This window comes from Sarcophilus harrisii, chromosome 5, assembly GCF_902635505.1.
Source record: "Sarcophilus harrisii chromosome 5, mSarHar1.11, whole genome shotgun sequence".
Taxonomy (NCBI): Eukaryota; Metazoa; Chordata; class Mammalia; order Dasyuromorphia; family Dasyuridae; genus Sarcophilus; species Sarcophilus harrisii.
The window spans coordinates 286401175-286535771 of NC_045430.1; the positions used below are offsets into that span (position 1 = coordinate 286401175).

The 134597-nt window shown below is 59.2% G+C and overlaps 7 protein-coding genes across 10 annotated transcripts in view; 3 read left to right on the forward strand and 4 right to left on the reverse strand.

Moving 5' to 3' along the window:
* Positions 1-14797: 14797 nt before the first annotated feature.
* UMAD1 (UBAP1-MVB12-associated (UMA) domain containing 1) lies at positions 14798-21880 on the reverse strand. The gene is made up of 4 exons (XM_031940751.1): positions 21801-21880; positions 20687-20783; positions 17894-17949; positions 14798-16445 (listed from the first exon to the last, which is right to left on the reverse strand). The coding sequence occupies exons 2-4, from the start codon at positions 20766-20768 to the stop codon at positions 16194-16196; spliced, it is 390 nt and encodes a 129-aa protein (XP_031796611.1). The 5' UTR covers positions 20769-20783; positions 21801-21880; the 3' UTR covers positions 14798-16193.
* A 75-nt stretch (positions 21881-21955) lies between these two features.
* On the forward strand, positions 21956-23767 carry RPA3 (replication protein A3). Its single transcript, XM_031940753.1, has 4 exons — positions 21956-22141; positions 22493-22567; positions 22980-23088; positions 23570-23767. The coding sequence occupies exons 1-4, from the start codon at positions 22043-22045 to the stop codon at positions 23650-23652; spliced, it is 366 nt and encodes a 121-aa protein (XP_031796613.1). The 5' UTR covers positions 21956-22042; the 3' UTR covers positions 23653-23767.
* Positions 23768-25344: 1577 nt separating this feature from the next.
* MIOS (meiosis regulator for oocyte development) lies at positions 25345-35661 on the reverse strand. Its single transcript, XM_031940750.1, has 10 exons — positions 34299-35661; positions 33972-34070; positions 32824-33084; positions 32179-32348; positions 30757-30822; positions 29917-30075; positions 29572-29724; positions 28399-28603; positions 26875-27004; positions 25345-26230 (listed from the first exon to the last, which is right to left on the reverse strand). Exons 1-10 carry the CDS (start codon positions 35593-35595, stop codon positions 26134-26136), a joined length of 2637 nt encoding a protein of 878 aa, XP_031796610.1. The 5' UTR covers positions 35596-35661; the 3' UTR covers positions 25345-26133.
* Positions 35662-47757: 12096 nt separating this feature from the next.
* COL28A1 (collagen type XXVIII alpha 1 chain) lies at positions 47758-80210 on the forward strand. The gene is made up of 30 exons (XM_031940288.1): positions 47758-47919; positions 48326-48879; positions 51574-51594; positions 52099-52155; positions 52641-52694; positions 53494-53535; positions 53742-53768; positions 54107-54151; positions 54533-54577; positions 54890-54943; positions 59330-59398; positions 60270-60338; positions 60767-60835; positions 61686-61754; positions 62465-62506; positions 65021-65230; positions 65648-65716; positions 65828-65896; positions 66723-66791; positions 68480-68548; positions 68927-68995; positions 70401-70469; positions 70863-70943; positions 71027-71062; positions 71725-71834; positions 72024-72694; positions 73607-73758; positions 75614-75803; positions 79130-79298; positions 79585-80210. Exons 1-30 carry the CDS (start codon positions 47799-47801, stop codon positions 79592-79594), a joined length of 3381 nt encoding a protein of 1126 aa, XP_031796148.1. The 5' UTR covers positions 47758-47798; the 3' UTR covers positions 79595-80210.
* Positions 80211-92177: 11967 nt separating this feature from the next.
* LOC116419567 (basic salivary proline-rich protein 1-like) lies at positions 92178-94773 on the reverse strand. Its single transcript, XM_031940289.1, has 3 exons — positions 94543-94773; positions 93738-94241; positions 92178-92807 (listed from the first exon to the last, which is right to left on the reverse strand). Exons 1-3 carry the CDS (start codon positions 94771-94773, stop codon positions 92178-92180), a joined length of 1365 nt encoding a protein of 454 aa, XP_031796149.1.
* Positions 94774-95398: 625 nt separating this feature from the next.
* On the reverse strand, positions 95399-108517 carry C1GALT1 (core 1 synthase, glycoprotein-N-acetylgalactosamine 3-beta-galactosyltransferase 1). 4 transcript variants are annotated; one of them, XM_031940754.1, is made up of 6 exons: positions 107874-108152; positions 107441-107541; positions 106538-106787; positions 103457-103717; positions 101326-101993; positions 95399-97844 (listed from the first exon to the last, which is right to left on the reverse strand). In XM_031940754.1, the coding sequence occupies exons 4-6, from the start codon at positions 103674-103676 to the stop codon at positions 97641-97643; spliced, it is 1092 nt and encodes a 363-aa protein (XP_031796614.1). In that variant the 5' UTR covers positions 103677-103717; positions 106538-106787; positions 107441-107541; positions 107874-108152; the 3' UTR covers positions 95399-97640. The 4 variants fall into 4 exon arrangements, with proteins under 4 accessions (XP_031796614.1, XP_031796615.1, XP_031796616.1 ...); XM_031940755.1 differs by lacking the exon at positions 106538-106787 and having other exon boundaries at positions 107874-108517; XM_031940756.1 differs by lacking the exons at positions 106538-106787; positions 107441-107541 and having other exon boundaries at positions 107874-108517.
* A 23507-nt stretch (positions 108518-132024) lies between these two features.
* ASNS (asparagine synthetase (glutamine-hydrolyzing)) overlaps positions 132025-134597 on the forward strand; it is a 9109-nt gene continuing 6536 nt past the window's right edge. The window contains exon 1 of the mRNA XM_031940290.1: positions 132025-132472. Coding sequence (XP_031796150.1) covers positions 132224-132472 — 249 coding nt within the window. The 5' untranslated portion in view covers positions 132025-132223. The remainder of the gene's footprint in view (positions 132473-134597) is intronic.

Genomic DNA, 134597 nt, shown 5'->3' on the forward strand with positions numbered 1-134597 from the left:
CCAGAGTGTTCTCTGCCTACGATCACAGAGGGACAGAGGCTGTTGAATTCCCCCCCTTAGTGTTATAAATGAGGAGACTTGGACTGCGCCTGATGACCCGCAAGTGCTGAGAATGCACTGAGGGAGTCGCCAGCAGCCTGAAGGTCAGGTTCAGAGGTCATCTTGGACACTATCCACAAGGTGAGCCAAGCCTCTGAGTGCCCTGAACCTGCAGAGTGTAGGCAGAAGGGAACAGTCAGACTGTTACAAGTCCTCCTCGGTCCTCAATCAAGAGCCATCCCTTTACAAGTGACATAGCACTTTACAAACCCATCGCTCTCAGGAAGGCTCTGCCATCAGTCCGGTTCCGATGTTCTTCAGTGCTGGGGCCGTTCTGCTTCTGAACAAGCCAAATGGTGCCATGGAACTGGAGGCCTCCTGTGACTGCCTTTGATATTACTTCAAGGGGAGGTTCACAGTCATGAACTCTGGTCTTCAAAGCAAAGTTCACATATGAGATCAAGAGAATGACTGGGGATAAAACCTACTGATGTCTAAGATGATTACTGAGGACTGGCTTCAGTCCTTAAATGCTCCTTCCGAGATTCCTTCGCTGGGTCTCCCTTCAGGTCCATCAAGCAACATCTTTTAGTCAATAGACCTCTTCTCATAGTAAAGTTCTTCAATGTCTCTAATAAAACGTATGGGATTATAGAGGAAACCAATTATATTGAAATCAGTCTCTAGATAGGAAGATTGTGATCATGTGATCATGACCTGCAATAACCCTAATAAGCAGTCATTTCATGGTAGTGATCATTGTAAACAACACTTTTAGACACCTGCAACATTGGTGATGTGATTTGGAAATATCTGGGATTTCTAGTGGTGACAAAATCACAGGGACTATGATTGATCCTACTGTGATTTGTTTCCTATATTCATAATGGAAGCAAATGCTCCATTTCAAGTAGAGATTAGTGAAAAGAAAGATGTGTTTTCCTATTGTTGTCGCAGAGCCCCTAAAATCAAACCAGGCCCTAGATAAAGAACTTCTGCCCTAATGGTTCTGAAGCTGTGTCTAGTCAGACTAAATTTCTTCTCCATGGGCCAGAAGTTCTGATAACAAAAAACCTTCCCCGAATGAGGGTCAAATATTTCCCAGGCAGTTCATCTAAGAGTTTTCAGGCAAAGCTGCTTCTCTGGCTGTTTAAAGATGAGAAAAGCTCAGTGACTCAAATGAATATACACAAAAAAATAATTTTAAAACAATCATCCTTCACTTTAATGTTATCTGTAAAATAAACCTCAGGTTCCAAGAAGGAGTTCCCAACACAGCTTGTCATTGTGGAGAAAGCACCAGTCTCCCAATAAGCATTTCAGGGATTCTGACACAGGGAAGGAGCCAGTGTGGCTGAAGAATGTGAAGCTTTCACAATGGCCCAGCAGCCTAAAACACAGCAGGAAGCTGAGGCAGCTTTAATTTCATAACTGTTCGTCTGCAAGGCTGTGAACACTGGGAGAAGGGGAAAAGCCTTCTACAGTTTACCAGACCCTTTTGTGTGGGGGGAAAAAAGTCCTCAAAAGTATAGGAACCAAGGAGTTATTAAAATGATCAAGAAGAAATATTTAAAACGAGTACTTACAAATTAGGCACAGACCAATATCTCCCACTGTATATCAAGATAAGATCAAAATGGAAAAATGATTTAGACGTAAAGGATGATGTCATGAGCAAATTAGGGGAGTTTACCTGTTGGATCTATGGAAAAGGGAAGGGTCTATGATGAAACAAGAGGTAAAGGGGAGCACAGGAAGTAAAATAGAACATCTTGATTATATGAAATTAAAAAGCTTTTACACTAACAAAACTAGTGTAGTCAAAATCGGAAAACGGGAAGTTGGAGGAAAAAAATGCATAGCAAGTTACTGTGATAAAAGTGTCATTTCTCAAACACAAGGGAACTGAGACAAATTTATAAAAATAAAAGTCATCCCCCAGTTGACAAGTGGTCAAAGATATGAACAGTTTTCAGAAAAAGAAATCAAAGCTATGGATAGCCACATTAAAAAATGTTCTAACTCACTATTAATCAGAGAAATGAAAATTAAAGCAATTTCTCACCAGGCAAATTGGCTAACATGACTAATGCCGTAGGGAATGGGAAAAAATAGGCCCACTGATTCATTGTCGGTAGAGTTGTGGACAGATCCAACCATTCTGGACAGCAATCGAAACCATATTAAACTGTGCATTTTCTTTGATCCAGAAGTGCTACTCCTAGATCTGTATCCCAAAGACAACCAAAAAGAGGGAGAAAAGACTTACATGTACAAAAACATTTACAGCTGCTCTTTTTGCGATAGCAAAAATTGGAAAGTGGTTCCCCATCAATTGGGGAAAGACGGAACAAGTTGTAGCATATGATTGAGATGTAATACTATTGTACTTTAGAAAATAATAAGCTGGATTATTTCAGAAAAATCTGGAACTTACATGAAATCAGCCAAACCAGGAGAACATTGTACCCAGAAACAACAATACTGATGCAAGATCAGCTGTGCTATTCTCAGCAATACGATGATCCAAGGATACTCAGAAAGACGATGAAAAATCCTATCATCTGCCTCCAGAGGAAGACTGGGTAAAGCTTGAAACATGCATTTTAAGTTTCATTTTCTTGGTTTTTGTTGTCGTTGCAATATGGGTAACATGGAAATGTTTTGCCAAAGTTCACATGTACAATTTATATCATCTTGCTTGTCTTCTCAACGCAGAAGGGAATTAGTCATTTGGAACTCAAAAAAAATTTTAATGACAAAAAATAAATTCACAAATAAAACAAGAGCATGCGATGCAACTGGATCATTCTAGAAGTTTTCCTTCTAGTACAGTACAGGAGTAAGACAAGGAAGTCCCCTCTGCACAATTTTTTGGAACAAAGATCTACAAATGTTATTAATAGTCCTTTGAAAAGAAAGAGCAGTTAACATCCTACATCAGCAAAGAGGAGACAATTATCCTTTTGCAGAAAGCATGGGAGTTTACTTAGAAATGTTTCCAAACATATAATGGAACGAACGAATCAGGATAGCGAATGGCAAAAGTAACTTCAGTAAAAGGGCCAGAACAAAATAAACCCACAGAAATCATGGGCCCTTCTACGGTCGGCTGCCAAGCCCCAACAAAAAGAGAAATTCCACTACCAACAACAACAAAAAATCATTATCTTTGTTTTAACTGCCTGGAAGCATTCGCTATTTACATAAGTACAATGACAGAACTAAAAGAAGCAGTAAATAACGGGGAGCGACTTGTTGACCCGACTTACCACCAAATTGATTTATACAAGTCGTGCTCCGCCAAACAGAAGAAATTACTTTGTGGAAAAAGAATAAAAACCAATTTTATTTGGAGGAAGAAAGGGTCTGCAATCCCAAGGGGGTCAATGAACAAAAAATTAAGGAAGCAGTTGGGGCCGTTGCCGAGAGCCGTGGCGGGGCAGGACTGGAGACTGAGTCCCGGCTCCGTCACCTGCCATCTGTGGGATCACGGGCAAACGGCTCCACTGCTCCAGCCTGTTTCCTCATCTGCCAGAGGAGGGGGTTGGGGGTCCCTCCCGGCGCTGGGCTCCCTCTCTCCCTCCCCCTCACGTTAACGGACTGGTGCTGGAAGGGTTTGGAGCCCCGAAGGCGCCGGAAGGTCTGCCTTACAACAGCCCTGGAAGGCAGGTGCTCCATTTGACAGGTGACCAACGGCCGACGGGTTACGGGACTTGCCCGGGCAGTCTGTGTCTGAGGCCAGACTGGAGTCCCAGTTGCCACCCGATTCCCAGGGCTGCCCCAGGAGCCAGCAGCCTGCTAACGCTCGGAAGCGGCCGTCGGTGGTGCTGAGGCTCCGAGGTCCCGGCATCGCGGGGTGAAGGGCCCCCCAGGACAGGTCCGGCTCCTTTCCCTCTCCCCAGCCCCGTTCACCCAGCCCCCCGCAGTGGGCTGCCCAGGCTTCGGCTGATCGACAGCTGCTCCCCGCCCCAGGCTCGGGAGCCTGCTCAGAGCTTTGGGGGGCCGCCTGCCCTGCAGCCACAGCCCTTTGGGGGCCTGGAGCTCTTCTCCGGGGATGCTCCCGCAGAGTCAGGGCAGAGCTGGGACGGGCCCCCGGCTCGTGGAAGGCCAGGGAGGACACGGGACCAGAGCGGGCTGGAGATCGGAGGGCGGGGGGAGGAAGGAGCCTCGGCTGCGGAAGCTCTCGCGTCTCCTTCGTGGCTCCGGACCCTCGAGGAAGCGCGAGGTCACCGCCGGCCGCCCCACGGGACCCAATCCGGGCCACTCGTGCGTGCTGCCTCCCAATCAATAGGCACCACTGGGCGCCCGCAGTGTGGGACCGGGCTAACTGTGGCCTTCTCTTCGGGGAGCTCGCCCCCCATCTGGGGGGGGAGGGGGAGAGGGTCTGAGCAGCTGATCTCCCCGCAGGGCACCTCAGAGGGGCTGGGGGAAGGCACCTGAGTTAGAGGGTCCCGCTAACAGAGAGGAAGCTCTCTTCCCCTTTGGGGAGTCCTGGCAAAGTTCCTCTTGGGGAGGGGAGGCTTTCTGCCAGGCTCCCAGGGGACTTCCGGCCCCAGAACCCTCTGCTTTTATGTGGGGGAACACTGGCCTCCCCTGGGGCCCTCCTGGCACAGGCCTCTGCTCTCTGGGGTGGGGCTGCCTCTGGCACTGGCGGGTTCTGGCTTTCCCCATGAGGAAGCAAGGTGGCCCTGCTTGAAGAGGCTCCCATCAGGCTCTTAGCTCCCTGCTCATCTCTCAGTGTGGGCAGAGACACAAGGGGTAACCTGCCCTTCTGCTGGGCCTGTGGGGGCCATTGTCCCGGCAGCCACGCGGGCTGTCCGCTGGGCATCTCACACGGCCACGTGGCCGGTCCTCTTTCTCCCAGGCTCCTCCGGTTGCCAACGACATTCTCTCTAGGTGTGGAACAGCCCCGGTCCTTCCCGTGTCTGCCCATCAGCCCCTGGAGCCAGACTGGCATTGTGTGACTCACAGGCATGAGCTGATGTGATTCAATTCCATACACATTTAGGAAGCACCCATGGGCGCTGGAGACAGGGAGACAAAAAGGAAATGCCCTCGGGACCTAACGTCCGCCTGGAGGAATCATGCAGTGATGTGGGGCAAAAAAAGCACATACAAAGATATTGGGGAGGCATGTGTGTGTGAGAGAAAGACAGAGACAGAGCCAGAGAGATAGAGCCAGAGAGAGATAGAGCCAGAGACAGAAACAGAAAGACAGAGACAGAGAGAGAAAGAGAAAGAGAAGGTGGGAGGGAGGGAGAGAGAAAGGAGAAAAAAAGAGGAGAAAGAAACAGAGACAGAGACAGAGAGAGAACTAATAACTGGGGCAGGAGTGGGAGGGCAGCTGAGAGGAAAACCAGGAGAGGCCCCAGATCTGAACTCTGAGGGGAGGCAGAAGCAGGAGGTCGGCCTGTAGGAGGCACTCCGGTGGCAGATGGCCGGCCTGCCTGACCAGCAGTAAGGAGGAGGAGGCTGGAGGGAGGGGAGCTTCCGGCCAGGTGGGAAGGGCTCACAAAGACCTGAAGTAGAGGGATTTCACAAGCGACTTCCTTGGAGGAGGCAGCTGCCTTTGGACCTTCCCTGCCTTGGTCCGGCTTCTATTCTGCCTAATCCCTCCCTTGCTAAAGCCCAGCCACCACGGGAGACAAGACTCCAACCTGCCAGCAGATCTGCTAAAATGCAGAGACAGAAGCTCCGATGGGAGGCCATGCGTGCCCTTCATATTTAGCTACAGCTTTATTTCCCCTGCATTCCCTTTTGCTCTCTCCCTGTCTCCTCTTTCTCCTCCTCAATAACAAAAAAGCAAAACCCTCCTAACAAGTACCCAGGCAGTGGCAGGCAGAGCCCACTCCTCCGCTGGCCGGCCTGGCTCCTGGTGCATCGTCCGTCCACAAGTGGGCAGCCCCCGACACCGTTAAGTCCCTGCCATCATGGAGGATCAGGGTCCCGCCAGGGCTCTTGCAACGTCACTTGTTTTAAGGCTATTCCTGTTGAGTCCCAAATCGTGTCCTCACTCCACACAAGCGGGTCCAGGCAGGTTTTCCTGCTTCTCTGAAATAGCTTTGTTCCATGACATTCAAAGGTGATGGGTGTTCGGACAATCCCTAATCCATGAGGGGGCCCAACCTTAGTTGTGGGTCTTTGCCAGCACGGAAAAACCTGCTGCAAATGTTGCCGTCTACACGGATCCTTTTCCTCCTCTTGGGCCTTGTTGGGATACAGGCCGAGCGGTGGGACTGCCGGGCCAAGGAGTGGGGCATGGTGCCAAATTGCTTCCCAGAAGGTCTGTACCATCCTCAGCTCCCAGCAGTGCATTAACGGAGTCGATTTCCCCCCAAATCCTCTGACCTTTGTCGCTTCTCTTTTGGCCAGTTTTGCAGCTTTTGGGGACGAAGCAGAACTTTGTGGTCTAAAGTGACTAAGGTCACTTTAAGTGACCTTAAATTGCATCTCTCCAACTACTGGAAACTGGGAGCATTTTGTTAGGTCACACTTGTTAATGCCGTTAGAAAGAGAGGAAATGGGACCGCCTCCCCTCCCCTCCCCCTGCCCCTTCATCTCTGGATGCACCCGAGGAGCCCTGGCTTTATGAGTCCCAACAAGCCAAGGCTGGGGACCAGGTTTCAGCACACAGGAAGGCGTGGCAATCCCGGGAGACATCAAGGTGGCTCGATTGGTCCCCTCTGTCAACCTGAAATAACGTACCACCGGGAAGCTATGTGTAAGGATTCTTCTCAAGATATCCTCATTAGTCTTGTGGCACAAGGTCGGTGCCGGACAGAGAGGGAGCCCAAAGGGAAGCCCCAGAAGGCCCGGCAGCTTCTCAGGAAAGGGGGCTGCTCCATATTTTAGCCTCCTGGTGGTGAACCACTTCATGTCCCTTTTGGGGGTGCTCGAAGGACTTCCTGTTTTGTTTTAGTTTTTAAACTGCATGTTACTTTTGGTCCCAGGACTGCCAGAGGGAAAATAATGGGGTTCTTCTAAAATCATGCAGAACTATGGCAGTACTTTTTCTTAAATCACTGAAAACCTATTTCTTTCTTGGTGTCTTTATTCTGGACTGCGAGACCCAGGAAGTCCTCAGGGAGGGACCCTGAGCAAAGTCCAGAGCCAAGAGGGCCTGCTTGACCCTGATAAAGTGTGCCTCCGAAAGGCCCCGGGGGCAGGTGGAAGGATGCTCTTCAGGTGGGTCTGAGGACAGCTCCCCAGGGAGTCCCCCACCAGCCGTGCTGGAGGGACGCAGACCAGGCTGGCCCCCATACAAAGAGTTTGTTATCTTTTATGGGGCCAAAGCAAGTGAAGGGAGCAGGGGCAGCGAGCGAACCGTCCAGATGGGGAGATGGTGCAGAGGTACAAAGGACAGCCTCCGAGAGACCGCGCTGGGGCCATGGCACCCTGAGGGGAGGGGCCTGGAGCTGGGCCGGCCGTGGGATCCATGCAGGCAGTGACCGAGGACAGAAGGTTTAAGGGTCACAGACCCTGGGCTCTATCAGTAGGAAGCAAGCGGCATCCTGGGAACAGCCCCAGGCACCAAGCCTCGGTTAGAGTTCACTAGGGGCAGGCACTGCTGCCCTACCAGTCGGAGGCATCAGTTCTCTGCTGGGGAAAAGGCTGCTCCTTCGGTGCCAGTGGAGCAGATCTTCCCAGAGGGCAATGCCCTGGTTTCATTCATTTTACTCCACAAGTGTTTATTAAACACCTACTATGTGCCCTGATCTTGGAGCTCAGGGGAGAGCAGGGGCTCAAGTCTTAAGTCTGGTAATCAGCTTTGCTGGAGCTGGAGCGGGGATGAAAAGAGGGGCCTAAGGTAGGACAGCGTGGGCCCCTCTGGGTGAGCAGGGATGACTCAAAAAAAGGGCTTGGCCAAGTGACCAACATCTAAGTGGAAACGGAACCTTTTTAGTTGCATGCCCAATTCATTGATCTGCTTTGTAACTATTGTAAAACTTTAGAAAAATAAATTGTTGTAAGAATTTATAAATATAGATATCTATAAACAGACATACCACTCATACACATATAGACCACACTATGCTTTCTTCTTGATTGGTTGACTTTCCTTTCTTAATTTCCTTGATTCTTTTTGTGCCACTTTTATCGTGTTTTTTCCTAAACCTATCTCATTTGATTTTCAAAGTCCTTTCGGGGTTCTTCCAAAAACTCCTTGATCTTATAAGCAGTTTGCTTTTTTCTCTGAGACAAAGGGAGTTATTTTAACTTCATTATCTTATTCTGAATTTGAAACCAGATATTCTCTCTCACTACAGTAGCTATCTACGGTCAGGTTTTTCTCTTTTGTTCACTCTTCTTATTTTTAATGGACAATTTTTTGTCTTTGTGTTAAATTTTAGGTTCTAAATTTAGGTGTGGGGGATAATATGTCAGGATTCAGGTTTTGTGTGCTGTTGTTTTCTGAACTCTATCTGGGAGAACTTTTGTTGTTTTGCTTTGTTTTAAGTTTTGAGACATGTGTCCATATGGCTTTCTGTTATTTTCTCGTGCATTTGATCTTGAAAAAAAATCAACATGAGCATTTTTATACTAGGAGAATCACATATAAAATTTTGACTCTACTATATACAGCTTGTTTTTTTTTTCCTTTCTATTATTTTTAATTTGCTTGAGGATCCTGCTTATCCGATCTATTCTTCAGATACTTTTCTATTTTTTAAAACAAACCAATGCATTTGATTGTTGCTTTAAAGTATAGCTTGACATCTGATGATACTTTATTCCTTCACTGTCATTATTTCCCTTGAGATGCCAGACTTTTTGTTTCTTTGAGCCAATTATGTTATGATTTTGCATAGTTCAACAAAGGACACCTAGGGAGAAGCAGAAACAAGTGTAGCCAGTGCTCCTCGAAGCAGCTCTAGAAAATCCAAGATCAAATGCTGATTGGGAAATTTAAGAAAATGTCACTGTAAGTGAGTGGCTGTGCCCCAAGGGACAGACGCCTCCCAGGGCACTGCCACGGGAAAGGTTCCAATTGGCAGCTTTGTCCCCTTTACCCAGGCCGGGGCACAGATCCGGGGCAGCCTGAGGGAGTTCCCTGTGCCTAATGCATCCTATGATCTAGACCTACTAAAAGTGGGACGGGTTCAGTAGGGAGCACATGGGCTGTAAGAACCGGGCAGGTTCTCCGCTCTCCAGTCCCAGCTGCAGGCTGTGGAGGAATAACCAGGGCAGGAATCCCAGAGCAAAGAGGAACCTCGGATCTGTCTTGCCAAATCAGCAAAGCCTTCCAGCTGACCGAGAGGGGCTGAGCCCAGCTGAGTCTACTGCTGCTCAGACCCAAGCCTAGGATGACAGTTTCCTGAGTTCAGACTCGGGGATGGTCACGGGACTTGGTCTGAGACCAGAAGACTTGGAAAGCTTGCAGTTCCCTAGGCTGAGCTAGCCGAGATATATATCTCTGTACTCCTGGAACAACACAACCCGCAATAACTATAGCAAGAAAACAAACCCAGAACTGCCCTTCAGAAGCTCCTGAAGCCCCGCCCCTAACATCAAGTCCATAAAGAACTCCATAATAATCAGTTGTTATGGCAAAATGGATTCTCAAGACACCAATCCAACAGAAGAGAAGGACTCCAAAACGGCTCCCAGCAAAACTGCAAAGAACAAAAGAGTTTGGGCACAAATTCAGCTAGAATTCTTGATCGAGATGTAGTAGTGTTAAGGTGTTGACCAAGTGTTGAGGTCTAGATTTGGGGTACCTAAATGAAATTAGGGTTTAGTTAAGGTCTAGTGGCAGGTTTGGGGTACAGGGAGTCAAACAGAGATCCCCTGCAACCCCCTTGGATTCGGCGCAAGGATACGGCGGTAAATGAGGTCTAGTAGCGGCGCGGCATTCCCAGTAAAAGCATTTATTGGCCCGTAGAGCTAGATTGATAAAAGAGGTTTATTACTGAGTTTAGAAGTAGGAGATAGGTGAAGGTAGAGATAAGGAGGGCACTGGACAGAGGGTCCAGTGGACAGAGGATCCTCACATGGCTGCCATGTTTGGAATCTCTGCAAAGAGGGGTTCCCAGTGTGGGCCTTTTATAGTAGGAGACTTAGCTCGAGGGGCTTTGGGGTGTAGCCCCAAAGTTGGCTCAGATCCGGGTGGGGCTGGGACAGGTCGGGATCTTCTTTGGAATTCAAAGGGACCAGGATTTGTGAGTCAAAGGGTAAATTACATTAACTGGGGGGGTTGGGAATCAAAGATTGGAATCTTTCCCGCATCAGTAGGAGTTTTTTTTAAAAAGTTATTTAAAAATTTGATGGATGAAACAGAGAAAAAAATTGGAAAATACATGAGACTTAGCAAAGAAAAGTTTGGAAAGGGAATAAACAGATTGGCATAAAAGGGACAAAACTTTACCCAAAGTCCCTGAAAATAATAATGGACTAAATAGAAGCCAATGATTCCACGAGATACCAAGAAATATGAAAACAAATTCAAAAGATTGAAAAAAATAGCAGAAAATCTAAGGTATGTCATAATAAAAACAAAGGACCCGGAAAACAGACTGAAGACAGAGAATTTAAGAATCAAAAGAATGTGTGAAAGCCACCACAAAAAAAAAAAAGTCCAGACATCATGGTGTCAGAAATCTTGAAAAGAAAATTGCCCAGATCTCTTAGAATCAAAGGTCAAAGTGGAACAGAAAGAATACACCGATTCCAGAGAGAAATAAATAGTGAAAATTTCTAGGAACGTCATAGCCAAAATTCAGAGATTCCTGGTTGTGTGGTTCAGACAGCATTTAATAAAAAGACTGGAGAAATATTGTTATGCCACAGTTCTCTTTAACTGTTCTGACTCAGTTTCCCTGAACTAGTTTCCTTTGTCTCAGTTTCCTTAACTGTTCTGTCAAATCCCCTTAGTCGTAAAAACCCACTCTGGTCCATTAAGACTGGGAACCGTTTACTCTAAGGTTATAAATTGCTAGCAAGATAAACAAGAGAGCAGAACTCCTGTCCTCAAGAATTTACAATATCCCTCTAAAATATTCCAAGATACCTCCCTGACATCTTTATCTCTGGGTATTCAGACATCCTGTCTCTGGGCTTTTAGGAGTTTTGGTCTCCCCCCAACCTGACAGAAGCCTTCCCGCTTTTGGCGGGGGGGTCTTTGTCTCTAGGGTTATTTAAAGGAGGGGGCCGCTCTTATTCTCGGCTGCATTCTTTGAGATGACAGCCCTGGGACCAACATGGTTTCCTTGGTCCCAGTATACTTTTATCTTTGTCTGACTGGATAATTTGAGATGAGAGTCCTGTCCAGTCAATTATACTCTCCAATTAATAAACTATTGAAAACTCTCTAATCTCTCTCCTGCCTCAGTTTCTCCGGCATTATACGTTCTGGAGAATCGGGCGTCCCACCCATCTAGCAGACAATCAAAGGGAGGAAGCGCAGTAGGGGGCAGGGTCAACACTTTTTATCCCTAACGCAAACACCCCCTCCCACCACTGACCCTCATCCTTATTGGCTGAGGATCTTACATTCTAAACGAGGGAACTACCCAAGAAATTGAACTTGACCAATAAGTACATAGTTGCCCATATTTGACCTAACAGAAAGACACTGATGTCATAGGAGGATAACAAGGGGATTTAAGTATGACTTTAGGGGATAGCGGGGAGGGGACTTAAGTATGCCCTTGACTTGATGCTTAAAGTCCTTCCAGACTACTCCAACTCTGAAATAGATGAAGCTTTACTCGATTTTCACAACTGTCTTGAAAGATCGCACCTCATCTCGTTCACTGGTCAAAGAGGGAAACAATACAGAAAAGAATCCTAAGGAGGAGCCACAGGCAGAAGCACTCATCATTCAGCAGCCACCCCCAGCAAGAAGCAGAGCTGAGAATATGATAGTCTAGAAGTCAAAGTTCTAGGCTTGCAATCAAGAATAAATTATCCAGAAAAACTGAGCAAAACCAGAAAAAAATAGGTCTTTAATGAAAAGTACTTCCAAATAGTCTGGGAGAAAAGGCTGGAGCTGCCCAGAAACTCTGAAGTACAAACACAGGAAAGAAGAGAATCATAAAGCAGTGAACAGGAAGGGACGGGGATAAAGGGCTAAGGTGGAACGCTTACAGTCCGGCATGGGGAGGTGAGCTCTGTGTCCCCTGAGAGAAGAACGGAAAGAGAAAAGAGGAGGAACACTGAGGGAGAAGGGAAAGGAGGAGGAAGAATGAATCATAGGCGGGAGGGAGGGAAGGAAAGGAGGAGGAAGAAGGAATTAGGGGAAAGAGATGTGAATAAGCACGGGCAAAAATGCTTGAAGCTCTTCGTGAGGGGCAAAGGCTGGGACCTGAAGCAGCCCCCACTCTGAGGCTGTACATGAGTTATGGTGCATAAATGGGAAGGAAATCTACCGAGAAGGGAGGAGGAGGAGAAACCTGAGAAGACTCGTCCGAACTGACGCAAAGCGAACGGATCGGGACCAATTTGTAGGACACAAAAAACTGCAAGGGTTAGGGAACCCCGCGGGGAACGGCAACGGCGGAGGGCCAGCGGGGAAAGCCATGAGGGGCCCGGACTGAGCAGGGGCGCGGCAGCCTCCAGAGCGCCGGATTCTGGGATTCCGGAGCCCTGATGGGATGGGGAGGGGGCCCCCCCGCATTAAGTGCTCGGGTGCATTAAGTGCTCGGGCCCAGAGACCGGCCGGGAAACCCGCACTCAGAGGGAGGCTCATGGGCCGCCAGTCCCGAAAGGGGCAGATCCGGAGCAGCCTGGCGCTACCCAAAGGGTTCACAGCCCACACCCCCCTGACACAACCCTCCCCGGCCCAGACACAAGGCGCTGGGGGGTGTGACCAGCCTTAAACTGGCTCAGTAAAGGCAGAAGCAGCTAATTCTTTTGGGCGAGAAGGAAACAAAAGCAAAGTGCAAATGACAGCAGGAGAACCGGACCCGGACCGGACCGCGGGCCCAGACAAGGTGCCAGAAACAGCACTTCGGGACCGGCGCACAGGCACACGTGCATGAGGGCCGCTCCGGACAGAGAGCACAGACAGATGGGGAACGGGGAGGGGCTGCCTCGGGGTGGCCACGGGGGATGAGCCGCAAAGGGCCACGGTGATGGGCCGGGCGGTCCCAGCATCCCCAGCGAGGGCGGACGGGTCTGCGGGGCGGGAAGGACAGTTTAGCAAAGGCCCGGGCCCGGGTGACGGCTCCGGGAATCCTCCGCCTAGAGATGACGTCAGCCGGTGAGGGAGCCCCCGGGACCACAGGGGACGGAGCACTGGGGGCCCAACTCCGTCTCCATGGCGGGATCCAGCACGGAGACCCGAAGTCACTGGGAGCGTCTGGAAAGAGGCATCAAGAGGGCGAGGATCAGGATCTGGCCGGGAAGAGGCCACCGGGCTGAGGAGATAGTGGTCTGTGTGAGAGGCCTGGGACGGACCCACTGCCCAGGCTCTGGAGGACGAGAGACACGGAGACAGGGGGCAAAGGCCTTCGATGGAGTTTATCCACGAGGGGAGCAGAGAGCTGGGGGCAGGACAGCTTAAAGCCCCGGATCGTCCTGGCCCGGCAGCAGCCCCGGTCCCACGCTCTCGCTAGCCAGCAAAAGCCCGGGGATGGGCTCTGGTCTGGATGGGCTCCGTTCTGCGGGGGTTCCCTTCTGCGGGGGCTCCCTTCTGCCGGGGCTCCGTTCGTGGGCTCCCGCCTTAAAGGCATCTGGAGCCGGCTCAAGGCACTGGTCTGAAGAGCTGATGTGGAGGCAATTATCCTGACTCACCTTCCATTGCGGGAATGGTGGGGGAGGGACGGGCAGACTTGTCCAGGGACTAGATTCCGATTTCTCTCAGGGAGAAGACAAAAGGTTTTTATTTTCTTTTCCTCCCCCAGACTGTGACTGGACAAGGTCGCCCTGATCCAGAGCAGGCCCAGGGCCGCCTTTCTGGGCAAGCTTAGTGAGGGGGCACTTAGGAGCCCCCTCCCCCAGCTGAAAGCACCGGGCGGAATCAGCCTTCCTGGCCCAGGACCCCAAACTGCTTTGCTGCTGCAGATTAAGGCCTCCCTCCCTCCCAAGCACAGAGGGTGCTCCCGGCAGGGACTCTGTCCCCAGTGGCCCAGATCAAACCCTGGGGCCGCGCTGACCAGAGCTCTCTCTGATACGGAGAGCCTTTGCCCGGGAGGGGGCCGAGATCTGGCCAGGCCGGTGGGACGCGTGGAGACACTACAGGGGCAGGGGAGGAGAGGGAGTGGGGCCTGGGGGAGGCCGCCTGCCTGCAGGAGCTGGTGCTGGGCTGGGAGGGTGCGAGGGCCCGGGGCAGAGGGGGAGTGTGGCAGGGGCCTCAGTGCTGGGTGGTGGCTTCCTGGAGGAGCTGGGACTGGGGGGTCATCAATGTGCACCTGGCCGCATCACAGAGGAGGAAGCCGAGTCCCAGTTGGAGTCTGTATTCTGTCCCAGTTCTTGGGGAGGAGCTAACCCTGACCCTCACTGTGGGCGTTCTAGGGGAGCGTGTCAGGCTTTCAGCCAGGGCCGGTGGCTCCTGATGCTTCCCCACTGCACTGAGAAGCCCAGGCCAGGTCACTGACCAGCCCGGCCCTGAGCCTTCCCTTCCGCCAGGCCCCAGAGGCCTGACCTGCCCACCTCCCCAGGGCTCCCACTCAGAAGGGTCCGGCCCAACCGGGCCCGCTGCTCAGAGCAAGGTTTTCTCGCCCTAAAACCGGAAGCCATTCGGGGTGTTCGGTATCTCAGAACCTGATGAACTCGCGCTCTCCCCGGGCGGGGAATGACAGAGAGGACACCGGTCTCAAGGTTCCACCTTTTATTCTCACAACTTATACACAATTAGAAAAGTTTTCTGCAAACAACAGCAAATTCACAGCAGACACAAGACAGACGAGATTAGAAGAAGCGGGTGAGGATGTTAGACGCCCGGGAGCGCTGGCAACAGCGTGACCACAGATCCGTGGGGGCGCTGGGAGGCGGCCACAGGATGATGGGTCACACAGATAACGCTCGATCCACCGAGGACGGGCACGGTGGGCCGGCTCCCGCAAACTCACACCTTCTAGGTCAGGCTTTAATGTGCGCACACCAATGCGCTCCCGGCAGCTGCAGACGCCCCAGCATCGCTTCGGTGTTTAACGGCTCAGTCCGGTTAGCAGCACCCAGGTGTGGGCAGAAGGCTGGTGTCCCTCTGGCGGCAGCTCCTTGTTCCCCATGGAACTCGGCCGGGCTGGGAATGCTGGTTCTCGTTGCTGCCGAGCAGGCTGTCCCCCGCCATGCCGGGCAGTCTCACTGGGGGGGGGGGGGGGGGGGGGGGGGGGGAACGGGACGGACGACAGCCCTCATTGGAGACTTTCACAGACAGACCCTGAGGGTGGAAAGCAGCGTTCTGGGCTCCCATCTGCACCCAGTCACGTCCTGGGCATTAAGGACGGGATCCATCTCCTCCAGAGACGGTTTTCTTTGGGAAACGGAGGCTGACCAAAACCACCCGCTCTCTGCCTGAGCCAGGGCCGTGGCTGGCGAAGGCCAAGTAACAACCCCAGCCGGCATTCGCGCAGCACTGTCTGCAAAGCGTTTCCGCACGGTAATTCTCAAAGCAGCCTCAGAGAAAGGGGCTACAACAATGCCCTTGGTTGGAGCGGAGCCACTGCAGGCGCCCAAGTCACACTTGGGTCTTCCTGATCCAGTGGGCTCTCAGCCGAGGGAGTGTCCCAGAAAAGTCCGTGAAGAACGAAGCTGGTGATCAAAGGGAAAAGGCTGGGGGGTGGGGGAGGGGTTCCCAGCCAATGGAAGAGCTCTATGGGGCCTCCCCTTGAGGCGGCGGGGGCACAGAGACAAAGCCCTTCCATCCCCCCCACGAGGCTCCTGTGGAGCTGCCCATACCGCTGCTGAGGGCCGGGACGCATGTGAGACGCCGGGGTGAGAGGGACGTGGCAGACCCCCTGGGACCGCGGGGCAGGCGCTACATCTGGCTGGAGAATAAAAGCAATTTGGCTTCTCAAATGTGGCGGAGCGGCTCCACGTCCTCCTGCTTGCAGGGAAAGGTGCGGAGTCACGTTTCTGGAGGGGAAAGCCGCCGTTCCGCAGGGGCCACAACATGGGGCAGCTGACCCCAGACGGCCCCTCTGCCCGAGGTCCTCGCAGAGCGAGACAAGGCTGGGCAGGAGAGTGCTCCTGGCCGGGGGCGCCCGGGCTCAGGGCTCACAGAGCACCGAGTTCTCCAGAGTGAAGTCGTACAAGAAGCGCGACAAGTCGTCGTGGACCTCGGAGGTCAGGTGGCTCGGGAGGTCACTGACGGCGCCCTGTACCGCCAGCACGTGGGGCGCCAACGTGAAGGGCACGTCCCGGAGCAGCTCCGAGGCCAGGGCGCTGCTCTCCACGGCCTGGCCTTCGCCCTCCTTCGCGGGGCCGGGCCCGCTGCCCAGGTGCAGACCTCCCTCGTCTGCCTAAAGGGGACACAAAGTGCAGGGCAGGCCTCGGATCGGGGGCCAAATGACACGTTACCCATGAGGACGCAGGCAGCCACCCTGACAGCCAGGCACGGCCTGTGGGCCCAGGCAAGGCAAGGGCTTGGCTTTGGCTCCCAGAGAGGCCTTGGGGCTCTGCAGGGGCACCACCCCCAAGGATGCCCTCCCTCTCGGGTTCCCTGAGGTGGCGTGTGGGTACAGAGGGGGGTCAGCTCCCCCAGACCCAAGGGGCAGGGCCGGCTGCACACACACACATGGGGCACACACATGCGCACATGTATGTATGCACACACACACACATACCGAAGCGTCAGGGACCCCAAGGACAGGGAAGGGACAGAGAGGCTCCGAGGGCCCACAGAGCGTTCCCACTAACAGAGAGCATCGCTGAAGTCAGAGGAGAAGGGCCATGGGGTAGATGGCCAGGACTCCAACCCCTACAGACCCAATATGGCCCCAAACCAGAAGGACCGGGCCAGGCAGCACTGCCGGCGGGGTGCCACCCACCAGGTCCAGGACAGACGAGGGACCCACTGCCCTTGCCCCATTCCCGTCTGCCACAGAAAGGGCTGAGGCTTCGCGTGAGCCCTCCTGACAGCTTGGAGCTTCTCCGCTCATGGCCCGCTCAGGTTTGGGCCCACCAGAGCTGGCAGAGGGCAGGCCCAGCTCCTCAACACCCCAGCTCCCCAGCGCTCCAGCCTGGCTCCAAAGAGAAGAGCTCTCAGGATGGTGAACGGGGATCACTTGGGCCTGCTTGACAATCCGGGGATTGGACCATCCAGACTAGAGAACGACTCGGGACAGAGCCACCTCCATCCCCGCAGGCTGAGAACCCCCCTCCCCGTTCTCTGGACTATCAGGAGAGGTCCCAGCTTTGATGGGAATGTCACTGGGGCCCCCACAGGGAAGGGGGAGGGGCGGGCATGAGGGCAGAACCACTGGGCGGTGGGGGCCTCGAGATGAAGCCAGACTCCTGACGCTCCCCACCCCCCAAGGAAACCCATCCAGAGCTGACTGGGATAATGGGAGGGGGAAGCTGTGAGGGAGGAAGGCGCCATTAGAACAAAGGGGGCGAGAGCCGGGGGCAAAAGGCTCGGCAACAAGCCCGGCTTCTAAGCAAAAAGAAAACTCCCCCCAAAACCAGAGCCCGGCGTCTCAGAACAAGAAGGGGCGAGGATCAAGAAGGCTGTTGTGGATCGAGGATCATGGGATGGAATCACGGACAGGAAAGGGCCCAGGAGAGTGATAGCGCGCTTGGGGCCGCTGGGAAGTGAGGATGGGAAGACTGGGAGGAGCCGCAGCTCCTGCACCCCCCGGGGCAGGGAGACCCCCTCCCAGGAAGCCACAGCCAGGCCCCTGCCCGGAGGTCCGCCTGCCTCCCCAGGAGTTTGCCGCCCAAGCCCCAGGACGGCAGGCACTGCTCTTACCTCGGCTGGCTGCTTTGCTGCTTCTGAGGGGCCCCTGTGCTCGCCTGCTGTGTCACCTTCAAAGCAAGAGAAAGGAGGGGTGTTAGTGAGGGCCGGGTTCTTTTCCCGGGCTGGTCCCACAGAGACCACTTTCTCCGACTGACAATCAGTGGGCAGCCGAGGGTTCGTGGTGCCAGGAAATGCCAGTGTTCCTCAGCAAAGACGGCCTGCAAGCAGGCCTTCCGCTGCCTAGAAGAGCAATTACTCTGGACGAGGCGAGGGCAGAGACACGGAAACATGCGCCACAGACAGGACGTGCCTTCTACCGGTGGCTCCCAGCCACTGCCGCCTGCCTTGCCAGAGCCAGCTCCGTGCTGGGAGGCCCCGAGACCATGCACCCGACGGTCCCAGAGCCATGTGCGGGACACCCGGAGGCCGGCCCCACGCCAGGAGACGGAGCCGCTCCCATTGGGCCGTCTTGGGAAGGTTGCGCAGATCGCCACGGGAGAAGGGGCTGGAGGCTGAGGACCGAGTGTTCCGGCTCCACCGCGGCGGGCACAGCTGCCGGGTCCTCCACGTGCCAAGTGGGCGCTTGCCCAGAAGAGGTTTCCTGGAGAACTCGCCCTGGGCAAGTCACCAGAAGTCAGGAAAAATGAGGCGGGGACACGCGAGGTCTCTCTGGAGAACTCTAGAACTAAGGGGTGTCCCCGGAGACCCCGGTCCAGGACCACCCGGCGGGGTGCGCCCTCATCGGAGAAGGGGCCGAGCAGGCCCATGGGTGCTCAGAGGCAGCCCCCAGGTGCTCACAGGGACTGTCTGTGGCTGACCCCCCCCCAAGCCGGTGCTGGTCGGCCCAGACACGCTCGGACACGCGGTAACATGGGAACTGAGGCCATGTTGGGCCCCTCCAAGAACGGAGAACCAGCAGCCACGGACTCGCCCCAGAAGGCGGGGAGGCTCCAGGCCTCGGTGCAGAGGCCGGAATCTGGGCAGAGGCCTGGAGGCGGCCACCCTGCCGCAATCAGGCTTGTGATTGGCCCAAAGTGAGTGATTTTATTTTGTCTCCTGCACTCCATATTGTTAATAATTTCCAGTTGGTTTTTGGCTGATTCTCTAGAATATTCTAAGCACAGCACGGTGTCTACAAACAGTGACGGTTTTGTTTCCTCACTGAATGTTCTGCTTCCTTTCCTTTCCCCATAGCTAACGTTTCCAGTGAAACATGTGGTGGGTGGTGATTGATGATGGGTGTTCCGGCTTAACTTCTGCTCACCCTGAAGTTTCTAACTTCTCTCCGCTACAGGTCCATGCTTGCTGATGTTTATTAGATGAAAATTATTTATCACTTTCAGGTAAACTCCGTTTCTTCCCATACTCTCTGGTGTTTTTAACAGATGCTGCAGCTTGTCAAAGGTGAATCGTATTGTTGCTTTATCAGCCAGTGTTGCCGCTCAGTCAGGCTCGGACCCCACAAAAGCATTTTAATGAGATCCGCAAACCCAAAGGGCCGCCGAGCCCCCTGAGAGGAGCCGGTGAAGCAGAACGAGAAAAGTGAATTCGGAGGTTATGGGAAGTAGGCTTCGATGGGGAGGCCTAAAGCCTTGATGGGCGTGCCAAATGCACGTAGAAAAGCCCAGTGGGGGGGTATTAACTTACAGTAATGATATATAACTCAGAGCAGCAAAGGGGAACTGCACCCGCACCACGGTGGGAAAGATTCGCTGCGGGTTGCGATCCAAGGTCCTGTTCTGTATCCCGATGGGGCCATTTTCTCACTGGTCAATCTCGGTGTCATTTTTTGTGGTAACTACCTGGTGATGCGGTTCCGGAACGCACTGACCCGCTGGCTGCTCTAACGAGACCCATGATTAATAATTGCCGAGGCTGGGGCAGATTTGGGGCCACAAGCAGAATCCCATCTATGTGATTTCTGTCAGTTTGTTTACATGGTTAATTCCGGCAGTTCTCCTGATGCTGAACCTAAGACTGAGCTCCAGTCCAGAAACGGGCAGAAGGGGCGGCAGGAAGGGCCGAGGGTGGCGAGAACCAGGGCCGGGAGACAGCCCCTCCCCCCCACGCACGCCCTCTCTGAGCTGACGCGCAGGAAGCCCACTCCCCTCCCGCCCCATTAGAGCCCCTCGGAGCCCCTCTGCCAGCCTCCGGCCGTATTTCCCCTTCGGCCTCGGCCCTGTTGCCCTCGGACCGCGAGCCTCTGCACGGAACGCCGAACCCGAGCCCCCGAGGCAGCTGTTCCCGCGCTCGCCGTGAGAACGAAAGCAAAGCCCGCGATGCTGAGCGGGAACGAGAGGGCGGCTGAGCCGGCTGCGACCCACTCCTTGTACAGGCTGTCGACACTGAGAGACGGAAGGGACCCAGGCCCACAGAGCGGCCGCTGCCCCATCTCCACAGGAAGGTGGAGGACCCTGACGTGGGGGCGCCAGCGGAGCCCAGGGCCAGAGGGGGCAGGAGCTGGGGCTCTGGGGGGGACGCTCCTGGGGGACGTGGAGGCAAGAGGGCGGGGCGCCTCTCACAGGGGCGGGCGGGGGCCTCTCCCCAACATCTGCCCGGGAGCAGTGAGACCCCGCCCTCCCCCTGCCGCCAGGCCCTGGCGCTGCCCCTCCCGGGGGTCCCTTTCTAAAGGCTCCGCACAAGGCGGCCCGGGCGGGCCCTCGTCCCCAACCTCGCGGGGCAGCCAAGCGCCTGCCGGGGCAGCCGGGGCCGGGTCCCGGGGGCCGCCCCAGAGCAGCGGCTCCTCTCAGGCCGCTCCGGGAGCTCTATGGACTCAAGGAGGGGGGCGGGGCGGCCGCGGCTCACCCAGGAGGACGAACCCGTCGGCTTCTCTCTCGGGCGCCGGCGCCTTCTTGGGCTCGGGAGACTTCCGGAAGAAGTGGAACATGGCCGCCGGTCGCGCCTGCGGGGGGGAGCGGGGGGAAGAGAGAGAGGGTGTCAGGGAGACGGAGAGGGGGGGCGCGGGGCTTCCCCATCCTCCTCTGTGGCAGAGGGCCCCTGCGCCCCGCCCCCAGCGATGCGGAGGGGGTCTCCCCCGGGGGCCCGGCCCCCCCACTAACACGTGCCCACGCGCTCCCAGTCACGTGTTCCCACACGCCCCAAAGGAGGCTGTGGGAGCTCCCAGGCCAGGGGAGCCCCGGGGAGGGGGGAGGGGCAATCGGCCCAACAAACTCTGGGCTGGGGCGGGGCTCCCCCCCCCCCCCCCCCCCCCCCCCCCCCCCCCCCCCCCCCCCCCCCGCACGGGGCCCTTCCTCCTCCGCGGCGCTGGGCTTCTCCCCCTGAGCACAGAGCCCCGCACGCGGGAGGCCGCGGCCCAAGCACTGAGTCTCCGCTTGCCTCGGTTTCCCCATCCGCGCCTGCGCCGCTGTGCCTTGGGGGTCCCGGCTCCGCCCCCTCAGTGCCAGCGGGCGGGGGTGACGGCGCCCCCCCAGGACCCCCGCCCCCCCTCCCAGGAGGCCGCCTCGCAACGCTTCACAGCGGGCGCGCCCACGGACACGGGGAAGCCGCCTGACACCCCCCCCCAGGGGTCACTGACTCCTCAGGGCAGGGCAAAGCCCCCAGGCAACCCGAGACTGCGGGGCAGGCGCCCTCAGCCCGAAGGCCTGAGGCGAGCCCCTCCCTGCCGCCTGCCCCGCCTCCCTCCCCCGGGACAGTCCCTGCTCCCGGGAGCTCAGGCTCCGAGGGGGCAGACGCCCCCCCCCCTTCTCCTTAGCCCCATCCTGGGGGGGGGAGGGGAGGAGAGGGGCGACGTTCAGCGCGGGGTCCCAGCACCCCTTCTGAAAGGGGCCCCGGGGCCCACACGGGGCGCCCGTCCGCATCCCCGGCTTCCGACCCTCTTTCCTGAGGCGAGCGCGCAGGTTCAGCCCCCAGGACCCCGAGCAGCGGCCTCCCCCTCCCGCCAGACCGGACACCTCAGTACCGGGCCCCGCAGCGGTCTCGCCTCTTTCCCGCAAGGTTACTTCCGGGGCACGTCCCGTCCCGCACCCGCCCTCCCTAGCTTCAGTCACCAAGGCACTTCCGGGACGCCAGTCGTCACCAGGAAACCAACAGCGACTTCCGGAAGGGGGCGGAGCGGGGCCAACTTCCGGCCCAGGGCGGACCGGGTTGGCGCGCGGCAGCCGAAAGTCCCGCCCCCAGCGGGTCCCGGGCTCCTTTCCCGCCATGGCGGAGCTGCTGGAATTGCCGCGGACGCGGATCGGAGCCGCGCATGTGGCGCACTTCATCGACCGGCCGGTGTGCTTCGTGGGGCGGCTGGAGAAGGTGCGCGGGGACCGGGGGGAGGGGCAGGGCCCAGACGCCCCTCCTGCGGGAGGCCGCCCCCTCCCGGAGCGCCCTGGAGCTGGCACACAGCAGGCGCATACTCAGCGCCTGGACGCGGAAGGGCACCCCCTCCCTCCGTCCTAACTGGGCGCTGCAAGCGCGGGCCCGCGGCGCTCTCCGCCTCCGCCAGGGGGCGCCCGGCGCGGTGTCAGCGTCGGACCCCACGGGGAGGAGGGGGCGGCCGGGAGGGGGCAGCAGCACAGGGCCTGGGGGGGGGGGGGTCCCGCGAGGGGGGCGGGGCGGGCCCCCCCCCGGACGCCCCTCCACGGCCCTCCTCGACTTCTCTCTCAGATCCACCCCAGCGGAAAGTCCTTCATCCTGTCGGACGGGGAAGGCAAGCAGGTCACAGTGGAGCTGTCGGAGCCCGTGAGTGGGGGAGGGGCGGCGGGGGGGAGGGGGAGAGGGCGCCATCTGGGGAGGAGCTGCCGGGGGGAGGGGCCTGGCCCCGGGGCCCCGCCCCCAGGAGTGGGAGCCGCCCCGCCCTCTGCTTCAGTGGCCCCACGAGCTCCCGAGAAGCGCGGGCTCAGGGCCTGCCCACAGCGGGCCTCTGTCCGCCGCCCCGCCCCCTCTGCTTCTCCCGGGCCGCCCGCGCTGCGGTCCCAGCAGATGGGCCATCCCCGTTGGCCTCCGGGCAGGGCAGCGCTTGGCGAGTCTCCCGGGGCTCGGGGGGCCCTCTGTGTAGTTCCCGGGGGAGCCCGCAGGTAGGGGCCCGGCCCGTGCCCCCTCCCCGAGGTGAGGCTGGGGCCCGGGTCCAGCAGAGGCTCCCTCCCTTCCGCAGCTCGAAGAGGAGATTTCCGGCATCCTGGAAGTGGTCGGCAAAGTGACGGCCAAGGCCACCATCTTGTGCGCGTCCTACATGCTCTTCCGGGACCACAACAGCAGCTTCGGTGAGCAGGGTTTGCGCCCCCTCTCTCGCCCCCGCCCCCTCTGCGCCGCGGCCGCGGGACCCCGCCCCCTGACCCCGCCCGCCCCCCGGGACCTCCCTCTGTGACCCCCGGCTCCAGAGGCCCTGAGCGCTTTGGCCCCGTTTCACTTGCCACAAGTAAATCATGGGAGCCTGAGGAGTCAGGGGCCTGCCAGCAGCCCCTCCCCCGAGGGGGGCCCTGAGGAGGGCGGGGGAGCAGAAGGGGGGAGGGAAGGTGGGACCGGAGCCGGGGCCCCCTGGAGGAGGGGCCCCCTTAGCCTGGGCTCTGTCCGGCCCCTGCCCCGCCCGGGCGCTTCTCCCCGGCGCCTCGCGGGTTTCCACGTGCGGGTGGAGCCCCCTGGCGGGGGCTCCGCAGGCAGCCAGGCGGGAGCCCCGGGAACTCAGCGGGGGCAGGAGCGCGGCCCCGCCGTCCGACTGCGGCCCCAGCCCTGCTTCTCTCCTAGACCTCAGGCTCTACAACGACGCTCTCAAAGTCATCCACGAGTTCCCGCAGTATTACCCGTTTGGGGCCGCGCAGCAGAACTGACGGCGCGGGATCCGCTTCCGGCGGGGCGTCCCGTGTCTGAGGAGCTTAACTCTGGGCTCTGGGGCCTGCAAACGATCCTCTTATTAATAAAGAAGAACAATCATGTGCTCTTGAATGGCGTCTCCCGGGCCCTCGGTCCCCCACCCTGAGCGCGGGCGCGGGGCCCGCCTGCTCTCGATGGCTCCTGCTCCCTTTGGATCGCCAGGCCGGGCGGGTGCCCCCAGAGCCAGCCCCGGGCTCCCCGCCAGGGCCCGCACGTGCTTGTCGCCGCCCTGTGCTGCTGGCGATTCTCCCACAGACGCGAATAAAGCACGTGACCCCCGCGGGGTCCCGGGCCTCAGTGACGGCCTCCCGGGACGGGGCGCCCGCTCCCCGAGGGACATCTCCACACCTCGGTGTGACGTTCTAACCCTAGGTTGGATTTGATGCATTTTGGTTTTTGGAGGCTGGATCCTCTGTGTCTGCTCTTGGGCCCTTGTCCATAATTGGCCGTCACAGAACCTTTGATGGGCCAGTTTGGCCCGGCAGCAGCCCCTCCCCCCCAAATCCCTGTGCTTGAGCCTTCTACCAGCCCCCACTTTCCCAGCAAGCAGGGTCTGCCCAGACCGAGGGGCCCGTGCTCAGATTTAGCTCGGCTCAAAGGCTGCTTGGGCGCCTGCAAGCCAGCGCGAGCTCAGAAATGCCCGGCCGGGGGAGGAGGGAGCTGCCTGCTTGGATCGGAGGGGAGGCCGCAAGAGGGCCCGACACTTCCTCCCGGGAGTGAGATGGGGCAGAATGTGGGCCCGGCCCCGGGGGGTCAGGACATGAGCGGCGTCCAGGCCTGGCCGGAGGCTGGGTGGGACCGGGCTGGCACAAGCCTACTGTGTGCCAGGCGCCAATATCCCACTTGGTCCTCACAACAAGCCTGGGTCAGTGGGGGGTGTCCCAGCTAGGAAGCCTCTGAAGGGGCATGTGAACCTCCTGGAGATCCTGCCCCTCCTTCCCACTCAGAACACCTTCATTCTCTGTCCTGGCGTCCTTGTGCCAGGCATACAGTAGGTACTTCCTAAGTGCATGCCTCCTCCCCCAGCAGCACTGGGCCCGCCGGTTTCCCTTTTCCTTTGGCAGCCGGCTCCAAGGTGGAAGATCTAGCACATGCCCAGAAGCCTCATCCACCTGTGGGTGGGCAGCGTCCGAGCAGAAAGGACACTTGGCCTGCAGAGCCCAGCCCGGGAAGGAGGGAGGGAAGGTAATAAGTGGCTGACCTTTAAAAGTGTCTCCCAAGGAGAGCATAAAAGACCAAGACAGGCCCCCTCCCTCCACACTTGGAGCACAGTGGGGCTTTCAGCTGGGGGTCCCATGATTGTACGATGACAAAATCCACAGGTAACCCCAGAGAATGGGGATTTCCCTGCTACAAGTGCCACAGGCAGGCCCGAGGCCCTATGACGGCAGCATGGGCCCCCCTTTCTCTAAGAGCTCAGACTGTTCCCAGTAGGCAGTGCCCCCAATATCAAGGCCCCGGAGGAAGGGCCGACCCGGCCCAGAGGCCTGGATGCTGGCTGAGGTGCCCTGGGGCCGCTCGGGGTCAGCCTCCCTGGGGGTCTTTGCAACTGCAGCTCCTGCCTGGGATGGTCCAGGTGTGGGCCCTGCCCCCCGTGCCCCAAATGGTCTTTCTGGAGCAGCCTGGCATGAAATCAGTCAGCACGGAGATACAACACACCATCTTTACTAACAAAACCACTTCTGTACAAAAAGTATAAATACCTCTGGGGAGGGCCGTGCTGCAGGAGCAGCGCTGTGCCGGCCCAGCCCCCCAACCCGGCACTTCTGACCCAGCAAAGGACGGTACCGGGCAGTCTGAGACCCACGGGCCTCCAGCCTCGGCCGGTAAAGCCGATTCCCCTTCGCCCACCACGGCCCACGTCATCCCACTCCCCAATTCCCAGCCCACAGAGGGAGCTGTCCCCTGTGGGCATGAGGAGAGATGGCAGCAGATGGGGCATCTTCTCCCTCAGTCTGTCCATGGTGGGAGCTGCAGCCTCTGCTCTCAAGGCTCCAGAGCAGGGGAGAACCGGCCGCTGGCCCCCGGAGCAGAGGGCAACCTGGTGGGGGCAGGGCCACCATGATCAGGGATGGTGGGGAGACCCTGGTGCCAAATCCCATCCTCCCAGGGAGGGAGCGCTCACACCTGACTACAGGCGCCTCACGACTGCTTTCTCGCAGAGAAGTTCCGTTCGGGCCCCGTGCCCGGCTGGCGAGTGCACGGCGGCCGTGATGGGGAGAAGGCCGGGGGGCAGCGGTGGCTCTGGCTAAAGGCCTGGCTGCCCCTCCTGGAGCCGGAGGCTCCCCGGGAAGCTGTGTTTGCCACCCCCCCATGACAAGGTCCTGGCTCTGGCCTGGCATCGGAGGCGTTCCGGAGCTCTGCGAGGCTCTGGCCGGCGGGAGGATCGTGGGGCGGGAAAGTTCTGGGGCACCCGTCCCCCAGGGCAGGGGCCCAGGCTAGGGCTGCAGAGTCTCTGCCGGAACGAGATTGCCCGTGGTATCCAGCTGCATGCACTTACAGGAGCAGGCGGACACAGGGCACTCGGCGTGGTCCCTGCACAGGGGGAAGCTCGGAGTCAGAAAGCCGCCTTCCTTTGGTAGCCCCCCCCGCTCCCTGCCCCCCAACTCTAGTCTCTGGGCGAGAAAACCGGCCTCAAAGCGGGACTATGAAGGGCTGGTCTTTCCCATAGCTGCAGCTCCTTTCCTCTGGGAAGGCCTCTGGAGCCTCCCCGGAGCAGCAGGAGGAAGAATGGGGTTGGGGGGGCAAAAGCTGCCCAGAAGTCTCCACAGGCTCTCCTGAGGGGCTCCAGGCTTCCCGGGACCCTGTCTTAATGCTGGGGCTGATCACAGGGCCGCCACCAGGGGGACAACAGCTCCCGCCCCCCCCTCCCCCAGGGCCGCAGGTCAGAGAGGACTCCTTCAGTGTCAGCCGCATTTGTGCGGATGAGTCAGTGACTCAGTTTGGGATCGGCCCAGCCACAGGGGACATCAAATACCACAGGGGACATCAAATAGAAAGCAAGCCATGGAGAACCCGAGGGGGGGGGGGGTGCACATTCAGTTTTAGGACGTGATGGGCCTCCGTTCTGTGGCACTTCTGTGCTCATATGGAGGTCCCGATTACAGCAGGATCTGCTCGAGCCGGTGCAGAACGGAGCAGGGCCTCTGTGGGCCCGTGGCCTCTGTGGCCGCACTTACCTGAACCAGCTGAGCATGTGGCCCGCGTGGCCCCCGTGCCTGCAATTGTGGCACCAGGTAAACCAATTGTTGAACTGGGCCAGCTTCTTGTCCTTGCTGAGGTCCACTTTCTCATCCGACTTGGATCCCCCTGGGGAAAGGAAGCCTCTGCGTTACTGAGGCCCCTGCACAGTGGCTCGTGGCAGACAGAAACTTGACATCGTCCCAAGCCTTATGCTGACAGGGCCCAAGGCTGAAGGACCGGGGGGAGGGGGTTCCTGCCCCTTCCCACCAGTATGACAGTCGGTCAGTCAGGCAACAAGCACCTACTGTGTGCAGGCACTGTGCCAAGCGCTGAGGACAGCAGAGGAGACAAGACCCCTCCCCCCTCAAAGGGCTCGTGGTCCAAGGCCGGCTTTGCCACGACTGAGCTGCCTCCTTGCCTCCCCAGCCTCCAATTTCCTCACAACACTTTAGAACCCCATTTACCGGCTCCTGCCAGTAGAGGGCAGGCCCAAAGAGGGATACAGACAATGGACCAAAAAAGAAGGCTAAAGGAGGCTCAGAGCTTGAGACCCTCCAAGGGACACTGGCCAGGACCCCCTGCCATCTTCCTATGGAGATATGGCTGGGAAAGGGCTGCCCCCCCACCCCAGGTCCTCAGCACGCCCGTCCAGAGGTTCAGGGTGGGACACTGACATGGAAGGAGCCTGACCATGGCTCTGCCGCTGCCCCCAAGGACTCTGGGACATCTCCGAGCAGCATCCAACGCCTGCCCGCGGGGTTTCTCCCCAGTGAGAAGAGGAGCTCCCTCCTCCTTTTGTACACAGCATGCACTTAACAAATGCTCCCTGAGTGTGAACACTATTTTTACCCAGTACTGCCCGCCCGACTCGAACAAGCCACGTGGCACAGCTGCCATTTGTCCTTCCTTCCCAGGAGGCCCAGGACTCGGGGCGGGGAGGACACCGGGACATCAGAGCGGATTGGCCCCAAGTGAGGTGGGGTGGGCGAGCCCCCCCCCCAGTTCCCCTCCAGGGCCACATGGCCAGACAGAGCTCAGGATCGCCGGCACGGCCACGGAGGAAGTGGCAGCCGAGTCGTTGGCAAAGGCAGCAGCCAGAGCCCGCCGTGGCCCCCGACAGCAGCGCTATCCCCCAGAGAGCCCAGGTGACTCGGCCACTCTCAGCAACGTGCGGATCCAGCGGGTCAGTCTGACCCACTCAGGACTCGCAGTAGAGGCGCCGCCCACCTCCGGAGGAAAGACTGAGGCTGCCGGAACACGGCAGAATGTGTGGCTGCTCGACTCCATGCTTTGGCTTGTTGGGTCCTCTTGTACTTGATGACCAACATGGAGACGTTTGGGCAGCTGTGTGTGGCTAACTGCATCTGACCACTCACCGTCCCGGAGGGGGGGGGGGGAGGGACGGGGCGGGACTTGGCGTTCAGAACTCACACAAAACTCTCAACAAATAAACAAACAAAAATTCAATTAAACGGAAAAATCGCTGGAAGCGCCAAGGACTTGTTGGCGTCCAGACCTACCTGGGCAGCTAGACACGGGCGTCCCCATGTTGATGAGGCAGAGGGCGCATCGTGGCAGGGGCTTGCGGCAGCCGGGACAGCTTGTGACTTTGGACTTGGTCGGGGAGCCGCTCACGCCATACTGGCTGAAGCCCCGGCCCTGGTGGGGCACAGCGGAGCAGCTGTAGGAGATGGACTTTCCACAGAAATTGCAGCTCACAAACACCTGTGGAACAAGTGGCAGGGAGTCAGGGGCGGCCATGGGGCCCTGCCCTCCGCTCCCATAGGCCGGGGCTTTCAGCCCCGGACACCTTCACCCGCTGCTCCAGACCTAGCAGAGGAGGCGACCCAGGGAAGAGGAGACTCGCCCTTCCACAGTTCAGAGACAACACAGCTGGGCAATGAAGGCCCCGAGGGGGTGCCCTGGGACCTGCTGGGAAGGGTCACAAATGGTGACTCTGCACACCTGACAGAGAAAGCAGGGACCGCTGAGGGAGGGAGCGGGGTCCGTGACGACGGTCAGCTCCGGCGGCCCCCACCCAATCAGTCCTGGCAGACGGAGGACGTCGCCAGTGAAAGCTGTTGGCGGGAGGCAGGCCGTGGGCCGTCTCACTTCCAAAGAAACGAGGGGACACGGAACATTCCTGGGTTCATGAGAAAGAAATAGATCCCAGGCAGAAAACGCCAGCAAGGTCGAGGCCTGAGGAACCGATATTTTCCAGATTTGGCAGAAAAGAACCAATAGGATCTCTATAGTCAGCACTGATCAAGATGGAAGTGATGGCTTCCAGAGCGCCACGGAATACGCTGATCTATTTGCAGCTAAAATGCTCCAAAGTGCTAAGAAATAGAACAGCTCTGTGATTTTTCTACCGCTCTGCAAACTGGCAAAAGCTTCAGAGCGGTTGCAGGGACAGGCCAGCTAGTCAAGGGGAGCGAGGCCGGAGGGAGGGGAGGGAGCAAGGCCAGCGAGAGGGTTCCAAGCCCTTTGCCTCACCACTTCCCATTTTGTCAGGAGACAACTACTAGCCACGTAAAGAGGCCAGAACCCAGGGCCAAGTAGATGAGCAAACTAGGCTAAGTCAGTCAGTGGGACACAGGAGAAGACTCAAGGATGGAACGGCCATCAATCACAAGGGCACTAGCAGTCTTCACAAACGTGCAAACGGCATTAGGGCCGAAGCGGGCACTTACCTGGGCTAAGGGCTTGGAACTGGGATCCAGCTTACTCCTGTGAATGTCGAATTCCGCTCGCTTGTGCCAGAAGCGCCAGGCGTCCAGCAAGTTCCTGTAATTTTCGATCCAGTACTGGACCCTCTCATCTTTAAGCACATCCAGTGGAGAACCCTGACAGCGGGAAACAAGCCTCAGTATCTGAACTTAGTTAGAACATCCCCAAGCCTTTCTTGGCTTCAGTTCCAATGAACTGAAATTTAAATGCAATGAAAGCCCACTAAGTGCCCGCCATTCTTCCCCACGTGGGAGGAAAAGCCCAAGGCAGAGGGGCAGAAGCCGTCCGCACCAGGTGTCCACACCGACCTGGAGCATGCAGTAGCTCGCGGTCTGGACGTCTCCAGTTCGGTCCACGTAACTTTCCATTAAATCGACTCCATCCTTTGTTAGACCCGTCAGTAAGATTCCTTCTAGGTTTCCCGCTTCTTTCATTTCATTGGTCAGCTTCTCAATGTATCTATTCAACTAGAGAGTTCAAAAAAAAGTTTTGGTCATTTTGTCCTAACGCTGGGTAGTTCCCCCATAAAATTTCACTCTGTTCCGGACAAACGCTCTGAAACGGAGCCTGACGCCCAAGTGGGCCTCGTGTTAGCGACGCTGTCCCCGTGCTCACGGCCTCCCATCCTCGGAGAGGATGCTTGGAAGGCCATTTACAAACTAGCCGAGACAAGGCTGTAGCCCCCCTTTCCAAGGCAGACGTGACCCTCACAGTACCAATGGAGGCAGGGGGATAGGCCAAGCTCTGCCCCGGGCACAAGTGGCACCGAGGACACAATTCTGGCAGTCGTTGATTAAAAGGAAAGGAAAGCATGAAACCAGCTGATGTAAAGGAAAACCGGTCTAGAAACCAATGTCTAGAAGACATAAGCCCACAGCCAGACCCAGCCTAGTCCAAGATGCCCACCTTCCAGAAGAACAAACTGAGGACCCTCCAAGGGAGGATTCTCCAAGGCAGAAGCCGGTGCTCAGAACCCCCGCCCAGGCCCCATCATGCACAGAAAGGAGCCCGCCAACACCAGGAAGGTCTGTTCCGACTAGACGGTCTGCAGCGTCACCATGACGACGCTTCCCTGCATTCTGGGAGAGCTCCCTGCTCCCCTGGGCTCCACGCGCCCAGACAGGCCACAGGCCTCAGCCCACTCTCACCTGGGCATCGCTGAGGAACTTGCAGGCGAACGCCACCCGGTCCCGCACCGCCACCTTACTCTCGTACTGAGAAGAGAAGAAGACGAGGACCGTTATTCCCGGGGGAGCCTGACCCCACACTGCTCGTCACCCTCCATGTACCGCTTCCCAAGCCAAGGGGACCAACCTCCTCCCCCATCCTGCAGCGGTGCTGAGGGGCTGCTGTCCTGCACCCAGAACCCACCAACTGGCACCGGGGCATCTACCTAACAGTGCCCGAAGTCTGAGACAGGGCAGAGATCAACGGCCCGGTATGAAATGTTAGTTCTAGACACCGGCCAATGTTAACCTAAGGATGCCTTTGAAAAAATCTCTGAAATAGGGAAACAGAAACAAAAGGATCACACTTGTTTCACCTCCATTATCTACTGTCTGGGGGAGGGGAGAAAGATTCAGAGCACACACGTTTTACCAGAATTACCCTGAAAATGATCTTTACACCTATTTGAAAAAATAAAAAAAAGAACCATGAAAATCTGTAAGTTGGTTAACGGCTTGGGACTAAGCAATAGTGGGGAAGTCGCCTTCCCACACGGCCCCCGAGCAGAAAGGCTTCAAAGGCCCACTGGTCACTGCCGAGCCCCGATGTGAGCGTTCGGAGCCCGTCCCTGCCTGACTGGCCCGTGTGCTTCTCTGCGGAGGGAGCCGGAGCCAAATGCTTGGGACGCGCCTCCAAGCCAGACGTGTTGAAGCCAAACTCTACTTGGGCTCCGGGCCCCGGGCCTGCTTGTGGTCAGCACGCCGCACTCCGCATGCGCCCTTACGCCAGGAGTAGGGCTCGGCGGCACCCTGGGTCTGACAGGAACAGACTGAATGGGCCAGCGAGGGCACAGCCTCCCCCCCCAAGCCACCATCAAGAGGCCTGGCTTCTTATGGCATGCCCCTTGGAAGGGGGTCACTTCCCTGCCTGGGACTGGACTGGTCTTTTCTGTGGCACGAAGCACAAGGCAGATACACTGGCCGAGAGCAGCCTGGCTCTTCCTCATGGAGAGGGGGCCGAGAGGCCGTTCCGACTGCTCCCCCAGAAGGGGGGGCTTTGCCTTCTGGGTAGCTCCCACAGCACAGCGCTCACTGCAGGCCAGATCATCCCTTCTGGGGGCACCGGCTCAAGGATTGCTAGGAGTCCTGCTAGGGGCAAGGGTGAGTGCCGGGCATGGATCTGAGAAGCCGGGCAAGGCGCCGGAAGCCGGCCCCCACTTGTTGGCCGATTCACAGAAAGGGTCATGAGCAGGAGCCATTCTGGGGCTGGGCACCTGAGACACACCACCACGTGACCTGTGCTACTGAAGAGTTTTTTGGGGGTGCAGAAGGCTCACTCCACCAGACCCAAAATGGGGGCCAAGTGAAGGGGCGACCCCCAAGGGAGCAGGCCCCGGAGCTCACCAAGACGCCGTCATAGGAGCCGGGCTCGCTTGTCAGAAAGGCGAACATGACGCAGAGGTAGGGGTCGCTGAGCTGCAGCCGCAGGGTGCTGCACATCTCCCTCCAGAGGGAGTTCTTCTCGTCTGTGTACCCCGACAGCGCCATGGCTACCACGTTGAGGTTCAGGTCCCCTACGCGCCAGAAACAGCTCTGGTCAACAAGGGCCCAAGCCCCCGAATGCCCCTGCCCCACAGCCCACCGGGCTCCACAGTATACGATGCCACATGGAGGATGCTTGGACGGGGTCCTCGGGAGCCTGGGGGCCACAGCCCCCACCATGGGGGATGTCAGGAGCTGACAAAGGCCTTTCTAAAACGAGGTGGGCGGTCATCTCTCTCCCTTCCAGCAGCCCCCAGTCCCACCCCGCAGGGGGCCCTCAGCATCCAGGACCCCTCTGGCTCCAAGGGCTTTCTCTGCCGTGTCAAGGCGGGCGTCCTCTGACCTCTGAACCCCCTTCCTCCCACTCAGACCCCTCCAGGCCCCGGGTGAGTACTCACTCACTCTGCCCCCCAAAGCAGCTGGGACTCTAGGAGGGGCAGGAGAGGATATTCGGACTCCCCGGGGAGCCCCACGACCCAGGACCCCCGCCATGGGCTCGGCCAGTACCTTTCTCAGAGGAGGCCCCCTCGTTCAGGATCTGGATGGCGCGCCGGATGTCCAGGTTGAACAAGGCCACGGCGGCCGCTCGCTCCCATTCTCCCTCCTGCACGAGGGAGCTGAGGAAGGGTCCCACGTCCACGTCCGTCCCCTTGTTTATCCAGCCACAGAGCTGCAAGGCCAGGATTCTCTCTTCGCTCAGGCTCGGGCCCTCGCCGGGCTTCTCGGGCGCCCCGCTCCAGGGGTGTCTGCTGCCAGTCTCTGCCATGCCTGGCCGAGCAGGGGCACGCTGTCGGGGGCACCCGGCAGGCAGCAGCGGCCCACCGACGCCCCCATGGTGACCTCCGCCCGCCGTGTCACCGCTGCCCCCCGCCCCCACTTCCTGAGCTCTGAAGGCCGGGCCTCCCCTTCCTGGAGCTTGGGAACCCTGTGCAGCCCTGTCATTAGGCGGTGGGGGAATGTCCCTAATTACCACCTGGACCTTGGAGGAGGGCAGCCCCACCTACGGTCTGAGGCCTGGGGCCTGGTAGCCTCACCCAGGAGCCAGGCCCTCTGGGGTGTAGGCGGGTGGGGGGAGGGGAGCTGTTTGAAAATAAAGTGCTTTTCCTCAACAAATTCACTGATGTAAAAAATAAACCAACCCTGGGGGGGGGCAGAGAAAGGAGGGCCCCAGAACTTGTGGCTTGCTGTGCACTTTGACCTACTGCCTCCCTCTATAAGGGCGACACCAGGAATAAATGGGAGTCCTCCTTCTTTTCCTAGTACAAAACTGTAAATTTCTTTTAAATCTTTCTTAGTTTTTTTTAAATTCTCATATGGAAAACGAATCTCCTGTTAGGTCCCGCCACAACGGCCAACAGGGTGACGGCAGGGGAGGGGTGCTGCCCTCAGGGGCCAATCACCGAGCTCGCCCCTGCCTGCGGGCCTGGCCGGCCCCAAATAAGGGCGCGTCGGTGGGGGCCGCCGAGGAAGGGGCGCCGAGACGCTTCTGGGAAGGTGCCTAAGGAGCTGGAGGCCGCGCTGCCAGCCGGCTGCCCCTCAAAAAAGCTGCTCTGGAAGAAGTGCTCCCCCAACTTCTTAACTCAAAAAGCTAAACCCACGCCCCCCAAGTCCTCCGGAGCATTAAGTGACTCTGCCACAGAGAGGGCCGTCCTTACCCAAAGATGACTTCACGATGGTCTTGATGCCGGCATAAACCAGCGACCCTTTGTGGCCTGGAGATTTCGGGTCCAAGTCTTCCGTGTACTGCTTCATGAGTATTGAAATGCATAGGAAACACTAAGGCTGGCCTGGAAGAAGCTTCCTTTTCGGGACGGAACCGGAGTCGGGGCCGCGGCCTCGTCTAGACCCCTCGCTCCCTCCCCCACGCCAAGGGCAGCGCGGCGTGTCCCGGCCGGCTAGACGGCGCTGGCGGCCCTGCCCTTGCCCCGACGCCGGGCGGCCATCTGGCACTCCCGCCGCCGGGCTCTCACTTCAAAGGATATAGTAGAGCGTGTACCAGAGGGACTTCAGCTGGGGGTCCTCGTTGCCGGCCAACACGTGGTTCCTCCAGACCTGCTCGGTGTCCAGGCCGTAGCGGGACAGAGCCCGCAGGCGCATCTTGGTGGCGATGTCCTTGTCCGCAGCGGGGTCGCCGCCCTCCTCGGTGCACTCGTAGAGGTGCCGGCCGCAGGCCCACATCAGCGAGGTGACGGGGCTCCAGGCCAGGGAGATGCGCTCAAACACGGTGAAGTCGGACATGGCGCGGTTGGGCGTCACCACGATCATGCGGTTCTGGCTGGTGGGGTGCCAGGCGAAGGAGGCGATGTAGTTGTCGCAGGGCTGCACGCTGCGCTCGATGATGGTGGGCTCCGTCTCGTCGGCGATGGGCGTGGGCGTGTGCTGCATGTCGTACAGCCGGATGATGTCGCTGTCCCTCGTGAGCGTGGCCAGCAGCCCCGTCCTCGTGGGGCACCAGGCCACCTTGGTCAGGGGCTTGGGCTGCTCCGTCAGCGTCAGCACGGGCTTCTCGAACTTGCGGAGGTCCCAGATGGCCACCTGGCCCTCGTAGAAGGAGGCCACGCGGTCCTGGAAGTGGGGGTCCACCATGACGCCCTGGACGGCCTTGGTGTTCACGAACATCTTCTGGCTGGTGTTGCGCAGGTCGAAGATGGCCAGGTTCCTGTGCATGCCGGCCAGCAGCAGCTTCTGGTCCCGCGGCAGCCAGCAGAGGGAGAGGCAGGCGTCGTTCTGGCCCAGCTCGTACAGGGGCTTGGTCACCACCACGCCGGCGTCGGGCTCCCCGGCCGAGAGCCTCAGCTTCTCGGGCGCCACGGCGGCCTCGGGGCTGTACCTGCTGCAGATGTCCCAGATCAGCACGGAGAAGTCGGCGCGGTGCTTGTCCAGGCCGGCGGCCAGCCAGCTGCTGTCCAGCGGGTTCCAGGCCAGCGTGTTGCACTGCCGCGCGTGCTTGGGCACGAACTCCTTGCCGATCAGCTCCTTGCAGCGGGAGCCGTGGTCCTGGCCCAGGCTGGTGAGCACCACGCGCCCGTTGGCCTGGCCCACGGCCAGCAGGCACTCGGGGTCGTAGCTCAGGTACCAGGCCACGCACTTCATGTACGGCGTCTCCGAGTTGATGGAGAGCAGCGTGGCCGCCGTGTCCTCCGAGAGCCGCAGGGAGCCGGCCTTGAGCTCCGAGCCGCCCGCCGGCTCCACCTGGTACAGGCTCAGCTCCGAGTCGCACACCACGAACCTGTCCAGCTGGTGCGGGGCCCACAGGATGTCGGGCTTGGAGCCGCTCATGGCGACGGGGCGGGGGCGAGGGGGGGAGGGGAGGGGCCGGGCCTGACGGACCGCCGCTCAGAACCCCCGGGGCCCGGCCCGACAGGGAGCGGGGCCGCCGCGGAGGATGCCGGGGCCGCCGCGGAGGATGCCGGGCCGCCGCTCCAGGGGGCCTCCGCGTTGGGGAGCTCCCCAGGCGGGCGCTGCACACAGCAGGCGCTTACTAAGTGCTGGCGGCGCCAGACAGGGCCGGCGGGGGAGGGGCCCGTCCCGGAACCGGGGCAGGGGGCGAGGCCGGGAGCAACGGCTCCAGGAGGCCCTCCGGGTCCCGGCCGGACAGCGGCGGGCCCGACCCCGGAGCCCCGTGGTTCTGGGCGCCACAGCCACCCTCCGGGCTCACCTAAGCAGGAGCTCCGGGATCCCGCGGAGCCTGCAAACGACAAGCTCCACAAGCCGCTCGGCTGGCTGCCTTACTCCCTAAGCTGCCTGTCTCCGGGGCCTCCGCGCATGCGCTCAGTCCACTACGGAAGCCGAAAGGGCCCGAGAGGCTATCGGACATGCGCACCCGCCCGGTCACATCCCTCTGCGCACGCTCGCTTCCTGCTTTCCTGTCGGATTCTCCTCGGTTGGGTCAGTCCGGGTCTGTACCCGCCCCGCTGGGTCCCACCCCTCGATCCGGGTCCTATCCTGTATCCACCCCTGCCCCAGACCCCGCCCCATGACCCTCCCACGCGCTTCTCCTGCTCTAGGCCCCGCCCCCAAGCCCGCCTAGAGCGCTTCCTCATCTCCAGCCCAGCCTGTGGCCACGCCCCCGGGCGGTCCCACGAGCTCTTCCCCAGGCCCCGCCCCCAAGCCCGCCTAAAGCGCTTCCTCATCTCCAGGACCGCCTGTGGCCCCGCCCCCGGGTCGGTCCCACCCCCACGCTCCTGCTCCAGTGCCCCAGCTCAGCGCCGAGAGTGATGCGGAGGATGGGGGCAGGGGACAGCGCGACCCCAGAAGGACCCCGGAGTCCGGGCCGGCCGGAGGGGTCTCCCCAGGCCTCGTGGGCAGGAACGAGCCGGGCCTCAGTTTCCCGCTTTGAATCTGTAGGACCTGAGGCGCGGGAGATCCCACCGGCCCCGCCCCCCCTTCCTGCCTCCAGCCCCAGGTGGATCCCCCAGATCCGAGCCCACCCCCGCCTGCTCGGCGGCGGCGCGGACCGCGGGGGGAGCCCGGGTGCTCCGCAAGTGTGCGCCGGCGCGGACGGAACAAAGGGGGCGCCGCGAGCGCAGCCCGTAGCTCCGAGCCGGGCAGGGTCCTTCACGTCCGGCCTCCTCTCGCCGCCTGAGCCCCTACCTGGAAGTGGGGAACACGGCGGGGGGGAGGGGCGGGGGGAAGGGGTAGGGGGGCCGCCCAGCTCCGAAGGCCGCAGCCCTCAAGCCCTCCGGGCAGTGTTCACCAGGTGGCGCCCAAGCCATTTCCAGGCCGGTCTGGGCAAGGCCTGCCAGGGGCCAGTCTGTGGGAATGGTGGCGAGAGGCCGGGGGACCGAGGCTAGGAGAGCCACCGGCCGAACAAGGGGGCTCGGGCTCAGCCCGTCGGCTCAGGTGCCTGGGCCGAGGCTTTCCCGGGCGGTCCCTCAGCGTGGCCGGTCTCGGGTCTGTCCCCCCGAGCATCAGCGCCTCCCCCGCGTCATCCGCATCTTTGAGAAATGTTTGCTGGAAAAAATTAAACGTTTATCTCTGTTCATTTTCCTAAGACTATAATTGACACGCAGCAGATCTTACGTTTCGCATCTTTAAAAACATTTCACAGGTGACATAACCTCCTTTTGCTGTGACTACTTTTTGTACAATTTGTCCACCAGGATTTGGCGCATTAATCCCGAGGGTTACATTGGCTTTGCGGAGGCCGTAAGAAACCGATAACAAAACAAGCATAAAAGGAGCCCGGGTTATCGTTCGGAAGTCTCCTCTTTCCTTTTTAATCCAATTTTCTTTTCAGTTCTGAATTCTCTCTCTCCCATTTCCCGGCTCCACCCATTGGGAAAGCAAGAAAAAGCAAAACCCGTTGCGAATATTTGTGGTGAAACAAAACAAATCGCCACTGACCGCGTGCACCCGCTGACGAGTGTGCCTGGATGCACGTGTGGGTATAAGTGCGCGTTGTGTGGCAGCGCGTGTGGGCACAGTGTGGTGTGTGCCCCAGAAAGTGTGTTGTGCACTGTGTGTGTTTGTGAAGATGGTGTGTAGTGTGTGTGTTGGGTATGCGTGTTGTGTGCAAGTGTTGTGGCAGCGATGGTCCACATATGGGCTGCTGTGTGCGTATGCACGCATTATGGGGGGTGTGTGTCTATGTGTGTGTCACAGTGCGTGTGAGCTTCAGTCTGTCCTCTGGGGCGCTCCGTTCTCCAGAAGGAGGTGAGCCCCAGAATTCATCTTCCATCCTCCAGAATTATTGATTCCACTGTGTTGGTCAGAATTTTTAAGTCTTTGAAAGCTTTCTGTTGCGATAATATCGTTCTTTTTGCCCAAATTGTCCCCTTGGTTTTTTGCTCAGTTCACTTAAGTCTTCCTGGGTTGTTTGGGAAACTTTTCTGCTCATGACTTCTCACGGCCAGATGGTAATCCATCCTGATCCTTATTCAGGCAATCCCCAACGGCCCGAGCATCCCCTGGATCGCCAGTTCGTAGCTATCACAAAAAGAGCTCGATAAGTATGTTTGCAAGTGTAGTTTTCTCTTTGGGTTACAGATCTGGTAGTGTGGTACTCCCAGACGGAGGGCGCAGACAGTTGTTCTGTCTTGTTTGAGCACAGAGCCTTGGTCCAAATTGCTCTCCAGAATGGTTGGATCAGTTCACAACTCTGTCAGCGGTGTATCAGTGGCCCGGGTTTCCCATATCCCCGCTAGCATTTGTCATTTTTCCTTTCTGTCACGTTAGCCAATCTGATGGGTGGGATAGAGTACTTCTGAGGTGTTTTAAATTACATTTCTCCAGGCATCATGATTTAGTTTTTCTTGTGACTTGAAAGCTTTGATTTCTTCTACTGAAAACTCTTCATATCTTTTGACCAATTCTCAATTCTCTCTCTCTCTCTCTCTCTCTCTCTCTCTCTCTCTCTCTCTCTCTCTCTCTCTCTCTCTTAATTTGGCTCAGTTCCATCTATGTTTGAGACTATCATAGTCTACTAAATTGTTGCCAAACATCCCCTGGATGCAACACTTGCAATAACATTTTAAATAAATGTTGCCAGGAGCATAGCATGTATTTAACACTTTGAGGGTATAAAGGACTTGACAAATATTGCCTACAATGTTGCCAGGATGATAGCTAGCATGTATTCAACACTTTAAGGGTAGAAAGGGATTTACAAATTATTGTCTACAACTCTGTGATGTAGATATTATTATTAACCCCATTTTGCAGATAAGGAAACTGAGACTGAGAGCTAAAGTGACTTGCGTAGGGCCACTCATCTAGTAAATGTCTGAGGATGGATTTGAATTCAGATCACCCCGACTCTATCATTCCAGTACTCTGTCAAACCATACCAAATACTCACAAGTTCTAAACTGCAACGGATAATAAATCTTCTAAGCACAGAGATTTAGCAGATGACATAAAACCACTGGGAGAAAGATGAGGAAACATCCTTCTGCCGGCTGTGGGAGGTGGGTCGGAAGTGCTGTCAGAAAGCCTGAAAATGATGAGCTTACAGCCCAGTCATTTTATTTGGTTATGAAAGAGCAGCTGTTTTATTCAACTCCACAATCATCTTTTGAGCATCAAGAAATAATAGCAGGATAGTGACTTGTCCCCAGATGGTTTTTAGTTGAACTCCTTCACAAAGATGAGGAGATGAGATCATCACCACCATTTATCCTAAACAAATATGTGAAGGAAAGCGGGAATCACAAAAGCCCAATTGTTCTTCCTGCGCTGCTGAGGGCAGCTTTCCCTGGGATCTCTCCCATTTCAGCTGTTGCAGGATCATGGGAAGCCAGGTGGGACCACAGAAAATGAAGGCGATGTTGGTGTGAATTCTTCCAGAAGTTTTAAGGGCGAGGTTGTGAGAGACTACAGGGAAGTGGGTTCTGGTAAAGGTTGGCCTTGCTCCCCTACTCTTGCTGAGGCAAAAAGATGGTAGAATTGGCACCTCTGAAGAGATATCCAGAGGACATTGTATGGGAGCAAGAGAGGAGTACTTAGGGGTGGGGCAGTCCCTGGCCAGGACCAGGGGACTCAGAAAGCCCTTTCCCTCCCTTTGAGGAAGAGCTCACTGAGAGGTATCTGCCTGGCCTGGGACACAGAGAGTGAGAATACCAAAGAATTGCAAGGGGAGCTACTTTGGGTGGATTTGTACCCCAGAGGGAGTCCTTGCAGGAGGCCCTTGGGCACTTTCTCCTGGGCAACGAGGGCAACTGCAAGGAAGAAACACCAAAAAGGGAAGAGACACCCAGGAAGAAACTATATGGACTCGGGGAGCCATGGTTTTACTAGCCTCCGAGGAAAGGCTTTGTTCCTCGGGGAGCATCGCTATGAGCTTTGACGTGAATCTTATGAACACATTCTTCCCTTTGTCAATACATGGATTTCTTTTCTGAGCTTTGTGAGTTGGATGCTTGTAAGGGGACTTGGTGGCAACACTCCAGCGGGTGTCAGACAAAGAAATTTCAGAAGCTTTGGGTGGGAACAAGGAGCTAGAGCATTCTTGTCAAACTCAAATGGAATCAGGGGCCATCAAACTGTACATTAAGGTCCCTAGGAGCTACAAATTGATGTAGAAAACCAGACGTGTATAGATTTCTCTCCTTTTTAAAAATCGAGACATCACCACATTAACTCTAGAAAGGAACTACATTTCACTCTAGTTTGGACCACACTTGAGAGAGTCATGGCCCACTTGCTAGCAGCATCTGACACCGAACTGCCAAAGAATAAGAATCCCCACAAATTGGCACCCAATTTGTTCGTGTCAGATGAAAAGCTCTGCCACAAGGGCTGGACACAACGGGAACCTGGGTAGTTCCCTAGGGGAGCATCAGCTAGTCAAGTAGGCGATTGCCTAGCACTATCCATAAAGGATCAGAAGGGAGAAGACTTGAGGTCGCAGACTCCCTCCCATACTTACTCACTGTGTCTCTGTGCCCAGATCTCTTAATCTCGGCTTCCTTGGTTGCCTCATCTGTAAAACAAACTAATGACAATTCCTCCTTCCCGGGCTGCTGGAAACCAAAGGCAAATATGCATAACACATTTCAATTTTAATCTAAAAGAGTTTTGTCATTGAACAAACCCCACGGAAAGCAGAAAGGCTACAAGAAAAGCCAGTCCCCACACCTGCGAGAAAGGTCCATCAAAGCCTGCCCCGTAAAACAATCCGGACCCCCGCTCCCCAGGCCCTGGCCTTTGCTAAGCGCCCCACCAAAATCTCTCCCTGGCCCCTACCCCCAGCCCCAAGCAGCAATGACCATGCGGCTCACCGAGGGTCCAGAATCAAAGCTCCTTCTCATTTCCAAACCGTCCACCACTCATGCAACCTCCCTCCTTTTCCCCCCACATCTCCCCACAGGAAGGCAACTAACCACCCGCAGCCAAGCCTGCTTACGTCAGGACGCGGAGAACCTCCGTCCCTCCTTAGTCTCCGGGTCCCTCCACTCCCCCTACCCCAGGGCCCAAAGGTGTATCACAGTCCATGCCCTTCACCTCCAGTGCCCCCCGGCCCCAAAAGCTTCCTACCCAGAGGCCTCCCTTCCCTATTTCAAGTCTCCTTCCAAGTCCAAAGTTCCACCCAGTCTCATCCCCTCACCCTTCCCACCCCATTTCATGCAGGCGAAACAGAAAAAGCTCTTCCAAATCTTTAACCTCCTAATGGCCCCCGTCCAAAATCCCCCGCCCCACCTAAAACCCAACCCCAGCCCTTTCACCATGACTCAAGGGCAAAACTAAAACTGAGCTCCAAACAGGGGCAAAACCACCTTACCTCAAAGCAAGCCTAAAATACCACTCTAAGATTTCCAATTTACCAATGTGGCCCGCCATGGCAAAAATGAGGGCCACAAAAACCCAAAAACAGCCCCACCCCCTTCACCCCAAGAAAAGCAGGAAACCCAAAAACACTGGAAAAAACCCACCCACACCTTCAAGGCAAAAACCTCCTTTGAACTAAAGATCAAAGGGTCATACAAAAATCACATGGCAAAGCGTCACACTCAAAAGTCACACCAAGTCACACAAAATTCACACTACATCACAAGAGTCACAAAATACCCATGTCACACAGATACAAAAAGGTCCACTCATCAAAGGAGTCCCGAAGTCACCAAATCCAAGCCACTTCTCCATTCACCCATCCCATACCAACCACATTGGTCCCCCAAAACACCAAAACCAACATCCCACCAAAACTGCAAATCACAACTCAAAAACTCCCAAAATGGCTCTCAAGTGGGGAACATGAACCTTCAGGGATCTAATCCCTACGCCAATGCCTCCCCATCAACAAAACGAAACCGCCACCACGTCAGCTTCCCCCCCCACTCCAAAGAAGGGAAAAGCAAACCGCCAAAACCCTCGGCCTTGAAATCAGGCAGGCAATTGAAAACCATTAATACTTTAAACACCCAGGCCGGATAAAAGCCGGGACAGGCAGAACCTTCCCAGCCATTCCTCCAAGGGCTCCTTGCCTCGCCTCCATGGGGTCAACCTCCCAGGAGCACAAGGACCCAGCAACACCCTTCCCCAGCACAGGAGATACTCAATCCCAAGGGCAAAGCCTTCACTCACACTAAAGAGTCCAGCACCCAATTTCAACGGGAGGCACGTGCCTCCTAGGGCTCCGGCAATCCCAGCTGGCACTGGCAATCTCAGGCACCCCACCAGCTCCCCCAAGAAGCGCAAGAATCCCCCCAGGCCCCCGGAAGTTGTAATGTGAAAGGAGAGAAGCAAATCAACTCGGGCTCCACAAACATCATAACCACCACAAAAACCCTTGAAAAGGAGAAAAAAATAAAAAGAAAAAATAAAAAAAAAATGAGGAAAAAGGAAATAAAAGGAGGAAAAAGGAGGAGGAGGAAAATGAAAAGGAGTGAAAGGAAAAAATAAAAAGAAATAAAAGGAGGAAAAAAAAAAAAAAGGGAAAAAATAAAAAGAAAATAAATAAACCAAAAAAAAAGGGAGGAAAAGGGAAGCAATAAGTAAATAACAAAAATAAATGAAACCACTCCCCCACCCCTCCAAACTCCTCTTGCAACCTCCCACCGGTCATTCTTCAAAATTCTCAAAAACCAACTTTCCCCTAACTCCCCAGGATTCAAGATTATGGTTCCACAGTCCCACGGCAAGGCAATGTGGGAAACCAACTTCCAGTTGCCAAAAACCACTGTGAAACAAAAAGCAGAATCTTTTGGGGTAGGAAGCCAAAAAAGCAATAAAACCCCCCTCCCAAGCAACAAAAATCTGTACCTCTCACCCAAAAAAGGAGCCCCAGAAAACGGTGGCATGTATACCCCAGGAGGAAACCGGGATGCTCTGGAGAGAAGTGGAGGGGAAATGAGGGGCTGAGCTTGGCATGGGGGGCATTTGAGAAGCCAGCGGGTTAAGGCAGGTGAGGTTAAGAGGGGCAAAGGGAGCAAGGAATCAGCTACCCAGAGACCCAGAGGTGATCGTTGAAACCCAGAGCAGCAGCAGCAAGAAAAGCGCTTTACACAGCTCCTTGCAACTGATCCTGGGAACGTGGTGCTATTATGACCCCATTTTACCGAAAAGAAAACCGAGGCATAGAGAGTGACTGGCCCAGGGTCACCTGGCTGCTCAGCATTTGAGGCAGGATTCAAAGGCAGCTCACACTGACTGCAGCGCTCTCTCTACTAGAGCGGCCTCAGAATCAGAGGCGGGTCAGAGGAGGAAAGAGAAGCAGCTCAGGGAAGAAGGAGCAGGGAGGAAGACTCCCAGAAAAGAAAGTGACTTTTTCCAATAGTCCCCCGCCAGAGGCAGGCTGCGTGGGGGGGGGGGGGGGGGAGGCACGAAGCGGGACTGGGGGCTTCTGCTTTCAAGGTTTCCCTTCCCTCCAGGGCTCCAGGAAAGGAAACCTCGGAAATAGTCTCTTAGTGATTTAAAGGCCTTTTCATGACTTTGATTTCCTCCCCAAAAACTCCCCGCTCAGACCCCCGACAATCCAGCCATTGTGGGGTGACATATTCCTATAAATTTGATTCATTTCCTTAAATATGTGAGAAATGAAGCCTTTATCAAAGAACTCACTGTTGTAATTACTGCGTCTTTCCTTCCAATCTCTTTCCCCCCTTTATCTCTCTCTGCTTTCACCCAGTCCCTCCTCAAAAGGATTTTGCTTCTGACTCCCCCCGGCGGTCAGTCCTGCCCCATTCTCTCATCCCATTCCCTCCCTCTTTTTGGGAGACTAAGATGCCTTTTTATGCCCAATTGAGTATAAGTTACTCTCTCTTTAAAGGAATCAGTTCCAGTGAGAATAAAGTTCAAGCACTTCCCCCACCCATCTTCCCCTTCACTATAAAAGTCCTTTCCTACCTCTTTTACATGAGATAATTTACCTCATTTTCTCTCTCCCCTTCTCCTTCCTCCAGAGCTTTCCATCACACTCAACTCCCACCCACGCCCTGCTCTATATATACTCCTCCTCAGTGCCCTAAAAATGCTAAAGCTCTTCGGAATTATGGGCGTTGTCTTCCCGGTTAGAGATCGAAACAGTTTCACCTCATTCAAATCCCTTTTCCTGCTCACCCTTTTCTGTTTCTCACGGGTCTTGGGTGTGAATGTCGATTTTTCTATTCAAAGTCCTCAATTTCATTAAATATCCATTCTTCTCCACCCCCCCACCCCCATTCCCCCCCCCCACGCACCTCCTAATGATTATACTCAATCTTGCCAGGTCTTTTGGGGTTGTACTACTCTCTCGTTTGCCCTCCAGTATTTCATATTCCAAGCTCTCCAACTCTCTAAGGTAGAAGCTGCTAGATCTTGTGTGAGCCTGACTGTGACTTGATATTTGAATTGCTTCTTTGGGCCTGCTTCCAATATTTTCTCCTTGAATTGGGAGCTGTAGAATTTAGCTATGACATTACTGGGAGTTTGCATTTGGGGGTTTATTTTAGGAAGTGATCAGTGGATTCTTTCTTCTCTTTTGAAAATATCAGGGCAGGGGCAGCTAGGTGGTGCAGTAGATAGAGCACCAGCCCTGAAGTCAGGAGGACCTGACTTCAAATCTGGCCTCAGATACTTAATACTTCTTAGTGGTGTGATCATTTTTTTGAAAATGGTATCTAGGCTTTTTTTTTTTTTTTTTTTTTTTATCATGGCTTTCAGGTAGCCTAATAATTCTTAAATTATCTCTCCTGGATCTGTTTTACAGGTCAATTCTTCATCTAAGCAGATATTTCATATTTTCTTCTTTTCTCATCTTTTGATTTTGTTTTAGTGTTTCTTGATGTCTCATGGAGTCATCACTTTCCATCTGTTCATTTCCAATTTTTAAGGAATTATTTTCTTCAGTGAACGTTTGTGCCACCTTTTCCATTTGGCCAATTCTATTTTTTAAAATATTTTTCTCTTCAGTGAATTTTACAAGTTGGCCATTTATGTTTTTTAAGGTGTTCCTATGTTCTGTATTTTGTGTGCCTCTTATGAAACTGTTGACTCTCCTTCCCTCTCCATAATTTTCTTACATTGCTCTCACTTCTTTGCTAATTTTTCCTCTTCCTCTTTTATCTAATTTTTTAAAAAATTTCTAAGTGCTTCTGGGAATTATTTTAGGGCCTGAGACCAATTCATATTTTTCTTTGAAGCTTTGAATGTAGCAGTTTTGACTTTGTTGTCTTCTGATTTTTTTTTTAATCTTCCCTGTCATCATAATAACTTTCTATTATCAGGTTCTTTTGTTGTGATTGTTTTTGACTCATTTTCCTAGCCTATTTCTTGACTTTTAAGTTGCTGTTAAAGTTGGGCTCCGTTCCCAGGCTGGAAGAGACGCTGTCTCGAGCTCCAGATTTTGGGGCAGCTACTTTCAAAGCTAGTCTGAAGTTTTCATTTCTTTTAAGGCATTTTGATATGAGAAGTGTGTTTACTATTCTCTTGGCCCGTGTGAGTGACTGCAAGCACTCTTTTTCACCCCGGACCTCTGACAGGGTCCCTGCCCCTCTGCAACCACAAGTGTTGATATGCTAGTTCTCCTCCTTGCCCTGGCACTGTGACCCAGGCAACGCAACAGAGCTGTACTCAATGCCAAAAAGGACTCTTGTCATTTCCTTCTGGTCAGCTGTCTGACCCACGTACCTATGTGGGCTGCTGCTGATTCAGTCGTCCCCAAGACCTGCTGCTCGTCTTGCCTGGGCATTGCCTGCCCTGAACTGGACTCCACCCTTACACCAGTGGAACAAGCCTTTCCTGCCAAGCTTCTGAGTTCTTTTGGATTCGATTTTGTTGTGCAGCATCATATTAAAGCTATTTGGAGAGGAATTTGGGAAAGTTCAGACAAGCTTCCGCCTTTTCTCTGCCATCTCCTCCCTCTCCCCTAGAGATGCTTTTATTAATCCTATTTTTATTTATTTTTTAGTTGGCTCTATCGTTCTGTCAGTCAACTATCATATAATCTGGGGGTGAAATCTTGTCCCTCTTGGCCTGTATTTATTCCCTCAATTTCTTTTTTTTTCTTCTCACCATAGCTAGCATTTCTAACCCTGTTGAATAGTAGTGGTGATACCATCCTTGCTTTATTCCTGATCTTACTGGAAAAGCCTCTACTTTATCCCCTTTTCAAATAATATTTGCTGGTGGTTTTAGATAAATGTCACTCACTGTGCTGAGAACAGTATTTCATGGGTGTCTAAGTTTTTTAAAATATAAATATATTTGGTCAAACGTTTGTCATCGATATCATCCCATGGTTTATGTTGTTCTTGCGATTAATGTCATCTATTGCATTTTATAGCTTTCCCAATATGGAACAGCGCTGCCTCCCTGCACAAATCCGTCCTGATCGGTTTATTGTCTTTTTGATATGCTCCTCAGGTCCTTTGCTAATGCCTTGTTTACAGATGCTCATTGGGATATTAGTCTGGAGTTTTCATCCTGTTTGGATTCTTTGCTTTAGACGCCCAGGCAATATTTGTCTCATGAGACATTTGGCAACCTTCTTTCTTTTCCTATCCTGGCAAGTCGTCTGCCTGGTGCTGGACCGATTCGTTCTCTAAAAGCCTGGCGGAATCTGTTTGTCCAGCCATCTGGTGCCCATTTTTGTTGTTGGTTCACCTGTGAAATGGGTTCATCGTAGCCGTGATTTCACTGGGTTAATGGGCCACGTATGTGAGTGCCCTGCAAAACTGGAGGCACTCCATCCATGCCAGTTGCTAGGATCCAACCTTCCCTGCTCATAAGCCTTCAGTGGCCGATCCCGCTCCTTCCGCCAACGCCCCCGTGCTTAATAGCAAACGCGGGAGCTCTCGAAGGGCAGGGGAGCCTTGTACCATGTGAGACACACGACTTGTGACCGAGTCTCTGCTCTTGCATTGAAATGAATGCGCCCAGCCTTTGGCACACTGAAAGAGGCCAAGTTAATGTCAGGAGCACAGCCCTCGGCACATTCACAGGTGTTTGTGTGTGTGTGATCATATGTGTCGGGGTGGGTCACTGTGTGTTGTATGGCTGTGTGCGTGTGTTGTATGATTGTGTGTCACTGTGTGTATTGTTGGTGTGTGAGTGTATCGCCATGTATTGTGAGTGTGTATATATGAGTTGTGTGATTGTGTGTGTCACTGTGTGGCTGTGTGTGTGTTGTGTGACTGTGTGTGTCACTGCGTGTTGTGTGGCTGTGTGCGTATGTTGTGTGTGTGTGTCACTGTGTGGCTGTGTGCGTGTGCATCTGTGTAGCTGCATTGTGTTGTGCAGGGGGGTTCGTGGGTGCATGTATACTGTCGGGGGGCATATATGTGAGGGGAGGGAGGCTTTGGGGAGTAGAGAGCGGGAGGCGGAGTCTCCTTCTCAGGGGTTCCAGGTTCAACCCCGGCCTGGGGGGTCAGGTTGAGTGAGTCCCGGTAGTGCCTGCTGGACTTATGCTGCCCAAGGCCGCTGGGTTGCCCACTGCCCCTGAGGGATGCCAGCTGGTAGGTTCCCCCGGGGAGCGTCCCCCGGTCAGCCTGGACAAATGTTCCTTCATTTCCAGGCGCCGCCCGGCTCAACCCCTGTGCCCCGGAGCAGACACGTCAGGCGCCACGATGTGGACCGGCTGCCTCACTCCGCGCCTGTTCCTTTGGGTGGCCGTGGCCACTCTGCGGGTGCTCGGCCAGCGGAAGATGGGAAGCCCCCCGTCAGCATCCGGGAGAGGGGACCCTCAGGGTGAGAACATCTCCTTACCACTTTTTGAGCCACTGGAGGGACGCTGTGTGGTTGGGAGGTCCCGGAGTTAGCGGGGACTTGCTGGGGCTCACGCCTTCTCCTTGGGCCTCTCTGAGTCACGCCCCCCTCCCCGGGGTCTCCTGGTCTCAAGGACTTCCCAAAGAGACCGTCCCAGAAGCGGGACAGACGGCTGGGCGGCCTGGTGGATGCCCCCCCCCCCAACTGAAGCTCAGCAGAGCAGGCTTGGCGCCTCCTCCCTTCTTTGGCCATGGGCGGAGGAGGGAGGGAAGAGCCTCCGCCCAGACAGGACCGTGGTCCCCAGCATCCCGGTCTCTGTGGGCGTGGGGACTGCCCCCCTGCAGCCTCCCTCCCCCCCCCACGGCCTCACCCGCCCCTTCTCTTGAAGGCTCCCCCTGCCCCGTGGATGTGCTCTTCATCGTGGACAGTTCAGAGAGCTCCAAGATGGGCCTCTTCGACAAACAGAAAGAGCTTGTCAAGGCTCTCAGCGACAGGATTGGCCGGGGGCCGCCGGGCCCCGACCCCCGCGACGTCCGACTGGCCGCCCTGCAGTTCAGCAGCTCCGTCCAGATCGAGCAGCCCTTCGCCTCCTGGAGAGACCTGCCGAGCTTCCAGCGGGGGATCGGCTCGATGGCCCTCATGGGCCAGGGCACCTTCTCCTACTATGCCATCTCCAACGCCTCGCGCCTCTTCCAGCAGGAAGGCCGCCCAGGGGGCGCGCAGGCAGCTGTGCTCATGACCGACGGCAGCGACCACCCCCGGAGCCCCGACGTCCGGGGCGTTTCCGAGGCTGCCCGGAGCCTGGGCGTCTCCCTGGTCCCCGTGGGCCTCTCGCGGGCGGCTGACGCAGCCAAGCTCCGGCTGATCTCGGGCGAGTCCCCTGGCCGGCCCCTCCCACTGCTGAGCGACCCCGACGTGATTGAGAACGTACAGCAGGAGCTGGTGAGTCCTCCCGCTGGGGCCCGGGCGTCCTGCAGAGGGAAGGAGAGGGTCTCTGACTTGGTCAGAGGTGGGACAGCGGAGGTGACGGCTGAGACACCCAGCCACACCCTTGTGGCTTTCCTAGAGGTGATGGCTTAGACGGTGCTCCAGGGACACCCAGTCTGTGCTCCCTGATGGCTTTCCCAGAGGTAACAGCACAGATGGTGCTCCAGGGACGCCCAGTCCGTGCTCCCTGGTGGCTTTCCTGGAGGTAACAGCATAGATGGTGCTCCGGGGACGCCCAGTCCATGCTCCCTGGTTGCTTTCCTGGAAGTAACGGCATAGATGGTGCTGCAGGGACACCCAGTCTGTGCTCCCTGGTGGCTTTCCTGGAAGTAACGGCATAGATGGTGCTCCAGGGACGCCCAGTCCGTGCTCCCTGGTGGCTTTCCTGGAGGTAACAGCATAGATGGTGCTCCGGGGACGCCCAGTCCATGCTCCCTGGTTGCTTTCCTGGAAGTAACGGCATAGATGGTGCTCCAGGGACGCCCAGTCTATGCTCCCTTGTGGCTTTCCTAGAGGTGATGGCTTAGACGGTGCTCCAGGGACACCCAGTCTGTGCTCCCTGATGGCTTTCCCAGAGGTAACAGCACAGATGGTGCTCCAGGGACGCCCAGTCCGTGCTCCCTGGTGGCTTTCCTGGAGGTAACAGCATAGATGGTGCTCCGGGGACGCCCAGTCCATGCTCCCTGGTTGCTTTCCTGGAAGTAACGGCATAGATGGTGCTGCAGGGACACCCAGTCTGTGCTCCCTGGTGGCTTTCCTGGAGGTAACGGCACAGATGGTGCTCCAGGGACGCCCAGTCCATGCTCCCTTGTGGCTTTCCTAGAGGTGATGGCTTAGACGGTGCTCCAGGGACGCCCAGTCTGTGCTCCCTGGTGGCTTTCCCGGAGGTAACAGCACAGATGGTGCTCCAGGGACGCCCAGTCTGTGCTCCCTGGTGGCTTTCCTGGAGGTGACAGAGCCTTAGACAGGGGACGCCCCAGTCTGTGCTCCCTGGAACCTTTCCTGGCTGAGCATCCCCAGGACTGTCAGAGGCAGGAAAGGTCACTTCCTACCCCTCTGTGTCCCCAGACCAAGGCTCCCCTCCTTGGATGAGGGCGGCAGCTGCTTATCCTCAGAACCTGGCTCCCTTCCTGCCTCCTAATGAGTGCTCACAAAGAACACTGCTCCCTTTAGTCCCTGCTAGCATCCACTTGACCTTTGGGCAGGAATGACACTAAGGCAACTTGTGGCCCACTGTGGCTTTCTGGTCTTCCTCTGCTCTGCCCTGACCACGTTTTTGGAACTCTGGGCTCCTCTCCATAGCTTGCCATGATGGCACTCCACAGTGGGGGGTTAATTCCCCCTGGAGTTCCCTCCCTGTGCTTTGGGCTTGCCTAAATCAGCAGCCCTTGCACCATAGCCAGCAGTCTGTCTGTCTGTCCCCGTGTCCCCAGGTGCCCGTCGGGTGCCTTCTGTCGCCTCCACTCAGCTGGGCCCCCTCCTGCTCGTGCTGTGACTCCCTTCCCAAGTGTTGTTGTTGTTGTTGTTGTTTTAATAAAGCTTTTAATTTTCTAAATCCCTGCAAGGACAATGTCCCACGACCCCCTCCCCCCAAACCTTGTGCTCAGTTTTTTCTCCCCGTTTCCCCCCTCCCTTAGACAGCAAGTGATCCAACGGAGGTGAAACGTGCAGTTCCTCTATACACATTTTTACAATTATCGTGCTGCACGAACAAAATCAGACCAAAAGGGGAAAACGAAGGGGGACGCGGGGAAACAAAGGGGGATGCAGGGAAACGAAGGGGGACACGGGGAAATGAGGGAAAGGCGAAAGCGCTCTCTCCCCTCAGCCCGACCGCCCATGTGGGGGCAGCGGGCTCCCCCAGCCCCTGACTCAGCTCACAGGGGCCGTCCCAGCTGATCCCCACAGACCCACGGTTCTTGGCCTGGGAACCTGTGGAGCTGAATCCTTGGGCCCCTCAGCCGGCCGGCTTCCCACTGGACTCCTGGTTGTGAGCTGCCTGAGATGACCCCTTTGTGTCACCCCTACCCAGGGAATGCTGGGAACGTTTGCCACAGACACATCATAAAGCCTGGTCTCCCTCACGGTTTCTCCATGACTTTCTCAAGTCTAGACGAGGAACCAAACAGAAAAATCCAGGCCAGATTCTTAGCTGATTTCTGGGGGTAAATGCTCTCCCGCAAATGGAGACAGCCGGCCCCTCTCAGCCTTGGAGGCTGCCTCGGCCCCCGTGGTCAGGCTGCCCCTCTGGGCTCCCCTTGGCCTCAGCCCGCCCCTCCCTCCGCCCCTCATCTCAGTCTGTCCTGGGTCACACCTGGAGGCATCCGGGAAGAAGGCACCTCCCCCAGGGGGCTCCGGCTGGGCTTTGCCCGCTCTGTGGGCTCTGCCTGGCACCAGGTTCTGGTCGGGTTTGGACAGGGAAGCCGATGAGTTTGTGTCCCCTCCGTCCCCGCCGTCCTTGCCCCCTGGAGCCTCTGTCCACCCTAACCCGGCTCTTGGCTCCCACCTTCCCCTGAGTATGTGGCTTGTGATCCTGGCCTGAGTCCCGGACAGCACGGAGCCTCCGTCCACAGGGGCAGGGGGGCAGAACTCGGAAACCTGCGGCGCCATTGCCCGGAATCACGTGGTTCCTCTTCTTTTTCTTTCCAGGAAGCCCTTTTTGATGAGAAGGTGAGCATGACCTCCCTGCCTCCCCTGTCTCCCCCTGGCACACTGCCACTGCTCCCTGGCACTGCCCATTGGGCGGCCCCCAGGAAGGGCTTCCTCTGACCCAGAAAAGCTCCCAGACAGAGCATGGTACCCTCTGCTGAGGAGGAAAGAGGGCAAAGGGAGGGTTTGGGGCCCCAGCGGGGCCATGGGCAGCCAGGCACGCCCTCGTGCTCACAGACACTCCCGGCCCAGTCTGGGTCCAGCTTCTCCCAAGCCCCCGGGCACAGGGATAGGGGGCCACAATCTCAGCCCCCAGAGCCAGGCACAGAGGGCAGCCCCAGCCCGCACCCGTTCCCATGGCCACGTCCCCAGAGCATTGGGGAAGGCCGGGACCACACACATGGGCACACGCGCACACACATACACGTGGGCACACACGAGCACAGGACGCGCTTTGAGCTCTGCCAGTTCTGCCCAGGGGCCGTGAGTGACCCTCGGGTCCCAACTTGCGCCTTCCTGTTTCAGTGCAGCCAGAAGGCCTGCGAGTGCGAGAAGGGGGATCCCGGGGAGCCGGGAGCTCCGGTGAGTGTCCCCCTGGGTCAGGGAGGGGGCAGTGCCAGATCCGAAGTCCGGAAGCTGGCCTTGGGCCCAGCCCCCACTGACCCCAAACGGGAGCCTCCTCTCAGCTCCGGGAAGTGACAGGGAGGGGCAAGACGGTTCCTCACCCCCCCAGCCCCGCCCCCGCTTGGCTTTGGCTTTGGGGATTGGGGATGGAGGACAGAGCCCTGAGGGCTAGGACACCCCCGGGCTAGTCCATGGGGGGTGTCTGAGGGGGGGAGCCCAGCCGCAGAGAACTCTGGGTCCCTCCCTCCCTCCCTCCCCACCCACTCAGCTCCCAGGTTAGCCTGGGTCCCGACCCCTGGAGAGCATCTTCAGCCCCCGGAGGGGCCCGTCCTCCCGGCCCGGTCATTAAATATACAGGCCCCAAACATCCCGGCTCGGGTGAGAACGAGTCTTGCACCAGTGGGCGCCGGGGCCCTGCTCCTAGTCCTGCGTCTCCCTCACAGGGTGCTCATGGCTATCCGGGCAGCAAAGGAGAGCAGGGGCCCAAAGGGCAGCCGGTGAGTGCCTTCTGATCCGTCCCTGTCCCCCCCCCCTTCCAAAGGCCCAGCACAAAAGGAGCCCTCCTTCCCATGCTGACCCCCAGCCCCGGGGAGAGCCCTGGCCCCTGCCCCAGTCAGAGACATGGGCCCTCCGACATCTCCTGGCAGACCCTGCCCCGGGAGCCAGGAAGGTCATGGAGCTGCCCGTCTGCTGCCAACTAAGGCCGGGCTCTCCCGGTTCTCCTTGTGCTGACTGGGCGAGAGCTTTTCCAGGGGCGGTTGGGCTCCTGTCCCCCAGAGCACACTGGGAATGCTCAGGCTTCTCCTTCTCCCACTGGGAGGCCGCCACCTGACCAGGATGCGCACTCCTGCAGGCACGTGCACAGCCCACAGGGCACTGTGGGCACCATGGGGTGCCCTGGGGCACTGTGGGCATGTGTGGGTGCCGTGGGGTACCTGCAGGCCCCCAAATGTCCCAAGCTTATGCACCCCTGCCTCTGGGTCCTTGAGGACCTCTGAGAAGCATGGTGGCAGGCCACAGAGGGGCTCAGGCCAGGGGGCCCTGACTCATGCAGACATGCTGTGGGGCTCAGGTCACCAGAGGCTTTTCCTGGGCTCGGCCCCTCTGGGGGTGCCCGGCTGGCTCTCCTCACAAAGTCAAGGCCGAGGCTGGTGGGCGGCTCCTGCCCTTCCCCGCGGGCTGCCTGGCTCCCGGGCTGGCTCCCCTGAGGGGCCGAAGCTGGTCTTGCTACAGGAGTGGGGGGAGGGCCAGGAGTTCTGGTCCACCTCCCCTCTGACCCTGCTCTTTGTGTGACAGGGGGATGCCCAGAAAGGGGAGCCCGGAGACAAAGGCCCCGAGGTAAGAGCTGGCAGGTTGTCCTGGGGCTCCCGAGCTAGAGGGTCACCCTGGGCAGGGCCTGGGGCTGGGGGGCCTGGGAGAGCCGGCCCCTTTCTTTGTGCACAAGACCCCGCCCCCCCAGGCCACTTGGCCCATTTACCGCCCCTGGCCTGGGAGAGGGTGGCCGTGGCCTCCCACTGACCCGCTCCCTCCCCGTTCTTCCGCAGGGAGATCCTGGCTACAAAGGGGACAAGGTAAGGGGCTGAGGCGAGCAAGAAACTTGGGAGCAGAAGGTCTGTGACCCAGCGAAGGTCTGTGCTGGGAGGAGGAGCTGGAGGGGCTCGGGGCTGGGGGGGTGGTGGCTGGGGCAGCCTTGCACCCCCCCCAGGCTGTCTGAGGATTCCCCTCTTGTGGCCAAGCTGGGGGGGCCCTGCGCCCGTCGCCCGCTCGTCTTCTCCTTGGGGCCAGGATGGGAACGTGGGGCCCCCGGCGCCGGGGACCCGAGAAAGAGCTTCCCCCGAACCTCCGGGTGCTCCCGCTGCCTGCGGGCGGCAGCCCTCCCCCCCCTGAGCCGGGCCGTTTTATGTTCCAGGGGGAGCGAGGAGAGTGCGGCACGCCAGGGACAAAAGGAGACAAGGTAAGCCAAGTCGGAGCCATAGGGCGGCTGGGGCCGCGTGGCCAGGGGACTCTCAGATGGGAAGCATGGGGGCTCCATTTTGCTGGGCCCAGCCGCGTCCCCGTGCTCCCCGGCCGCGTCCCCGTGCTCCCCGGCCGCGTCCCCATGCTCCTGGGCCGCATCCTAGTACCCCCAGGCTGCATCCCCGTGCTGCATCCCAGTGCTCCAGGGCCAGGGGGACAGAAAGCCCCGCCCTGAGGGCACCAGGGCTGAGTGGAGTGAGCGCTGACTCAGAGGGCCCTGATGCCAGAGGGGAGGGCGACTGGGGGCCCACAAAGTGGCCAGGTTGTGGCCCCCCCAGCACCCACCCCCCTCACCTTGTGGCCTCTTCTTGCTCCCTAGGGACCACCAGGCCTCCACGGCCCCAAGGGCCCCCGGGGAACTCAGGTACGAGGGCCACTGGGACCCACCAGCTCAGAGACCAGCGGACGCTCATTCCTGGGGAGGGGGGCTGCCTTTGGGCCAATCATGCCGTCTGAGGGCGCGAGCTGGCAGCTGCGGGGCTGCCCCCTGGTCCCTGTCCCTCGTGGAGCCGTGCCCCGGGGGAACCTCCGGCTGTCAGGCTGAGGCCCAGGAGCCCCCCAGCCCCAGGAGGGCCCAGCAAGCCCTCGGAGCTGGGCCCCTGCCCCATAGCTAAGGGCCCCGAGGGCTCCTCAGGCCCCGTGTGACCTGCCCGTTCCCCATTTTTCCACTGGCCAGGGCATCGGAGGCCCGCCGGGAGAACCGGGACCCAGAGGCTTTCAAGGCAACAAGGTAATACCGGCCCCTCCCGAGGGGGGATGGGGCCGCCAGCACTGTGCCTGAGGGTCCGAGGCCCAGTGCCCTGCCCCCGAGGCTGGCCGGGCCCATGCCCTCAGCCCTGTGGGGGAGGGGCACCTGTGCAGGGGAGGGGCGGCTTGGGCACTGGCAGGCACTTGGGCACTCCTCCTGCCCATGGTCACAGCCCTACTTTGTAAGGAGGGAACGGAGCTCCCCCTGCCCCCGCTGGGCCATGGCTGCTCCCCTACAGACAGGGGTGTGAGGAAGATGGGGCTGGGCCAGGGCGGGTTCTGTTCGGGACCTGCTGGGCTCAGATGGACTCTGGGAATCTCTTCTGAGGTGCCGGGGGCGGGAGCAGTGGCTGATGGGGAAAGGAGAGAGATTAGGACCAGACAGAGCCAAGAAACCCCTGGGAGCCCAGGAGACCCCAGAGATCCCATTCAGAGGTCGGAGAGCCCAGGGTCAGGCCTCCAGCTGCCCTCAAAGGTCAGGTGTCTGATGCCAGCCCAGGCCCTGGCTCTCTCAAGGCAGAGCCAAGTGCCCTCTCCACCGCACCGCCCGGCTGCCTGCAGGAAGCTGAGAGAGGCCCCCCGCTCCGAAACTCCCATATTCCTGGCGCAGGGGGCTGCAGAACCGGCAAGGCAGGAAGGGGGCGCACCCTCAGTCCGGGCCCTGGTGCGCTGGCAGTGCCCGGCAGGGACGAGGGGAGGGTCTGCAGAAGGACCCGTCCAGCAGTTTTCCTGGAGGCCACAGAGGCCCTGCCTCCTCCCTGCCTCCTCCCAGCCTCTTCCCAGCCTCCCGTGCCCAGAGGGTTTGGAAAGGAAAGAGCGGTGCCCTCTGGACGTGGCCCAGTCCAGACGCTGCATTTGGAGGCGTGGAGACGGCCCCTGGTCTCGGGAAGGGCCTCCTTGTGTGGTTTCAGCATTTGTCTAAACACCGGAGGAAATAAGGCTACTCCCGCAGGCCTGAGAGGGGCCCAGGGCCTTCCTGATGCCCGAGGCCCGGGCCTGGCCTGGAGCCGTTCGGGTCCTTCCCGGAGCCACGAGTGGCCCTTTCAGAGCCCGGCGCTGCCGTCCCTCCTGCGGCTGTGGGCACTCTCCGGATGCGAGGAGGCCAGAAGGAGCGGGAGGCAAGTGCAGGAGAACGTGAGCCGGCCCCGCTGCGGGCTCTCCCGGCACAAGCAGCTGCACATGTGGAAGGGCCCTGAGCGGGCTGGGGGCCCGAGGAGCCCCACCTGGGCCTGCCTCCCTCCCTCCCTCCCTCTGAGTGAGTTCTTCCAGCCTGGAGCTCCTGAAGCCTGCGTGGGCCGGGAAGGCCATGGGAGCTGGGAGAATCAGAGGTGTTTGTCTTGGCCGGTTACCCTTCTGATGGGGGGCATTCAGGTGCCAGCCCCCCGTGCCAGGGCATTCAGAGGGTGTAGGTGCCAGCCCCCATGCCGGGGCATTCAGAGGGCATAGGTGCCAGCCCCGTGCTGGGGCATTCAGAGGGCATAGGTGCCATCCCCCCGTGCCAGGGCATTCAGAGGGTGTAGGTGCCAGCCCCCATGCCAGGGCATTCAGAGAGCGTAGGTGCCAGCCCCATGCCGGGGCATTCAGAGGGCATAGGTGCCAGCCCTCCTGTGCCAGGGCATTTGGGGGACATGGCTGCATCTGCAGCTCCTGGAGCCTTCCTAAATGGCCGAGGTCCCAATGCTGGCATAGGAGGCGGCCTCTGTGTGCCGTGGGGAGGTTCTGGGTAACGGGCCAAGAGTTGGCGCTCTGCGGCAGCGCGCTCGATCCACAACTATCCTGGGAAGGGGAGTGTGGCCGGCTCTCCAGCCCCAGGTGTTTGGTCGCTCGCCCAGGGGCCCGGTCCCCTCTCTGGAGGTCACAGAGGACCTCCGGGTCCTGGGCCGGGCTCCCCCTGGAGCACGCCGGCTCTTGCCCCGCGCCTGCCAGACTCAGCGGCCTCTGCCCGTGGCCCCGGACGTCAGCGGCCCTAGATGGGGCCACTTTGGGTCTCCCGGGAAAAGCGGCTCGAGAAAGCGCCCCCTTGCTCCTTCATTCCAAAGAGCCTTGGGATCCCAGAGGGCGAGCGGTGGGGCCAGGGCCCGAAGCTCTCAATCAGGGAAGGTGGAACTTGAATCTTGCCCCAGCGCTTACTTGTGACCCTGGAGCCTCAGGTCCCGCCTGTAGGAGGGGGCGCTCCCGCGTGTCCGGCGCCTCCGGCACCTGCTTGTATCTTCCTTAGTACAAGTCGCTCCGTCCTTGGCTCTTTCCCTCTTCTGCCCCTTGGAGATCTACCGGAGGGAAGGAGCTCCTCCCCCAGCCCCGGGAGCCCCTGTCTCTCCCCGGACGGCCCGAGTTCTGAGGTGGTCATTGGGAACGGGGGCTTCCTGTCTCCTGGTCAAGCGGCCTCTGGTGCTTGGAGAGAGGCCATTGCCCAGCACGGGTGCCTCCCCCTCCGCCAGATAAAGAGAAGGAGTCCCTGGGCGCGGTTTTGCACTCGGAGCCCGGGGCAGCCCCTGCCCCAGGACTCTCCTTGGCTGAGTGGGGCCAGGACTCGCCCCCTCCTCAAATGAGCCACATCCCACCACGTGCCCGCCATGGGATGCAGACTCACGGCCGTTGGAGATGCTTCCTCTGGCTGGCTCCTCCTTCACCGCGAGTGCACCCCCTGTCCTCACCCAGACAAGTCCTCTGTGGCCCCTCCCTGGCGGGGGCCTCGGCACAGCCCATGACTCATCTCAGCTCCGGGAGAGCCGAGAAAGCGGAACCTTGGCAAGTGTCAGCCGGCACCTGGAATCGCTTTGGCGGCGAGGGGTGGCCAGGGTGCGGGAGGCCCCTCCCCCTGGCCTGGGCACATGTGTGTGCGAGAGGCTTCCGCGCTGACTCACGGGGGGCCCAGAAGCCTGCGCTCTGATGGGAGCCAAGCCAGCCAAGGAGGCTCCTCAGAGCCCGGCACGCCGCTCACCAGGCCCCCGCACGGCCAGGGCAGCAGCCCCAGCCCCAGAGAGCCCGGGACAGCTCGGAGGTGTTGGGGGGAAGCTCTGGGTAAGGAGGCCCGGGCCCTGCAGCCTCTGCTGGGGAAGCACGAGCGGGTCCCCAGTTTGTGGGCACACAGAATGGAGCATGTGCTGAGGACAGTTGGTGAACCAGCCTGACTAAACACAGGGTCTGGGCCAGGCTGGTCTGAGCTGGGCTGGCCTGGACCAGGCTGGGCCGGGTGAGGCTCCGGGCCCCCCTCTCCTCCCTGGCGGCCGTCCTTCTCTCCGTTTCTCCAAGGGCCCGACATGGCTGGGGGGAAGTGCTTCTGGGCCTTGGGTGTCCTTGCCACCATTTGGAAGGTTCCGTCGCCCTCGTGCCTGTCAGTTCTTGTCCCACCGCCTTTGAGCTCCGCAGGAATCGGGTTGGGTCCGGCTGAATCCGTTGGCCAAGCCCCGCTCCATTCCCCTGCACTCAGCCCCTCCCCAGGAAAGGGCTTCCACTCTCTCGAAGGGATTGAGCTGCCCCTCAAAGGGCCCCTGCAGATGCATGGCCACCCAGGGGAGCTTCCTGGGGGTGCACGCCTGGTGAGGGATGGGAGGTTTTGCAGAAGGACCGGCCCTGGCCCCGGCCCCAATGGGCAGCACAGGCGGCCCCCCCCCCCCCCGGCAGCCACAGTCCCACGGGGGAACGTTCCTTCCCACCAGCAGCCCCGGCCCCGCCCAGCTTCTTGGGCCACGCTGCTTGTCACCGGGAGTGTTGGTGTGGAGCTGCCGAGAACGCCAGGCCCCTGACAATGGGCCTTCCCTCCCCTAGCCAGCTCCTCCGCGGGCCTGTAGATTTCCCAGGAGCCTCGGAAAGGGCAGTGGCCACAGATAAGAATCCAGGCTCTTGTTCCTGTTCAGTGGGATTCATGCCCTCACAGGGGCTGTGGCCCTGGGGGGCCTCTGCCTCCCCCACTCCCGCCAGCCTTTCAGGCATCCCAGAGGTTCCCGCCAAGTGCTGGCCACGGACAGCTACGGGTGCCTTCCCCCAGGAGAAATGGGGACTACCCTTTGCCACAGAGGCGGCTTGGTCCTCGTGAGCACGGCGGGAGGAAAGCCCTCTGGAGGTCCCCTTTTCTCAAAGCCAGCCCAGTTGAGCCATCCCAGGGGGCTCTCATGGGGGCTCTCCTAGGGGGCTCTGGGAGGGGGGTCTCCCAGGGGACTCTCAAGGGGGCTCTCTCGGGGGGGTTCCCCCAGGGGACTCCATTTTTTTTTTTGAGTTAAGAAAGGTTCAAGATGTTGTTTCAGAAGAACAGAGCTTCCTGGGCTTGGGCTCAGTCAGTCTTGCAGTGAGAAACCAGAGGATCCCAGGAACTGCGGCTGCGCACTGCTCCCGGGAGGAATTGGCCTAACGTGGCACTCTCTGCTTCTAGGGCGAGCCGGGGCCTCCTGGCCCCTACGGTCCTCCGGGCCCCCCCGGCATCGGCCAGCAGGGGCTCAAGGTAAGGATCCCGGCCGTGGCGGAGCCCAGGTGGGCCCTGGGCCAGGCGCTGCCCTCGGGCACGTTTCGGGGCAGGATGTGCCCCAAAGCCCTTCTCTCCCCAGCCCCGCTGCTGTTTGGGATGTGGCCGCCTCTGGAAAGCCAGTGGGAGTGACCCGGGTCAGGGGCCTGCAGGGCACTCCCGGCCTTCCTGTGAGCCGCTCACCCCTGTGGCTCCCGTGCCCACTCACCCAGCTCAAGCTTGACACTGTTAGCTAATGAGGAGGGCACCACAGGGGTTGGGGCACACAGGGCGGAGCCCAGTGGCACTAAGGAAGGCTCTCAGAGGGGGAAGCCCCCAGCCTGAGTATGCCCCGGCTCTGTGTCCCTGCCTCACGGGCAGCTGGCGCGCCCAGACGGGGGCTGCAGGGCCTGGCGAGAGCGCCGGCGTGTCCCACTCCCCCTTCGTGGCAGGGCCGAGGTGCCCCCTCCAAAGCATGGTCGTGTCTGCTCCAATGCTTCGGAGGGTCCGTCCTGATGGGGACAGTCCCTTCTCTGGCGCAGACGCCCTCCACACCATCCTCCCCACAGTGTCCCGAGTGGCCGCTCCTGTGGTTGGGGCTCCTCTGTGGGAGAGCACCGAGGGGCCTCTGGGGAGCCTGGAGCAGGCGCTTTGGGAGCCTCTGAGGCGGGGTCCGGCCCAGTGCATCCCTGGTCCCGGCAGGCTTCAGACCGACGGCCACGGCCCCTCCCTCCCCCCCACGCCGAGCCCCCACTGCATGCTGGGTGCTTTGGCCACCCCCGCCCCATGTAGCACTCTCCACACCCCCAAAGATGCTTTGGGGGCTTAGCCAGAAATGGCAGCAATCCCTCCATGGCCCCCTTTTTTGTAGGGAGAAAGAGGGCAAGAAGGCCGGACTGGAGCCCCCGGGCCCATCGGCATGGGTGAGCCAGGACAAACGGTAAGTGCCCACGAGTACTGGGACAAGCCGCGGACCCCTGGGACCCCCGGGCAGAGGCGGCAGCAGATGACAGGGCCAGCCAAACTGGGCAATGAGGGGGGCACTGGGGATGGCGGCCAGAGCACCGGGGGCTGTGGGGAGGGTGCCAGGGCCTCCCACCATGAGTCCTTGGGGGCTGGATGTGCCGGGGATCCATCAGAGCTTCAGGACATGGGCGGAGACGCCCAGATGAGACCCTGCCCTCACTTTGCTCCACCGTGGCCCATCACAAAGAACCCCACCATGGGGCATCCCGCTGCAGGGCACCCCAGCATAGGGCACCCCACCACAGGGCACCCCACTGCACAAGCCCCTCGGTAAACACCAGAAGGATACATCTCTCCCTTTCCCCCTTCTTGCTCCCCCCCTCCCATCTCCTCCTTTCTCAGGGTCCCCGGGGTCCTGAAGGAGCCCCAGGAGAGAGGGGCATGCCTGGAGAAGGAGTTCCTGGGCCCAAGGTAACGCCCCAGCCGCACGGGGGCCGGCCGGAGTAAGGAGCAAAAGCGAGAGGGCCAAGGCCTTCGGGTGGACAGCGGCCGGCCACCTGCCCCCAGAGGGCAGCGGAGCACATGGGACGCCTGGCCCAGCTCGGGGAGGGGGGTTTGCAGGCCCGGCTCAGGGAGCCCCCGAGGCAGAAGTCCTTGGGGAGACCCCGTCCTCAGGGTGCAGCTCAAAGGGGCCCCTCCCTGCCTCCCTGGGCACGGGCGGGCTTTTGCGCCAAGGACTGCTCTGACTTAAAGGGGCTGCTTGGGGGGAGCCGGGCGGCCTCAGTGCGGGACCCCTGGGACTGGAAATTCTGGGGCCAGGGGACAGCCTGGAGCAGCATCTTCGGGGGGAGGGCTTAGCCTTGATCTCTAGACCCCCCCAGGGGGATCTTGGGGCTGGAGGCAGTGAAGGGGGCACTGAAAAGGCAGAAGTCCCCTTGTCTCGGCCCACAAAGCACTCCTGTGCCTGGGGGAGACCTGGGGGCCCTACTGTGTGCACCCAGAGGTTGCCCCAAGGACCCTGAGCCCAGGGGAGGGAGGGCAGGGGTCCAGATGGCCTCCTCTAAGCCCGGGGCTGGCCTGGGGGCCCCAGTCTGGGAAAGACATTGTCAGGTCCGGACAAACACCAAGGGGGAGGCTCTGGGGGGGGGGGCTCTCTACCCTCAGCATCAGGGGGCATGTGCCTTCTGGGGGCACTGGGTGTGGAGCCCTGGCAGCTTCCTCCCAGGGAGGGCCCGCCCCCCACAAGCACCGAGCTGGCGTGTCGTCGGCCGCTTTCCACGTCCTGGGCTGCAGGCGCTGACTGCAGTTGTGTTGTTTTCAGGGTGAAAAAGGTTCTGCCGGGCCCAGTGGCCCCCAGGGACTGCAGGGTCTGTCCATCAAAGGGGACAAGGTATGTGCCTGCCCAGGTCACACAGCAAGAAAGCTGCTCTGAGGGAACGCGTGAATGAATGAATCAATGGGGTCATGGGTGCCCTGAGCTGGGCCCCGAGCCGGGCCCTGAGCTGGGCCCCGAGCCGGACACTGAGCAAGACCCTGAGCTGGACACTGAGCCAGACACTGAGCTGGACACTGAGCCGGACACTGAGCTGGACACTGAGCCGGGCCCCAAGCCAAACACTGAACCGGACCCCGAGCTGGCACAAGCCGGTGCTAGGCGGGGCATGCTGGTGTCTGGCTGAGTGCTTCACCCTGGCCCCCCCCCCCCCATGTTGGCTCTGACACCATCCGCTGCCTGGGTCACCGGACTCCCAATAACTTGATGCATCCAGAACTCGGCTCCGGGGCGTCCAGCACCCCCGGGCAGCTCCTTGGGCCCCATAGTCAGGCCTGGTGTCTGGTTGCCCCCAAGCTGAGGGACCGGGGCCCGGTGCCGTGGGGAGCAGCAGCGGCAGTCAGAGGCAGCCCAGGCTCCCGGCTTCACATTCAGGCCCCGTTCTTTCTCCTGGAATGTGACGCTGCAGGATGGACGGGTCCGAATGTTGGCCTAGGCCTTTCCTAGCCGTCCCCGCTGTGACACTCCACGCTTCCCATCCGGGTGTCGGGACCCGGGAGGAGACGTTCTGGGAGCAGACAGGACAGATTGCTGTCCTCTCCCCACAGGGAGACTTGGGACCCGTGGGACCTCAAGGGCTGAGGGGCCGGGTTTGGGGGGGGGGGGGCCCGCTTTTTACCTTCTAGAGAGTCCTTCCGGGGCCCCCGGGGGGGCCCCACCCGGGGCCCGGGGCCGGGGCCGGGGGGCCCCGGGGGCCCCCGGGGGTTCCGGGGTTTTTTTTATCCTGCGGGGTCCAAAGGGGGAAAATTCCCCCGGGTTTTCCAAAATTTTCCTCAAAACCCCGGGCCAAGGGGCCCCCTTTTGGGGGGGTTTTGGGGAAGGGGCAAAACCCAAAAAAATTGGGGAAAGGAAAAAAAGGGGGGGGAAGAAAAGGAAAAAAAAGGAAAAAAAAAAAAAAAAAAAAAAAAAAAAAAAAAAAAAAAAAAAAAAAACCCCCCCCCAAAAAAAAAAAAAAAAAATTTCCCAACCTTTTTTTTTCCCCCCCTTTTCCCCCCCCCCCCCCCCCAAAAACCCCCTTTTTGGGGCCCCCCCCCCCCCCCCCCCCCCCCCCACCCCCCCCCCCCCTTTTTTTTTTTCCCCCCCCCCCCCCCCCCCCCCCTTTTTTTTCCCCCCCCCCCTTTTTTCCCCTTTCCCCCCCTTTCCCCCCCCCCTTTTTTTTTTTTTTTCCCCCCCCCCCCCCCTTTTTCCCCCTTTTTTTTTTTCCTTTTGGGGAAAAAACCCCCTTTTCCCCCCCTTTTCCCCCCTTTTTTTAAAATTTTTCCCCCTTTTCCCCCTTTTTGCTTCCCCCCCCCCCGGGGGGGGAAAAATTTTCCTTTAACCCCTTTGGTTTTTCCCTTTTTCCCCAAAAAAGGGGGGGGGCCCCCCCCCCCCCCTTTTTTTTTTTTGGGGGAAATTTTTTTTTTTGGGGAAAAATTTTTAACCCCTTTTCCCCCCCGGGGGGGCCCCCTTTTTAAAGGGAATTTTTGGGGGCAACCCCGGGGGGGGGAAAAACCCCAAAAAAAACCCCGGGTTTTTAGGTTTTAAAAACCCCCCCTTTTTTTTGGCCCCCCCTTTTTTATTTTTTAAAAAAAAATTTTTCCCCCCGGGCCCCCCCCTTTTTTTCCCCCCCCCCCCCCTTTAAACCCCCCCAAAAAAAAAATTTTTTTTTTCCCCCCCCCCCCCCCCCCTTTTTTCCAAAAAACCCCTTTTTTTTTTGGGGGGGAAAAAAAAGGGGGGGGCCCCCCCAAACCCCCCCCCCGGGGGGAAAAAGGGGAAATTAAATTCCCCCTTTTTTAAAACATTTCCGCTTTTTTTTCCCCCCCCCAAAAACCCGTTTTTTTTTTTGGGGGCCCCCCCCCCCCCAGGGGCCCCCCCAAAAAAAAATTTTTTTTAAAAAAGGGGTTTTTTTTTTTAAAAAAAAAAAAAAAGGGGGAAAAAAAAGTTTCCCTTAAAAAAAAAAATTTTTTTTTTAAAATTTTTTTTTTTCCCCCCAAAAAAATTTTTTTTGGCAACCCAAAGGCCCAATTTCCCCCCCCCCCAAAAAACCCCCCCGGGGCCCCCTTTTTTAAAAAGGGGGGGGGGCCCCCCCCAAAACAAAACCCCCCAAAACCCCGGGGGTTTTTGGGTTTTTAAAAAAAAATTTTTAAAAACCCCCCAAAAAAAAAGGGGGAAAAAACCCCAAAACCCAAAAAAACCCCCCCGGGGCCAACCCCCTAAAACCCTTTTTTTTTTAAAAAAAATTTCCCCCCCTAAAAAACCCCTTTTAAAAGGGGGGCCCTTTTAAAATTTCCGAAAAAAAAAAAAGGGGGGGGGTTTTTTTTTAAACCCCGGGGCCCCCTTTTAAAAGGGGGGGGGCGGGGGGGGGGGGGGGGGGGGGGGGGGGGGGGAGAGGGAGGGAGGGAGGGAAGGGGGGGGGGGGGGGGGGCCCCTTTTGGGGAAGGGGGGGGGCCCTTTTTAAGGTGGGGGGGGTTTTCCCCGGTTTTTCCCCCCGGGGGCGGTTTGGGGGGGGGGGGGGGGGGGGGGCCCCAAGGGTTTTTTTTTGGGGGGGGTTTTTTTTGCCGGGGCAGGGGGGGGGCCCGGGGAAGGGGTTTGGGGGGTTTTCCCAAAGGGGGGGGGGGAAGGGGGGGGGAGGGAAGGGGGGTTTTGGGGGGGCTTTGGGGGGTTTTTAAGGGGGGGGGGGGGGGGGGAGGGGGGGGGGGGGGGGGGTGGGGGGGGTGGGGGGGGGGGGAAGGGGGGGGGGGTGGGGGTTTGGGGGGGGGGGGGGGGGGGGGGGGGGGGGGGGGGGGGGGGGGGGGGGGAAAAAAGGGGGGGGGGGGGGGGGGGGGGGGGTTTTTAGGGAGGGGGGGGGGGGGGGGGAAAGGGAAGGGGGGGGGGGGCCCCCGGGGGGGGGGGGGGGGGTTTTGGGGGGGGAAGGGAAAGGGGCCCCCGGGGGGGGCCCCAAGGGGGGGCCCGGGTTTGGGGGGCCCGGGGGGGCCCGGGGGGGGGGGCCCCCGGGTTTGGGGGGGCCAAAAGGGGGCCTTTCCCCCGGGGGGGGGGAGGGGGGGGGGAGGGGTTGGGCCCGGGGGGCCCGGGGAAAAACCCCGGGGGCCCCCCCGGGGGGGGAGGCCAGGTCCCAGCCTTCCCAGGACTGGACTACAATCCTACGTCCTCCCTTTCCATGTCTACCCCTCCCGGCCCGCGGAATCAGGGGCCGCATGGCCTCCGGGGACCCCCTGCAGAGCTTGGGGACCTTTGTCCAGGAGGGTTTTTGGTTTCCTCCCACTCAGGGCGAGCCCGGCATCATGGGGCCCTTCGGCATGCCCGGGGCATCGCTCCAGGGGCCTCCGGGGCCAAAGGTACAGACGTTCTCCTCTCGCCTTTGGGCCATTGGGGAGAGAGGGGGGGACGAGGCCGGGCAAGGGCTGCTCTTGGCCTCAGGCTCCAGCCCCCGGGCCTCTCTACACCTGGGGGCCTCCCCCCCTGAGAGGCCCTGACTATGGCTGAGACGGAAAGTGGGGCCTTCCCTCCTGAGGGGCCTCCCCGTCCCAGCTCGTGTGGGGGCTCCCGGTCCCGGCTCCGAGGGGCCTCCCCGTCCCAGCCCCGTGGTCCCTCTGGCCATCCCTGAGCCTGACGTACCTCGCCTGGTTCCTGTTCCTCCGAGGCTGGGTCGGCCCCACAGGCCGGGCCGGGCTCTGGGCCTCAGAGCCACAGAGCAGCCTTGTCTGGCGCCCGGACCCCTGGGCGGGAAGTGACCAGGCGTGCTTGTTGTGCAGGGAGACCGAGGGGAGCTGGGCAGGCCAGGCTTCAAAGGAGAACCCGGACTCTCCGTGCGAGGCCCCAAGGTACCATCCGGGCCCTTCCCTCGCCCCTTGTCCCTCCTGTCCCAGGCGGCCAGAAGAAGTGCCCCCCCATGGCTGGCACTCACTGAGCGCCTGCTGTCGGGTTTTCCCCAGGGTGCCCAGGGTTCTCCAGGACCGGAGGGGGCTCCGGGCCCCAAAGGCGATGGATATCCTGGAGCAGCTGTAAGTGCGCCATCTTCTTTCCCTTCATGGGGAGGGGAGCCCAGTGGCTTAGTGGCAGGAGACGTGGACTCTCTGCATGGCAGAACCAGCAGGCCAAGGAGCCGGGGGGTGGGCTCGCACTTGGCTCTGGTCCTTGGGTGGCTGCGTGAGCCTCCGGCCCAGCCTGTGAGGGAGCCTCCGGCCCAGCCCCCTGCTGCTCGGGAGATTCTGGCCCACGTCCCTCTGGGAACCCCCCATGTTACATCCGCCCCCCGTGCTTGGGGGCGCCCTTAGCTCTTGGGGCCGACAGAAAAAAATAAAATAGGGAAATCAGAAAATATTTGTTTCTGAGAAAAAGGGAAATCTGTGAATTCGTCCGCCTCATTTAAGGCGAGATGACAACCCCGGAGAAGAAATGGCCAAGGGGCCTCCACTGCGAGAGCACAGCAGGAACCGGCCCCCTGCCCATCAAGCCCTTACTCCGCTCTGCCCAGGCCTGGAGCCTGTGTCCCCGGGCTGGCGAGTGCGCTCCTCCTGCATGGAGTTTGATTCCAAGAGGGGCTGCGCCCGACACCCCTTGGCATCCCTCAGCCTTCTGGGGCCCAGCCCTGGGCTCCTGGGGGGCCCCCTGCGGCCCTCCTCTGCCGCCATGAGCCCCGTCCTTAGCATAGGGCTCGGACGTGGCGGGCGTGAGGCTGTGTGGGTGCGTTAAGGGAAGGACGTGGGCCGGGGCTCCCTGCCGGGGCTGCCCGGGCATGGCTGACGGTGCCCCGGCGGGAGGGCCGCCCCCGGCTTCCTGCGGTTCAGCTTGGGAGGGGCTCTCACCCTCGCCCGTGTTTCCCCTTAGGGACCTCGAGGGCTCCCAGGACCTCCTGGGCCTACGGGCTTACGGGGACTAGGAGATACCGGCGCAAAGGTAAGGGGGTAAGTCTTTCGCTCTGTGGCTGGCAGAGGTAGGATGGCAGGAAGTGCCCGGGGGTCCCCTGCAGGGTACCCGCCTTCTTGTCCTGGGTACCACTGGTTCCCCTTCCCCAATGACCCCCAGGAGCTCCACACCATAGTTGGGTCCGTGTCTCCCAGGTGGTCCAGGTGCCAGCGTGGCACACGGCCCCCGTCCCTGCCCGTGCCCCTTGGCACATGAATGACCCCTCACCTTCCTGTGGGATATTGACCTTCTGTTTTCCCTCGGTCACGAGCCCTCAGCAGTGACTTGCTGCGGTCACTCCGCGTCCACCTCGTGCCGCTCCTTGGCCAGGTCTGGGCAGCCAGTGCTTCCTATTCCTATTGTGTCACACCTAGGCATGATGGTTAATTCCTCGCCTCAGAGAGCCCCGCCCCCTTTCTTCTTCCTCCCTGCCCTCTGTGGCTGGAGGAGGTGCCACAGACAGCCACGGGCCGGGAAGCCCCCAGAGGTTGTCACCAGGCCCCACCCGGGACCCCAGAGAAGGCCCAAAGTTATGGCGCCAGTGTGAGAATCCAGGCCCTTCTCCACTCTGCCCAGGCCCGAGGCCTGTTCCCCGGGCTGGCGAGTTGGAGTTTGATTCCAAGAGCGGCCGCCCCCGACCCCTTGGCACCCCTCAGGCTTCTGGGGCCCGGCCCTGGGCTCCCAGGGTTCTCCTTCCCTCTGGGCCCGGGCTCTGAGGGAGCAGGCTGCCTTCTGCCTCCCCCTGTGGCCCGCGCATTCAGTGCAGCGCCTGATCCGGGAGAGGACCCCAATGGGGGCCCCTGCCTCGGCCCGGCCACTAGGGACAAGCTGGGGCTGTGGGACAGAAGGAGGGGTCCGGCCTGGGGCCAAGCCCGGGGTCCCAGTCCGCCTGCGCCAATTCGGGTCTGGGAGCCCGGGCCCTCCCGGAAGGCCGTCCTCCCCCGGGTCCGCCGGGGCCCGGTCTGGGGAGTGGGGAGTCCTGCGCCCCGGCCCTGCTCCCACTGGACTCTGGCAGCTCCACGATCCCCGCGGGAGGGCGCTGGGGGTCCGGCAAACATGACGGGACTGGTCGAGGAGGGAGACAGGAAGGGGAGCCCCAGGGGCAAGGCCCTCTGAGCCTCCACCCGGGTTAGGGTTGGAGGAGCAGGGGAGCAGCCTGCCTCCACTTACCTACCCATCCTTCGCTGCCCCAGTACAGCCCCCGGCACTCCCCGAGTACGGGACAGACTCCTCCCGGGGTCCTCCTCTGCCTGCCCCCCATCTGCCCAGGGCACGCAGGGAGGACCATGCCCGGGAGGCCAAGGAGGGGGATGTGGGGAGTGCACGAGATGGGACCTAAGAAAGGTGTCCCCCCCCTCCCCACATCTGGCACGACTCCTGACACAAAGCCCGTGGAGCTCGGGCGGCTCCGATTCCGCCTGCACGATTTCAGAGGGGCGGGGGCTCTGGGCACAGTGGGGGCGGCTGCGGGCTGGGCAGGGGCTGGGCTGCTTGGACTGGCAGAGACGGAGGCGGGAGAAGGACAGAGAACCCGGGTCCTCGGGGCCCAGATAACTGAACCCAGCCACCCTGACGGACCCTGGCCGACTGAGGACCAATGGCTGTGGGCCTGAGGGCCATGATGGAAACTCAGTGTCCGGGGAGGAACAAACGTCCCCCTGTACTTGGCATCTTTTCAGGGAGAGCCGGGCATGAGAGGCCCTCCCGGACCCTCAGGACCTCGGGGCACAGGGATCCAGGGAGCCAAGGCCAGTGCTTGGGAACGAGGCAGCCCCTGGAGCAGCTGGGACCCCCCAGCGCGGTGCACGCCCACGTCGGGGCTTTGTTGGGGGATTTGTGGAGGGAGGGGGTGGTGGGCTGAGGAGAGAAGCATGGATGTAGAGAAAAAACCCAACACACAGAGAGGGGGGAGACCAAGAGAGGAAAAGGAGGAGGGGGGAGGCAGAGAGAAAGAACCCAACACACAGAGAGGGGGGAGACCAAGAGAGGAAAAGGAGGAGGGGGGAGGCAGAGAGAAAGAACCCAACACACAGAGCGGGGAGACAGTTTCTCTGCTTGTCCTGCCCAGAGCTCAGGACGGGGTTGGGGACCAGACTGTTTCTTGATCTCCCCCCTCTCTCTAACAGGGAGCCATGGGACAAAAAGGCGTGCCGGGCCCCCCAGGCCCCCCCGGCTATGGCACACAAGGCGTAAAGGTGAGTGAGCCTCCTGCCTGACACTCTCTTGTGGCCCAAGGAGGGGGAGGGGGGCTGTAGAAACGAAGGCCAGACACGGGGCCTGGAGTAGAACTGGGGCCTCCTGGCTTCGAAGGTCCCGCTTCTGAGTGGGCCACGGGCTGTTCAGGGGGTGACTGCTCGGGCGCTTGTGAGGGGCTCCGGTGCCGCCCCGTGTGTGCCGAGCGTGTATTCCGGAGCTGAGGCCGGGTGGGTCGGAGCCTGCAGTGGCCAAACTGCCCCTGGGGGTCTGGGGCGGCCTGGAGGCGGCAGCTGAGGGGGCCTCGGAGAGGCCTGAGAGAGGCCCCCACCCTGCGTCTGAAGGCAATTACCCCCGGGGCTGAGGATCACACACTGAAATTATGATGAGACAGGGAGGGCCCCCTCCCCAAGGCTGGATGACTCGGCTTCCCTAAGTCAGTTAAAGGACGGAGAAACCCCCACGGACAAAGGAGTGAGGTTCTCCCAGACAAAGGGGAACAAAGGGTGGGGGGGGTCACATTCGGAGAATGGATTACCGAAGAAAGCCCCATGCAGATAACTGAGGCAAGTGATGAATTATGGCCGGAGATCCCAGAGAGTGGCCCGGGTGCTGGAGCTGCTGGATCCTGCCTTGGTGCCCGCTGCCTCTGTGGCCCATCTTACAGATGAGGGAGCCGGGGCCCGGGGAGGCAGGGAGGGGGGCCCAGAGCGGAGAGAGCGGACAGGGCCGGCCACTGCCCTGGGGGGGGCTGGTGGGGAGCAGGGTGCAGACAGTGCTCCCCCGGGCTTGTGTTGGGGGGACTCCCCGCAGGAGGCCTTCCGTGCTCTCAGGGAAAAGAAGCTAGTGAGAAAGTAGGGGGACCCTCCCCTTCAGAGGGGGCACCTAGGGGAGAGACGGAGGGGGCAGCTCTGGTGGGCCCGGGCTTGGGGAATGAGCACTGGGGGCACGGGGAAGGGAGGAGCAGCTGTCCCTGAGCCTCAGGGAGGGAGGGGCGTGGGGGGGTATGCCAAGGAGGGGTGCGCTGGGATCTGCTGGGAAACTATGGGGATTTCCAAGGGATCTGCTGGGATCCCAGAAGAAACCTGGAGATACACAAGGGATCTACTGAGTTCCCAAGGCATCTGCTGGGTTTAGAGGGATCTGCTGGGAAATCTGGGGATTCCCAAGGGATCTGCTGGGTTCTAAGGGGATGTGCTGGGGTGCTGGGAAATCTGGGGATACACAAGAGATCTGCTGGGGCCCTGGGATCTATGGGAATGTCTTGGAAAAAGACTTAAAGGGGGCATAAAGGGGCTCTTCTGAAGCACACCGGGGGGTCTGCTGAGTTACACATGGGGACCTGCTGGGGCCACAGGGTGTGTGCTGAGAACGGGGAGCAAGCTTGTCCCTCCCGTGTCCTTGCAGGGGGAGCAGGGCCCCCAGGGCCCTCCAGGGCAGAAGGGCAGCATGGGCCGTGGCCTGCCCGGCCCAAAGGTACGTGTGTGGCCGGCTCTGGAAGGCTTGGGGGCCCCCAGTCTGGGCAGAGGCCTCCCTGTCAGAGCTCTGACTAAGCCCCCTCATGCCCTCCACAGTCAGCACCTAAGGGAGAGGGGAGGGGGAGGGACAGAGCCGATGAACTTCCCAGGCCGGCCGGAGGCCCAAGACGGGTCTGTCTAGTCCATGGCCCCTTCCTCACAAAGGCTGGGGGAGCTGGGGGGCCAGGGGATTGGGAGGCCGGGGGGCTGGGGGGCCAGGGGTCTGGGAGGCCGGGGGGGATTGGGAGGCCGGGGGGCCAGGAGGCGGGAACCGGCCGCTCCAGTGTGGACCCTCTGGGCCAGGGCGGCTCTCAGGGGCTACTCAGCGACCGTGCTTTCTGCTCTTGGCCAGGGCCAGCCCGGCAACCTTGGGGATGCGGGGAAGAAAGGAGACAAGGGAGACGTCGGGGAGCCCGGAGCCCCAGGAATCCAGGCAAGGCTTGTGCGCCACCCTGTCCTGTTCCCAAAGTGGGGCACCCGCTGTGGGCACTCACACCACTCTCTTCCTCTTGCCAGGGGCTGCCGGGACCCAAGGGGGACCCCGGACTCACCGTGAGTATGTGCGTCACTCCCGCAGCATGCCGGGTCCCCTCGGGGGCTGGGGAGGCCGGGATGCGGACAAGCCCCCCGCACCTCCCAGAAGTCCCACGGGGGCTCGGCCATAACCAGGCTCTGGGGTGGAAGGTTCAGGGGGCCCCTTCAAACAGACCAGCTCGGCACCTCATCAGCAATGATAACCGGGCCCGGACCAAGGCTGCACCTCCGGCACCTTCCCTGCCCCGGGCCTGCCTTGGACGGCTGGGAGCCGCGTCTGGGGCCGCCCCCTTTGGAGGAGGGCTGACCTGGAGGGCAGCCTCTGGCCCTGCTCCTGCCGGAACTGACCTTGGAGGGGCCTGTGGGCACGGGGGGCACGGGCAGCCAGAGCCCAGCCAGGAAACGGCAGAGGGAGTGCGGGAGGGGCCCATGGGCCCCTCACTGCCCCCAGCACACAGGCCCGGGCGGGCGGCGGGCTCCCCACTGACCGGTGCAGAACCGCCCCCAGAACAATGGACACATTGCTCCTGCCGGAGGACTCACATACGGGCGCACAGACACACGTGCCCATGGCCATGAATGTAACACGTGCCCAATGCCACGTACCCAACGCCCTGTGCACGGGCATGGCCCACAGGGCGCTCTGGGCACTGGGGCAGGGACGCTGTTTTCCCTTCCAGAGAGAAGAGATTATCAGGCTGATTGTTGACATATGTGGTGAGATTTGTGGGGGACAGGGAGGAGCTGTTGGGGCAGTCGGGGTGCCGTGCCCCGTGGGGGGGGACAGGGGGCAATGAAAGGGCAGCCGGGGCGCTGTGCCCTGTGTTGGGGGGGACAGGGGGCAATGAGGGGGCAGCCGGGGCACTGTGCTCTGTGTGTGTGGGGATGGGGCCTCTCGGGCCAGGCCCCAGGCACACCTTCCCTCTCCCGCCCCTCGGCCCCCTTCGCAGCCTCCCTGAGTCTCTGGGGCGGCACCCAGTGGGGGCCAAGGCGGGCCCAGCCTGCGGGCCCTGGCCCCCTGGTCCCGGCCCCCCCACAGCCCCCAGTCCACGGCCCCTTGGTCCACGGGCCCCCAGCCAGGCCCCCCAGTCCCCGGCCCCCAGTCTCACGGCTCCCCGGTCTCACGGCCCCGGTCCACGGCCCCGGGTCCCCACGGCCCCCATCCACGGCCCCGGCCTGCAGGGGCGGGGCAGGAGCCCCTGAGTGGGGGATCCCCCGAAAGGGGGACCCACCAACCAGCTTCAAGACTTTGTGGGGTTGGTGGAGCGGTGTCGGTGGCCCCACCGCCCGGTTGGGGGCCTATCAACACGCCCCGGGAGGGGTCGAGCTGGGCAGCTTCCCGGGGGGGCGCCTGGGGGGCCCTGGCCCTGCAGACCCGGGCAGGGCACCCCACGGCCGGCCCGCGCCGCCCACGCCATGCCGGCCGCCCGGGCCCGCGGGAAGGGGTCCGGATCACCGCGGCAGGCGGACGCCCGACGAGGCCGCCTGGAGGGGTAGGGCGGGCGGCGGCGGCCGGGCCGGAGCTCTTTCGGGATCGGGCGGGCCGGCCTGGACCCCCGATTCCGGTCTTCCGCCGGGAGATGGACCTGATCGCCTCGGACCCCGACAGCGAGCACGTCTACCTGATCGACGACTTCCTGACCCTGCCGAGTGAGGGGCCGCTCCCCGCCCTTCCCCAGGGGTCCTCTGCTCCAGAGGTCAGCCGGGAGGGGGGGAGGGCGGCGGCCCATGGCCCGGGGCCGGCGCACACTGGGCGCTTAATAAGTGCAGCTGCCCGTGATGGGGCTCAGCAGCTCCAAGGCGGCCTGAGGTTCAGGGCCGCCTGCCCACGGCCCCCTGCGTCTGGCTCTGAGCCAGCCGCGCCCACAGACCACAGATGCGCCCCCTCCCCACCAAGGGCTCTCACTGGCCTAAGTCTGGGAGCCAAGCCGCCTTTGGGGCCCGCCCCGGTCTCCGTGGGGCTGCCCGGGCTCCAGCTGCGGCCCCTGGCCGGGAGATCTCGGGAGGGTGGTGTCCCTCAGGCCTGTCTCCTCCTGGCCTCCCACCTCCGCCCAAGGCTCTGGCCCGGCGCCCCCCCTGCCCCACCCAGATACCCCCAGCCTCCCGCCCCAGCCTCAGAGCCCCAGGGTCAGGGCCGTGTCCCAGCTGGACCCTGCTGGGGCTTCCTCCCCTTCTCTGTGCATGGGTCACTGGGATGGCACAGGGTGGGCGGCCGGGGTGGGCAGTGGGGTGGGCATCCGGGGTCGCTGGGACGGTGTGGCCAGGCCCACGGGTGGCCCCTTCTCGAACCCCACGCTCACATGCATGAGCCCACTCGGCCGGGGGCAGGGGGAGCCGGTCTGTGGCGGGATGGTCCGAGGAAGAGGCCCCGAGGTCTCACCCCAGGCAGAGCAGGGGGCCGGGGAGGCCGGGGCGTGGCTGCCCCAGAGCAGGGGACAGCGGCCCTCCCTGCCCCAGAGGCCTCCCTGCCTCCCTCGTCCGGGGCACGCCGGGCTTGTCAGGCCCGGGAGAGGCCCCCCCACCCTGGAGAGGGTCTCACCAGCCTCCTGTCGCCCCTGGCAGCCCTGGAGGACAAACTGTTCCAAAAAATCTGTGAGGACGTCGACTCCTACGTGGACCAACTTCTCGAGTCCCCGGCCCTTCATCGCGGCTCCGGGCCCACTCCCACCGCCGCGCCGGACACGAAGAGCACAGAGGCCGAGAGCACGGAGGCGGTGAGCGGCTTCCCCGGCGGCTGGTGGCTTTCCCTGGTCCCTTCGGCAGCCGGCTTGTTTTGTGGGGGGGGCTGGGGCCTTGGGGGCAGGGACTGTGGATTTGTCTTAGCATAGAGCCAGGTATACAACAGGAGTTTAATAAATGCTTGGTAGTCCACCGACGGACTCTGCCTTAAAGAGTAGCTCTCCTGAGGTTTTCCTGAGCAGACTGAGGAGAGCCTGCTGGAAGACCTAGAGATATCCCCCACAAGCATTGATTAAGCACCTACTGTATGCCAGGCCAGGCCCCATGACAGTGCTGCCTACAGGGAGATGGGACATGCTCTTGGGGAGCAAAGGCACCAGTGCTGGTCCCGGGTCAGCTGGTGCCCACAGGTATTAGGTGGCCAAGAGTGCCAGGTGCTCATGGGTGCCAGGTGCCCACAGGTACCAGGTGCTCATGGGTGCCAGGTGCCCACAGGTGTTAGGTACCTGTGGGTACTGGCTTCTCCTTGCAGCTTGTTGGCACTTCCCTGACTGTGTAAGTGACTGAGAAGGGAGGCTTTGTGCAGGGAGGAGCCACAGAGGTCCTGGTCCACTGAGCGCACCCACCCACATTGTCCCCCGTCCTTCTCTCCCACCCTCCCTCTCTAGCCCCCTCTCTGGCCCCTCTGGCCCCCAGGAGGCCCTGTCCTCTCCCTCTCTCCCCCACCAGGAGGCCCTGGAGTACAAGACAAAAGCTAAGTGGGCCTGCCCTCAGGGGCCTGTGCGGGGGCCTCCCTGGGCATGGAGCAGGCACAGGGGCTCCCGGGCACCCCAGCCCTGTCCTGTACCCACTTTCTCTTTTGTCTGTGCCCGGAGGCCCCCGGCCAGGAGCCCCCAGCCTGACTTCTTTTCCTCCCGGGCAGAAGCAAGCCCGCCACCCAGATGCTGGGGCCCCCCGGGCTGCTCCCCACTTCAGCACTCACTGACCTGTGCATCGGGCGCTCCCTAGGAGCCAGGGCCATTTCGCCCTCGCCCCTCCGCCGTGGTGAAGGGCTGGCTGGCGGCTCTGAGAGCAGAGGACCCTGGTCCGGGGACGGGAGCTGGGGGGCGCGGGGCTGCTGCCGAGCAGCCGAGGAGGAGCCGGCCTCTTCTTGTCCTGGAGCCTCGGCCGAGGCTCCTCCGCTCTGGGAGCAAAGCTGGGCCAAACCCCGAGACCTCGTCCACCTCTGCTGGACGTGAGGGAAGGGCAATGCTGAGGGTACGGGGAAGGGTCCTTCCCAGAGGAGAGGAAGGGGTGCAGTCCTGCCCTGACCCCGCCAGCCTGTGCCAGGCGTGTGCCAGGCTCTGGGCAGTTCCAGACCAGGCTGGGAGCAGGGCCGGAGGTCTGGGGCGCCGCGCTTTTGCCCGGCCTCTTGGGCCTTGCCCCCACTGGCTGACCACTGCGGCGGGCGGTAACGGGCGGAGGCCCCTGCCTTTCTCTGGATGAGCGCAGGGCTGGGAGCTGGCCGTCAGTGGGGGTGGAGGTGGCTGTGGAGCAGCCATGATGACTCACTGAAAGTGCACCCGAGGGAGAAGGCTGAGCGGAGGCTGACTCCCGGGTCAGGGAGCCCCTTCCCTCTGGCTTTGCCTCCCTAAGCCTGCCGCTCCCCGGGAGCCCGAGGACAGGTGTGTTTGTGGGACCTGACGGTCCTGGAGTGGAGCCCCTCCCAGGGGTCTCTCTGGGGCCATCCTGTCCTGCCCGTGTGGTCAGGGGGGCCTGGCCACGAGGAGACGCTTCTGAGTGGTCACTGATTGATGACGGCAGAGGGAAGGGCCAGGGGCAGAGGCATTCTGGGATGGTGGAAGCCCCCCAGAGGGAGAAGCGGCTGGGACTGACTCCGCTTTCCCGTAGCTTGGTCCTCCAGGAGCCCAGGACAAAGGACCCGGACTTTTTCCGTCCCAAAGCAGTCGAGTCTCCACAGTGGCGACAACAAGTGAGATGCCTGTGGACCACAGGCCGTCGCCGGGCCCCCCGGCCGGCGGGGGGACGCGGGAGCAGGGCGCAGTCGGCCCGCAGCCCACCGCCGGGACTGCACGCCGAGGTGAGGGGCTGGCTGGTCGGGGGACCCCCTTCTGTCCCCTCTGAAACCACCAGCAGTGCGCTCGACTGCTGACATTGCTCTGAACCCCACTTCTCTCATCCTGAGTGGGAGGGGAGGAAGGGCATCCACGCTCCTCTCTTTGGGAGGGGGAAGCTGTTCCTAAACTTCATGGGCCAAGGGGGTGGGACGCCCAGAATCTCCCATAGGTCACCAGGCCCAACGCGGGCGTGAGCATTGTCCCCGACAAAAGGGCCCCCAGCTCTTCTGGGAAAGCCACGGGGAGGCTGACAAAAACTGCTGGGAAAGCTGGAAAACAGCATGGCAGAAACTAGGCATTGACCGGCACCTGTCACCCTACGGCAAGATAAGGTCAAATGGGTGCATAAATTCAGACTTAAAAGGTGATACTCTAGGCAAATTAGAACAAGGGCTGCTCTGCCTCTCGGACTATGGAGAAGAAAGGGATTTATGGACAAAGAGAATAGTATAAAGTGCAAAATGGACAGTTTTTGATTATATTAAGTTAAAAAGCTTTTATGCAAACAAACAAAACCAATGCAGGCAACATTAGAAGGGAAGCAGTAAACTGGGAAAAAGTTTACATCCAAGGGTTCTGATTAAGGCTCATTTCTAAAATACATAATTGACTCAGATTTATAAGAAATCGAGCCATTCTCCAATTGATAAATAAGCAAAGGATATGAACAGGCAATTTTCTGATGAAGAAATTGGAAGTATCTAGTCATATTAAAAAAAAATGTTCTAGATCACTATTTATTAGAAAAATGTAAATTAAGACAACTCAGGAGTCTATAGGTGGTGCAATGGACGGAGCACCAGACCTGGAGTCAGGAGGACCCGAGTTCAAATCTGGCCTCAGACGCTTAACAATTCCTAGCTGTGTGACCCTGGGCAAGTCTCTGAACCCCAATTGCCTCAGAGCAAAAGCAAAAGAAAAAAGAAAAGATAACTGAGACACCGCTATACACCTGTCAGACTGGCTACGAGGCTGTGGGGACTGTGGGGACCAAGTGTGGAGCACAACACAGCATTTTCCCTCTTCTTGTTGTTTGCATTTTGTTTGGTGTCTCCTTTTTTCCTTTTTGACCTGATTTTTCTTGTGTATGCGATTGTGGAAATATGTTAATGGATTACTTTCTGTGGAGAGGAGAGGATGCAGGGAAGGGAGGAAGAAAAAATTGGCACACAAGGTTTTACGAGGGTGAATGTTGAAAACTAAGCGTGTTTTGAAAATAAAAAGCTGTGATTTAAAAAGAAGGAACCTTGGGGAGGAGCCCCCCAGGTGCTCAGGAACCCCTGGGTGGGACAGCCCTCCCTGGCAAGAAGATGTTGGCACCAGGGGGGGTGAGGGCAGGAGAGAAGGCGGCGCTGGAGTCAGACGCCGGCTCTCGGCTTCGCTTCTCAGCTTTGGCTTCCTTCCGGGGGGACTCCCAGAGACTGGCTGGGAGGGGGCTGTGTCTGCACACCCCCGGCCCCACTGGGCCGGCCATCGCTCCTATGCTACTCCTCCCATCACTGTCCTATTCACGGTCCCTGGGCCTCCCAGGGCTGGCTCTCCTCTCCAAGCAGGGCCCAGCGAGCTGGGGGGGAGGGGACTCGCCCGCTTTCGGCTTCTGCTGGGCTTGATCCCCGGGGAGCCGCGTCCAGTTTCCCGTGGCCAAAGCCGGGTCTCTGGCGGCAGCTCAAACCCCTCGGTGACAAGCATCCTGCGTCTGGAACGTTAGAGAGGAAAGAGAAGCCGCTGGAGCACAAGGAGCACGGGACTCGCTCTGACGAGTGGACCCCTTTGTCAAAGAGGCAGAGGAGGCCGGTCCGTGTCGGAGCATGGGGGGAGAAGGCAAAAGCCTGCGGAAATGCTCCCGGAGGAGCCACGGGAAAAGCCCCAGGAGGCAGACGTCCCCAGATCCATCTGGCGGTAACGAGACGGAGCCCAGGATGGCTCGGATCCGAGAGGGGAATCAAAAGGCCCCACGTGGGCGACATCCCCGGGAGCCGGATAGGGCGGCACCAGACAAAGGAACGTCCACAGCGATCGCGGCGGGGTCTGTCACAGGAGCAAGGGCAGCGGCACCCAAGACCAAGTCATCGCCACCCGGAATCACCAGTGTCAGAGCCCAGCCACTGACCGGCAGAAACTGCAACCTGTCCCTGCAAGGGGCAAGTATTTACTGCCCACTGAATACCTAGAAAGTTCCAGCCACGGGGCCAGACCCGGACACGAGAAGCTTGCTCTTCCTCATTAGCTACCAGGTCACAGGTGACCAATCCCCTGCTACAAAAGGGAGCCCCGATTCCCCCGGTAACTACACCCCGTCCGGGCCCACGGTGGCTCGGACGCTTCCCGAAACTCTGGAGCATGACGAACGCCCTCTGGCAGGTTTCCCTCTAGAGAATGACTCCCATCTCTGTAAGTCCCTGTGAGAACGGGAGGAGGCCCCACGCGGCCGCCCATGAGGAGCCGACATCCCGCCCCTGCGTCCCTGCAGAAAGCCACGGCCCTTGAGCCCCCACCCTGCCCGGCTCATAACTCACTCCCACTGGGGGACACCGTGGACAGAATCTGGGTCTGGGATTGAGAAGCCCGACTTCACATCTGCCCCGGTGACTTAGAGGCCGTCTGTCCTGTCCCCCCCCCATGACTTAGAGGTCATCTGTCCTATCCTCCCCCCCCCCCCATGACTTAGAGGCCGTCTGTCCCGGACAAGTCCTTCAGGCTCTGATTCCATCTCCTCCCCTGCACTCCCTGCTGGGGAGGCTGTGGGAGCCAAAGGAGAGGATGCTGCAAAGCCATGGCGCTGTGCCAGCCCCGGGGGAGCTGAGTAAATGCTTGTTTCTTGCCCCCTCGTTTCTGAACAACTCACTGGGCCCGATCCCCAGATAACGGCAAGGGCCACGGGCGCGGGCCCTCAGGAAGGCTCCGTCCGGCTCCGCAGTGACCCGAGAACTTTCCTCCCCCACCACCGTGAGGCAGAGAGCTGTCGGCCTTATTTGTGGAGGTGGAGGCTGAGCCACAGAGAAGTGGGGGGGCTTAGCTGGGTCACAGTAAGCCCTGGCACAGGACCCAAGTGGGATTCTGCTTCCCGCCCACGTGCCCCCCTGCGCCCGTGTATCCCACAGGTCTCTCCGCTGAGGAAGGCCCCGGGCCCCGGGGGCTCTGCCCGCTCTCCCCGGCATTGGGCCCGCAGGCTCCCGGAGCGCCCCCGCCCGTGCTTGACCTTTCCCGCGTCCCGCTAAGAGCCACTTCCCCTGGCTGTGAGCGCGGAGAGGGAGAGGCCCCCAGCTAACGCCCTGCCCTCGGCCCCTAGATCCCCGGTGCCTGGAAGCCCTGAGGCCGGGGGACTGCGGGGAGTACGTGGTCCGCTGGTACTACGACCGCGAGGTGGACGCGTGCGCCCGCTTCTGGTACAGCGGCTGCGGCGGCACCGGCAACCGCTTCCACAGCGAGCGGGAGTGTCGCGGAGCCTGCGTGCGCGGGTGAGGGGGTGAGTGTGCCCCTGGGACGCTGGGGGGGGTGTGTGATCCCCAGGACGCTGGGGGGGGTGAGTGTGATCCCCAGGATGCTGGGGGGGAGTGAGTGTGTGTGAGTGTGAGTGTGGGGTGAGCGTGAGCATGGATGGGTGTGAGTGAGTGTGAGTGGGCTCTGTGAGTGTGAGTGGGGGGGTTGTGAGCATGGAGGGGTGTGGGTGCGAGTGTCCTTCAGAGCGCACTGGAAGGGCCCGGTGGGGGTGGGGACGCTGACTGTCGCTCTCTGCCCCCACAGAGCTTTCTGAAGGGGACGTGGGGCGGCCGTGGGGGCTCCCCCCACCCTCCGAGGGCCATGGCCACCGCGGCCACACCGGGGACAGTTACCGGAAACACCGTGAAGCCTCATTCTGGACGCGCCGCCCGCTCTGGGAGGCACCTTTGGGCTGGGGAGGCGGCGGGGGACCAAGAGCCGACCCCCGTTCTCTCTCCCCACCAGCCGGGCAGAGGGCAGAGGCTCACAGCCTGCAGAGTCTGTGTCCAAAGAGCCTCCCTCTGTGCTTACAGTGGGGGTGGGGGGAGGGAGGGAGAGAGGGAGGTATCTGAGCTGTCAATCAGCACCCCCAGCCCGTGTGACCCTCCCACCCTATTATCTGCCCTGGCCTGGAGGCTCTGGGGTGGAAGCTCCCTCAGGCTGGCAGGCCCCCGAGTAACGGGAGGGCGACCCCCCTCCCTGGTGCTGGATCCCCTCCCAACCTCCTCCTAAAGGTCCCCATGGCTTCTGCTTTGATGGACTCCTGCGTGTGAGCATTAAATGCCTATTCACTGGCCGGGACTACTGACTCTTCCCTTTTTGCCTGTATCCCATCACCTGGCAGGCTACAGAGCATTCAGTAGGTGCTTACTTAATGCTCAGGAAATTGATCTGAATTTAAAAAAGGGAACAACAGTCCAGATACTCGAGGTGGCTCCGGCACTCCCTGGGCACAGAGCCAGGCCCCCGGGCTTGTCCAGGGAAGCTCGGTGGCGGGGCCTGGGCAAGGACCCCAGAGGCCTGCCTGGCCAGCTCCCAGCCTGCCTCGGGGGCCTGCGTCCCCAGGGAGCTCCCAGAATCCCCTACGGCAGACCACTGGCTTTCTGGTCCTCGCAGCTCGGTCTGGCAGCTGCCGCCGCCGAGGGAGGCTGGGAGCTCGGAGCGCCTGTGTCCCCTTTCCGGGGGGAAGGGGCGGGAACTCCCGGACCCCAGCCGCGAGGCCGGGGCAGGGCCGTTCGTCCAGACGCTCTCAGTTCATGGGTTGGGCGGCGCAGAAAGGGGAGCGGCTCCCGGAGAGCAGCGCGCCCCCCTCCCCTCTCCCCCCCCACCTGCACGTCCACACCAGGATCCCGTGGCGGGCTGTCCTCCCCGGACGCTCGCTCCAGTGATGGCGATTGCAGCCCCTCGGAGGGCTCAAAAACAAGCCGGCGCTCAGGGCTCCGGTGTGGCCCCGTTAGTGCCCCCATCCCCTGGCCCTCCCCGGGCCCTCCCCTGGCCCTCCCCGGGCCCTCCCCTGGCCCACTGTGGCGCCCAGGGCCTGGTGCGCGGGGTGGGGGACACCGATGCCAGCCCCTCCCGCGGTGTGAGCTCCGGGCGGTTTGGAGAGGGTCCGGCGGAGCTAAATGCTGAGGATTCTAAGGAGCCGCGGGTCCCCCGGGGAGGCTACTGGGGCCGGGCTTCTGGGGGGACCGGCTGGGGGCGTCGGGCTCTGGGGGCTGCGCTGGTTCCCGTGACCTCCGTGTCCCCTCAGGCTTGGCAGAGCCCGGCAGTGAGCGGGCTTGCGGTCCTCTGTGACCGCAGGTGTAGCCGCCAAGCCGGCTACCCTCCCTCTGCCCCCTCCCTACCCTCGGCTGGGCGGCTGCTGCTCCTACACCATGAAACAAGTGCCCAGCGAGAGGCGCCCTGGGGAGGCGGGGGGCCGGGAGGGGGAGGGCAGGGCCGCTGTGCTTTTCCGGGGCTTGCTGAGCTCTGCTGGGGCAGATGGCCGGGCACGGGGCTCCCCAGATCCTTCTGACCCACAGCGCAGAGCAGGTCCCGCGAGTCGGGTTCTCCTCCCCAGCAAAATCCGGGCTGAGGGCGCCCTGGGATGGGGAACGCAGTTCGCCCGGCCCCGGGCCGGCCGCGGGGACCCAATCACGGACACGATTTCCTGGCCGGCCCACCCTGGCAGCCTCCGAGACAGGCGGGAGAGCGGCCGGCTGCCTAAGGTTTTGTGGGGGTCACGTGCCGGAGAAATCCCAGGGCGCTGCGAGCCCCGCACTCCCCGAGCTCGGCCGCCTGCCAGGCTCGCAGGGAGCAGGAGGCGGCCTGGGAAATCCCCTCCGGGGCTTCCCGAGGAGAACCGAACCAAAGCCGCCCCATCCACCGCATAAGCACTGCGGGATCAGCTGCCCAGAGGCTGGCGGCAGTCACCCTGGCCCGGAGCGAGCCCAAAGGCCTCTGGGAAGCCCAGCTCTAGGTTCCCGGGACGGACCTCGAGCCGCAGACAGGCCTTAGAGCTTAGGCAAGGACTCTCATGATTTGACAGCAAAGAACCGAGAAGGAGCCAGGGGACAAGGGGGAGAGAGTCGGGTGTTCCCTGCCGCGGGACCCGAAGAAGGGATCAAAAGTGCCCAAAGCGGGGAGCTGGGTGGTAGCGCCTGGGAAACCACTTCGGAAGAAACTAGGCTTAGACCAATATTGCACACCATATAGTGAGACAAAATCAACATGGATATAAAAAGGGACGGATATAAAAAAGCAGGCTGGGGGAGCGGGGAAAATGTTACCTGTTAGAAGGCTCTTGGAAAACAACAAACCAACCTGGAAAGTCCTCGTGAACTCCAGCAAAGCCCCCATGCCGAGAAATGGCCGGGCTCTGGGATGAGCAGCCTGAATGACTTTGCTGTTCTCAGCAGTACAGTCGTCCACAGCTGCCCTGAAGGATTCAGATGGAAAAGCCCGTCCCCACCCAGAGAAGAAACTGATTCTGTCTGAATCCAGATCGAATAATAATAATAATAATAATAATAATAATAATAATAATAATAGACCTGTTAGCTCTATGGCTGAAAGAGTCTATGATTACACAAGAGGTACCGAGAATTGGGTCATTTTCTGATTTTGATGACATGAAATTAAAACTGATGTAGCCAAGTTAGGGAAGCAGGAAAATGGGAGAGATTTTTTTTACAGCAAATTTCTTTGACCAAGGCCTTATTTCTGAAATAGATGCTAAACTGAATGGAATATGTAAAAAGAAGAGCCATTCCCCTGTTGATAAATGGTCAATGATGAAAACCAGGAGTTTTCAGAAGAAAAGAGTGCTGGAAGGGTCACATCAAAATGCTCTAGATCATTATTGAATAGAAAAAGACGAATTAAGACAACTTTACGGTGCCCCCTCCTGCCTAGCAAATTGGTTAACATGACGTAAAAGGAAAAGGGTAAATGATGGAGGAGATGTGAGAAAATAAGGTCACTGCATTTGGATGGAGTTGTGAATGGGTCCAACCCTTCTGGAAAACAATTTGGAACTAAGCCTGTAGGATTAGGAAACCACACATATTCCTTTGCCCCACCACTATGTCTGTATCCCAAAGACATTAAAGAAAGGGGAAAGGATCTATTTTTTACAGAATATTTGTAACAGCTCTTTTTGTGGTGCTGAAGAATTGGAAAAAGAAAAAGGAACGACCCTTAATCGGAGACTGAATAAGTTGGGGTATACGATGGAGATGGATACCATCGTACTGGAAAAACATGAGCGGGACGGCTTCAGAAAAATCTGGATAGACTGGTGTCAACGGATGCAAAGTAAAGTGAGCAGAACCTTGTACTTAGTAACAGCAGCGCTGTATGAGCAACATAAAACCTAGGTGCTCCATCAAGCTTCAAGACAATTCTGAAGGACCCGTGAATGCTCTCCACCCCCAGAGAACTCTGAGTTCTCTCAGAGGACTCTGTGTGCAGAGTGAAGCTTTTTTTTTCTTCCTGTGTTTTTCTTCCTTTTTTATTTGTTTTTGCAACATGGCTAACGTGGGAATGTTTTGCATGACTTCACACGAGTAATTTATATCATATTGCTCGCCTTCTCGTTGAGAGGGAAAAAGTTTGGAACAAGAAAAAAATTTAAAAATAAATAGAAATTAAAACTTTGAAAAATGAAGCCAGCTCTCTCTACCCCCCCCCCCACTTCTCCCACTGACTAGTGCCGAGTTGTCTGAGTTCCAAAGGGACTTTTAATTATAACTGGTTTCATTTTAGTTTCGTGAATTAGCTCGACTCCAGGGGCTGATGGCGCTCCACCCTGTTGGAACACTGGCGATGGAAAACACTTAGTCATCTACTCAATTTAGCACTTTTGGTGCGATTGGAATCACTGAAACCAGAAAAACATCTTTTAAGAAGATGAGGGAGAAGGGGGAGACGAGCGGGTCCCCTATGGGCAGAAAGCTCGGTCTCCTTCTGGCCCTCCCTCCCTCTGCTGCACACAGAGGGGTCTCCATGGGTGACCTCTCTGATCGTCTCTCTCTGATCCACTGTGTCTGTCTCTCCCATTTTCTCTCTCCCTTTTCCCCCAGCCACCTCGTCTGGCTGCAGACCTGGTCTCCATCCGCGGGGAGGAGGCCGCCTCCTTTATCCCAGGCCAGCACCCAGAAGTTGGCAGGACCTTCCTCTGGACGCTTCCACGCAGGCCTCACCTCTTCCCTCTGAAGCCCACTTTTCTTGTCCTGGTCGCCATCCTCCCCACGCTCATCTGGGGGGCCCTCGCACCCTGCCCGTGGCCACGTGGAGGAGTCAGAGGGACGACAATGTTCTGTTCCTGAGGCTTTTCCAGTGGAGACCGAGGTGTCTGTGGCTGAGGCCCCTGGGCCACGTGCCCTGGTCCCCCGCGGCACTGGCCAGCAAGAGCTGGTGGGGCAGAAGCCCAGCCCCGAGGCCCCTTCCTCCCCTGGGCCCGCTTGCCCACCGATCCCTGTCAGACCAAAGAAAGGTCTGGATCCCCTGTGCCCACCAGCCCCACCTCCGAGGCCCCTCTAAGACTACCAGTGATTGGGACCGGGGAGGACGGAGGCTTGTGCCTCTCACTGGCCGGGCACAAGCCAGGGGAGCTCCCCGGCAAGGGCCCCAGCCCAAGGTTAAAATACTGGGCCCTGGAGAGTCTATTTCTGGCTCTCGTTTCCTCGCTGAGAGGTCCCAGAGGGCTGCTCACGTCAGGGGACATCGCATAGCACTGGACCGGCCGCTGAATCTGAGGGGACTTTGGTTCTGGGGTAGCCTTCATGCCCCCACCTGGACCTGAGCCCCCTGGGTCCCAGCCTTCTGCATGGGCCGTGCTGGGGAGGGTCCTCTCACGCTCTGGGAGTTCTAGGGGGCAGCTCCAGTCCCGAGAGATGGTGTGGTCCCCATCTTACAGGTGAGCACAGCTGGGCAAAGTCCCACAGCCAGGAGGTGCTGGAGGGAAGATGGGAGCCGCTCTCACGGCCCGGCAGCCGCTCGCCACTGCATCGTGTCGGGTGAGCAGGCCTGGACTGTTCGCTGGCTGGGGCTGTGCCCTCCCCGCCCGGCATCAGCCAGGGGGCACATCAGACACTGGCTCGGGGCGCAGGAGGCCGGGCAGGGAGCTGGGCCTGGCCAGCCTGGGGAGGCCGGGGCGGAAGCCCTGCCGCTACGGCCTGTCACCCGGGTCTGCTTCTAGGGAGGATGGCCATACCCGTGGCCCTGGAGGTCTCCTAAGCAGTTACAGTCGCGCCAATGCCCGAGGGCATAGCTGGGCCCTGTGGATGGGATGGGGCAGGGGCACCCAAATCCCGCCCGAGGCAGGTCTCCCCGCTCTCCTCTGTCGCCCGGCACTTTGTTCATGGCGCCTCCCTTGGGTCACCGTTCCCGTGGCCCATGCACTCCGTGGCCAAGCTGGCATGGCTCGCGGGGGCCAGGCCTGAGGGGCGGAGGAGGCCGTAACGGGCGCGCTCGCCTCCTCCAGCAAGCCTGTTGTGCCGGCTCAGGGGAGCTCAGGGAGCTTTGGGCACACACCTGGTAGGGGGGCCGGCCCAGCACCCGCGAGGGCTAATCGCCCCTGTCAATCCCCGGGCTCCGAGTCATCCGCCTTTTGTGGGATCTGCTAATCCCCAGCTGAGAGATGGAAGGCCCAGGGAGCTGCTGGATGCTGCAACGGAGCGAGGGGGGGGGCAGGGAGACAGCCTCAGTGCCTGGGCCTGGAACCGAAGGAAGCCCCTGCCAGGCCGGCCCTGCCCCCACTGGCTGCCCCTGCCAGGCCGGCCCTGCCCCCACTGGCTGCCCCTGCCAGGCCAGCCCTGCCCCCACTGGCTGCCCCTGCCAGGCCGGCCCTGCCCCCACTGGCTGCCCCTGCCAGGCCGGCCCTGCCCCCACTGGCTGCCCCTGCCAGGTGGGCTCTCAGCAGTGACGTCCAGGCTGAATAGGAAGCTGAATAGGAAGGTGGGCAGAGGGCTTCGAGGCCTCATGCTACAAGCCCAGCACTGAGGGGGTCTCTCGGCCGTGGCTGAGACCCAGCGGTCGGAATGGCCTCCCAGCCTGGCCCGGCCCAGGCGGGGGAAGGCCCAGGCCGGAGAAGGCCCAGGCCAGAGAAGGCCCAGTCGGGGGACCTGCTGGGAGAAGTGGAGGCGGGGGACAGGTGTGTGACCTCCGGCTGAGGGGGCCAGCAGCTAGCGCAGCACCAGCAGGGCCAGGCCGCAGGCCCCCGCGGCTGCCGCGTGCTGCCCGACAGCTCTCTCGGGGCTCGCCCTGCCTGGCCCGCGAGCCAGGGATAAATAGCCTCCTCGGGATGAGCTCCTCGCGGGCTGCCGCCGGCCTCAGAGGCCCAGGAGGTGCTGGGCCCCGATTTGTGGCCGAGCCGGGCCGGGGCTGGCAGGCCTGGGACCAGGCTTCCCCCGTGGGTAATGCGCGCCCCGGGCCGGGCTTTGCCTTCCCGGCGCGGAGCTTTGGGGTGGCTGGGAATCCTCCCAAACCAGCCGCGCTCGGGCCCGGGTCTCATCTGTGCTTTCCAGCCCCCCAGACCCCCCGGGAGAGGGTCAGAGAGTTCTGAGAGCAGAGGAGCCCCCCTTGTGCTTCCATAGAAGAGCATCCCCCCGTCATTCCCCTGCCTTGTTGCCCTCCCGTCCTTCGGGGTCACGGCTCAGGGCCACGCTTGGCTCTCGCAGCTCTATGGGACCCCAGCGCGCAAACAGAGCCCTTGACGGCTTCGAGCCCTCGAGGAGCTTCCACCCCAATTTGTTGGCTTGGATGAGCTCTGGTTTAACCCTTGCATGACATGTTCTGCCCCACCCCCACCCCGGATGTCGCCATTCTCTGCTAATTATCCCTAATTATAAGCATTCCTTGGTCCTGCATCAACAGAAAGAGAACGGCTTCCTCTGCCCGAAAAGCCCCGGGCCCGGGCACCAAGGCAGCTCAACAAGTGACTGCCACAACGGGCGGGGGGAAGGGGGGGAGAGGGGGCTGCAGCTAGAGAGAAATGAATGAATTTCTCGTTTTCCTCAAGCGCCACAGAGAAGGATTGAAAAGGTGGCGCGATGGGGGGATCCAGGCTGCCTCTGGTGCGGACCCCCTTGCCCCGGGGCTGCCCTGTGCCCTCAGCAGGGGCGGCGGGAGCCGTCGGTAAGTGGCTCCAGCTCCCTGCCATCCTGCTGGGTGAGAGACAGCCGCGGGGCCAGGAGAAAGTTTTGGGGGCTGGGGAGACCCCCAACCAGGGGCCCCGGGCCCGGGCTCCGTGCTCCAGCCCCCGCCCCCGGGGGCCGGGATAAAACCCCCGGGAGGCCCCCGGGTGCCCCCCTAGAGGCCCCAATGCTGGGCCCCGTTTGGGCCCCCCGGGGTCAGCCGGGCCCAAAAGGCTTCCCCGGGGGCCCCGGGCCTTCCTTCCGGCGGGCTTTGGGCCCCCCGCCCGGCCCTTTCCGGCCCCAGCCCCCGGGGGCCCCAATTTTGGCTGGGCAAGACCCCCGCTTAGGGTTTTCCCCCCCCACGGGCCCCCCTTTCCTTGGTCCCCAAAACCCACCTTGGCCCCGCCTCAACCCCAAAAAATTTGGCTTAAGGCCCCGGGGAAACCCGGCAACCCTTTCCCCGTATTTCCCAAAAGGCCCCACAAAGAAAAAGTTTCGGGCCCACCACAGAAAGAAGGTTTAAAAAAGGGAGGGGGATAAAGAATAAAAGGTCCCGGGGGGAGAGGTGAATAAGGGGAAAGGTTTGGGGGGGTTTGCTTGGGGCTGGTGGGACCCCCTTGCCAAAGGGGCCCCTGAAAGACGGGGCCCGGGAAATTTTAAAACCCCCTTTTAAAACCCCCCAAAAAGGGATTTGTCTTTGGGGAAGGGGTTTGGTGTTTTTTGTTTGTGCGGTTTTTTTCTTTGTGTTTTTTTCATGTGTGTTGTTAATTGTTTGTTTGTTGTGTTTTTGTTTTTCTTGTTTGTTTGTTTTATTGTGTGTGTGGTTTTTTTTTTTTGTTTGTTTTTATTATGTTGTTTTTTGTTATTTTTTTTTGTTTGTGTGTTTTTATTTTTTTTGTTTTAATGTTTGTCTGTTATTGTTTTTTGTGTGTTGTTTGTGGTTTTTGGGTTTTTTTTTTTTGTTGTTGTGTATTGGTGTTATTGTTTCTTGTTGTTTTTTGATTATTGTGTTGTGTTTTTTTATTTGTTTTTTATTGTTTCTTTTTTTTTTTTTTTTTTTTTTTTTGTCTTTTTTGTTTTTTTTCTTTTTGTTATTTGGTTTTTATTCTTTTTTGTGGTTTTGGGAATTTTTGTTAAATTTATGTTGTTTTAGTTATGTTTTTATGGTGTCTGTTTGTTATTTTGTTTTTTTGTTGTTTTGTCTTTTTGTCTTGTGTGTTGTTTATTTTTTTTTGATGTCTTGTTTCTTATTTTGTCTTGTTTGTTGTTTTCTTTGTTGTTTATTGTTTTTTTTTCTTGTGTTTGTGTTTTTTGTGTGTTTGTTTTTTTTTTGTCTGTTTGTGTTTTTTTATTATTTTTTCTTTTTATTTGTTTTTTTTTTTTTAAAATTATATTTTTATGTTTTTTATTTATTTTGTTTGTTTGTCTTGTTTTTGTTTAATATTTATATTCTAATTAATTATATTATTTAAAATTCTATTTATTATGTTATTTTAATAATTTTAAATTTTCTATATATAATATTTCTATTTATGTTATTTTTATTTAATTAATATATATATTTATATTATATATTATGGTTATGTTTATTAATAATAGTTTTCTAATTTTTTGTTAATAATATTAATGTTTGAGTTTTTTATTCTATATAATATTATATTTAAAATATATTATGTCTATGTGTTTTTTAAATTTAATTATAAATATATTATTATATGTTTGTTTTATTTATTTTTTCTTTTATTCTTTTATTATTTTGTTTGTATTCTATGTCTATTTTTTTTTTTTATGTTTTTATATATATATTATTTTTTTTGTTCTTTTTGTTTTTATGCATGTGTTGTTTATTTTTTTCTTTTTGTTTTTTTTTTTTTTCTATTTTTTGTTTTTGTGTGTTTTTCTTTTGTTTTTTTGTTTGTCTGTGTTTTTGGTTTTTGGTTTTTGTCTTGTTGGTTTTCTTTGTGGTTGTGTCTTGGTGTTTGTTTGGGTGTTCTGTGTTGTGTTCTTGTGTTGTGTGTGTTGTGCTGGTGTGTGTGTGTCTGTGTTTCTGTGTGTGTGTGTGTGTTGTGTGTGTGGTGTTGTGTGTGTTGGTGTGTGTGTTTGTGTGTGAGGTTTTGTGGTCTTTGGGTGTTGTGTGGTGTGTGTGTGATGGGTGGCCACCGGGAAGGCACGGGGGAGTTGAAGGGAGGGAGCCAGGGCAACCCCAGGCCCCGGCCCGGCCTTCTCCAATAGCGGGAGACCTGGGCCCAAATGCTCCTCCGTCTCTCCCAAGCGGGAAGCAAAAGCTGCCAGCCCTTCTGGTCTCACTGCCCAAACGAACCTGGAAAGGGCTTGGATGGCGGGAACCTTGGGGTCTAAACCCTAGACTCCAAAGGGATGTGGGTAGTTTGGGTTTGGGGGCCCTCAGGGGTTTCCTTCCTTTCGAGCAGGCGGGCTTTGGGAGCCCCCGGGCTGGGGTCGTTGGCCCCAGGGGGCACTCCTTCCCCACCCTCTGCCCCCCTAAAGGGCAAGGCGGGGCCCCGGGGGGTCCCGGGCAAGGGTCTTCTGGGCGGGGGTTCTGACGGATGTGGCCAGTGGGGCTCCCAGACTGTGAGCCCGGAGGCCCTTCCGAGCTGGCTGCCCCAAGAAGCAGGAGAGACTAAAGGACACCCGGGGACCGTCCCAACTGGACCTTGTCTCCTAAAGCTCTCGGCCCTCCCTCAGCCCGGCTGCATCCTGGAGCCTTCCAGCTCACCGCAGAATGACTCACCCGGTCATTGTGTGTTTAACGTTAAGTCCTTTCGACCGTCTCCCCGACGGCCAACAACGGCTCATCCGTGCGGGCAGGACCACCCTGGGCGAATGGGGCAGGGCGGCCTCCCCCAATGCCCCTGACCTCCCGGGAGGTCTCCCGGCCGGCCTGGGCCCGCGTCCCCTGACCCCACAACCACCGGCTCCTGCCCGGGGCCTCCCGCCCGTGCCCCTACCCTCCCGGGCCCCAATTCCCCAGGCGGCCTGGAGGGCTCCTTCACCCCCCACCACGGCTCCTGGGGCTCCCCGCCCAGCACAGGGACCAAGGAGAGGAGGCTCAGGCTGCTAGACTGTCCTCCCTCAGACTCCCAGCCACAGACTCGGGCTCCGCAGCCTTTGAGGATCATGTTGTGGAGGGATTCTGGCACACAGCAAGTGCTCCATAAGTGCTGGTCAGCCAGCCCCAGATGGGAGAGAGCTCCCCTAGGCCGGGCTGCGAGGGCAGAGCAAGCCTCGCTCCTGAGCCCGGCCCTGCTGTCTGGGCCGCGTGCACGTTCAGGCGCGCCTCACCCTCCCCGCAGCCCAGGCGCATCCCCACAAGCCCCGCATTCACCACGCGGGCGTCGCCCGGGCACCCGCCAGCCCCGGGCCACCTCCAAAGCGTCCTGGGCCGGGGAAGCGGCGTCCAGTGCTGCAAGGTTACTTCCGGGGCACTCTGAGGCCTGATGTGAGGAGGGAAGGGCTCGGATTCTGCCCGTCCCTGGCCCCCACCCATTGCCCAGGAGGGGAACAACGAGCTCCAAGTTCCTTCCTGGGGCGGCTTCCTCCTGGGGCGGCTTCCTCCTGGGGCGGCTTCCTCCTGAGTCAGATATCGGGAGGGAGGAGCGGCCAGACCCACAGGCTGACCTTTTTACAGGTCAGGAAACTGAGTCACAGGAGAGCTGAAATGCCTGGGCTCAGGCTAGAATCTAACAAGGCTCCTCAGGAGGGACAATTAGAGCCTTGCTTTGGCCCCCTCGGCTACAGCCCTCTCTCTATAAAGGTGATTAGCCTATAAACTAATGGGGCGCAGGGTCATGGGTGGCTGGGTCATGGCCCTAGGCAGAAGCAGCTTTCCTCTTTCCACAGAGAAGGAAGCCGCAGTTACCCGTGAGCACCAGGACGGGCAGGCACAAGGAGAGCGGGCTCCCCGGCAGAGGGGCACCCCTGGGCAGCCCTCCTTGAGGAATGGCAGGGGAGTCACCGGACCTTTAGAGGCCCGGCCGGTGCCGCTCACACTGAGTCACAGAACCTGAGATTTGGGAGGGCCCCTCCAGCCCCCAGGGAGCCGCGCGGCCTCTCCTTGCAGCCCTCCCGAGGGGGAGAGTCCATTCATTCCGCCTGGGACGGCTCCTCCTGTGAGGAAGCTCAGGGAGGCAGCAAGTGCTCCCAGCCCCGGGGATGAGAGCCAGAAATGGGGGCTCTGCCCTGGAAGGGGCCTGAGGGTGGGGGCGGGGAGCTGGTCCTGAGCATCCCCAGCTTAGGGGGCCTGGAAGTGAACCACGGGAGTCGTTAGAGGGGAGGCCGCCTGCCCCGCGTGGCCCCAGGGAGAGTGGGAGCCCGCGGGGGGCCAGGACGGCAGCAGAGCCAGCCAGTCCCTCTCCGCGGGGGCGGGGGCTCCTCTGGGGTCTCCAATGAAGCCCACGGCTGCCTGGGGCCGTGCAAGAGGAAGCCCAGCTTTGCCGTGTCCCCTTCTGTTCAGACCCGCGCCGGGGCAGAGCTGAGTCAGGCAGACTCCCGAGTCCGAATCCGGCTTCAGACACTTGCTGGCCAAGCCCCGTCCGTTTGCCTCAGTTTCCCCATCTGCACGGCGAGCCGGAGAAGGACATGGCAAGGCACGGGAGGGGGAGGGCGCTCCAGAGCACTGCCCAGGGTGCCAGGCCCCCGCTGCCAGCTGCTAGTCAGCCAGCCGGGCCTGGGGGAAGTCTCTGGCTGCTGCGGCTGCGGTAATCGCGGGGTGTGCGCTGTGTACTTAAGGGGATACCACCCACCGTGGGGAGCTTCAGCTCCCTCCTGGGAGGGAGCGCCCGGGTCCTTTCAAGCTGCCGGCTGCCAATTACCCGGGGGGAAGGAGGGGGGGCGCGGCGTGTCCTGAAAGCGTCCGGGGCTTAGGAAGGATCGGAAGGCACAGAGCCGAGACGCCCCGGCTCTGGGGAGGCTCCCGAGGCTGACTCACGGCCAGCCCGGCCCCCAAGCTGTTTATACAGGGTTCCGAGCACTCCGGGTCACCAAGACCCCAGCTTGCCCTCCTGCTAGCCCAGCCCGGGAAGCGGGCCAGGGAGGCCCACTCGGGGGCACCGGAGCCCTGGCTCAGAGAGAAAAACCAAAGCCAGGCAGAAAGAGGCGAGAGCAAGAGCCCCAAACTCGAGGCGGGGCCTTTGGTGGGGCGGGGGCCGCTGGAGAGGGGTTAAGCCTCCTTCCGAGCGACCCCTTTGCTGGTTGGCTGCGGGGAGGGGCTGGTCTTCGGTCCCCTTAGTCCCCCGAGTTGAGAGGGGAGCAGGCTGGGGTCTGAGGGTTGGCCCACTTGAGCGAGCAGAGGTTAAGTGACTCGAGCAGGGTCACACAGGGAACGCTTCCATTCAGTGGATGTGCGCCTGCCCGCTCCCCAAAGCGGGGATTTGGTATGTCCGGCGGAGAGCAGAAGCCCACGCGCACAGCAGCTGCCAAGGCCTGGCTTCGGAGCCCGCCTCCTGGCAGGGGAGGAGGGAGCGGGGACTCTAGGGGTGGCCGGCCCCCGCGGGGCCGTCGGGCCCGAGAGAAGCGCGTTTTGGGGTCCCAGGAGGGAAGAGAAGGCCCCCAGGGGCTCCCGTCCAGGCAGCTCCGCGGTGGCCCCCAGGGCCCTCCGGTGCCCGGCTTGGGGGTCAGCCGCCCTGCTGCCAGCTTTGGCCGCCTTTGTCGGCCCCCAGGCACTACGCCGCGGCCTCGAGGGCACCCCTGGGACCGCTGCTCCGGGCCTGACGCCCCACCCGCCGGCACTGGGATTGTTCCTCCTGCTCCAGCCAGTTGGTCCAGTTTATGGACCTTCAAAAGCCCGACTCCGCCCCCGCCCCCTCCCCCCAGTGCCAGCTGAGCTGTCCGAGGCTGCCACGTGAGGGTCCCGGCCTGTAAAGGAGATAGAAAGAGGGGTGGGTGAGGGAGGGGAGGGAACAGGCAAGAGCCGGGCGCCCGGCCGGGCCTCTCACTTGCCCGCGTATTTCGCCGACTACTCCAGTCCAGCCGTCTCCCTGTGCCCCCTCTCTCAGGGCCCTCCCGGGCCCGGGCCGCAGTGGGGACGCGGCCGTAAGGCAAGGCGGCTCAGCCTCGGCCGGCTGGGCCACTGGGACCTGGGGGGCCCTGCTCCCAAACGGCCAGTGCTTCCCTCCCCTCCCTGGTCCGTGTGGGACAGGAAAGGGCCGGAGGACGGAGGCCCGGGAGGGAGGGCGGTGCCAGGGACGGCTCCGTCCTTGCTTCAGCGACCCCCGACCTGGAGGCTCTTTATGGTCCTCCCAAAAACCTGCGGAAACACTGGGGATCGTCCGCCATCCCCGGCCCCCGGTTCCCGCTCTCTCCCTCACAGTCGCCATCTGGCTTCCTCTTCCCCCCTCCCCCCCAAAGATCTGGGGTTCTGGCTTCCACGGCCTGACTCCCAAAGGGGAGGGGGGACGCGGTTGAGTTAGGAAGAAGCGAGGAGCAGGGAGACCAGCCCCCCCCCCCCCGCACGCAGCCCTGCTGGGGGGGGTGCTCTGCCTCTGCTCGGCCCGACTGGGAGCTGTGCCAGGGCTTCCAGGCCGCCCTCCGTCCGTCCGTCCGTCCTCTGCCACCCCTTCTCCTTTTGCCTCCAATCCTTCCCACGCTCGGGATCTCTCCCAGTTTCTCCTTATGTGGCCCAAGGACTCGCATTTTAGCTTCACGTTTGCCTTTCCCGTCAAGAGCCCCGATTCGTTCCTTTAGCTGGTGACCCATTGGTCTCCCTGCGTTCCAAAAGCTCAAAGGCTTCTTTGGGGTTCTCCCAGTTCTATAATTCAAACCCCGCGATTCCCCTCGCGGCCCCACCCTCCCAGCCGTGCCAGCCCCTGGAAGAGCCACAGCTTGGACAGGAGGGGTCAGTAGGCTGGGGGGCTCGACGGGCCGGGGGGCCTCGGTGGGATGGGGGGGCTTGGCAGGACAGGAGGGCTCGGCGGGCTGGGGGGCCTCGGTGGGATGGGGGGGCTCAGCAGGCTGGGGGGCTCGGCGGGCTGGGGGGCCTCGGTGGGATGGCGGGGGGTCAGCAGGCCAGGGGCTCAGCAGGCCGGGGGGCTCGGCGGGCTGGGGGGTCTCAGCAGGCTGGGGGGCTCGGCGGGCCGGGAGCCTCGGTGGGATGGGGGGTCTCAGCAGGCTGGGGGGCTCGGCGGGCTGGGGGGCCTCGGTGGGATGGGGGGTCTCAGCAGGCTGGGGGGCTCGGCGGGCCGGGAGCCTCGGTGGGATGGGGGGGCTCTGCTTCTTTAGCAGCTGGCTGGCTTTGCCAGAGCTTTCTCTCCAAGGGGCCAGTGCTTTTAACTTCCAGCCGCAAGCGCAGATCTAAGGGGGCTCGGAGCCTGGAACAGAAAACCCGACCCCACCCCCGTCCTCAGGAAGCGCGGGCACCGACGTGGCCCTTGGAGACCTCTCTGCAGTCGCCCTCCATGTGTATGTGTGAGTGTGCACACATGTGTGTGTGTGTGTATGTGTGAGTGTGCACACATGTGTGTGTGTGTGTGTGTGTGAGTGTGCACGTGCACACACTTTCAAGACCTAAAGGAGGAAGCCCAGGTGTCGGGGGCAGGTCTGGGGCAGCCTCCCGAGACCCAGTCCGGACGGCCCCACCCCTTCATCATCGCACCTCTGAGAGGACGGGCCCAAAGTCGGGAACACCTGGTTTCTCGGAGCCAGGAGGCGGCTCCTTGCGGGGCTGGAAGCCCCAGAGCCCTGGGCCCCCCCTCCGCTCCCCTGGGGCCCACCACAGCACACGGATCACGAGCTCCCACCGTCGCTGACTCCCCTTCGAGGCTCCCAGCACTTCCCACATTGTGCCCGGGGCCTGTCGGTGGAGACCAGCCTGTCCCAGAGCCATGTCTGTCCTTAGGGTCGCACCTCGACTGCCCAAATACTCCTGAATGAAAGCTTTTCTCCCATTGGGCGGCTTCCTGGATGGAACTTTGCACCCATGGCGGTGTATAAACGGGGCACTGCCGTGGACGGGGGCCGAGTCTGCTCACACTGGCCCCCTCCCTTGCAAAGACCCTGCCGGGGCTGCTCCAGATGAGGGGCCTGAAGCAAGCCTGCCCGTGGTCACAGCTAGGGCGCATCTGAGGCTGGCTCTGGGCCCGGGTTTCCCGGTGCCCACCAGCTGCTCCATTGGGGACAGACCACCGAGCCCTGGGGTCCTCACAGGCTCCATGCCCGTGGGCACACGGGCCTCACACATGGCAAGCAGATCCCGGGGGCTTGAAGTCCCGACCCCAAGGCACAGCCGGTGAGCTGGTGCCCATGTGGCTGGCGGAGGCCCCCGAGCAGGGCTGCCCAGCCCAAGCAGAGCACTGCCGGACACCCGGCCCCCCCACGACCGTACGCTGGTGGTGAAGGGGGACAGAGCTCCCAGAGCTCTCTGCTCCAGGATCCATCTCTGAGCCCCTCACTCATGAGGACCCGAGTCAGATCATCTCCCTCCCCTCACGGACACTCACAAAAACAAGCCCTTGGTGGTGGAAGACAGATGGCCAGTCATCTTTATTTTTGTGCAATTCTCGGTTTAAATTAATGATTAAAAAAAAAAAAAAACACAACCATCCAAAAGGCACTTCGGAAACAAGGGTTACAGAGCGCTGCCCTCCCGTCCTGCCCCCTACTCAGCGGAGGCCCGTGGCCCTGGGCCGGCCCAGAGGGGGCAGGCAGCAAGGCTTCCTGCAGCTGCCCCAGGGACGGAGGCCCCGAGGTCGGTACCTGCCTCCCCGGCCCGGCTCCAGGCCACAAGAAGCCCGGTGCACCGGCTCCTCCCGGGCCGGGCCGCTGCTCCGAGGCGGGCACGGTGACCACCTCCAGCCCCAAGGCAGATAACGGAGAAGGCCCGGCCGGCTGCCTTCCTCGCATTTGGAGCCCATGCAGTAGGAAATGCGCTGGGAGGCCAAGGACGGGCCAGAAACGGCTCAGCATCATGGACAGCACTCTGGGCCCTTCTCGGGGGTCCCATGCTCCCAGTGGTGTTAAGAGGGAGCACCCGGGTCTGGGGGCCTGCGAGAGAGCTCCCCCACAGCCCCCATGTCTCCTGCCCGGGGCCTTGCTCCTTCTGAGATCACCACATCGCCTCCGGAGGTCCAGGAAGGGCGGCCCTCCGAGAGCCGGGGGCTGCAGACTCCTGGGGACTCGACAAACTTGTGCAACGCCCCCGACGAGCTGCAGAAGCCCGGGGGACGCCAGGGAGGGGAAGGGTTAAACCAACGAGAACTCGGGCTTACTTAAAGTGTCTCAGGCCAGGGCCCATCGCTTCCATGCCCCGTGCAGCCGGACAGGGGCCAGGGAGCTTTCAGGGGAGCGCTCAGCCGAGCAATCCCTCAGAGCCCCTCAGAGCCAGCAGGACGCCGCCTCTTACCCAGGAGGCTCCTTTCCATCCCAGCCCCGCACTCTCTCCATTCTTATTGACGAGAATCTCCAAGTCGCGAGGATTTCAGTAGCGGGGAGCCCTGGAAGCACTGACCAGCGGGGGGACCAGTCACCTCGGGAGCTCCCAGGTTGGGGGAGCCTCCTACATATCCTGTCAGCTGTTCCATGCCTCCCCCAAGAGCCCAAATACCCTGTGGGGGCGGGGAGGCGAGCCCAGGCGTCTCCTGGCTTCCCGGAGGAAGGAGCCCCAAGAACTGGGCCCAAGGCCAGAGTCTGAGAGGCACAAGGTCCAGACAGAGCTGGGGGCTCTCCCTTTGGTGGGCTCCTCGTCCTCCAACACCAGCTGGTGAGAGGACGCTCTCAGAAGCCGGACTGGGACTTGGGGCCCTCCCCATTCGCTGGCTGAACAAGCCTTTGGCCACGGGAGGGGCCTCTCAGGGTGCAAGGGGAGCACTCCACCTCCCCTGGGACCACCCGGTGCAGTTTTACTCAGAGCCCTCCTGCAAACACTGGGGAGAGGGACATTCAGAGAAGACCCAACAGGCATGTGGGAGGGGCCGGACTCAGAGAAACTTCAAGATGGGCCAGGCTGAGGATGGACTGTGGGCACTTGCACCACGCTGGGACGGGGGAATGAGGCAACTCCTGCTGGGTCCCGGACCAGGCATCCAAGCTGAACTCCTCCAGAGTGGCCACAGGCTCTGTGCTGGGATGGAGCTGCCACGGGCTGCAGGGTCCCCCACGGGCTGCGGGGTCCCCCACATTTCTGATTCATGGAGCAGAGACAAGCTCAGGGGCTTGGGGAAGCAGCAGCAGCTCCTCTGTTCTCAGAAGGGCTCTTCTGTTTAAGGGAGGTTGGATTGGAATAGAAAAAGCCCCCTTCCTACCCCAGATCTACTGCTTCCAGGAAGCCACAGGGAGCCTAGGTGTCAACCACCCTCTGTGACGGACACAGAGGGATGAGTCTGAGGCCAAAGCTCACTCTTTTTACTCAGGCTGTCTCCTGGCTGCCCACAAATGGAGGCATCTAGTTTGGGAAATACGAATCCTTCACATCTCTATCTCCATACACCCACCCACCCACCCATCCATCCACTCATCCATTCATCCATCCATCCATCCATCCACAATCCACCCACCCATCTACCCCTGGACCACTAGGCTGCCACACTGCACAGCTGCTGCCTGGGCTTCCTACAGAAGGCGACACAACCGTTTAACAAAGATTTTTGGCAGGGTCCCAAGGTCCCAAGTGTCCTCCTGTCCGCACTGCCCTGACCACCTGCCGCAGGTGTGAGGGGCCCCCATCTGGGCCCCCTCTGCTTGGGAAGACTCCGTCTTTTACCGGTTCCCCGACTTCTCTTGGGGACCTTCTTTTCTGTCGGCTTCACTCGCTTGCTTGGCGGGTGCCTCGGGCAAGGCGGGCTGATACCTGTAGGAATAACCGTAGGGGCGCAGGTGGTGCACGAGGTACTCCAGCTGGTACATAGTCGTAGAATCGACATAGTGGAAGGAAACGGCGAGGTCTGAACAGCAACCCGGGCCCTGGAGCAGAAGAGAGAGGAGAAATGAGGAGGGAGGGGCAGGACCGAGGCATGGCCGCCCACTCCTGCTCCCTGTGATGGGATGAAGGCCCATCCCAGAGAAAACCCGGAGCGGGCTTTGCTGTGTGGCTGGTGGAGCGGCGAGCTGATCCAGCCGCTCTGGGCGGCAGTCTGGAAGTGTGTCCGAGGGCAATCAAACGGGGCTGCCCTGGGCTAGCACGGCCAGCTACGAGTCACAAAGAGAGTAAGGAAAGGGAGGAGGACTCGTGCGCACAGCAGCACTAGGAACAGCTCTTTTTGGGGTGCCAAGAACTGCCAACTCCAACGACTCTCGCTGGGGAGGGAACAGCCGAGCGGACTCCGGCACGTGGACGTGAGGGAGCGTCATTGTGCTCCAAGAGATGCCGAGCAAAGTGCCAGTAACGGCCGGCGCTCGGCCGCGATCGACTCGGCCTTCTCAGCAACAGTGGCCCGAGACGGTCCCAAAGGGCTGCGGACACAGTGTGGCGGCCCCCTCCGAGAGGCGACGCCACCCCCCTCCCCTCTGAAGGCAGCCAGGCTTACAGCTCACGACGCCGGCCGAAGGGTTGACAGAGAAACAAAGATGCCCCCAGTTCGTCGCTCCCCAAAAGCGGGAGCCAGCCTCCCACCGCTGAGGAAGTGCTGTCATGAGGGCACCGAGATATCTCTACGAGGAGCAGGGAGGGCTTATGGAAAGACAAGCGCCGCTTGCTGTCAGGGAGGTCAGGACATCGGGGGAGGGTCCACTTCCTCCGTCACTCATTAACCAGAAGCCTCGGGCCTGCCTGGGCCACGCCGGAGGTCTCCAGTCGGTCTCCATCTCCTCCTGACTCAGCAGAGCTCTGGCCTCATGGAACGAGGGGTCCTGGAGCCACAGGAGGGATGCCGTAAGCCATGTGTTCGATCACCTTCTCCAGGGACTGGGGCCTCACTGACGTACCCCTGTTGTTACTGGGGAGGCCTTGGGAGGACCGGGCTCCCCAACAGCCCCTGTGTGAGCCCACTGGACCCCAGATGGAGCCAGGAAGCCCTCAGATATCGTTCACAGGCTCTAGGCCGAAGCCTCAGGTGACGCTCCGGCATGTGGGGAGGGGACGAGACTCTGCCCGCTCGGGCTGAATGGCTGCGAGTGCTCTTAGGTTCCTTCTGGCTCCAGTTTAGCCACGTGGGTAGAGGTCGCCTTGGCCATCGAGCCGTTTCTTTCCATGTTCAGCCCAGCCGATGGCCAGGGAAAGCTGCAGGAAGAGCTCTTGGACGTTCTGCTCCAGTTTGCCCAAGCCGTGCTGGGAGGCCCGCTGATGGAACACGGAGGTCGGGGAGCCCAGGCAAACCCAAGAACCTGCCGGGCAGAGGCTCTGCCTGGGAGGTAGCAGTCAAACCCAGGTCTTCATTTGTCTTAGGCTGTCTCCCCATTTCCTAACCCAGAGGACCCCCCATCCCCCCCATTCCTAACTATGTCAGGGCATGCATGAGGAGGCTGAGAGTGACCAGGAGCACCAATACTAGTCACCATCCACCTCATCACAGGTATCCCACTCTGGGCGGCTCCAGGCCCCAGGGAAGGCTCCTCGCTCCAGGCCGTTACGAGCATCCCAGCCGGCTGGCGCTGCCCCGTCTTTGGCCCGGCCCCACGCAGGCGCACGGGAGACCGCGTGGAGGGCCCGGACATGCTGACCAGCCCGTTGGCTCCCCAGGGGCTGGGCCGCCCCCCTCCAGAGTGGAGAACCGCTGCCGCCCTCTGCCCCAGGGAAACATCGGGAAGCCGCAAAGAGAAAGGGCAGGATTCTGCCTCCATTTCTTTCTTTTTCTTTTGCTCGAGTCTTCTTGCACAAAATGACCAATGTGGAAACATTTTCCATAATTGTCCAAGTGCAGCCTCTATCTGACTGCTTACAGCCTTAGGAGGGGAAGAGGGAAAGGATTTGGAACTCAAAACTTTAAAAAGGACAATATATTTAAAAAAAACGTTTTTACATAATTATGATTATATATAATATCATTAAGGGGAAATATATTTAAACTTACTTTGAACATAAATAAAATCAGAACTGAAAAAAAGTGACCCTGGAGGGCCCAAGACTGAGAGGGCCTACCACTGGCAACTCCTTTTGGGACCTGGAGAGCTCCTGGTGCACCCTAATAGCTCGAAGCTGAAATACCCAGGATCCGGCCGATGCCGAATCGGTTTGACCTGAGAAGCGTCGCTTTAGGCACAAACGGAACCCCCGACACGTAGGGAACCCTGTGTGGTGAGTGACCACCTTGGAGCCTCGCCACAACTGGGGGAGGTGGGTGCTGTATCAGGCCGTTTCTCAGAGGGAGAAGGCGAGGCAGAGGGAGGTTCGGGAGCCTGCCCGGGAGCACACAGCTGGCAAGGATCAGAAGCTGATCCCGGGGGTTCCCACTTGCGGGCCCTGTGTTCTGTCCACTATCACCCAGTTGCTTCTGTGTCACCAGCAACACTTGCTCCCAAGCCCCCTGAACGACGTGTGGACGGGCACTCTCCCAGGACCTAAGAGACCGTCACTAAAATGCTCACGCTTTCTTCTTAAAAACCTTTTCTACACATGTAACTAGGGACGGGGCAGAGAATAACATTACTGAGGACTCTTCTCCAAGGCAGAGCCTCTGGCCACTACGGGGATCCCGCCTGCCAAGATGAGTGAGCTCCCCTTCCTGGCCCTAATTTCCTGGTGCCCCCTTGGGAACGCTTCACACCTGGAGGCCGGATGCCAGGTTCAGGAGGCAGTACCCCTTCCTGAAGGAGGCCCAGACCCTCCAGCCGGCAGGTCTCCCAACTCTCCTCCCCCCTTTCTGGACCCCTGGGCATGTGAAACCTCCTCCCTGCAGTCTGGGCATCTGGGTTTTTCATGGGGGGAACCCCCCGCCCCCCAGTCGGGGACCGACTGCTCCACACCACAGAATGGGAAGGGAGCATCCCCTGAACTGCTGGCTTGTTTCCCCAACTCTGGGTCACTTCCAACCTCCAGGCCCTTGCACGCCAAACTCTGCCCCCACCCCACTCACTCACAGCCTTTGCCACGCCTCCCACTCCATACCCCCCCTCGGGCTTGAGTCTGCCTCCGGGCCCAGAACAGGAAAACTGTCCCTTCCTCCAAGCGCCCACGGTGGGGGAGGACGTTTCTAAGATGGATGCTAGGCACAAAGACCTGCCCCGAGCCGGGCTGCTGGCCCCTCACTGTGCCCATCCAACAGCAGGGGAACCTGGGAAAGGCAGCCCCAGCCTGAGCCGCTTCTGGGCAGACACTCCCCTTCACAAACATTCAAACAGACAGAGCTAGGGGTTTGGGGTTCAGAGGCCGACTGTGTGTGACCCCCGAGATGAGGCTCTCTGAAGCCCAGACCCAGGGCCAACACCCCCCTCTCCTTGGGGTGCACACCAGTCCCCTCCCTCCCTGGCGCCCGGCCCCTCCCTCCCGGCCCCGCAGATGGCCCCTCACCTCGACAGGCGGGTAGTAGTTGTAGTTCCAGTACCAGAAGGTCTTGGGCAGGTAGCCCTTGATGAGGTGGTGCTCTGGGACAAAGGGGTGGAAGGTCTCCTTGCCGCTGGGGTCGCGGGAGTCTCCGGCCTCCACGCCGATGGCCTCCATGCACTTGCCGAGCGCCAGGTCCTCCACGGAGGAGCTGTGGGAGCACCTGTTGGTCCTGAAGGCCTCCACGAACCTCCGCAGGGCCTCCCTGCTGAGCACGTAGCCGGCGCCCCCACTCATGTAGCCCTGCTTGACGTAGGGCTTGAAGCGGCGCCCGAAGTAGATGGGCTTGGCGGGGTCGTGGCGGGCCAGCAGCCAGCGCAGGTTGTCCAGGACCACGTAGGTGTCGTCGTCGGCCTTCATGAACCAGTCGGCCTCGTCGGGGTGATGCTCGTACACGTACTGGAAGGCGCGGATGGTCTTCCAGTAGAGCTGGTCGCGGCCCTCGCGGGCGTCCAGCCCCACCGTGGGGAAGTCCTTGTTCTCCTCGGAGCTCATGAACAGCAGTCGGTTGCAGCGCCGGCCCCACGTGGCCTTGACGTGCCGGGCCTTCTTCTCCAGGTTCTGAGGCCCCGTCATGACCCAGCAGAGGACCCGGACCCTGTGGTAGAGCTCCTCGGCCACGTGCTTGTCCTCATCTGCCGAGCAAAGAGGGCGCGGGTCAACTACCCAGTTCCCTCTCCCCGGGGCTGACCCTCGGCTTCCTCACTCTCTCCCCGGGCTGACCTTCAGCTTCCTCGTCCTCTCCCTGGGCTGACCCTCGGGCTTTCTTGCCCTTTCCCTGGGTTGGTCCCCACCTTCCTCGCTATCTCTCCCCGGGCTGACCCTCGGCTTCCTCGCTCTCTCTACAGGCACCACGGGACTTTCTGGATGACTTATTTCCTAAGTGAGAGCAGCCGCTCCTTCCCTCTGTCCCCCAGCTGCCAGCCAGCCTGTCCTAGATGAGGATTCCCTCACCTCAGGAGGGCACTCAGTGCTACTGACCCTGAGGAATCGGGCCGGTGCTCTGGTCCAGACCAGAACACGGCAAACCTGGCTCTCACGAGGCCCTTTCTCTCCCATTTCCCCACCAGGTACAAGTTGAACAAGCAGGCTTCTCTCCCCTGGGGCTGAAAATGGGGCCACAGGGGTCTTCCCCCCCCCACCCCCGACAAAGAGCCCTAGGTTGGAAGTAGCTTGAGACCCCAAGCTTGTCCCCTGGGAGAGGCCTGGCCTGGGAACTGGAAAGAGCTCTCCCAGGGAGAAAGGAAAGGGAAAGCAAGAGGCAGAATGGGGTAAAAAGAGGTGAGAAAGAGCTTTTACAGGGGAGGGAAGAGGGGGAGAAGAAGGGGAGTGAGTGAACCTCACTCTCATCAGAAGCGGCTCAGAGGAAACATGGGCCTGCAGCAAAGCAAGAGGGGAAGGGGCACGGGGAGAGGGATGTAGGGGAAGGCGTACTGGGGCAAGGACAAGGACTTCGAAATTGAGGGGATGCCCCTCAACTGGGGGGTGGCTGAATACACTGTGGGATGTTGTTCTGTGGGAAAGGATGAGCAAGACACCCTCGGAGCAGCCTGGGAAGTCCTCCGGGAGCTCAGGCAGGAGAAATGTCCTGGACACAAAGTAACAGCCATGCTCGGCACAGACAGTGCAGGACCCTCCACCCCCAGGAGGAGCTGACCCTGGCCGGTACAGGCTGAAGCACTGTTTTACTTGAGGGTTTTTTCTTTTCTTTTTTTTTTTTTTTGGGGGGGGGCCTCTATGTTTTCCTTTGCCACATGACTTTTATGGAACTATTTTGCATAACTTCACATGCGCCTTCTCAATGGGGGGAGGGGGGCAAGGGTGTGGGGAGGACAGGAGAGTGTGGAACTGAAAGTTTGGGGGAGGAGCTCTTGCAGCAGAGCCTCAATGGGTTCTATTGTCTAGGTTCTGCCTGAGCGGGCACTCGTGGCAGAGGCATTAGGAGCAGCAGCCGCGGCCAGGAAGAGAGAGACCGGGCAAGGCAGGAAGCTGCAGGTTCCCAGGGGCCGTGGGGACGGGAAGGCCTCTGCCTTCTGCAGAAGCAGCGTCCCCCCAGCCTCCAAGGTCACCCGCCCGGGAGCCTGGCACACATCCTCACCTCGGTGCTGGCTGATGTCGGCCCCAAAGTCCATCTGGCCTTCGAGGTGCCCGTGGGCAGAGTCCTCCGCATGCCGGGCGTGCGGGTCATTGTGGATGATGTGTGGCTGGGTCTCAGCTGGCTTCTCCAGCAGGATGTGCAGGATCTGGTAGCACAGGAAGAAGCCCACCACGGAGCCACACAGGAAAGTGAGCAGGCTGGGGAGCGACTTGGAGGCCATTTCCTGGGGGCGCCCCTCTGCAGGGACAGGGGGCTCATCACCTGCGTGGGACAGAGACGGACGCTCAAATGGGCAAATAACGGCATCCTCGCCCCACCCACCACTGCTCAGGGAGGGTGTAGGTCACAGGGGAAGCAGCCAGACCGACTGGGCACAGGAATAGCCCCAAGGGCTGAGGAGGAGGGCACAGACTCCCCAAATCCCCAGGGTTAAGAAGGAGGGCACACACAGGCTCCTGTCCCCCTGGGGCTGAGAAGGGTATTATACAAGGCTCCCAGACCTCAGGGCTGAGGAGGAGGACACATAGGCTCCTGGACCCTTGGGGCTGAGGAGGAGGGCACAGACTCCCCAAATCCCCAGGGCTAAGAAGGAGGACTCACAGACTCCTGGACCCCTGGGGCTGAAGAAGGTACACACGGCTCCCCGCCTTAGCCACAGACCCAGGAACCTGTGGCCATGGGGCCCAAGCTTTCCCAGCATGCCAGACAAGTGACCTCAGCCACGAGGTTCTGCACTTGCAGGCAGGAAGGAGGCCCAACCAGCTGTGTGTTTCCAAAGCTCAGGTGGCCGGGAACTGTAGGCCATCTCGGCTCACTGACGGACAAGAAGCACAGCCCCTTCCAAAGGAACTGAACCGAAAAAAGGCTGGTGGAGTACCAAGAACCGAGCCCAGAGGGACAACATGGTGGCCGGCGTATGAGGGAGAGACCACGTGGCGGCCAGCACTGGACACACCTCAAAGATGGTGGGGAGGACGGAAGCTGGCTGGGCTGGCCCCCGCCTGGTCACGGCAGGGGGTCGGCTGAGCGGCACCGGGGGCTCCTGTGTGCTCTAAACCGTCCCAGCAAGGAAGCGAACACTGGGCTGGCCTGGCCGCGAGCCCTGGTGGACTCTGGACGTGGGAGACCATCCAAAGGTGGGGCAGGGAAAGCTGGTTAGGGAGCACTTGGATTTTCAGGCCCTGCGGTGGAACCCTCATCCTTCTTGTGTCCACGACCAAGCCACTGGGCAGTTGTTCATGGAACGTGCCACCGGGGAAGGAAGAGGGAGCGGTCTGTCTGACATATTTAGGGTTTGGGCATTTTTCAGAAAAAACGGTCATTTGGCCAATATTGACCCACTCAGGAAAGTATCCCTCCTCCCCACCAAAAAGAAGCAGGTGCGCGGGCACACACACACAACCTGCAGCAAAGAGGCCCCAGAAACTCCCTTCTCTCTCTGCCCTCTGAGCACTCAGGGGAAGGGGCGCTGGGGACCACCTCCCCAAAGCTGATGCCCACCAATGGAGGCAGCCCCCCAGCCAGTCCCAAGCTGCCCAGGGCCCGGTGGCTACAAACACCCTCAGAAAGCGCTCCCTTTACCAGGTGTGGCCAGGGAAGCACACGGGGCAAGCTCTTTCTGGGAAGTTCCTTCGCTGGAAGATTTTCAGCCCACGTGGAACAGCGGGACTGAAGGGTCAGGACATCGGGCTCAAAATGCCCGTGCAGGCAACGACCCTGGGAAGCTCTGACGCGTAAAGGGCCCCCAGAGTGACAAGCTGCTCCCCTCCCCTAGCGTTCAGCAAGGAAAGCCTCGGGGCTCTCGAGGGCCGTCCTCGCCTGCCTTCCGGGCACGCTAAATCTGTCATGTCAAAATGCCACACAAATGCCCCTAAGGGCCGTCACTATTCCAATTCTGGAATATTCTACTTTTTCCCAATTACACGTTAAAACAAGCAGTTTTTAAAATTTGAATCCAAATTCTCTCCCTTTCTTCCTCCCTCGAGACCATTAGCAATTCAGCACAGGTGTACATGTGGGATCATGGGAAATGCTTTCCCATTTGTCATCATGTACAAGATCTCAAGGGAGGAGGAAGGGAGGAGGGAGGGGAGGGAGGAGGGAGGAGGGGAGGGAGGGGAGGGAGGAGGGAGGAAAGGGGAGGGAAAGGGGAGGGAGGGGGAGGGAGGGGAGGAAAGGGGAGGGAGGGAAAGGGGAGGGAGGGGGGAGGGAAAGGGGAGGGAGAGAAAGGGGAGGGAAAGGGGAGGGAGGGGAGGGAAGGGGAGGGAGGGGGGGGAGGGGGGAGGGAAAGGGAGGGAAAGGGGAGGGAGGGGGGAGGGAAAGGGGAGGGAGGGAGCTTCGGTTGGCCCTTCTCTGGGGGACACAGCGAGCTTCATTAGGAGTCCTTTGGGCCTAAGGTGGCGTGAGAAGCGCCCAGGCCTTCATGGCTGATGGTTCACAAGGAGAACTTCCTCCTGCTTCTGCTGCTTCATCCTGCGTCGGTTCCCTCCGTCTTCCCAGCTGCCTTTCTTGCTGAGGGACCCAGCCTCCAGGTCCCTTCGGGCACTAACCCCTCCCTTGACACCTGCAGCCCACTAGGCCCATGCTGGGTCCACTCAGACCTGCAATCTCTCCCTTGGCTGGAAGCCCAGCAGCGGCTTAGCTGGGTGCACACGTGCGCACATACACACTCACACTCACACTCACACACTCACGCACACATCCTGGCTAATCTAACCCAAGTTAGGCTGTGAATGGCTAGAACGGCCCCTGGCTCCTTCTTGTGGCCACTCAGCCCCCCAGGCAGGGGCAGCCAGCGGTACGGGAGGCAGAGCCCGGCCCGGAGGCGGGCCCAGACCCGCCACAGCCCCGCGCCTCCTCTCTGCCTCAGTTTCCTCCGCTGGGAGCTGGGGCTGATAACGGCACCTCTGTGGGCGCGCTCAGGGCCTGGCGCACAGCAGGCGCTGGGGGGCCTTCCTTCCCACCCCGCAGAAGAGCCCGGGGCCGCGGCCGGAGGCACAAGGCATCAAGCACCCTCGCAGGCTCTGGCCCCCGCGGCCCGCTGCCCTTCGCCCGCCTCCCTCCGAGCCCCGCTCCGGTGACCTTGCCGCACCCACGAACGCTCGGGCCCCGGGCAGGGGCTGGTGCCTCCCCGCCGTGCTGTGTGGCAGAGGCCCTGGCTGACTCCTGGGCCTGGCAGGGCCAGCTGGGACCGAGGCCCTGGGGGCTCACACGGCCGCGCCCAGCTTGTGCCCTGGGTGGCGCTGCTGACCGAGGCCCCCCAGCCAGGCTTCCCCCTGACCCAGGAGGCAGAGGCCAGAAGTGACGGAGGCTGCCACGTGAGGCTCCTTATCTGTAAAACGGGTGGAGAAGGGGTTGGATTACCGGATGCCGGGCAATTCCTGGTCAAGGAGCCGGCCAAGAGGAAAGGGAATCTGGGCTGGGGGCAATGACCGCCGGGCCAGGAAGCGCCACCCCCCCTCCCCCGGCCCGGCCCCGGAGGCCCACGGTTCTGGGCTCCCCCAAGCAGCGGGAGGCACCCCCGGGGCCAGAGGGCGGGAGCAGCGGCCAGTCCCGCTCCCCCGCCCGGGGCCCCCAAGGCAGCCCCGGGCCCCCAAGGCAGCCCCGGGCCCCCAAGGCAGCCCCGGGCCTGGGTGCAAATCCTGCGGGCAGGTAAAGGGGCGGGGCCGGGGCGGCTCCACAGCCCGGGACAGCCCGGGCTCCCCCAGAGGAACCCGGACACAGCCTGGGCCCGGGGCCCGGGACTGGGCCCACTTCCCAGCGGGGGACACTGAGGCCGGCCCTTGTTCCAGGACTTCCCGGCCCCGGACCCCGCGCCCCGAGGGAGCCCCAGAGGAACCTCTCGGGGCCGGCAGCGGCCGGGGGGGGGGGGACGGGGGGTCCCAGGGACAGCCGCCGGGGGGGAGGGGGGCTCGTGGCCAGGGAGACCAGGGAAAACCGGCCCTGGTTCCTCCTTTACTTCTGACCCAGCCCAGGGCTACTCACTTTTCGGCCACGGCGGCTTCCCGGGGAGGGGCAGAGCCGCCGCCGCTCCTCCCCAACCTCCTCCCAGGCTGAGCTGCGGCACCCAAGGGCGGCCTTCTTATCTACGGGCGTGGGGGAGGGGAAGAGGAAGCAGGTGGGAGGGGGAAGGGGGAGGGGAAGGAGGAGGGGAGGGGAGGGAGGGGGAGGGGAGGGGAGAGGAAGGGGGAGGGGAGAGGAGGAAGGAGGGGAGGGAGAGGGGAGGGGAGAGGAGGAAGGAGGGGGAGGGGAGGGGGGAGAGGCGGAGGCCGCGGGGAAGGCCGGGGGAGGGGCAGAGGGGCCCCGGGGCGGACCCCGGGAACTTCGGCCGCGGGTCAGTGTCCGGGTCGCTCTGGCCGCCGCCGGCCCCTCCGCAGCGCCAAGCCCGGGCCTCAGTTTCCCCGGGCCGGGGCCGTACCTGACTCCGGCGTCCGCTGCTCCGGGCGCCCACCTTCGCGGCGGCTTCTCCTGGGGCCCCCGCCGGGCGGGCCCGCTAGCCCGCGGCCTGCCGGACCTCGCGGAGCCGGCCGGGCCGAGTCGGGCCGAGGCGGAGGGGGGGCGGCGGCGCAGGCCGGCCCCGGGCCCCGGGCCCCGCCTCTCTCCTCCCCCTCCCGCCCAAGGCGCAGCAACCTCGGGGCGGGCCGGAGTGACGAGAGGGGCTGCGATTGGCCGGCTCGCCCAGGGGGCGGGGCCAGGGCCGCTGACTGCGCCCGCCCCGCCCCCTGCGGGCCGGGGCTCGGGGGCGCACGTCACGTGCTCGGGAACGGCTGCGGCTGGACTGGGAGGCCGCGGGGTCCGCCGCGGGAGGGGGCGGGGCTCGCAGGCTCGGGCCCGACCGGGACGCGAGTGCGCCTGCGCGCCGGGGCGGGCACCCTTGGCTGGGCCGGGGCTTCCCGGCTCCTCCTCGGGGATGGAGCGAGCGCGACCCCGCCCCTTGGAGGGCGCTCCAGCCTCCCGGGGGCGAAAGCGGCGGCCGTCCGGGCCGGCCCAGGGAGCCCCGGCAAACGGGCAGGAATGGGGGCGGGGGGGGCAGGCCCCTCGGACCTAGAGGCCTTGGGGCCGCCCGCGCCCCCCCCCCCCCCCAGCAGAGGGTGCCTGGGCCGGACGCTCGGGTCCCCCGGGCTAGAACCGGGCGCCCCAGCATTTATGGAGCACCTGCTGTATGCGCGGCAGGAGCCCCGCCCCCGGAGCTTCCGTCTGGCAGCCGCGGCCCTTCCGGGGGTGGTGCCGGGAGCGTCCGGGGAGGCCAAGGGGAGGCGGGGAGGTGCCCGCCGGCCGGACGGCGCAGGGGCCACCTGGAGCGGCCGCGTTGCCTTCCCCGGTGAGGAAGCTGAGGCACAGGGAAGGGGCTCCCGGGCCCGGGCTCGGCGCGGGGGGAGGTGGCCCCGAGGCAGCTCCCCGGAGGCTCCGGGCCTCCCTGCCGGAAGGACGCGGCCTCGCACCGGGCAACAAGCCCCAGCGGGGGCGAGGCCAGGCCGCGGGGCGAGGCCGCGCGTTCGGGGGGCAGGACCCCGGGCTGCTGGGGAGGGAGCCGGCGGGGGGGGGGGAGGGGGCCCCGGGCGGGGCAGCCCCCTCCCCCCGCGTCTCCCCGGCCCGCGCGGTCCCTGAGGCCTTCTCCGTGAGGCGGGCCGCGAGGCCTTCACGTGCAGCCGGCCTCGGCGCGGGGCTCCGTGAGTGCGCGGCGCCCCCTCCTCTCCTCGGATCCGGGGCCTCCCAGAAGCAGCGGCGCCGCCGCGGCCGGTCCCAGGGCTCGGGCCGCCCGAGAAGGGCTGACGAGGCGGCGGCCCCCCCGGCCCCAGGCCCCAGCTCCCCGTCGGAGATGCTTGCCCCTGTTTGCCCCGTGGGGTGGGGCTCCCTCCCAGCCCCCTCCCCGCCGCCCCCGGCGAGAACAGTGCAGCGCGCTCCCCGAAGGGTTTCCCGGCCGGGCCCGGCGGAGCGTTCTGGAGATGGCGAAGCGCTCCGGGGTCTGTGCCGAGGAAAGCTCACGGCCAGTGGCCCTGACACGCTGAGCCCCAGGGGACGGCGGACAGGCCGCTAAGTGAGCAGGGCGGCTCCGAGCGCCTCCTCTCTGCGCGGGGCAGCCCCTTCCCAGAAGCAGCGGGCCCTGAGGGCGGGGTGGGAGGCGGCGGCGGCGGGGCCTTGGCGGCCGGTCCTGGCAGACCCTCCCGGCCCTCTCCCCATTCCTTCTCTTGGCCCCGCCCGAGCCACCCGCTGGCCCTCCTCCTGCTGCTCCCGCCCAGGGCAGCCTGCGCCGGGCTCCGCTGTGCAGAGCCCACGGCGGCCTTCAAACTCACGCTACTGAGGGCCCCTTTCCCACCCCCTCCCCCAGGCCTCGGCCCTTTGACTTCTCCTCTTTAAAATTAACTTATTTTTATTTGTTATGATAGCTTTTTGCTGGCAGAACCCCTGCCTGGGTACTTCTTTACAGCATCATCCCGTGCACTCACTTGTGTTCCTGCTTTCCCCCCCCCCCCCCAGACGGCAGGCAGTCCTGTACATGCTGAATAGGCTACAGTAGATCTTGGGTGCAGAACCGAACAGTTCTCTTGTTGCTCGGGGAGAACAGGATGTAGAAGGTAGAAGACCCGGGAAGAAGAACAAAAGTACAGTTTGCATGCATTTCCCCGCGTGCTTTCTCTGGGTGCAGCCGCTTCCGTCCACCGCTGATCGATTGAAACTGAGTTAGATCTTCTTGTCAAAGAATCCTCTTCCATCAGATTACATCCTCATGCAGTGTCGCTGTTGACGTGTGCAATGAGGTCCTGGTTCTGCTCATTTCGCTCAGCATCAGTTCCTGTGAGTCTCTCCCAGCCTCTCTGGATCCTCCTGCTGGCCGTTTCTTGCAGCCCCCTTTAACTTCTCATGTGTTTTTTCATGTCTTTGCACGGACTGTGTCCCCATTGTCGAGCCCATTGCTCCCTGAGGGCCAGCGCTCCCGCTGCCTCTCTCCCCGGCTCCATTCCCTGCTGGCCAGTTCTGTTCCACTCTTCCTGAGCCCAAGCCTCTTCCTCTTGGAAGAAAAAGCAGGAGTCAAGGAAGGGGGGAAGGGGCAGGACCTGCTTCCTTCCCACCATCCTCAGCTTCCTACCCCAGCAGCCCTCCCCTTTCCTGGTGCAGGCGGGGCAGGATCTACAGGTGGTCAGAGCCAGGCTTGGGGGCCATGGATTCTCCTGGGTCTGACACCCGTGGAAAGGTCGGTGCTCGCGTGCTGCGGTGTGCTGCTGGTGACTGGGGGCCCCTGGGCAGCGCCCAGCTGGAGGCCCTGGTGGTCAGCACCTGGGGCCGGGATAGCTCCACCATCCCCCAAAGGACCTACTGAGGGCTTCATTTCCTGGAGCATCCTAGCAGACCTAGAGACAACACTGGCCCAGAACCACCCCCAGGGCCCAGCAAATACTGACAGGATACGGAGGAAAGTGGCAATGGAGGGAAGGCCCCGGCCCTGGGGGAAGCCCCAAGCGTCCTGGGCCGGGCGGTTTTAGCGTCCCCGTTCTGACCCACTCCCAGCCGACTTGTTCTCAGACTACTGAACACCTGGTCTTGACATCCACTTCGAGAGGAAAGAAAAGGGGCGTTCAGAAATCACCAAGTGGTACCGAGACTGGCCACTTCCTCTCGGGGCCTCTCCAGGTGATGGTCCCTTACTGGAATCCCCATTACCACCTGGCCTTCGGAGGCAGCCAATCAAAGGCAGGAACAGCCTCAGCCAAGCTCCGGGCGGCTTTTCTGCAACTTCCAGCAGACCCCTTCTGGTTTCCATGGAAATGATCCTCGCCTGGGAGGAAGAGACAGAAAATGGAGCAATAGATGCTGCCAGCCCAGGGAAAGCTTGGGAGAAGGGGATCCAGCAAATGGGCTTTGACCCTCCTGCGCTCAGCCAAGGAGCATCGGGCAAGCTCCCAGAGGGCGGCAGGAAGCTCTGGACACGTCCGGGAACTTGAGAGAAGGGGGGGGAGATGAAGGGGAAGGGGGGGCAGCCACAGGCCTGCTGTCATTGCAGGCGACCCTGGGAAAGAGATAGCGTTTGTTTACTCTGCATTTCTTCCACAGTAATTGTGTGCCACAGTGACCCTTCCCCAAAGTAAAACCAGAGGCTTTCAAGGTAAAAAGCAAAAAGGATGAACCACAATCTCATGAGAAAGAGCAACTCCCAACAGACACGCTCAGTAGAGGAGAGCAAACTGCAGAGGAGACCCTAACGCAGAAGCCCCCCCTCCCCTTCCGCCCTTTTCTCCCATGGGCCGGGGAGCCTCATTTACTCGGAGACTAAATACCCCAGAAACAAAGAATACCGCTCAATAAGCGGTATTCTTTATAAGGCTTAAATGCTAATGAAAGGGGGGGGGCAGGAAGGAAATGCTTGTTTCCCTAAATTAATCAAACATCTGCAGCTTTTAGCCCCAGCTTTGTGCTATTGCAAAGTCTCCAGTCCCAATTGGGCCACATTCTGAGGAGAGGTCTTTGCTCAGTTTGTCCCATTCCATAATTAAAACAATGATGAATCCCCGGGGAAGAGGGGATTGAGAAGTAGCCAGGTCTGGGTTCATATCCCACCCTGGGACCGCAGGAAACCCTCCGGGACCAGGAGGCGCCGGCCTGCCTTGGCAGAGGGGAGTCCTGCGTCAGAAATTCTCCAGGCCCATGAAGGCTCAGATCTGGCCCCATCTTCACCCAGTCCTCAGTAAGCCAAGAGTTCTCCGGCCATTGTCTCCAATCTTAATAAAACCCGGAGAGCACAACAAAGATGGAAACAAAGTCCCGAAGACCAGGGACTACAAAAGCAGCCAAGACCCCATGGTGGGGGGCCGGGGCTGGAGCTGGGAGAGAAGTGGAAGCTGGAAGGCTTCTGAGCAACTTGTCAGCCGTGAAGGCCACACCCAGCCACCACTGGGTACACAGTTAAAGAAGAAGAGCTAACAATTTACCAAAGGGTGGGGAGGGAGGGGGAACCTATATTCAGCAAGTCATTTGAGTGCCAATGTTTTTCTGGGCACTCACTCAAGCTGGACTCCAGATGCCAAACAAAGCAGTGTTTGCAGTTCAGAAACTTTCTTTCTTTTTATATGCTTAATAAATGATTTATTTTTACAATAGCTTCCCCCCAAAAAAATACCTGCAAAAGGGGCAGCTGGATGGCGCAGTGAGTGGATAGAGCACCAGCCCTGAAGTCAGGGGGGCCTGAGTTCAAATCCAGCTTCAGACACCTAATACTTCCTAGCTGTGTGATCCTGGGCAAGTCACTTAACTCCAATTGCCTGGGGGGGGGGGGAGAGGGATACATGCAAAGATAATTTTCAACATTTTCAACATTCACCCTTGCAAAACCCATGTTACAAATTTTTCTCCCTCCTTCCCCACCTCCTTCTCCCTTATCCAATATATTTCTTCTAGTTCCACAATTATCATGCTGCATAAGAAAAATCAGATAAAAAAGGAAAGAAAGCAAACAAAAAAGATGAAAATCCTATGTTGAGATCCACACTCACTTCCCACAGTCCCCTCTCTGGGTGCAGATAGCTCTCTTCATCACAAGACCATTGGACCTGGCCTGAATCATCTCATTGTGGAAGAGAGCCACGGCCGCCATCGTGAACAATAATCTCCCGCTTCTGCTCACTTCATTCAGCATCAGTTCATGTCAGTCTCTCCAAGTCTCTGAAATCATCCTGGTGGTCATTTCTCATAGAACAATAATATTCCGCAACATGCGTACACCAGCACTTATTGAGCCATTCTCCAACTGGTGGGCATCCACTCAGCAGAAACGCTCTTTAAGGGACATAACCTATAGATGAGGAGATAGAGACTCCTATCTCTAGGAACTGAGAGAGGACGAGAGCTTATGATGATATAAGCAATTAAAAAAAAATGGAGGCTGCAAAAGTAATTAAAAGCGATCTCATTTGGTTTGGGGTGGGGCACATAGAAAATGGGGGGCCCCACCCATGGCTGCTGGTGGGGTCACTCTGAGGACTCTTTGGGCCTGCCCTGGCAGCGAGAGCCGCAGGAAACAATCGCCTTCTTTGACCCACAATCACATGAATGGAGATACTCCAAGTGTCGTCTTAAATGAAGAGAAACATTTCATGAAAAACTAATATGTTTAATTGCAAAAAACTGGGAGAAACTTGATGTTCGGTGGTTGATGAGCGACTGTGTAACTGAAAATTATTTCTACAAATTAACAAATTAAACGTGATAGAAACAAATTTGGAAATCTAATAAATGAGTCAGAATCAGAACCCGTTTCTCACCCGGCTGCTCTTGTTCAGTTGGCTTTCTGGAGCCGGGTTCCAGCTTCCTCCTCAGCCCGGGGATTCTTGCTCATCAGGAAGCCTAAGTGGAGAGCTCCTCCCCCAACCTCGGCTTCGAGGCTTTCTCCCCCTACCAGGTTGTAAACTGCTTGAGGGAAGGGACTGTGCTTTTTTTTATTATTATTATTGTTAATAGCCTTTTATTTACAGGTTATATGCATGGGTAACTTTACAGCATTAACAATGGCCAAACCTCTTGTTCCAATTTTTCACCTCTTACCCCCCACCCCCTCCCCCAGATGGCAGGATGACCAATAGATGTTAAATACATTAAAATATAAATTAGATACACAATAAGTATACATGACCAAACCGTTATTTTGCTGTACAAAAAGAATCAGACTCTGAAATATTGTACAATTAGCCTGTGAAGGAAATCCAAAATGCAGGTGGGCATAAATATAGGGATTGGGAATTCAATGTAATGATTATTAATCATCTCCCAGAGTTCTTTCTCTGGGCGTAGCTGGTTCAGTTCATTACTGCTCCATTGGAAATTATTTGGTTCATCTCATTGTTGAAAAGGGCCACATCCATCGGAATTGATCATCATACAGTATCGTTGTTGATCTATATAATGATGTCCTGGTTCTGCTCATTTCACTCAGCATCAGTTCGTGTCAGTCTCTCCAGGCCTTTCTGAAATCATCCTGTTGGTCATTTCTTACAGAACAGTAATATTCCATAATATTCATATACCACAATTTATTCAGCCATTCTCCAATTGATGGGCATCCATTCAGTTTCCAGTTTCTGGTCACTACAAAGAGGGCTGCCACAAACATTCGTGCACATACAGGTCCCTTTCCCTTCTTTATGATCTCTTTGGGATATAAGCCCAGTAGTAACACTGCTGGATCAGAGGGGATGCACAGCTTGATCACTTTTTGAGCATGGGATTATGCTTTTCATATTTGCAAATCCAGAATTTAGCAGTGCTTGGCACAGAGTAGGTGCTTAATAAACACCATCTGACCTTGTTTGAATAAAGGAATGAACAAAGAAATGATAGAAGGAAGGGACACTGAGGGAAATGATCGATAAACGTTCAGGGACGATTCGAATGCAGAAATTGGTTTTTGGTGTATATGAGCTGTTTGTTTTGTTAAAAGTTGCGTGCATAATTAAAACAACTCTGAGACACCACCAGGCACCCCTCAGATTGGCCACAAAGACACAAAAAGATGATGATGAATGTTGGAGGGGAGGTGGGAAAACTGGGCTGCTGATATATTTTTGGTGGGGCTGTGAACCGATCCGACCATTCTGCAGAGCAATGTGGAACTGGACACAAAAAGCTACCAATGGAATTCCAGATTATGATGGAATATTATTGTTCTGTAAGAAACAATCAGCAGGATGAATCCAGAGAGGCCTGGAGGGACTTACAGGATCTGATGCTGAGTGAAACGAGCAGGACCAGGAGATCATGGTACATGGCAACAGCAAGACTCCATGATGATCAGTTCTGATGGACATGGCTCTTCAGCAATGAGATGATTCAGGCCAGTTCTAATGACTTTGTGATAAAGAGAGCCGTCTGCACCAGAGAGAGAGCTGGGGGAACTGAGTGTGGACCAGTACCTAATATTTCCACTCTTTTTGTTTGCTTGTATTTTGATTTTTTTTTTTTTTTTTGTGCAGCGTAATATGTATAGAGGAATTGCACATGTCTAACATATATTGACCACTTGTCAACTGGGGGCAGGGAGGGAGGGAAAAATTAGAATATAGAGTTTTGTAGGAGTGAATGTCAAAATTATCCATGTATAGATTTTGAAAATAAAAGGCTATAATTGGAAAGCGTTGCATGCATACGATTTTTTGGAGTTTCTAACTGGGTCCGTCCTGTTCCTTCTAGCTCCTTTCCCTTATCCCTCCCTTCCCTTGCTTCCCAACCCTCACTCTTTCAAACTGACTAGATCTGCTCTATCCCAGCAGAACTCTGACTGGAGACTGCCTTCCAGTGGGCACCGCTTTGCTTTTTCTGGGTAAATAAGCGGGCCCTGTAGCCTGGAAGATGTCCTCCGGCCCAGGCTGCTGCCTGCCGCTATGAAGGAAGGCAGGGAAGCCCAGGGGACGGTGGGCTTCCCCATAGCCCTCAGCCGTGTCCCATGCAGCTTCACCAGGCAGCTGAAGTCCTGGGAAATGGGGGTGAGGTGGGGAGGGGACGGTCACCTCAGGGCGAGCCATGAACCACCCCCTCGCCAGGGCTGGCCTGGGCCCGGCTTCCCCTGTTAGGGTGTCAGGCCAGAGATACCACTTTGCATGGCTGTAAGCTGCAGAAACTCCAGGTTTTCCCGTGAGCCAGTGGGATGATGTACCTTAAATCGCCAGGGCCACATCACCGAGTGTTCCTGGCGAGGGCGCTGGGGACAGTGAGGGAACGGCCCCCTGCAGAGGCCAGAGTGGGCCCAGGTCACTTTGCTCCTGGCTCGGGAGCCCGGGTCGCTCCAGCCCAGTGGGCCCAGCACGTCACCCTGGCTTTGCTCCTCTGTGCCCTCCCTGGGCATCTCTGCTGGCGGCCGGACACTCCCAGGCCTTAGGGAAGGGCTTCTCCAACCCACCTGGGACCCTTGCTCCAGAGCCCTGGCCTTTGGGCTCGTTATAGGTCACTTGGGCCCGAGCACGCGCTCCCTCGTCTGGGACGACAGGGGCAGGTCCCCACCGGGCAGGGACCATGGCTGGGGGCCATGAGAAGCCGGTACTGCCCACTCTCCTGGCCTGGCCTTGCAGAGCCGCGGGGGGAAGCTGAGGCTGCATTCGGAGAGCTAGAGGGTTGAGGGTGGCCCCCCAGCACATCCACTCCCAGGAAGGGCCACATTTCCCCTGTCCCCCTCAGCCCCACCTTGGTTCAGTGGGTCCCCAAGGTCAGTGACGACCCCACCAGCTAAGTTAGGGGCCTCTTTTCTGCTCTAGGCTCTTTGGAGGACACTGGACGGGCCTCTCCGAGCTCCGTGATTCTGCTCTGCCTCGGTTCCCCGTCTCTGGATCATGGCCTCTCCCGGGCCCCAGTGCAGCTGTGGGACAAGCTCGGAGCCCCCTCCCGAGCCCTTCCCAGGGACCCTGCACCTGGGCTCGGAGGGCGGCGGTGGGTGCCCAGCACAGAAAGGGCTCAGTTCCAGGGCAGAATGACCCCTGGCACCCGGCCCAGACTGTTTGCTTTTCTGAGTTTGCTGGGGGCTGGGAGCCAGAAGTTCCTGCTTGCCTGCCCCCACCCCCCCCCAGCATGTGGGGGAGGCGGGGAAGGGTGCCCACAAGGCGGGGTGCCAGGCTGGGACCCATTTCCTGACAGTGCTCCTGCCTGCTGCAGCGGGTCTTCGGGCACTGGAGCCAGAGCCTGCCCCGGGCTCCCGTCTCGAGCTCTTCACATACTGCGCTGACAACCCCAGCAGCACCGGAGAACGGGCTGGGGACGGGGGAAGCTGGCGGCCCCAGTCCAAGGAGGAGGGTCTCGGAGTGGCCACGATCCCCCAGAAGGAGCCGTTCTGGCCCATGCTGAGGGGGCCCACGGCTGAGGCTGGGGCAGACAGGGCCAGAATGGAGGTTAGCCCGAGGCTTGAACCCGAGCCCGCCCAGCTCACCTACGGGTACAGGGGCAAGCCTGGCAGGCGCTGTTGCAGGGAGGCTGCCTCCCCTCTAAGCTTCTTTGAATGATCCTCCTTGTTGCCCCAAGGGCATCTTCCCTGGCTGGCTGTACCTACCGGAGCTGAGGTGGGCAAGAATAGGGCTCACGGTGAGATGCTGGCACCCTGGCAGCGATCATCCCCAGAGCCCACCGCCCTCTGGGAGGCTCCGCCCCCCCTGCCCTCAGGCCCTACCCTCCTTGACCCAATCGCTTCCATTGTGCCTTGGGCAAAGCTCCCCAGCTACTGCTGCCCTCCCCAGGCCATCAGCTCCCGCCCTCTGGTCTCCTGGCCCCACAAGGTGACCTGAGCGTCTCCATGTGGATCCTGGCCTCCGTTCTGGCCACTACGGACCCCTGGAGAGTGGGGCTGATGGGCAGGGAGGGAGCCCCTGCCACCCGAGGTCCCGCGCACTAGGTGCCAGCCCCTGGGCTCCCTTTCAGCCTCACCACCAGGGACATCCTTCTGTCATCACCCCATTTTACAGACAGGAAACTGAGGCAAACAGACCTTGGGTCAGTGTCTGAGGCTAGATTCGAATCCAGGCCCTGTCCCCACGCCCACTGCCTATTTGGTCTGGGTCTCTGCAGCTCCTTCTCTCCTACACCCTCCATGTCAGGCAAAATGGCCCTCGGAGAGCCCCAGGCCCGGCCTCGGTGGTCCTCTGGAGCAGCAGCAGCTTCGCAGAATGGTCTGAGACCCCTCCCTGTGGCCTGCCCCCCACTGCCGGGGATGCTCCTCCCCCACTGCTCTGAGTTCTGTTTCAGCCCAAGGCCTGGAGGACTCCCGCCAGAGACACCCCCCCCTTGTAAGTGCTTCCTCCCACACAAGCAGACCGCCTGTAGCCCCTCCCCTCCCCCACCTGGCACGGCAGCCCTGGGCATGGGCAGCACTCCCCGGATGTTAGGAGCTGAACCATTGCCCACTCTCACCATTACTATTCAATGTTGTATTAGAAATGGGCGCTTTGGCAATAAGAGAAGAAAAGGAGATTAAGGGAATTAGAGCAGGGAATGAGGAAACCAAATTATCCCTCTTTGCAGGGGAGATAATGGAATACTTAGAAAACCCCAGAGAATCTACTAAAAAACTCCTAGTAACAATTCACAAGGTTTGCAGCTCCAGGATTCAAAACAAGTCCACATAATGATCAGCATTTCTATATATTACCGACAAAGCCCAGCAGCAAGAGACACAAGGAGAAATCCCATTAAAATAACTGTCAATACACTGATGCATTGTGGGTGGAACTGTGAGCACATCCGGCCATTCCGGAGAGAGATTTGGAACTAGGCTCAAAAGTGATCAAACTGGGCATCCCCTTGGACCCAGCAGTGTCACTACTGGGCTTATACCCCAAGGAGATACTAAAGAAGGGAAAGGACCTGTATGTGCCAAAATGTTGGTGGCAGCAAAACTGGAAACTGAGTGGATGCCCATCAGTTGGAGAATGGCTGAATAAATTGTGGTATATGAATATTATGGAATATTACTGTTCTGTAAGAAATGACCAGCAGGATGATTTCAGAAAGGCCTGGAGAGACTGACACGAACTGATGCTGAGTGAAATGATCAGGACCAGGAGATCATTCTATACTTCAACAACAATACTATATGATGACCAGTTCTGATGGACCTGGCCATCCTCAGCAACGAGATCAACCAAATCATTTCCAATGGAGCAGGAATGAACTGAACCAGCTACGCCCGGAGAAAGAACTCTGGGAGATGACTAAGAACCACTACATTGAATTCCCAATCCCTATATTTATGCCCACCTGCATTTTTGATTTCCTTCACAAGCTAATTGTACAATATTTCAGAGTCCGATTCTTTCTGTGCAGCAAAATAACTATATGACCATGTATGCTTTAACATACTTAACATGTATTGGTCAACCTGCCATCTGGGGGAGGGGGTGGGGAGGAAGGAGGGGAAAAATTGGAACAAAAGGTTTGGCAATTGTCCATGCTGTAAAATTACCCATGCATATATCCTGTAAATAAAAAGCTATAATAAAAAAGTAATAAAATAACTGTCAATAATATAAAATATTTAGGAGTCTCTGCCAAGGCAAAGTCAAGCACCATATGAACACAACTTCACTAATAAAGTCAGATCTGAGCAGCTGGAAAAATATCAAGGAACTGAATGGAATCCCCTCTCCTCCCACCCCAAGGAAGGGGGCAGGTGAGCTCTGCCATCCACAGAGAGCCACAGCCACAGTCACAGTCACAGAGAGAAGCAGCCGTCCATGTCCTGTGGGTTCCCCAGAAGTCCTGGGGAGCTTGGGGAAGGACAAGGGAGCTCCTCATTGCGGGGAAGAGGGGTTGCCAGCAGAAGCAGAGGGCCTGCAAAGGGAAGGGATCTGATAAACTGCAGCCTCGGGCTGGGCTCCTGCTAGATTAGGGCCCCAAGAGGCTTGACTGTCTGGAGGGCTCTTTGTCCAGGTAGCAGTGCCCAGGAGGGCAGAGCGAGGGAGAGGCACGGGGCACGTTCGGCCGGAGTTGTCGGGGACGGAGACAAGGAGCCTCTTGGCGGTGGGTGCCCATGCCCTGTGGCACCGGGCAGAGACTTGCCACTCAGTCTGGGCGACCAGTTCTTGGTCAGCCTCAGTCAGACTCCTCCTTCCTCTGGTCCCTTTGCAGCCCAGGCTGTGGGTACTCTGGAAGCCCTGCCTGTCTCCTTTTGGTACCAGTTTCCTCACCCGCATTTGAGCTGCCTCCCTTGCCCGACCAGGCCCCACCCCTCGGGCCCTATTAGTTGGTCCCTAACCACAGACCTGTTTTGACCTGATTCCTCCCTGAGAGATTCGACCAGCTGGGCCCAACCCAAGCCCATATAATCATCTCTACTCTCTAGCCCTCTGGGTACCCACAGGCTCCCTGCCCACCTAGCTGGCACTCTTGCCTTGGTGCTCAGGGCAGCTAGTCCGCAGGAGAGTTCTCAGCCTCAGGTAAGAAGCAAAGGGCCCCAGAAGCAGGGGGAGCAGCTGCTGCCCTTCCTTTCCTCCAGGTTCCCCCCCCCAGCCTGGTGAGGCCTCTGAGCCCTTCTGGTCTGGGTCAGGCATCTTCCTCCAGCACCACCAGCCTGGTGGTCCAGAGGATGCCAGGCTGGCACAGGCTGGCACAGGCCACGTGAGGGATACTCCTGCATGCCAGGTTCCTTTGTGCTGTCTTCCTGGACTGTCCTTGCACTGTCTTTGAGTAGGTGGCAGTGGCTGGTGCCTCCATCATGTATCTGTCCATGAGGACAGATGTAGGAATGAGCCTACAGGGGACAGAGAAAGCTCAGAGAATGAGGAAAGAGACCCCTCCCCAAGCCAGTGCAGCCCCAGTTGGGCAGCTGAGATGAGGTTCCAGAGCTGGGGGAGGCTCCATGGCAGCCCTAACCCCCGGCCTGTCCAACGTGAAGCATCAGATAGCACCGGCCTGCCCAAGATTGTCTGGGACCCTGAAGCTGTGAGTCTGTCATCTGCTTGGCAATGAAGATGTGCTGGCTCCTGTTGGCTTCCCGGGTGAGGGTGTAAGGGGGACTGCCCTCACAATGTGCTCTTCCTGGGGAGCTGTGGCCCACCCTTGTCTCCCAGGTGTGGGGCCTTCTGTGGGCTGCTATCTGCCACTGTTGCCCCCTCCCTGGTTTTTCCCAGGATCCCCTCCCTCCAAAGAAGCCTACCTCCTTGGCCCACCTATTCCCTGACCCTTGAAAAGGCATTTTCAGCCAGGTTTTCCAGGTGCACCTTAGGGATCCTGGTGAGGAACCAGACACATCTCTTTGCATCAATTTGTTTGCTGAGAACTTTGGAATGTGCTCCCAGGTATCTAACAGATCTCCGGAAGCATCGAGAAGATTGGCCACCTTCCAGGTGCTTTCATTAGTGAACAGCCTTTAGGGTAGGTCTGTGTTTACCTTGCAAACCTGGCCAGTTTCTGGAGTAAACACAACCTTCCTAAAGGAACGAACAACTATTCTCTTTCATGGGCCTCCTGCAATGGAAAAATCCCATCTGAGGGGATTACTTCATCTCAAGGGTCAGGATTAAATGAGAATATTTAACGCTTTCTTTGTGCTCAGCCCATAAAAACCCCTTCATGGAAAGAGACTCTGAGGGCTCACTCAGGAGGTTTGGTGGGACTCGCCTAGCCCCACCTCCCATTCCAGACTCTAGAGAGCTGTGACCCAGGTTCCCCAGCTGTTGGAATCCGGATGTTGGCGCTTCCACGTAGGGGTGATGATGCCTGTTGTCCATTTGTTTCTGATGTTGTCTTGGTGATCACCAGCTCTGTTAATTATGCATTACTGTTGTGCATTAAGTTTCTCTTTTTTCTTATATCCTGTTTAAATCGAGGTTCTGAGCAAGAATAAATGTCTGTATTTCAACTTTTTAAGCCTGTATCTGTTGAATGCAAAATCACCCAACCTAGGTTAATCCTACAGCCAGGCCTGGTGGGCCTGGTCCTTGGGTGTGTCCCTGTAGCTCCTCACCTCCTTCTGCCACCAGAAGTGCCTCTCTGTGGCCCAGAGAGGGGAGGCCTGGGGATTGGTGGGTGGGTGGGTGCTGCCGGAGACATATTCCATGAGCAGGTGAGGGTCCTGACGGCTCCCGTCAGTGAGACCCAGAGTCCGTGTCTGCCCTGGACAGTTCTGAGAGTCCTGAGACAGAGCGCCCTTCCCAGGGCCAAGACTTTGGGGGCACTTGAAGCATCACTGAGGCAGAGGCATTTTCCTTCCTTCCCTTGCAGATGTGCTTTTCATCATTTCTGGCAGAAGGGGCACCTTTGGCTTCCTTGAGCCGATGGAGACTTTGAACCTGGTCACGAGTGAGGCCGTAGGAGCCTCCAAGCGTTGAACACTGCAGGGAGGGCAGGGATCAAGCACCTCAGACCAGGGCCCAAGTCCATCTTCTGCAGCCTCCCCACAAGCACGCATAGACTTTTTAAAAGAAAGACTTGCCTATAGAAGGGAGACCATGGTGGTTGTGGGCTGGGCTGGCTCCGACTTTTCTGCCCAACATGATGCTAGCCCGGGTAGGAGCCTGGCCTGGATCTGGGGGAGGCTACAGTCTGGCTCTAGGAGAGGAAGTGTCCAAGGTCCTAGTTTATAGTTGGTTTGAAAGAATTTAAAGAGATTCTCTTAAACTCCCAAAGGCCTTATTACGGTTAAAAGCAAAGGGACCAGCCTGTGACAGAGTCTATTAATCACAAAAAGTTTGGGAAAACTTTATACGCGAAAATTTGGGGATTTGAGCACCAGCCAACGCCTATAAGGTTGTAAAATGGAAAAGAGAAATAAGGAAAGAATCAGAATGTCCTTAGGCAAGGAACTGTCCACCAGCTGGGACTGAGTTTTTCCTGGTACTGTCTACATTACGGTTTTATTGCTCCATATTCCTGGGCGGTTCTGGGAAGACCCTGGGCTTGGACTTGTGACCCATCAGAGCCTGGATCCGAGGCTGAGGCCAGGAATGTGGCTCTGGCCTGGTTGGGCCGCGGAGAGCTCCCGATGCCCGGAGGGGGTGAGTCAGCCAAAGCTCAGCAAGGGCTTCCCAGGAACCAGGCTTGGCAGCCCCCGGGGAGGGGGGTGTGGAATGGCCCAGAGGCAGGAGCCTTTCTGTCCTGTATCTGAACCCCTCGGGCTGGAAGCTGGAGGGTGTGGAGAGAGGCTCCTCTAGTTGCAACTGCAGAATTTCAGAGCCATGGATCCCTGCGCCCTGGCCCCAGGAAGCTCGTCCCCCATTTTCCCTTAACCTCTCAGCCTAACATAAGGTAGAGAAGAGCTTCTCAGTGCTTAAAGATATGGAATGCACTCTCTGGAGAGGTAGTGAGCTCCCCGGCCCTGGAGGTGCGAGCCAAGGCTGGCTGACCACTCCGGTCATAGAAGAGGCTCTGGTTGCTGGACAGGCTGCCCTGGGGCCGCTCAGCCTCCCTGCTTCTAGGGGCGGTTCCCCTTTGCTCTCATTCTTGTCCAAACCCAGCTTTTCCCCGTGCGATTCTGTGATTCAGGGGCCAGGGCCCGCGTAGCCTCTCAGCCCGTGGTCAGTGGCTGTCGTCCTTCCTCTCCGAGAACCCAAATGTCCCCACAATGTCACCGGCCGGTCACAGCTTGTCAGGAGTCTTCGCTAGGGAGTGAATGACCAGCAGGGATGCTGGCGATCCCTGAGGCAGGGGCTCCCCCTCGTGGCAGCACGAGGCCCGCAAGGCCCAGCCCTTGGCTTTTTGGTCCCCTGGGCTGTCAGCATGAAAAGATGAAGGCGGCTCCTATTTAAAAACTTCCCAGGTTTGGGTCTCTGGGGTCGGGGAGCTGGAGCTGTGCCCAGGCTGCCAGCAAAGCCACCTTCAACCCAGCGCGCGAGACTCGGCGGCGGTGACAGAGGCGAGAGTTAGAGACAGAGACAAGGGAGGCAGGAACAAAGTTAGAGGGACAGACAGACGTCGGAGTGGAGACACACAGACAGACCCACAGGCAGAAGAGAAATAAACACAGAAACAGGCACAAAGAAGGAGAGACGGACACACAGATATAAGGTCAGAGACAAAGGGCCAGAAAGGACAGACGGACACAGAGAGCAGAGATATAAGGTCAGAGACAAAGGGTCAGAAAGGACAGACGGACACACAGAGAGCAGAGATATAAGGTCAGAGACAAAGGGTCAGAAAGGACAGACGGACACAGAGAGCAGAGATGTAAGGTCAGAGACAAAGGGTCAGAAAGGACAGACGGACGCAGTTCAGAGAGATAAGCAGACTGACAGACTCACAGGGAGTGGAGATATAAAGACAGAGAAAATTAAAGAGAAGATAAGGAGAAACACAGACTAAAGTCACAGAGAGAGAGAGAGAGAGAGAGAGAGAGAGAGAGAGAGAGAGAGACAGAGAGACAGAGAGACAGATGCACAGGGAGTAGAGATAGACCGAGTTAGAGAGACAGACAGAGAAGGACAGACACAGAGACAGAGTTCGGAGAGACAAGCAGATTAGACAGACCCACGGGGAGTAGAGATAATGACAGAGACAGAGTTAGAGGGACAGACAGACATCCGAGCAGAGACACACAGAGGCAGGAGAGAGATAAACACAGAAACAGCCACAGAAGGAGAGAGAGACACAGAGAGCAGAGATATAAAGTCAGAGACACAGAAAGAGAGTCAGAAAGAGGACAGACACAGATGGAGCTCAGAGAGACAGGCAGACTGACAGACTCACAGGGAGTAGAGATACAAGGACGGGGCAGAGACACTGGGAGGAAATGACAGAGAAACAGGAGTTAGAGACAGACAGAAATACATGTAGTAGATAGAGACAGAGACAGAGTTAGAGAGGCAGACAGATGTCAGAGTAGACAGGGACAGACAGAGGTCAGGCACCAGCAACGGCAAACATTGATGGGTGAGATTTTCAGAGTACAGAAAGCAGGGGAGACATTGCCATGCATGCAGGACCCTCCCAGGCAGCGCCCAGAGCTCCCCCAAGCTCGGCCTCCAGACCCATGGGCAGGGGCCCGGAGGCTGAAGGGGTCGGAGCCTGGCTGCTCTCTCCAAGGCTCTGGCAGAGCTGAGGATTCTGGGGCAGTCACCTCTTAAGAATTTTCTATGAGACCTGAGTTCTGGGGAGCCCTCCTCAGGCCATGATGGAGCCCCTGCAGCCCATAAGGGTCTGGGACAGAGCTTCAATCAGGTCTTCCTGCCGGTCTCCCCCTCCTCCCCATGTAGCAGCACTGAGGGGTTTCTAAGGCAGCAGCCATCCTCTGCCCCGAATGAAGGCCCTGGAGCAGAGCAGGTGACCTCCCCGGGCCTGGGCACATTCGCCTGACAGCAGAAAGGAGGCTAGACTCTCAGAGAGCACTGTGGGCACAGGATGCCAGGGAGGGTGGGCAGAGGAAGGTCCCTCTCTCCTGTCCCACGACCAGGACGCTCTCTCCTGGGGGTCATGGACTCGGGGGCCACCTGCGGCCGCTCCCCCTCCTTTTAAGAGACAGGAGGATGGGCTGGCACCGGGCACTGTGGCTACCAGAAGGGGGAGGGACCCATAGCAGCCACGGCTGGTTGGCCATTCTGAAATAGTAATAATAGTCATGTGATTTACATCAGGACTTCCGGTCTGGAAGAAGCTACTATGGGATCATTCTATTATCGGATAATTCCCAGACTATCTAGGAAGGAACTCTCTACCAACTCCCACTGCCCAGCCCCAGCCCCCACCTCAAACAGTCTTTTGAGAGAGCAGGAGCAGGTCTGGGGCCCGCCTGCCCTGTGGGTTCCAGCTCCTGGGACTTCCTCCCCTCCTTGCACATCCCTCCTTCTTGACTGAGAAACCACTAAGAGTGAATTTCCTCTATGAAAGATGCGGTGATGATGAAGGTCTAAGTTCTCCTCAGACCTAGGTTCTCCCTCTTCCTCATACAGCCTTTCTTCCAATGGCGCCATTCTCCTGACTCTCACTGACTCGGGTCAGTCTAAGCTGCAGGACAAAGGCTTTCTCCCTCAGGGAGCCTTTCCCCCACCTCAGGGAGCCTTTCCCCCTCCCTCCTCAGGGAGTTTTTTTTTTTTTTAACAGAATTTATTTATTTATTTTAAATTTTATTAAAGCTTTTTATTTATAAAACATACACATGGGTAATTTTTCAACATTGACCCTTGCAAAATCTTTTATTTTTTATTAAATAACTTTTTATTGCCAGAACCCATGCCAGGGTAATTTTTTACAACATTATCCCTTGCACTCACTTCTGTTCCGATTTTTCCCGTCCCTCCCTCCACCCCCTCCCCCAGATGGCAAGCAGTCCTATACATGTTAAATAGATTACAGTAGATCTTGGATACAATCTATGTGTGCAGAACCGAACAGTTTTCTTGTTGGTCGGGGAGAATTGGATTTAGAAGGTAGAAATAACCTGGGAAGAACAAAAATGCAAGCAGTTTACATTCATTTCCCAGTGTTCCTTCTCTGGGTGTAGCTGCTTCTGTCCATCCTTGATCAATTGAAACTGAGCTAGATCTTCTCTTTGCCGAAGAAATCCGCTTCCATCAGAATACATCCTCATACAGTATCGTTGTTGACGTATATAATGATTTCCTGGTTCTGCTCATTTCGCTCAGCATCAGTTCATGTAAGTCTCTCCAAGCCTCTCTGTATTCCTCCTGCTGGTCATTTCTTACAGAACAACAATATTCCATAACATTCATATACCACAATTTACCCACCATTCTCCAATTGATGGGCATCCATTCATTTTCCAGCTTCTGGTCACTACAAACAGGGCTGCCACAAACATTTTGGCACATACAGGTCCCTTTCCCTTCTTTAATATCTCCTTGGAGTATAAGCCCAGTAGTAACACTGCTGGGTCAAAGGGTATGCACAGTTTGATAACTTTTGGGGCATAGTTCCAAATTGCTCTCCAGAATAGCTGGATGTATTCACAATTCCACCAACAATGCATCCGTGTCCCTGTTTTCCCACATCCCCTCAAACATTCCGCATTGTCTTTTCCTGTCATTCTGGCCAATCTGACAGGTGTATAGTGGTATCTCAGAGTTGTCTTAATTTGCATTTCTCTGATCAATAGTGATTTGGAACACTTTCATATGAGTAGTAATAGTTTTAATTTCATCATCTGAAAATTGTTCATATCCTTTCATCATGGAGAATGGCTTGATTTCTTCTAGAGTCAATTCTCTATATATTTTGGAAATGAGGCCTTTATCAGAACCTTTGACTGTAAAGATGTTTTCCCAGTTTATTGTTTCCCTTCTAATCTTGCCTGCATTAGTTTTGTTTGTACAAAAATTTTTCAATTTGATATGATCAAAATTTTCTATTTTGTAGTCAATAGTGATCTCTAGTTCTTCTTTGGCCACAAATTCCTTCCTCTTCCACAGGTCCCTCAGGCAGTCTTTCCCCCTCCTCAGGGAGCCTTTTCCCCTCCTCAGGGAGCCTTTCCCCCTCCTCAGGGAGTCTTTCCCCCTCCTCAGGGAGCCTTTCCCCCTCCTCAGGGAGCCTTTCCCCCTCCTCAGGGAGTCTTTCCTTTGTGCTGCCTAATTGAGTTTCCCAGGGGAACTCATCTTTTTTCCTTTTCTAACTATGCTCTTCCAAATCGATTTCCTATTTGCCCTTCTTGGTGTTTATTGCATCCCTTCATTTTGTCTGGAACCTCTTCCCCTAAATAAATCTACAAAGTGGCCCTTGTGAATTTGTGTTTATTTTGAACCAGGAATTGCCAGCCCAGCCACATCACTGGCAGCGATTATTAGTAAACATGGTACAACTTCCCTTCCTGTCCCCAGCAGTGCGTGGTGTGGGCTCCATAGCCCGGCCCCGAGGGCGGCATCCTCCGGTGGCTCCCCCGACCCCCTTTAGCTCCTGCCCTGCCACACCGATAGCAGCTATTATAGCTGTATTAGTACAGTAAACAAATGGTTCCCTTCCTAGCATCGCAGGCTTTGTTTCAGCTTTGCACCCGGTCCCTGAGGGCGGCGCCTCCTGTGCCCCCCCCATCCCCTTCAGCTTCGGTGTGGATGGTCTTCCTCCCTTTGGTTTGGGGCGGGGGGGCAGGCCTGGCTTTCTTTTTCTAATTTATAGCTGGGCCCAGGAACCCAGTAGGAGCTTAAATGACAGATTAGTACTAGGTGCTTTTAGCCGCAGGTGAGGGAGGGTCTGAGAGTCTGAGTCCCTGACTTAGAGCCCTCCTAGGAGGCGACTCCCCATTTTGTGGACGGCCGACCTGAGCTCTCAGGCCGCGGGTGCCCTCGGCTGGGCTCTGCCGCCCATGCACTCCTCTGCTGCCCCCACGATTGATTCCGCTCGTCCAAAAGTCGTCCTCTGGGAGCCGACCGCGATGGATGCCGGGAGGACGTTCAGAAATCTGCTTGATGAACTCTTCCGGGCCTCGTGACCTGTCAGTTTAGGTCACTGGGCTGCTAAAGGGCCTGGCAATGCGCCGCGGCCTGTGGGGCTCTGGGATGCCCTTTCCACTGCCCAGGGGCAGCCTGGGAGAAATAAGAAATTCTAACAGGAAATCACCTCGGGGATAAGGCCGGCTGACTGCCGGCTTCTCTGCGGGAGAGGGGGGCGTAAGGGGGACACCCCCATTTGTGCCATGCAGAAAGGCCACCAGAGGGGCATTTACTTGGGGGAGGGGCGCCAGATCATTTCCAAGGCCCCTTTCGGGTAGGAGCCACGTGCCCGTGAGGCTTCCACGAGATCATGTCCCTTTTGCTCTGTCAGTCCCAGCAGTTCTATCAGTGCTCCCAGGAGGAGCACTTTGTGCTCTGCGAGTCCCGTTCTCCAAGAATGAGAGATGCCATAGTCACCCAAAGGGCAAAGGAGGGGCACGAGGCGGGCCTGAGCGGGCTGTAGCAGAGCGGGCGTCCTGCCAACACTCAAATGCCCGCTGCGCCAAGTCCTGGCCAGGGCCCGGCCCGCCCTCCGAGAGATGACGGTCTGGGGAGGGGGGACAAGGCGGAAGCAACCGGGTGGGCGTCTGAGCCATCTAGAGTGCGCTAAGCGAGCACCGCCTCCGAGGAGGCATTGGTCTAACTGCGAAAGGGCCCTGGTTTTGTGGGCCCAGTTCTGGGGCTCGGATCGAGCCGGGGAGGGAGGGAGCCAACAGGAGAACCCCGGGGCTGAGCTGGCGGCCTGCGGGTAAAAGTAACAACCAAGGGCTTTGAAACTAAGTGAGCTCAAAGTTAGGACCCTGGTCCAGACAACCCGCCCCCCCCCCGACAAAGCCCCAGACCTTTTGCCTGTATAGTCCGTTCCCCCCACCTCGGTGCTTTCTCTTTTAGAATTTAGACGCTGCTAACAACGAAACCATCACATCTTTGTCTCTTGAACTGGAGATGATCCAAGCCTGCCAATTCCTGTGAGACTCCAGTGACCCAACAATGTCTTGGGGTTCAGCTTAAAACCCCAACAACCGTGGGCAAAGGACGGTCCAGCAGGATCAATGAGAGAAAAGTAACAGAGGAGAGGCAAAGGAGGGATGGGGAAGGCTTCCTGTGGGAGCAGGGATTGTAGCTGGGATATAAAGGAGGCCGGGGAGGCCCAGAGACAGGCAGGGGACGGTTCCCCAGTCAGAGAAGATGCCCAGAGCCGGGTGCCGAGGCCCTCGGGGAGCAGGCGGGAGGCCAGGGAGAGGGAGCTGGGCCGGCTTATGGAGGTTATGGGGGGCTTTAAATGCCAGGGGAGGGTTTCATATTTACTCCAGGCAACAAGGAGCTGGAGTTGGGGGGCAGGGTTGCCCTGGCCAGCCCTGCTGTGCTTTAGTCCCTTTGGTGACTGACTAGAGGATGAACTAGAAGGAGAAACTGAGGAAGGCAATCCCCCAGCGGCTACTGCAATGATCCAGATGTAAGGTGACCCTGGAGGGTGGTGAGGTCCAAGGAAAGCGATGATTAGTGCCCCGAGAAGTAGTGGAGAGACTGCAGAGGAGGGTGGTGGGGCAAGGGCTGTCCCAGAAGCCAGCAACAGGCCCCAGGCCGGGGAGTTCAGGATAACAGGGGCGGGAGCAGCCCTGGCCCCATGGCTCACCCCTGGGCTATCGCTCACAAACACCAGCTTGTTGCTGCCACGGGGCCCAGCTCCTGCCTTGCTCCTCTGCTCCATCAGCTGTTCTTGCTTTTAGGTGAAGGAGTTTTGGAGCGAGGCTCCAAGCCCGCGCTTTCAGAGGCCGGAAGAGCAATTGCCCCAGCGGGGACTCGGCCTTAGGCTTTGTCAGAGGCTAAGCTGGGGTGAGGGGCGCCCTGCTTGACCCATGGCCGAGATGGGGGCTTGTCTATGTGCCCCACTCAGAAGGGATCTAAACACTTGGTAGAAACCGCTCCCTCCTGCCAGGCGCTAAAATGGTGCAGGGGATGGTGTGTCCTTCCGTGCCCCGGACCCGGGAGAAGCGCGAGTCCTTCCGTGCCCCGGACCCGGGAGAAGCGCGAGTCCTTCCGTGCCCCGGACCCGGGAGAAGCGCGAGTCCTTCTGGCTGCCTTAGCCACCCTTGCTCAGTGTGTGACGGAATCCGACCGCGCTCTAGGAAATGAGGAGGGGGCCGATTTCAGGAGACGGGGGGAGACTCGCAAGAAGCACGGCAGGGGGAACCCGGAGTCCGGAGCAGCACAATTGGGGGGTGACTCCTCAGCCGGGCAGGGCCTTAGAACCAGTGCCCTGCGCCTCCGGAGAGAAGCCAGGGAGGCTCCGTGCAGCTGAAGCACGTTATCCGCCCTTTCTTTTGGTTTTCTGGTCTGGGTTTTCCTTAACGATATTTCTGGGGTTTCGAAGCGAAGCCCCAGAGCTTGTTGGGGTTCCAGGCTGGCGTTCGGGCTGAGACGTCTCTAGTTCCAGAGGCAAAGGTCGTGTTCCCCGCAGGCCAGTTAAGGAGACAGGGGCGCGCAGCGGGCTCCCGGCAGCCTCGGGGGCAGATTTCCGCTTTAGGTAACTAGGCTGTTGGAGGGAACCGAGTTTCTAAGGAAGCCTTTGATTTGCTAATTCGATGGCTTAGAGGAGCTGATTAGAATCCGGGAAGGCCAGCCAGGCCCGGGCTCTGATCCCCGCCTCTAGCCATAAAATCAGCCTCCGCAGCGGCCTGGCTCCGAGCCCGACACGCGCCTAAACCCAATGAACAAATCAAAGGCTTTCTCGGAAACAGGTGCCCCGGGGGAGGGTCCCCAGGGCGGCAAGTGGAAAACGCCGAGGCAGGCGGTTGGTTCTAGTGCCAGAGCCCGGAACCCCAGGGGGCCCATCTATATAGGAAGAAGGGGTGGCGGGGACTGTGGCGGGGAGGGCTGCGCAAAGACTCCCCAGGAAGGAGAAGAGGAAGGGAAAAAGAGGGGAACGCGTGTCCGGCCTCTGCCTGGAGCCCCGGGGGGGAGGGGGAGGGAGCGTCCAGCCTTTGAGGACCCCCAGGGAGGAGAGGGAGAGGGGAGGCGGGAAAGCGAGTCCAGTTGGCAGCCCGTTTCAGCCGCTGGACAGCTCTCGGGGATGCTTTGATCAGGCCCCAGTCTGAGGCTACTGGGCGCCTCTTTCAACTCTCCGGCCCCCAGACTCCTTTTCTTCAGGCCAGACACGCCCTCATCTCTTCCTCAGACCCTCCAGGGCAGGTGGGGCCGCAGGGGGCCTCTCCTGAATCATCTTCCGCAGCCCAAAGAGGCTGGGTGGGGTTTGGGATCTTTAAGCTACCCCCGGCCGGTAGAGACGCACTGAACTTGTACTCCACTAAGACCCCCAGATCTTTCCTAGACAGGGCGCTGGTCCAAGCCCCGCCCCTTCTGCCGGTGAAGATGATTATTCGCACCCAAGGGTCACGAACTGTGTTAGCCTGGCCACCGACCGAAGAGTCACACTGCCCCAGGCAAAGGGCAGAGCCCTGTGGCACTATACCGGACACCGGGACCGCGAGGGGCCCCAAAGTGGGGACACTTTGAGTCCGATCGGGGGTCAGGTTCGTGACGGAAGTGGTCTCTCGACGGCTTACTCTCACTTCCGGCCACGCACGCGCCTCCCGGGTGGGTGGGGCCCGGCACTGGGCAGAGCTTCTTCCACACGTCATCTTCCCTTGACGGAAGCGCTCCTTCTGCAGCAGCCTCCACGTGGGCCCGGGTATTGCATCAGACCCCCAGGCGGCCAGGCAGCGGAGGGGGAGGGGAGAGGGGGTGGAGCCGGGGAGGTGGGCGGGAACCTGGCTGAGACCGAAGAGGGTGGGCCGGGTCCACCCCGGCCCGCCCCTCTGTCCTGGCCGCCTGGGCTCATTCGGAGGCTAGCCCGGCGGTGACTCGGTCAGACGCCTTCGCTGCACGCGCGCGGTCCGGAAGAGTTCCGTCATCCGGGGTAAACTGAGGCTCGGCCATGTGCGGCATCTGGGCGCTGTTCGGCAGCGATGAGGGCCTGTCGGCGCAATACCTGAGCGCCATGAGCGTCGCCCACCGGGGCCCCGACGCTTTTCGCTTCGAGAATGTGCACGGCTTCACCAACTGCTGCTTCGGCTTCCACCGGCTGGCCGTGGTGGACCCCGTGTCCGGCATGCAGCCCCTCCGCCTGCAGAAGTTCCCCTCCCTGTGGCTGTGCTACAACGGCGAGATCTACAACCACCGGCAGGTGGGGAGTGAGGAGGGGCCCGGGCATATCCCGGGGGGCTGGGGTCACGTTCCGGCTCGCCTTCCCCCGACCCGGGATTGGGGGGGGGTTCAGCCCTCCCGGGGAGACGGCTTCAGTTTTTGCCTTGGCCCCTCCCCCTTCCCCTTCGCGTATCCAAGGCCCCCAACTGAGTGCCAAATATGGTGCCAAAGCCTGTGCACGAAACCTCAGCTGCCTCCGTCTGGGGTGGATTTCAGCTCCCTATCTGCGATCTGTTTCACCTCCCCCACCCTCTGCCCGGTCCGTTTCCCCTCTCCGACGTGTGGTGGATTTCACCTCTATCTCTGTGATCTATTGCCCCTCCCTCACCTCTCTGGTCCATTTCACCTCCGTATCTCTGTGATCTGTTTCTCCTCCCCCACCTTTCTGGACCATTTCACCTTCTAGACAGCTGTGGTGGATTTCACCTCCCCCACTCTGTCCAGTCCATTCCACTTCTCTATCTATGCGATCTATTTCACCTCTCCCACCTCTCTGTCCAGTCCATTTCACCTCCGAATCTCTGTGATCTGTTTCTCCTCCCCCACCTTTCTGGACCATTTCACCTCCCCCACTCTGTCCAGTCCATTTCACCTTTCTATCTCTGTGGTCTTCATCACCTCCCTGTCTCTCATCTATTACACTTCTCCCACCTCTAGACCATTTCTCTAGGATTTCAAAACTCACTCCCCCCCTTTTCTCTCTAACCCTGCCCCCACCCCTGATGCTCACCCTCAAGGCTTGGACTATTGCTATAGCTTACTGGAAGGGGGCGGGAAGAGAAAGTCCCAACTAAAATCTCAGTATCTTTAGGAAGCTTTTCCCAATCTCCTTAACTCCAGTACTTTCCCTTCCTTTTCTTTTTCCCGTTTTTCTTATCTCTCTTAGATTACTTTGTACGTAGTTGTTTTCATGATCTTCCTCCATTTGTTGGTAAACTCCCTGAGGGCAAGGACTGGCTTCTGCCACACGCTCTATGGATATCTAATAAATATTTATCGAGTTGATTTGCATTGAGCTCCCCTAGGGGCGCTGGATTGAATTTACTCCCCAGGGCTTTTGAGTTGGCTCTGGCTTCGCCTGGGTGGGACCTTTGGTTTGCGGTCCCTCTCAGCCACCTGAACAGCTGATGGGTTTCATCAGCATCTCACCTGTCTTGGAGGCCACTGCCTCACCCCGCCCCCTTCTAGACCCAATCACAGGTTCTTACTTAGCCCCTCCCTGAGGTGCCATGGGCACTCCTGAGGCTGTTTCCTTGTCTTTGTTCTCTGCCAGTGGGCAGGAGAGCTTCTAGGTGCAACCTGACTCTGCCACTTTCCTCCCCTCCCCTCTCCTCCCCCTCTCTCCTTCCCCTTTTCCCTTCTCTTCTTCTCACCTCCCTCCTCTTCACCTCCTCTTCTCTCCCTCACCTCACAGGGGAACCTGCTGTTTCTCCTCTCCCCCATTCCTTCTCCCTTCTTTCTCCCCTCCTGTCCTGCCCCCTTCCCTTTTCCCTTTTCCCTCCACTCACCTCTCTTCCTTTTCCCCCTTTCCTCCTTTCCTCCTCAGTATGCTCAGATTAGAAATGGCCGAGTTGAATCTGTCAGCTCCTTCCCCAGCCTTCGGGCCTTCAGAGTTCTGTGCCTGAGGTGGGGGCTGGGAAAGGAGGTGGCTCCTGGAAGCTCAGCCCTCTAACCCTAACCCTAAATGCCTCCAGGCTCTAATCCTAACCCTAACCCGACTCTATCAAGCTCTGCCCCTTGTTGGCAATATGGGGGGCTCTTGAGGAGGCCCTGGAGGGGGGGTGCTGACCACAGATGGGCAGAGAGGAGGGAACAAGCACTTATGTGGCACATACGGAGTGCGGGGACACAAAGGCAGACGGCGCTGACTCACACTTGACAGATTTGCCAGACATCTTTCCCCAGTGTCCCCTAGGATGACACCCAGCAGCCCTGCAGAGGAGGTGCAGTTTTTACACGGGTCCATATTACAGTTGGGGTAGATAAAGATTAAGTGCCTTACCCAGGATCACCCAGCTGCTTCCTGACCCCAGGCCCCAGGCTCTGGTCACCGGGGCTCCCCCAGCCACCGCGGGACCGGTGGGGTAAGGCCTCCGCAGCCCCAG

Bases quoted from the DNA above. Each gene is read 5' to 3' on its own strand.
- UMAD1 (XM_031940751.1), bottom strand. From the start codon at position 20,768: ATGTTCCACTTCTTCCGGAAGTCTCCCGAGCCCAAGAAGGCGCCGGCG. The intron at 17,950-20,686 runs GTGAGCCGCGGC...CTTGCTTTGAAG, and splicing joins CGACGGGTTCGTCCTCCTGG to GTGACACAGCAGGCGAGCAC. The intron at 16,446-17,893 runs GTAAGAGCAGTG...TGTCCCCTTTAG, and splicing joins CAGCAAAGCAGCCAGCCGAG to GCAGACGAGGGAGGTCTGCA.
- COL28A1 (XM_031940288.1), top strand. From the start codon at position 47,799: ATGTGGACCGGCTGCCTCACTCCGCGCCTGTTCCTTTGGGTGGCCGTG. The intron at 47,920-48,325 runs GTGAGAACATCT...CTTCTCTTGAAG, and splicing joins CGGGAGAGGGGACCCTCAGG to GCTCCCCCTGCCCCGTGGAT. The intron at 60,836-61,685 runs GTAACGCCCCAG...TGTTGTTTTCAG, and splicing joins AAGGAGTTCCTGGGCCCAAG to GGTGAAAAAGGTTCTGCCGG.
- RPA3 (XM_031940753.1), top strand. From the start codon at position 22,043: ATGGCGGAGCTGCTGGAATTGCCGCGGACGCGGATCGGAGCCGCGCAT. The intron at 22,142-22,492 runs GTGCGCGGGGAC...CTTCTCTCTCAG, and splicing joins TCGTGGGGCGGCTGGAGAAG to ATCCACCCCAGCGGAAAGTC. The intron at 22,568-22,979 runs GTGAGTGGGGGA...TCCCTTCCGCAG, and splicing joins CAGTGGAGCTGTCGGAGCCC to CTCGAAGAGGAGATTTCCGG.
- MIOS (XM_031940750.1), bottom strand. From the start codon at position 35,595: ATGAGCGGCTCCAAGCCCGACATCCTGTGGGCCCCGCACCAGCTGGAC. The intron at 30,076-30,756 runs GTGAGAGTGGGC...TGAACTCTCTAG, and splicing joins AGTTCCTCAGCGATGCCCAG to TTGAATAGATACATTGAGAA. The intron at 26,231-26,874 runs GTAAGTGCGGCC...CCCCCTGTGCAG, and splicing joins CACATGCTCAGCTGGTTCAG to GGACCACGCCGAGTGCCCTG.
- LOC116419567 (XM_031940289.1), bottom strand. From the start codon at position 94,773: ATGGCTCTGGGACAGGCTGGTCTCCACCGACAGGCCCCGGGCACAATG. The intron at 94,242-94,542 runs GTGCGATGATGA...GAGCCCCCTTAG, and splicing joins TTGGGCCCGTCCTCTCAGAG to ATCTGCGCTTGCGGCTGGAA. The intron at 92,808-93,737 runs GTGGGGCCGCGA...TCTCCTTTACAG, and splicing joins GGGCTGGCACGGCTGGGAGG to GCCGGGACCCTCACGTGGCA.
- C1GALT1 (XM_003772504.4), bottom strand. From the start codon at position 104,156: ATGCTGGGAAAGCTTGGGCCCCATGGCCACAGGTTCCTGGGTCTGTGG. The intron at 103,718-104,056 runs GTGAGTCCTCCT...TGTCCCACGCAG, and splicing joins CCCCAGGGGTCCAGGAGTCT to GTGATGAGCCCCCTGTCCCT. The intron at 101,994-103,456 runs GTGAGGATGTGT...TTTGCTCGGCAG, and splicing joins CGACATCAGCCAGCACCGAG to ATGAGGACAAGCACGTGGCC.